The sequence below is a fragment of the Camelina sativa genome, chromosome 5 (genome assembly GCF_030686135.1).
Source record: "Camelina sativa cultivar CO46 ecotype springtype chromosome 5, ASM3068613v1".
In the NCBI taxonomy this organism is placed as follows: Eukaryota; Viridiplantae; Streptophyta; class Magnoliopsida; order Brassicales; family Brassicaceae; genus Camelina; species Camelina sativa.
In genome coordinates this window covers 12,177,797-12,292,681 of record NC_141884.1, presented here as the reverse complement: position 1 = coordinate 12,292,681, position 114,885 = coordinate 12,177,797, and the positions used below count along the sequence as shown (strand labels likewise).

The 114,885-nt window shown below is 35.0% G+C and overlaps 16 protein-coding genes, 2 long non-coding RNA genes, 1 other non-coding gene and 2 pseudogenes across 35 annotated transcripts; 7 read left to right on the top strand and 14 right to left on the bottom strand.

Annotated features, from left to right (window-relative positions):
- Positions 1–1,781: 1,781 nt before the first annotated feature.
- LOC104786610 (protein NETWORKED 4B-like) lies at positions 1,782–4,676 on the bottom strand. The gene is made up of 4 exons (XM_010512050.3): positions 4,078–4,676; positions 3,699–3,745; positions 3,473–3,584; positions 1,782–3,367 (listed from the first exon to the last, which is right to left on the bottom strand). Exons 2-4 carry the CDS (start codon positions 3,711–3,713, stop codon positions 1,962–1,964), a joined length of 1,533 nt encoding a protein of 510 aa, XP_010510352.1. The 5' UTR covers positions 3,714–3,745; positions 4,078–4,676; the 3' UTR covers positions 1,782–1,961.
- A 5,973-nt stretch (positions 4,677–10,649) lies between these two features.
- LOC104786609 (uncharacterized) lies at positions 10,650–13,750 on the bottom strand. 3 transcript variants are annotated; one of them, XR_015556744.1, is made up of 4 exons: positions 11,698–12,129; positions 11,396–11,442; positions 11,228–11,283; positions 10,650–11,087 (listed from the first exon to the last, which is right to left on the bottom strand). XR_015556744.1 is itself a non-coding variant. In XM_087449982.1 (3 exons), the coding sequence occupies exon 1, from the start codon at positions 13,438–13,440 to the stop codon at positions 12,571–12,573; it is 870 nt and encodes a 289-aa protein (XP_087306108.1). In that variant the 5' UTR covers positions 13,441–13,750; the 3' UTR covers positions 10,650–11,087; positions 11,228–11,283; positions 11,396–12,570. The 3 variants fall into 3 exon arrangements, 1 of the variants encoding a protein (XP_087306108.1); XR_015556745.1 differs by having other exon boundaries at positions 11,704–12,032; XM_087449982.1 differs by having other exon boundaries at positions 11,396–13,750.
- A 1,567-nt stretch (positions 13,751–15,317) lies between these two features.
- Positions 15,318–16,533, bottom strand: LOC147943644 (uncharacterized). The gene is made up of 2 exons (XR_015598112.1): positions 16,397–16,533; positions 15,318–15,537 (listed from the first exon to the last, which is right to left on the bottom strand). It is a non-coding gene; the product is annotated as an uncharacterized LOC147943644 (long non-coding RNA).
- Positions 16,534–17,880: 1,347 nt separating this feature from the next.
- Positions 17,881–18,876, bottom strand: LOC104786607 (mitogen-activated protein kinase kinase kinase 20-like). The gene has a single exon (XM_010512046.1). The coding sequence runs from the start codon at positions 18,874–18,876 to the stop codon at positions 17,881–17,883; it is 996 nt and encodes a 331-aa protein (XP_010510348.1).
- Positions 18,877–20,913: 2,037 nt separating this feature from the next.
- On the bottom strand, positions 20,914–22,341 carry LOC104786606 (F-box/LRR-repeat protein At2g43260). Its single transcript, XM_010512044.3, has 2 exons — positions 21,888–22,341; positions 20,914–21,806 (listed from the first exon to the last, which is right to left on the bottom strand). The coding sequence occupies exons 1-2, from the start codon at positions 22,033–22,035 to the stop codon at positions 20,998–21,000; spliced, it is 957 nt and encodes a 318-aa protein (XP_010510346.3). The 5' UTR covers positions 22,036–22,341; the 3' UTR covers positions 20,914–20,997.
- Positions 22,342–23,049: 708 nt separating this feature from the next.
- LOC104786605 (uncharacterized) lies at positions 23,050–24,656 on the bottom strand. Its single transcript, XR_767551.3, has 3 exons — positions 24,497–24,656; positions 24,158–24,280; positions 23,050–24,072 (listed from the first exon to the last, which is right to left on the bottom strand). It is a non-coding gene; the product is annotated as an uncharacterized LOC104786605 (long non-coding RNA).
- Positions 24,657–29,781: 5,125 nt separating this feature from the next.
- Positions 29,782–32,532, top strand: LOC104789169 (putative tRNA pseudouridine synthase; annotated as a pseudogene). Its single transcript, XR_015598057.1, has 6 exons — positions 29,782–29,842; positions 30,272–30,384; positions 30,483–30,631; positions 30,775–30,919; positions 31,020–31,412; positions 31,996–32,532. The product of XR_015598057.1 is annotated as a putative tRNA pseudouridine synthase (transcript).
- A 716-nt stretch (positions 32,533–33,248) lies between these two features.
- LOC104786604 (GDSL esterase/lipase At2g30310-like) lies at positions 33,249–34,509 on the bottom strand (annotated as a pseudogene).
- Positions 34,510–43,991: 9,482 nt separating this feature from the next.
- On the bottom strand, positions 43,992–45,924 carry LOC104786602 (uncharacterized). Its single transcript, XM_010512043.3, has 5 exons — positions 45,412–45,924; positions 45,050–45,250; positions 44,705–44,960; positions 44,476–44,603; positions 43,992–44,392 (listed from the first exon to the last, which is right to left on the bottom strand). The coding sequence occupies exons 1-4, from the start codon at positions 45,553–45,555 to the stop codon at positions 44,485–44,487; spliced, it is 720 nt and encodes a 239-aa protein (XP_010510345.2). The 5' UTR covers positions 45,556–45,924; the 3' UTR covers positions 43,992–44,392; positions 44,476–44,484.
- Positions 45,925–55,013: 9,089 nt separating this feature from the next.
- LOC104786601 (root phototropism protein 2) lies at positions 55,014–57,720 on the bottom strand. Its single transcript, XM_010512042.2, has 4 exons — positions 57,434–57,720; positions 57,282–57,351; positions 56,688–57,065; positions 55,014–56,445 (listed from the first exon to the last, which is right to left on the bottom strand). Exons 1-4 carry the CDS (start codon positions 57,502–57,504, stop codon positions 55,174–55,176), a joined length of 1,791 nt encoding a protein of 596 aa, XP_010510344.1. The 5' UTR covers positions 57,505–57,720; the 3' UTR covers positions 55,014–55,173.
- A 2,547-nt stretch (positions 57,721–60,267) lies between these two features.
- Positions 60,268–62,614, top strand: LOC104786600 (uncharacterized). 2 transcript variants are annotated; one of them, XM_010512041.3, is made up of 6 exons: positions 60,268–60,863; positions 60,998–61,204; positions 61,291–61,401; positions 61,599–61,745; positions 61,891–62,058; positions 62,161–62,614. In XM_010512041.3, the coding sequence occupies exons 1-6, from the start codon at positions 60,588–60,590 to the stop codon at positions 62,407–62,409; spliced, it is 1,158 nt and encodes a 385-aa protein (XP_010510343.1). In that variant the 5' UTR covers positions 60,268–60,587; the 3' UTR covers positions 62,410–62,614. The 2 variants fall into 2 exon arrangements, 1 of the variants encoding a protein (XP_010510343.1); XR_015556743.1 differs by having other exon boundaries at positions 60,315–60,863; positions 61,599–61,750.
- Positions 62,615–62,780: 166 nt separating this feature from the next.
- On the bottom strand, positions 62,781–63,385 carry LOC104786599 (monothiol glutaredoxin-S9). Its single transcript, XM_010512040.3, has one exon. It carries the CDS (start codon positions 63,248–63,250, stop codon positions 62,942–62,944), a length of 309 nt encoding a protein of 102 aa, XP_010510342.1. The 5' UTR covers positions 63,251–63,385; the 3' UTR covers positions 62,781–62,941.
- A 12,234-nt stretch (positions 63,386–75,619) lies between these two features.
- LOC147943643 (uncharacterized) lies at positions 75,620–78,394 on the bottom strand. The gene is made up of 4 exons (XM_087449981.1): positions 77,795–78,394; positions 77,543–77,701; positions 76,712–77,403; positions 75,620–76,628 (listed from the first exon to the last, which is right to left on the bottom strand). Exons 1-4 carry the CDS (start codon positions 78,383–78,385, stop codon positions 76,493–76,495), a joined length of 1,578 nt encoding a protein of 525 aa, XP_087306107.1. The 5' UTR covers positions 78,386–78,394; the 3' UTR covers positions 75,620–76,492.
- A 206-nt stretch (positions 78,395–78,600) lies between these two features.
- On the bottom strand, positions 78,601–80,063 carry LOC147943642 (uncharacterized). The gene is made up of 2 exons (XM_087512306.1): positions 79,852–80,063; positions 78,601–79,485 (listed from the first exon to the last, which is right to left on the bottom strand). The coding sequence occupies exons 1-2, from the start codon at positions 80,005–80,007 to the stop codon at positions 78,601–78,603; spliced, it is 1,041 nt and encodes a 346-aa protein (XP_087368432.1). The 5' UTR covers positions 80,008–80,063.
- A 6,555-nt stretch (positions 80,064–86,618) lies between these two features.
- LOC104786598 (phospholipase A1-Igamma2, chloroplastic) lies at positions 86,619–89,624 on the top strand. The gene is made up of 2 exons (XM_010512039.3): positions 86,619–88,089; positions 89,283–89,624. The coding sequence occupies exons 1-2, from the start codon at positions 86,756–86,758 to the stop codon at positions 89,527–89,529; spliced, it is 1,581 nt and encodes a 526-aa protein (XP_010510341.1). The 5' UTR covers positions 86,619–86,755; the 3' UTR covers positions 89,530–89,624.
- Positions 89,625–90,274: 650 nt separating this feature from the next.
- LOC147943641 (uncharacterized) lies at positions 90,275–90,646 on the top strand. The gene has a single exon (XM_087449979.1). The coding sequence runs from the start codon at positions 90,296–90,298 to the stop codon at positions 90,554–90,556; it is 261 nt and encodes an 86-aa protein (XP_087306105.1). The 5' UTR covers positions 90,275–90,295; the 3' UTR covers positions 90,557–90,646.
- A 2,909-nt stretch (positions 90,647–93,555) lies between these two features.
- Positions 93,556–93,662, top strand: LOC147943640 (small nucleolar RNA R71). The gene has a single exon (XR_015558776.1). It is a non-coding gene; the product is annotated as a small nucleolar RNA R71 (small nucleolar RNA).
- Positions 93,663–97,882: 4,220 nt separating this feature from the next.
- LOC147943639 (uncharacterized) lies at positions 97,883–98,231 on the top strand. Its single transcript, XM_087449980.1, has one exon. The coding sequence runs from the start codon at positions 97,883–97,885 to the stop codon at positions 98,138–98,140; it is 258 nt and encodes an 85-aa protein (XP_087306106.1). The 3' UTR covers positions 98,141–98,231.
- A 183-nt stretch (positions 98,232–98,414) lies between these two features.
- On the bottom strand, positions 98,415–99,936 carry LOC104786597 (photosystem II reaction center W protein, chloroplastic). The gene is made up of 2 exons (XM_010512038.3): positions 99,281–99,936; positions 98,415–98,922 (listed from the first exon to the last, which is right to left on the bottom strand). Exons 1-2 carry the CDS (start codon positions 99,372–99,374, stop codon positions 98,612–98,614), a joined length of 405 nt encoding a protein of 134 aa, XP_010510340.1. The 5' UTR covers positions 99,375–99,936; the 3' UTR covers positions 98,415–98,611.
- On the bottom strand, positions 99,749–103,701 carry LOC104786596 (putative galacturonosyltransferase 5). Its single transcript, XM_010512037.3, has 9 exons — positions 103,192–103,701; positions 102,927–102,961; positions 102,725–102,766; positions 102,493–102,640; positions 102,338–102,408; positions 101,839–102,110; positions 101,360–101,714; positions 100,412–100,933; positions 99,749–100,212 (listed from the first exon to the last, which is right to left on the bottom strand). Exons 1-9 carry the CDS (start codon positions 103,301–103,303, stop codon positions 99,937–99,939), a joined length of 1,833 nt encoding a protein of 610 aa, XP_010510339.2. The 5' UTR covers positions 103,304–103,701; the 3' UTR covers positions 99,749–99,936.
- A 1,269-nt stretch (positions 103,702–104,970) lies between these two features.
- On the top strand, positions 104,971–109,379 carry LOC104786594 (E3 ubiquitin protein ligase DRIP2). Of its 13 annotated transcripts, none has more exons than XM_010512028.2 (8): positions 104,971–105,343; positions 105,431–105,630; positions 106,688–106,787; positions 107,164–107,488; positions 107,649–108,061; positions 108,145–108,195; positions 108,424–108,496; positions 108,911–109,379. In XM_010512028.2, exons 2-8 carry the CDS (start codon positions 105,510–105,512, stop codon positions 109,088–109,090), a joined length of 1,263 nt encoding a protein of 420 aa, XP_010510330.1. In that variant the 5' UTR covers positions 104,971–105,343; positions 105,431–105,509; the 3' UTR covers positions 109,091–109,379. The 13 variants fall into 13 exon arrangements, 12 of the variants coding, with proteins under 12 accessions (XP_010510330.1, XP_087306102.1, XP_010510334.1 ...); XM_087449976.1 differs by having other exon boundaries at positions 104,980–105,343; positions 105,490–105,630; positions 107,164–107,479; XM_010512032.2 differs by having other exon boundaries at positions 104,980–105,343; positions 105,490–105,630.
- The last annotated feature ends 5,506 nt before the right edge of the window (positions 109,380–114,885 follow it).

Below are 114,885 nucleotides of genomic sequence, written 5' to 3'. Positions count from 1 at the left end.
TTAAAAAATATAATAGAAATTTTCCAATAAATATTTAAATGGTCGTCACAACCTTCTAAATACAAGTTATAAGTGTAAAGGTTATTGACACAACAATAAAATAGATATCTTATGTTTTTGTAACAATTGGTTATTCATTTCTAATTTATTAGCCATTTAGTCATTTACATTATGTAGTTAAATTATGTTACTTTATGGTTAAACAAAGATTAAATCACTACTAAACCTGAAAATTATGTAAAAATCCAACTCAATATAAAACAAGGATCACACAAGAAGCAAGGACGAAACCATTTTAAAACAGCTTGGGTGCAGTCATCAAATTCACATAACCCCTGATTGTTGAAGGCTTTAAATAAAAGCATTTAAAAGACTTAAAAGTATTTTATTTGCCAATCAGGCTTTTATGATTTTTTAAAAATTTTAAGGTTTAACAGCCACATATTTTTAGGTTATTTGCAAACTTTTGGAAATAAACAAAATATATAATTAAATACCTAATTTTCAGATTTATATTATATAATATATAATATTAATACAAGTTTAACACATTACTAATCCGGTTCAAATGCATGCCTATCGTGAGGGGTTTGACCCACTTGAAAATTCAGATCATTCGGTTTTGGAAGTTTTAATCTTTTTGACAATTTTTTAATCCATTTTTATAGCTCATACAAATATGACCAGTTACTAATCCGTTTCACATTCTTTTCGGATCTATCGTCGTGTGAAATTTAAGTTTATGTGAAACTTTTATTATTTCAAACATTGATAAACAATAATTATACAAATAAATATAACATCATACATATATAATATTTTATAAAATTTAAAGAAAATTTAGTTTTGAAATCAACTCCGCACGTACGTGTGACAACCCGTCCCGCGGACCCCACTAGCCCACCGCTAGCTACCCCAACGGACCGTCCGTGGATCCTGCTAGCCCACCGCTAGCCATCTCAACGGACTCCAAGCTGGCCCTGCAGGGCATCGATCCTAACCCATCACTGTGGATATCAGGTCAATTGGTGACAGCTTGTCCTATGGGAAGGTTGTTAAAGGGTGAGGACCAGGGTTCGAGGAACGCCTGGCGCACCAATAACCTACTGGTGGATTGGGATATCCACAGTGATGGGTTAGGATCGATGCCCTGCAGGGCCAGCTTGGAGTCCGTTGGGATGGCTAGTGGTGGGCTAGCAGGGTCCACGGACGGTCCGTTGGGGCAGCTAGCGGTGGACTAGTGGGGTCCACAGGACGGATTGTCACAGTACGTGCGGATCCGAATCTAGTTGATTTTAAAATACTTATCAAAATTATTTAAAAATCATATAACTAATAGCACATAGTTTTGATAAGTATTTTGAAATTAATAATTAGTTAACACATAAATTTTATTTAGATTTCTAAATCCACTAAAATCATAGAACCAATAATATCAAGAAGTTAATTTCTCACAATAATCTTGACAGTATTGGCAACGCGGCTAAGAAAGTGATACACACTTTATCTCTACACGTCTTTAACTCCATGGCAACTCACGTCTCACCTGCTTATTTTTAAGTCTTTTTTTTACATTTTTTAAAAGATGACTCAATAATTGTGTTATGATATCAATGGGAGATAGCATTTATGGCGGCTCCTCAACGCTCAAGACTTTGCATGTGGCTTCGTTGTGATTCGTGTTTTGATCCCATCTCTCTACGCGTATCTCTTTTATATAGTCCCTCCTTGATAAATTGATGTTTTAGAAAAAATTTCTTGTCTCTAAATATTGATTTGAGTTTTGAGAAAATGAGAAAATATTACCATTGGTTTGTTACTATATATCAACATACATTATTACTCATCTTCGACCTATTTTTCAACATCAACAAACAGCCCTGAGAAAACAACATTTTAGTTTTTAAGTCCAAAAAGAACACACTTGTATGTCCTGCACACGTAGTCATTGTTATAACACTTCACGTTGCTAAGACCACTACTCTCTTACTCTTATGTCCAGCAACAACCCTCCAAAGCCTGTCGTACCCATCTCTGTAATGTTCAAGTGAGATACAAAGCTGCCTTATTGCATCTCTTTTCTGCTCAGCCACTTCTGATGCACCCAATCTCGCTCTTTCCACTTCTTCTGTAAGCTCACCAGACCGTCTTCTCAGCCTCACTTGCTCCATGTGAAGCTCCTCCATATGCTTTTCCATTTCCTTTATCTTCCCATCTCTCTTCCCAATCTCTTCTCTTAGCACATTTCTCTCATTTCTCATTATGCTTATCTTCTTGGATTCTCCTCTAAGCTTCTCCTCCGTTTCAGCTTTCTCTTCTGTGATCAGCCTAATATGTGATTCCAGCTCTCTCAGCTGCTCTCCAAGTTGGCTTCGTTCTTCAAGAAGCTTTGACATTTCTCCTTTGATCTGTGCCTTCTCTGGGAATATCTTTTCTTCAGCATCAGAGACAGCAGTTTTAAGTGCCCTTATCTCGTTATCTCTGTCCTGTAAACTAGTTTTCACCATTGCCAATCTCTCTTGCAACTTTGAGACTTCTTTCTTCTCTGCGTTGAGCGTGTTTCTGTACCTATCAGTGTCTTTCTGAGCCAACTCTAGCTCATGCTGTAAGCTCTTCAGTTTCTCCTCAGCAGCTCTACTGATCTCGAGCTCATTTCTCAGAGAATAAGTCTCTTTCTCAAATAGCTGAACCTTCTCTTTTGCGATACTCAGCTCTTCTTCCAAGGCCTGCACTTTTGCATCTTCTTTAGTGTCCTCTTTATCCAAATCAAGACTCTTTTGAGGATCTTCTATTCCAGAGGACATGCAGCTCTGAAGCTCAATCTTCAGATTAGCGATCTCTTCTTCATGCATTCGAATCTTTTCATTAGCTTCCCCAAGCTCTCCCTCATATACAGTAATTTTCTGAAGGAGGTCAACACTGTTGTCACTTTCCTGCTGGAGAAGGAGCTTCTGTTTCGTCTCTTTAAGCTCAAGCTCAAGATCAGCCATCCTGCAGATCAATGCCTCATCAGCGTCTTCATCATTAGCAGAGGAATGATCAGAATCAGAACCGGAATCTGTCAAAGATGATGAGTCTTCCTCTTCTTTATGACCAGACTGACGGCGACTCAACTTCTCTTGGGTAGGACTAGGAGATGATATCTCAAGAGAGCTCTGTGACTGGATCTCAGATGAATGATGATTCTTCTGAAGCTCACCGCTAGCTTGATCATAACGCTCAGCTAATGCGCGGTACATGCGGTAAAATTCCTCGACAAGTTGGATTAACTCGGGACGCTTCTGAAAATACATTTGAGCTTTCTTGGCAAAAGAGTCTGCGTCTTCTTCAATCAGTTTCAACATGTGGTTCACTCGGTCATCCATCTCTGACAAGCCAAATCAAGAACAAGAAAGAAAACGTCAGAGTTTTGGGTAATCATGTACATTAAGGTGGATGGAGATCTCAATGATAAGTGAGGCAGGCAACATACTCTCTAGATTCTCTGCAAGCCATTTTGAGTTCTTGGGACAATTGTGACTATCCCACCACCATGAGTGTGATTTCTTGCTCATAGACCTCTTAAACTGCTTCTTGCTCTGAGCCTGCGAGAACATCAGACAAAGTGGTAGATGTTGAGGACCAAGAGACTAAACAACACAAGCATCTAAGGAGTTTTCTAAGTCGTAGGTGAGTGAAAGATCACAACGGTTGCTTACCGCAGACGAAGCCATGACCTTTGCCTTGTAGAGAAATTCAGAAAACCCTACAAGAAAGATCAAGAACTTAAGCCATTTTAGAAAAGAAATAAAAGACTCAAGACTTTCTCAAATTGAAGATATGCTCTCTCGGGTTGAACAAAACAGTTTTGACAAAACCCTAGAAACAAATTAGATGAGATATATCAGAGGAGAAAAGAGGATTTCCACATGTGGCACAAAGATGACACGTGAAGTTTTAACAACCCAATTTGCATTTGTCACAAATCTCTAGAAAATCTAAGATAAGTTTTAAGCATTATTCATAAAATAATTGTATTCTGCAGAAAGAAGATGAGACAAAAAAAAAAAATGCAGAGAAATTAAAGAAAAAGCTTACTTTTACCGATGACGACGAAGCAAAAAAGACAAGAAGCTTGTGACTGAATAATACTCAAAAGAATGGCCTCTCTATAGCCCTTTATATTTCCTCTTTAGTCCGTTTGAAGATGATTCATCATTCTTACCAAAATCTAATACTAATTTATGTTTCACACAATAATCAAGAAGTTAGTTTCTCACAATAATCTTGACACTATTGGCAACGCGGCTAAGAAAGTGATACACACTTTATCTCTCTACACGTCTTTAACTCCATGGCAACTCACGTCTCACCTGCTTATTTTTAAGTCTTTTTTTACATTTTTAAAAAGATGACTCAATAATTGTGTTATGATATCAATGGGAGATAGCATTTATGGCGGATCCTCAACGCTCAAGATTTTGCATGTGGCTTCATTGTGATTCGTGTTTTGATACCATCTCTCTACGCATACCTCCTAATATACTCTCTCTGCCTTGATAAATTGATGTTTGCTTTGATAAATTGATGTTTTAAAAAAAAAATTATTTGTCTCTAAAAAATTGATTTTGTAAATATTCTTAATACTATAAAAGTGAGAAAATGGAAAAGTAGAAAAATTGTCAGAAAAATGAATCATTACATATGCATAAAATGACTAAAAATAAATAAAAAATAAATTATCTAAAAAAAGTAAACAATAAATTAATCATATATATTTTGTGTATGTGTGAAAAATTATAAAAATCAAACTATTAGAGATAGAGAGAGTATTAATAAAAAAGCACACTGATGTGTCGTCGCCAGAGAAGTATGTGTACCTTTTAGCAAAATATTTTTACTTAATTACATTAATATGCTATTATATTTTTTCTAAACAGTTAACTGAATAATAATTAGATATGTCATCATTTCTCACACAAATTCAAATATCACATATAAAACTAATTAAATAATTACATACTATATTAAGGCAAAATTTCACTAAAATATAATTACAAATATACAATTCAAAGTTATATTGATTTCTTAAAATCAATATAAGTAAAATATTCTAAAAATACTAAAAAAACATATCAGTTAATATAAGGTTAATAAAAATAAAAAAATATAACTTATTACCAAAATCATATAAAAACGAAATGTTATTTTTATGTTAGTATTATTACCAGGATAACTTAAATAACAAGCTTTCAATAGTTATTATAATCATATATATAAAAGTAGAGTTTCATATTTTCTATTTTATATTAACATCTTATAAGTCATTATTTTCATACTTTCTTACAATATTCATCACACAATAAGATCATAAAGTTGAAATGATCCATATGTAATTATCTATTATGTCTATGGTTATCTCACATATTCATTTATCATTGTAAAAGCTTAGTTTTAGAGTTTGTATATGTATATCTTATATATTTATTTTAATCTTTTAAAATGTTTATCTCCATTTTCTATTTTATATTAACATCTTATAAGTCATTATTTTCATACTTCCTTACAATATTCATCACACAATAAGATCATAAAGTTGAAATGATCCATATGTAATTATCTATTATGTCTATGGTTATCTCACATATTCATTTATCATTTTAAATAATTTATAAAGATCAATATAATTATCCATTTATCCATTTATAAAGACTATTTTGTTTTGTGATCCAATTGTTAAATCTGCAGAGATCAATATAATATATATATTTTTTTATGATTTGAGGTTTTTGAAAACAAAAAGAACATAATTAAACAATTGGTTTTTTGTGTCTTTAATCAAAATAAAAAATTATCCAAAAAACAAAACATATTCAACTGGAACTTAAATATAAAAATAAAATATAATTTTAAAAATATTATTTCACTAAATTCTCTAAAGATGAAACCATTACTGTGAAATCTAGCACTATAAATTAAATTGATGAGTGAAAACCAAAAAATATATAAGTTATCCTTGGGATTTTAAAAATTATTGAGATTGAAGAATTCATATAATTTTATAAGAAAACTAATTTAGTTTGTCACTTAAAAAGTAATATTTTTTATTTTGAAATATTATGTGTAAGTGTTGAGTTTATATCAACAAACAACCAAATCATTGAATTTTGATTCAGCCACTTGGTATTCCTTTTATTTTAGGTTATAAAAAATTAAAATATTTATTTATAATTAAAGACATGTAACTGCATTTAACTCAAATGTAACTCCTATCCAATAATTATACATTAATTCATTCCTCCTACTAACTTATTATCTTTCAAGAGAAATTATTTTTGGTTAAATTTTAATATTTTTTATTTATTTTGGTTGGCTAAACTTATATTCATATTTTGGTTGGCTAAATTAATATATTTCTCATGTTAAATTATTGTTTATAATATATTTCTCATTTCAAAGTTTAAAGCAATATATCATATATATAAAAGTAAGGTTTTGGTCTCTCCTTATTGGTTGATTTTCATTTAATGTTTTCTAATTTTTTAAAAAAATTTTATTTGCTTTCTAATTGCTTTAAACAATATTTAAGATCCAATAAACACAATACATTTAACTCACTCATTAAAATAAAATTATAACTGAAAATAAAATAAATTATGCATTAATCATATTCTACCACTCAATTCTATTCAAACACAATAAATTACTATTGTAACTCCATAGTTCTAAATGTAATTTCCATCATTTCTTATCATATAAATAAGCATTCTCTCAATCTATCATTCTCTCATATAGACATTCTTTTACTATCTCATTTTCACATTCTCTCATTCTCTTCTACAATACCTCAAATCATTTTTCGTTTTTCTTTTGTTATTTTTGATTTCTTATTTTTGTTGTATGGGTTGTAAAAAAAAATGAAATATCATTGTAAATTGTTAATGCTAAATTTTAATTTTAGAGACTACATGATATATATTTTACATTGTTTTTATTTTAAAAGATTTATCTCCTTTATCTAATTTGGATTATTATCTTATAAGTAAACATATCTCATATGTGTTGTAAGAGTTTGATTCTATATTTTAATTTAGAAAGTATTGTATATATATAGATATTACATTGTTCTATTTTTTAAAGATTCATCTCCATTATCTAATTTGGATTACCATCTTATAGTAAACATTCTCTCCTCCTCTCCTACCAATATCAAATGTTGTTATATCTCATATGTGTTGTAACTTGTAAGAGTTTGATTTTATATTTTAATGTAGAAAGTATTATATATATTTTTGTTTTCAATTTTTATTTTATTTATATAAAAAAATATTTCGTTTATATTTCTTGCCTTTCTAATCTATTCATATTTATTTTTTAAATTTTTATTAATTTTTAAATTTGTATAGTTAAATTTAAATTCACATATGTTGGTTTTAACAAAACAATCAACTTTATTTGAGAATTAGATGTTCCTATTCATTTTTAAACGATCAATGTGTAACATATAAGCATTTTGTCTTGCAATCACAAGTTCCATTTCCATTGCTTAACTCCATGGTTAAACTATAATATATGTTGTCCTATTTGTAGGAATAACAACATACTTATTTAATTTATTTAAAAGAGCAGATGATTAAACGAAATAAATATTTCTCCAAATTTTATAATTCAATCAGTGAGTGTACTTATTACTTTGAAAAACTTTTACATTGAAGTTCATAAAATCATATAAGAAAACTAAAATACTATATCACTTCAAATTTGGAAGGAAACACTTGGTATTCCTTTTTAAAAAAGTCAAGATACATATAAAAATTTATTAATAATTAACTCACTTTAAAAACATTAAAGGTCATTTAACTCAAAAATAACTTCTATCCAATAATTTCATACATTACTCCCACAAATATATGTTCAAGATTGTATTTAAATATTACATAATTTTTTAGTTAGCTAAATTTATAGTCACATATATACAATATATATACATAAGAATTTATATTACTTATTAACACCATAATTCGACCCATTATTTGCTTAACTCAATATTGGTTTCAAAGCCAACTAAAGAAAAACAGAAACGATCTTATTGATATTAGACCAAAACATGGGCATACAAACATAATCACTTACACGGAAGATATTTTAAAAAAATAACTTATTATTGCAACATCAACGTATGAAGGGTGTACATAAGCAGTTAATTAGAAAATCTATAATACAATAAATGTATTGGAAACAATATCAGTCAATGATAAGATTGGATCCTCAAAAGCAAGAAACAACATCTTCATAATTCATAAAAAGTAAACGCCACAATTATACACATCTGAACGAAATGATATAAACATATAGTGTATTAATAAAAGTGACGGCAAAGCCCGTATATGCCTAATTAAAACGAAATAATACAAAAGAGAAAACAAAAAAGACCAAAAAAAAACAAGAACGTGCCAACTACACCACAACCCACAAAGAAGTATATTAACCCTGAATTATCTCCAACTCATTAAAAGAAACTTAATCCCAATAAATATATATATATATATATATATATATATATATATATATTCATAAATAAATATAGAAATGACAACAAATTAGGAGATATTATGATGTGTGATTATTTTATATATATATATATATATATATATATATATATATATATATATCTAATTATGTAAATTAATTAATCTTAACATTTGGTATGATTGTTCACTAAAAATGGAAATATTGATAACCGAATATGAATATACGTTCTAATTTTATATTCATCTTTGTGTTATTAAAAAAGAATTTGACAATAATCCTTATCATTATAGATAAACTTAGTACCCAAAAAAAAATCATAATATATTTAAAATGAGTAATTATTAGATTATACAAAATTGTTATAGTTACTCGATAAACCATAAATATAAATTTGATTTTTAAAACACACAAAAATGTATATTGCCATAAATTGTAACATTTTATAAATATTTTCTTTACCACGTTCACATATTTCACGGGTGAAATGTATGCTTACACGAATACGTTGATTTTAGAATTTCATTAATTTTTTTCTAATGATTATTTGGAGTATGTCGGTCAGTAAATACTATAAACCGGATCGCTTAGTATGGCATTTCACCAAATCTGATAGCCCGAGATTTGATTAGGGAAGCTGAATACGGGCCTTCGTGTATGGCTCTTTGGGCCCAATTGTGGAAACTTCAGGTTCCCCGAAGGTCCAACACTTTTTTTTGGCAGGTTGCCTCCAGTACCCTTCCTGTGATGGAACGGTTAGTGCACCGAGGGGTTCACTGTGACATTATCTACAAACAGTGTGATTCCGCGGCAGAGTCTATAAATCACGCACTTTTCGAGTGTTCTCGTTCGCGAAGTGTTTTGGAATTGGCTCAAGTCTCTTTAGATCCGGATGGGTTTCCATATGCTTCAATCTATGCGAATTTGGATTTTATTTTCTGGCGGGCTTCGTCCCAATCGGGAGTTTCTGATATATCTTTCGGTCTTCCTTGGATTCTTTGGTCAATTTGGAAAGATAGGAATAGGAAAGTTTTCCAGGGAACAGAGGGCAAACCGAGTGATATTTTGAACCAGGCGAATAATGACAGGCTACTGTGGGAGGAGGCCAAATCCTTTTCGGGGAGTCATCGGCATCTTCCACCTTCCCTAGAGGTGAGGGAGCCCTCTCCACGCTGTCAGGTTGATTGTTCCTGGAAAAGTTCGGATCCTTTCCAGGGTATGGGTTGGTGATTTTGTAATGGTGAGGACTCGACGCTTCTTCTGGGAGCACGAAGTCTTAGACGTGGCTCGTCCCCATTACATGCGGAGCTACAAGCTCTTATGTGGGCTATGGAATCATTGCGGGCGGCTGGTTTTGATTGTCAAACCTTCGAGACGGATTGTGCAGAATTGATAGCGATGGTGCAGCTGCCCGAGGATCGGCCGGCCTTCTCAAATTTGCTGGACGAATTCTCCTTGCTCCGATCCTCCTTCCCGTCCTTCACCCTGAATAGGATCTCTCGTGATTTCAACGTCTGGGCAGATTGTCTTACCCAGTCTTCAAGATCTTTACTTTTCGAAACTTCTTTTGTAAACTCTTTTCCTCCTATTTGGGCAACCAATCTTGGAGTGATCTTTTAATTTATTTAATGTTTGGTTGAAAAAAAAAATATATTAACAAACCGACTAACTCAAAAGATTTAAATAGCCTATCAAAAATATTAAATCGATAAATTATACTATCTTCAGAAAATTTAGTTTAGAATCCGATTGTTATTAACATATAATAAAATTAAATAATTAAGTTACTGAATAATTTAATATATGTTGTTATAGTTACATAAGAAACATGCAAGATTGTTACGATTACAAGATAAAACATAAGAAGTTATTTTTGATTTTAAACCAAACAAAAGATATGTTGCAATAAATAATAACATTTTATCAATACTTTCTCTACCATAAAACTTCTTACACATTTAAAGATTTTACCGGTAAAATATATTTTTTATACGAAAAAACTCAGCTAAAAAATCTTTAATTAAATAATAATGTTATGTTTGACACAAACATATATTAGTTTTAGGACGATCGTTTTACTTATAATAATTTTTATTAATCAATTTATCCCGCATATGGTGCGGGTTGTTACCTAATAGATATAGAAAAAGTGATCAAACCAACCTTCAACAAACTTATCATGAATACAAATTTAGAAGCCTAGTCAATGGTTGAGAAAACATAAACCATGATGATGATGTGACAAAAAAAAGAAAAGAGAGTTAAATTTACAATATCTGTCAAAGATGATGAATCTTCTTCTTCTTTATGACCAGACTGACTGCGACTCAACATCTCTTGTGTAGGAGATGATATCTCAAAAGAGCTCTGTGACTGGATCTCAAGTGAATGATGATTCTTCTGAAGTTCACCGCTAACTTGATCATAACGCTCAGCTAATGTGCGATACATGCGGTAAAATTCCCCAACAAGTTGAATTAACTGGGGACGCTTCTGATAATACATCTGAGCTTTCTTGGCAAAAGAGTCTGAGTCTTCTTCAATCACATTCAACATGTGTTTCACTCGGTCATCCATCTCTGACAAGCCAAAACAAGAACAAGAAAGAAAACGTCAGATTTGGGTAGCAATCTACATTAAGTGGATGAAGGCAGGCAACATACTCTCTAGATTCTCTATAAGCCATTTTGAGTTCTTGGGACAAATGTGACTATCCCACCTCCATGCGTATGATTTCTTGGTCATAGACCTTTTTAACTGCTTCTTGCTCTGAGCCTGAGAGAACATATGACAAAGTGAGTAAATGTTAGGACTAAAAGAATAAACATAAGGATTTAATGATCTTTCTAAGTCGTATGTGAGTGAAAAGATCACAACGGTTTCTCACCGTAGACGGAGCCATGACCTTTGCCGTGCAGAGAAATTCAGAAAACCCTACAAGAAAGATCAAGACTTTCTCAAATTGAAGATATGCTCTCGTCTCAGGTTGAACATAAGAATTTTGACAAAACCCAAGAAACAGATTAGATGAGATCAGAGGAGAAAAGAGGATTTCACATGTGGCACAAAGATGACAACCCAATTTTGCATTTGTCACAAATCTCTAGAAAATCTGAAGATAAAGTTTAGGCATTTTGTATTTTGCAGAAAGAAGAAGAGACAAAGATTGCAGAGAATAGAAAAGCTTACTTTTACCTAGACGGCGATGCAAAAAGACGAGAAGCTTGTGACTGAATAATACTCAAACGAATGGCCTCTCTGGTTGACCCAAAAAAAAAGAAAAAAAGAATGGCCTCTCTAAGCCTTTTATATTCCTTGTTAGTACGTTTAAGGATGATTCATCGTCTAACCAAAATCTGATAATCTGTTTCACGTTCTCTAAAGAAAATGAAAAAAAATAATCAAGAATTAGTTCGTTAGTTTCTCACAATAATTTTGAAACTGTTGGCAACGCGGCTAAGAAAGTGATGATACAAGCTTATCTCTCTCTACACGACTACACGTCTTTAACTCCGTAGCTACTCACGTCTCACCTGCTGTCTTTTTTACATTTCAAAAAGAAGACTCAATAATTTTGTTATGATAAATGGGAGATAGCATTAATGGCGGATCCTCAACGCTCAAGACTTTGCATGTGGCTTCGTTGTGATTCGTGTTTTGATCCCATCTCTCTACTACGCATATAGAAAGAGAGAAAGATCAAACCAACCGTCGACAAACTTATCATGGACACAAATTTACAAGCTAAGTCAATGGTTCAGGAAACATAAACCAAAGGTTAAATAACTTCTCTTGATGTTATGTTAGTTTTAGAGAAACAAGAGTTGAATCACTTCTCTTTTTCTATGTTTCCAATCTACAACAAGAAAATTACCAACAACAACAAAACAAAACAAAACAAAAACAAAGATCAGAGGGTCTTTTGTGTATTATTTATTTCAATCACTCTCATTGTTTTCATTGGGAAAAGATTCGAACATCACAAGTTGGCTTGAGTCCATTTATCACATCACTCTGCTTCACTTCCTCGCAAGCAATAACAATTGGTATATGAACACTAAATCACAACCAATCAAAACTCAATTTCCCTCTCAAGTACACATCAACCACAGCTTCAAGATTCTTCTCTTTGTTTGTCAGCAACGTAGCATCAACATCATAAACCTTGGACTTTCTCAGTCTAGTCGGGATCTTCAAAGAGGTAACGTTACCAGGGTCCTGCTTAAATCCATGAAGCGTTTTCTTTCCAAGGTTTATGTTCTCAGAAGAGACATCAGCTTTCATGGGGCTGTAATAAAGCACTGTCTTGTCGTTTTGGTTAGAGAGCTGAAGAACCGTGTTCAAGTTCGCATTCATCAGAAGATCCGTCGATGATTTAACGACATCAAGTCTCGAGAACTTGAGATTCATGACAAGCACCTGAGGCAGTTTAGATTTGATTGAAGAGTTCACAGTCAACCCTGTCAACAAGACGATGACAAGGACAATGGAAACAAACATGCAGGTCCAAGCGCAGCATTTTCTGAAACATCCAGAGGCGCATAACCTCTTGTCCTCCTCCTCCTGACCGATACGATCCACAAAGGAACCAGAGTTTCTACTCCTGTCGGCTTCATCATCCTCTCTGAAACCAGACGAAGAAGACTCCTCCCTCAATCCAGAAGGAGGCAGCTTTCTAGGATGATCAACATCATCAAACCCGTTACGAGAGATACAAGGACTAGAGAACCTGGAACTCAGATCAAAAGAGCCTTTGCCATAGCTGCTATCTTCCCCTTCTCCATCTTCCTCTATAACTCTTTCGAGACCGCGTTGCTTAGCAGCAAACTCAGGGAAAAACAAAGCGGGATCGCCGAATCCACAACCCCTCCCTGTAGGATGATGATGATGAGGAGGAGGAGGAGGGGGAGGAGGAGGAAGCAGCTCCGACATTGGAGCTTTGTTTTGGAATTCATGAAAATCAGATTTGTTGTTTTTCTCTCTCAAAAATCACAAAGAAGCTGGTTGGGAAGATAACTTCAAGGGTCGTAATTCTCTTAACGACAGATCAAGGCTGGCTTCTATCCTAACCAAATTTTTGATTCGTTAATCTATTGTTAGCTTCCCTTTTGTAATCCATAATTAGCAATTCCCGATTTTTCCTGTAACAAGCAATTTCACAATCACCCATCTTTCCAAAACTAGTCCACCATAGGGTTTTAATCTCGGGAGCTCTTTACTCTCCAACAAAAATTCCGAGATGCTCCTCTTCTATAACTTAATTTATTTTTTATTTAAAACAATTCCAAAAAAAAGGTAAGTACCTTTAGACCCTCAATAGTTAGAGATTATTATTGACCCAACCAACCAAAATGGATATAACACTCAAACCTTTTATACTCGGGTCAAAAAAAATTTTTTAACTTTAAAAATCCTTAAAATCAATTTTTCTTTTCTTCGTTTGATCCTAATTAAAGAAACCCAACATCTCAATTCATCTTTTTTTTCTTGTACGAGTGCAGATAGAGACAACTTGTAATGGTGGAAACAACATTATGCAATTGAAATCGATTTTTTTATTTTTGACTTTGTGTAGAATTTGATTAAAAGAAGGGAGATTGTGTGAAAATTTTGATTGAAATTAGGGAATTTATGTATAGAATTGGTGTCAAATTTGTTCATCAGGTTTCCGAATTGATTAGAAGTGCTAATAATCTAATCAATTTTGTTTGAAGGTTTGTGGAAGAAAGGATGAAAAGTCGAATCAAACCCAATATATTCCTCTAGAACCAGAGAAAATCATAGACGATGGAGATGGAGAAGAAGAAGAAGACAGTGGCGGCGAAAGTTGATTCTAATAAAGCTATTGAGCCAACATCTTTAAAACGTGAACAACTAAGTAGTTATAAAATTCAAAAACAAAAGGTACAACTTGGTACAAATTGGTATAGCTTGATCTAGGAACACCATGCTCCAGTAACGACCGTGATTGCATAACTCCAATCACTTTAGAAATGTTTCACTCGAGTTCAAACCTTTAAGACGTGAGTAATATTTTCATGTTAATTTGATTTTCATAGTCATAAACATGTTGAATAGTTGTACCAGTTTGTACAAGTTGTACAAACTAGTGAGGAATTGAATCTTAAAATCTGGGATTGAATATTAAACCTAAATTTTAGGAATCCTTATATTTACAACAAATCTTGTCTCTCTTTAATAGGGAATGATTTTGTTTGTCAAAACAAAAAAAAATAGGGAATGACTTAAAAAAAAAAAAAAATTGAAATTTCAAAACTCTGAATAACGTGGGGGAGGGGAGGTCAAACCGCACATGGTCAAATTGTGCCATCATAAAATCCACGTGGCGCCGCAAAGTAAGTACAATTGCCAGGTGGCGCCGCAAAAACAAACATAGTTATTCCAAGTTTTTAAGTTGTACTACCTTATACATAGTTGTACTTTTTAAGATTTTTGTGTATAATCAGTTATACTTGTATTTAAACTAAACTTTTTTAGTTGGACCAAAGATTTTACTTATTTGTATAACATTCTCAATGTGTTCTTGCAAAAATATGTGTCAAAACTTTATTTTTGTGTGTTTTGCAATGTAATTGAGTTAACAATAAGAAAGTCATCTTAAAACTATAAGATCTTTCTTGGACACAAATGAATCTACTGAAGACTTTTTTCATTTTATAATGTTACTTTAGAAGATGTGTCACACAAATTTAAGTTTATAAAGTGAATATGAAGATTTTTAATATTGTAACAAAATTTTAATTTATAAAGCACATATAATTTTTTAAAAATTGGTGGTAGTTGTACTGTTAGGTTGTACCAAGTTTTACTACAAACGGAATAAGAGTAAAGACATACATAATTGTACCATTATAAAACCAAGTTGTAGAAAATCATAAAGTACAAATACATTGAAAATTTCACTAATCTTTAATCTTATGTTGGCTTCCTCACTCGCTCTGAGACCAGCTATCCAAATTTCTCCATAGCTTTTATTTATGATTTCGGAAGGTTGGTCATTGTGTTGTCCTAAAAAATTAGTAATAAAACTATATTAGTACACAATAAAATACCAGTTCTACCTTTAGGAATATCAGTTGTACCAGTTATACTAATTTTTTTTGTTATAAATGTTATACCAATTATGGTAGTTATACTCAGTTTTCTAGTTATACTATGTTTGCAACCCAGTGGATTTTCGAACCAAAAAAGCTAATCTACATATGTTTTACTACGATTCAGCCACTATAGTCCATTCATATTTCTTAATTGACCCATAATAGTTGGTTATCAACCCAATATCCATTAATTATCAACACAAAATTCAAATCTAATTGAAATCTCTAAATTTAAATTCAATAACCCATAATCGATTGAATACTCTATAGATTTAAGAGGGTTTAAGCTGAAAGTAGTAGAAAAGATAAAGAAATCTGATTCGGAAATTAAAGCTTGAGCTTCATCAATAGTGGAAAATGGATGAACCCGAGAATGGAGAAGAAGAAGCGATAGAACATATCTGATTTTTTTTTTTAATTATTATTAATCAATTCAATTAAAAACTGGTTCAATGTATTGGTTTGAATCGGTTTGGTAAGGGCAAGTTTGGAGATTACAATTTTCATTAAGAGTATGAGAGTAGAGGAGATTAATAGAGAGTACTGAGAATTTTTGTTGGAGAGTAGAGAGCTTTCCAGATTTTAACCCTCTACCATACGACTTAAGATTCCAAAAGACTAGGCAAAGATGATTCTATCCAAGTAAAAAACTGAAACTTTAACTAACCCTGACCCATAATCTTCACATCCACATACATAAAAATCGAAACTTTGACTAACCCTGAGCCATGATCTTCCACATCAACATAAAAATCGAAACTTTGACTAACCCTGAGCCATAATCTTCACTTTTTTCTCCGCCGCAGCTGTACTTAATCAGGTATCCGGTGGAAATTTACGGCGAAGAGTTGTCGTCGCCGGTGTATCATTATTATTTAATTCTATCTAGGGGATTCTTCCGCTGCCCTTCTTCTCAAAATCTCATATACACCTGTTATAAAGTTTAGATTATCACCAATTTTTTTTGTTTTGTAAATGTAATATTTTAATATTAATTTTGCTAACTTTTTATTTTGTTAATTCTAGTGATTTGTATATAACCTACAGTTTAGAGCATAATAATTTTTGTTTAATATAATTAAATTAAATAAATTTAATTTGATATATTTTATATAGGTTTTGTTAAAATAGTATAACAGCAGATTTAACCCATATTAAAGTATCATATCAATAATATTTTATTTTTTAGTATTATCAATTCAACCATGTTATGTCATATAGTTCAACCTGCAATATTACCCGTTTGTATAATTTTAAAATTTTAATATTTTTAAATATTCATAATTTTAATTTTTAATTAATTTTAGATATATCAATTATAATATTTTAAACTTCTTAAAAGTTTAAAATTTACTATATCCGGTTAAATTAATCAGTTCAACTAAAAACCTAAATTAAACTCGCAATATACCATGAAACTATATTTGTTTAGACAGCCTTAATTAAGTTTGACATATATTGGTATTGTTAAAAATATTAAAATGAAAATTTAACCTTATTGAAGTATTAGATTAATTATATTCGAATTTATTATTATTATTATTATTGATTCAACATTAATATGAATGTGAATAAAGGGTCTTTTTTTGTTCTTTTTTCTTTAAAAGGGTCTTTTGTTTTTATGTATGTGTCAATGTGTGAGACTGTGAGTAAAGCTCTATTTCAAAGAGTTTTCTGGTAAATAACAAAAAAGCTCTGTTTCGGTTTGAAAGGTTTGAAGAATATGTTAGTTGTTGGCTCCTTCTGTACTAAGCCTCACATACTCTTGAATACTAAGTTGGTGAACTTTTATGTTAACATTTTGCGCAATCTGCATGTGTATTAGCAGAACATAGAAAGGCAGAAATAGTTTGTTTTTTTGGTTTCATAAGGTAATGAGCCTTCAAGCAAGTATAAGTGTAAAGACTCTGAGACCTTTCTCAGACTTGTCGAGATTTCATGTATGTGACTGCATATGGTAAGAATCCTGATCCGAGGTTGTTCTTAGACGGAAAGACTTTGGATTGGAAATATAACACACAGAAAAGACATAGGAATATAAAATGTGGATATGTAAAGTACCTCTAATTAAACAATATTATTCAAGCAAAAAATTGTAAATGTCACAACAAACAAACATTGAAAACTGAGAGATCTACTTTTTGTATCGACTCTGTAACTTGAACTTCAACTCTAAACAAAGGAACAGACCCTTTTAAAGAAGGAAATTAAAAGCTGGAGGCTTCATGTTCTAAAAGCTAAAAGCTGGACCTCACTATTGAACATGAATGAAACTAAAAGCTGGAGGCTTGGGAGGCCTAATCTTCACCTTCAGGTGTTTAAACTGTGGGGGCTTTGGTGGAATAATCTTTAGCTTCATGGCCTTCTTTGAAACCGGCAGCGAGGAGCCGCCAGAGATTGTATCTTCCATCTTATGTTCGCCACGCAAGAACTGATGCAACAATAAATCCGAAGCGCTTCCTCTCTCCTTAGGGTTCCTTGCGAAACATGTTTCTAGAAACTTCCTTGCATCACAGGGTAGACTCTCTGGAATCACCGGCGCTTCCCCATTCAATAGAACCGGCGCAAGATCTTCATAATAAACCTCTGACCATGGAAAAACACCGGTATACATCTCCAACACTATGCACCCTAACGACCACAAATCTAGGGCTTTCTCTGCAACGTTATCGCGGACTGATTCTGGCGACATGTAAATAGGCGTTCCCATATACGGGTTATCAACTTCCCAGCAATCAGAATCTTCTCCGACTCTTCTCGAAGATCCGAAATCTGAAATCTTCAATTCGTAAGACTGATCTCTACATGGAAAGATAAGTAGATTATCTGGTTTTAGATCGCAATGGACATAACCGTGGCTATGAACAGAGACCAATCCTTGGAGAATCATTCGGGTGAAGTCTCTGATCAGAGTATCGGGCAATTTATAATCTTTGTAATTGTACATGAACGTTGTTAAGCTTCCTGCAGATGCGTACTCCATAACCATCTTGTAAACTCGGAATCCGCCGACATCAAAATCCTCTTCTAAAGTATAATTCCCATCATAGCATTGGACGATGTTTCGACATCCCTTGAGTTTGGATAGAACCTGAATCTCTCTTTTGAGAGAATCGTATTCTTCGCATTCAGCGGTTTTTACGGCCGCGTAAAGCGGCAATGAGATGTCGCTTTTGATGTACTTGACGAGGTTGACTGATCCAACCGAACCTCTTCCCAAGAACTTCACAAACTCTGTTTTTGGTGTCATCGTAAGAACTAAGAAGAGTTAGGTTTCTTATCTGTAGGTTTCTTGTGTGAAATTTATAACCCTAGAGAAGACAGAATCACTTGATCAGGAATTGCAGCGAGAGAGAGTTAAAAAGGAAACTTTGTTAGCCTTTTTTTGTAGGGTTCTTTTAATAAGTCTGTAACTTATATAAACTTTGGTTAACATCCGGAGAGTGAAAGCACGCACCACAATCTACCGTCACTTCACAGAGTGATAAAAGATCTTGTCCGTTGGATCTTGTCCGTTGGATCTATTTTAAGCCCCTTTTTTTTCAATGGACTTCAATATAATTTTACGATATGAAATTATGCATTTTCTATTTCACATTGGATTAGGAGATGTTACTGTCCGTCAGATTTTTTTTTTTCACTGATCTAGGATCAGGGTTCCAATTAGAAAATAAAAGGATATACATTATAGCGAAAAAAAAATAATTAACGACTGATAAAAATAGCAAAAATAATTGTATAGCCTAATCCACAATTTTTTTGGCTGGACAAACTCATTCTAAATAGTATTACAAGGATATTATATATATATATATATATATATATATATTTTAACAAGATACATAACTTTTAGATCATATAGTTTTTAAAAGTAGAATAATGAAAAATATTTTACAGTGGATTTAAGTCATTTGGGCTATTATTAGTTTTACATTTAGGTTTTGCAACCATGTTTGTTTATTTTGTACAGGCTCTTGGTACTAGGTTGGGCTTCGCAAACCCAAATTAACTTGTTTGGCCGACATGCATTTGTTTTTATTAAAACAAAAGGTGACTATACTACTATGATATATGATCAAGAGTTGTTCAGAAGATCAGTCAACGAGATGATGACGCTTAATGAGCTGAGGGGCGGATGCAAACAAATATTTAGTATGGGGCACTAGTAAGACTAATAATTAAATTAGGGGGTATATAAATAAATATTATACTATTTATTCAAGGAAAAGCAAAAATTAGGGGGTATATAAATAAATATTATACTATTTATTCAAGGAAAAGCAAAAAATAGAGTGGGGCACGTGCCACACCCACGGTCAACGTGCGTCCGCCCCTTCTCCTTTGTTAAATCAGAAGGCTTTTGGCGATTTTTTCTTACCCTACTCCACGTTCTCACTGACAGAGAACAGCTAGCTACTAAGGATATCTTGTCCATATTTTCGCAAGGAAAGGCTGCTTTGAGGAAGTTGTTCAGTTATGAGAGAGGCAAGCTCATCAACGTTTGGGTTGTTGCTAAGATCGAGCAAGTCAAACAAACAACAGGTGCATTGCAGTCCAAGCTGGTCATTGTTGAAAAATCTGAGGGTTTGCAATATACATCCATAGGTACAGTGTGATGAGAAACCATCCATTTGTGTGTCGTAATGTGTGTTGGTGTAAAGTGTACTATTATGTTTTCATCTTGTAAGAAAACTGCCACTTTGTGTCATATGTATTGATGTACTCAGAAAAAAATTTATTCACAGGAAGGTGTTGTAGGCTCTGGTCTTCTTTTGTTGATTGTGATTTTTGAGCCTTTTGGTAAATATAGCTGTTTTGAACGAGTCCAAAGTCGAATTTATCTTCTACCGTTCTGTATTAGAAGTTTACTCTGGTCTTTCAAGTTTCAAACACCAATTGGATTTAATTTACATGTTTTTCTTGATTGTGAGCTACACCTATTTCTTAAAGATTTGGAAGCCACCGCTTATCTGTAATCAGCTGTCTGTAATATATGTACTTCGTGAGGTGCAACATGTTTTTCGTGAGGTTATGCAAGATTTTATTTTCTCTGAAACTACCACCGCTTATCTGTAATCTTTGTACGTGTACCATGCTCTCTAGTTTCCAAAGCTCAACATTGGGCCACCAAATCAGAAGAGGTCGTCTAAGGCTCCCATCACCTTTACCTGAAATATCCTAAACCCTGATTCAGAGTCGAAACTGTTGCACCTACCTACAAATTAAAAAATATACACAAGTGAACACTATAAATTCAATCTGTAAAGCAAAAAAAATAAAAGCAGCGTTTGTTTTTAAGAAAACAATCGTAGTTGGCATCAATCCAGTTATTAAAAGAAAAGAGGAAACACAAAGAATCACAATATATATCCTAACATAAAGACCTAGACGAAGCAGAAGAAAAACGAAAAATTACAAGAGCCACAACAGTGGTGGTAAGCAACAAAGTAGTAGGCAATTTGATTTGTCTAAAAATTTTGGATATCCTAGATTCTGAATACTGAAATCCGGGTGGGTATGTCATGATTTTTGGACCTTGGAGTGGGATCATATTTTCAACAAAAGGAGATAAAACACGAACGTGTTTATTGATACAACAGACTTGGTCAATCTTCGGATAATATTTGAACAACCTCTTCTCGATGTCGTAGAAGTAAAAATTCCCTTGCTTCGAAATTGTAAGTGGAATGCAATACATCCAACACGTGGGGCGGGGGTAACGATATATAGGCAATATACGTATTGAGTAAATTTTGGTCCATGTTTCTTCTTTTGTATCCATGATCCATATCTCTGCATTCTCATATGAATCTGCAATATAAATGGTGGTCAGGGCTAGACGATCATCAAGGTTGACTAGAGGGGCAGCTAAAGGACACATGAGCGGTCTTGGGACATCACGGAACTGTTCAGTGTGAAGGTCCAAAGCGAGTATCTTGTAACCATCAATTAATTGGTACCAGTAGATGGACCCATTCACAAAGGCCGAATGTTTAAAGGCTTCCACAGGGTAAGGAGGACTTGGGAGTTTCCGCCATTCACCAATGTTAATATCAAGAATTTCAGTTTGGTCGGTATCAAAGAACATTCTCACTATTTTATAGCTTCCACTAACTTCATCCTTACCAAACCCCATCGACCAATATCCCGGGAAAAAATCCAAAAAATCCAACCTAAATTCTGCGATTTCGATTTTTTCAGACCCATTAATGAATATTTGTTTAATTAATTATCCGGAAAAAACATTATATATAAAAATACCTCCACGAACTGGCCGATCATAGTGATCGTAGCGACTGGTATCTACTGGATTTGGCCCCGATGGGAATCTAAGGAGTTCTCCCGTGCAAGGGTTCAAAACGTTGATCCAGCCTGGTTCGGGGATGCAAACCAGACCATCACACGTCATCGAAGGTCTTGTGGCGGCGGCTTCACATTATAAATAGACTATCTCGACCTCTTCGTCTCCTTTGAACTGTGACTCGGTCCGGTTGTCTCTGACCGCTAGGATGTGAATCTTATTCCTACGCCTCCTCCTCCTTGCGAAACTCCTCGACTCCAGTATTGATCTCCATTGGGTTGAGACGATTTTGAATCTGAGGATGGATCTCAAGGGTAGTCCTACCAAGATCTCTTCTATTAGATCTGGAACTAGGTCCCTCGTCGGATTAGGTTTTTCTTCTTCTTCCTCCACCCTCATGTCTGTCTTTCTCTCTCTTATCAATACAGTATATATATTATATACACTGGCGGCATGTCAGGCCTGGCCCGAAATCCACAAGTTCTGTATATATTTGAACTTGGGCCAGACCCGAATCAAGGAGCTCCAAATACGGCCCTAACAAAAGGTACTGAGTTATTTTGTTCTCTCTCAAGACTCTAGAAGAGTATACAAGTGAAAGAAACAATTCCATAAAACGGTAAAAGCTATTTTAAAGCTAAAGAAGTCGAACACACAACACACCAAGTAAATCAAATCATACAATACGTATCCAATGCTAAATTGGTTATCCTAAAAATGGAGAAAGTGACCTTGTCCCTAAGGCGTCATATCTGAGAAGTGATAATCCGTGAACCTTTCAATACTCGAGCTTCCATGGCAAAATGGAAGGATAAGTCTCCAAACAAAAGAGCTGATCGAAACAAACATATACAAGCTAAGCTATATACCTGCACTGGAAGCATAAGTGCATAACACTGGTGATCACAAAGTGCTCTGTTTTTCTAAACAGTCATTACAAAAATACATAATCCAACAACCGTCTCAACCCTAAAGACATCAGGACCACAATCGTGGCCTATAAATCTCAAGAAGTTACCTAAATATCCTCCGGCCAGTATTAAAACAAAAACAAAGATTCTGTTGATTTTGCTTTCAAGATCCATATGCATTAACATTAAAGTTTAATCCATTGGCTAATTATGATAAGAACAGAGTACGCAAACTCTTATTACTTATCGCCGATCAATGTACAAACCCAAGGAGATGGCTAACACATCATCTTTGTTAGCTCACCATCCACCATTCTCACGCAGGAGAAGCTTCTACATCAATCAACATAAAACTCTCTAAACAACGAGAGTGAGTATTTTTGTATTTATACTAAGAAAGAGTTTGTTGCAGATACTCAAAATATCTTCTTCATCTTCAAGCAAGCTTCTCACGTGCCTCCTCATTCTCTTATGCCTCAAATAGACTATGTGCTTATCAAATTCATATGGAGATGAGGAAAAGCATTCTTCTGAACAAAGTTTGTGACTTCGTTCTTCGTTCATGACAGTGATAATTCTTTTGCCCATTAACAAACACTTGGGAAAAAAATGCTACTCCTGAGGTTCGATCTCGTGTTGCTGAAGGAGAGTAAAGGGGTACCAAACCACTGTACCACCGAAGCTTTTTCAAAATTGATGCCCCTTAAATGGTTAAAATAATTGGGCGCCTAAAGCCCTTGCTAAATGGTTAAAAGAACTGAGAATAAATAAGACTAAAACTCAAAGTCCTTCACGAACATATCACACAATAATCATACTCAAAGAAAACACATAGAAGGACATATGGAAGTGAAAATACAAACCCAATACTTGTTGAAGGACTGGGTGTCCTTCCCGTGTTTACTAAAGAGCAGTTTGTTTTCCCGGGAAAACTGGGTGTCCTGCCCGTGTTTGAAGCAGAGTTTTCTGTTCCCATAACAGTGGGTGGCTATGCCAATGCTTCTCCCTTACAAGTGTCGACTGCCTATAGGTAATTACATGGTCGTTCTTTTGAATCGTGTAGTTATCTCGTCACAGTCTGTGTTCTAACAATTCTTGACAATGTGCAGGTGTGCTGTTGTTCTTCGTGATATGATCATGCCTTACCTCCTCTGCCTTACCTCAACAGACTTCAAAGATGGTTTCTTTGATTCAAACTTACACCTACTATCTTGAAACAAACCAAGCACTATGCCTATAGACACAAGTAAACACCCAAAATCAGTTCCAAAACCGTAATAAACAAGACTCAAACTTCTCTTGTTACTAACTAAAGTTACCTGAAGCTAAACCTGATGCAGAACTAAGCTTAGACTCATCAGAAACACTTGAAGCAAGCACAACAGCAACAATACTAGATTAAGAAGCTTTAGAAACTGTAACTACAGCATCACCAACAGCAACTGCAGAATCGTCATCAAAAAAAAAGAAAAAAATCAAAACTTTGAACTCGATTGATCAAAGGAACAAAGCTAATCTACGGATCATTGAAATCGAGAGTATGACCCACGGTTTAATTTTCGCAAAATCAAAGAACCCTAATTTTCCCAAATCAAAGAACACTAATTTCTAAATCCTCAACTAAACAGAAATTGATACAAAAGTATGATCGAACATACCATGGGAAAGAGATTGGTGTTTGACCATTGTTAAGCCGGTGACTCAACGGATAGATTATCGGCGACGTGACCAACAATCAGAGAGTGAGAGAGAGAAGAGAGAGAGTGAATATTTGTTTAATGATTGATAAGATGCGGCAACCCTAGAACGGGACAGTCTAAATACAACTCATAAGGTTTGTAATTTAAAACGACAACACTTCACTTATTGATAAAACATTACTAAAGACTCTATTTGGGGAAGAGTCTCCCACACTTCACTCCATCTTCCTTCAGCCACTTTGCTTCTTGGACCAACTTTGTCTTGTTCTTCTACCTTTGGTTCGCATCTTCTTCTTCATGAAGATAATGAGGATCCTTAGCCTATCAATACTCCCGCGTAATAAGGCGACCTTGTCCTCAAGGTCGAAATCCGGAAACTGGGCCATTAAGTCTGAGAGTGATTCCCAGGTAGATTCCACAGCAGGTAGACCTTTCCACTGAACCAACACTTCTGTCTCATTAGTCTGACTCCCTCTGCGAATGTCCACAAACTTCTCCGGCTCGACCGCCCATTCAAACGTCGGGGTGAGGATGGCAGGTAGTTCTTGAGCAACATAATCTGCCGGTACTGCTCTTTTCAACTGTGCGACATGGAAAACCGGGTGTATGTTGCTATGTTTCGGGAGTTCCAGTTTATAAGCCACTCTCCCAATCCGCTCACTGATCTGATAAGGTCCGAAATACCTCTGAGCCAACTTCTCATTCTTTCTTACTACTACTGACTTCTGCCTATAAGGTCGCAGCTTCAAATAGACCCACTCCCCAACTGAGAACTCAACATCTCGGAGATGTTTGTTGGCTCCCTTCTGCATCTTCGCTTGTGCTACTTCTAAGTTCTCTCTTAACTCAACGAGTAAGCTGTCCCTATCCTTCAGCAGCTCGTCCACGTGAGCATTCGCAGTCGGTGTGTCACCGTATCTCAGCAAGCGTGGGGGTTCTCTGCCATAAACCGCTAAGAAAGGAGTTGTTTGAGTTGAGGAATGATATGACGAATTGTACCAGTATTCTGTCCATGGAAGCCACTGTGCCCACCAGGAAGGTCTGCGGCTTGCAAAACACCTCAAGTAGGTCTCCAAACATCGGTTAACCACCTCTGTTTGCCCATCGGTTTGAGGATGGTATGCGGTGCTCTGATGCAAGGCCGCTCCCTGCAACTTAAACAACTCAGTCCAGAAGTTACTCAAAAAGATCCTGTCCCTGTCCGACACCAGAGTTTCTGGAAACCCGTGAAGCTTGACCACCTCCCGTATGAAAGCTTCTGCTACTGTTTTAGCCGTATACGGGTGCTTCAATGGGATGAAATGGCTGTACTTGCTGAGCCGATCCACCACCACCAAGATAGAGTTGAACCCCTTAGAATTTGGGAGCCCTTCTACAAAATCCAAACTTAAGTCAGTCCATACCTGTTTGGGAATGGGAAGGGGAGCAAGAAGACCCGCGGGGGACAGAGTACTGTATTTGTTCTCCTGACAGGTTTGGCATTTGGTGATGTATTTGACAACATCTTTTCTCATTCCTCTCCAATACACCTCCTGAGTCAACCTTTTGAAAGTTTTCAATGCACCTTTGTGTCCACCTGTCATACTCGAATGGAACTGTTCAAGTAATGAGGGAATCAATGAAGAGCCTGCAGGAATAACTAACCTCCCTTCCTTGTACAGTAACCCTTGCTCCAGTCGAAACCCCTCCTTTGACAGGCCTGCCTCCATTTCACTCAGCACAGAACCATACTCCTTATCTGCTTTGATTTCTGTCTGAAGTATTTCCTTGTCGAAGGTGAGAGGAGCAGTGAGTGACAACTGCAATAAGGTTTCTTCCTGAGGTCGACGGGATAAAGCATCCGCCACCCTATTCTCCACTCCTGGCTTGTACTCAATACGATAGGTCAATCCCAACAACTTTGCGGCCCATCTTTGCTGAACAGAGGATACTGCCTTTTGGTCCAAGAGATGTCGCAGACTCCTCTGATCAGTTTTGATCATGAATTCTCTGCCCGTGAGGTAGTGCTTCCAACGAGACACTGCCTTAACAATTGCCAGGAGTTCTCGTTCGTAGACTGACTTAATGCGTCCAGATGACGAGAAGGCTTGACTCAAGAACGCTATCGGTCTCCAGTTCTGTGATAGCACCGCACCAATTCCCACTCCAGAAGCATCCGTCTCGATAGTAAATTCCTGAGTAAAATCTGGCAGACACAACACTGGTAAGCTGGTAACCATTTCTTTTAAAGTTTGAAACGCTGTCATTGCTTCCCCAGACCAACAAAACCCATTCTTCTTCAACAGCTCAGTTAATGGTCTCGCAATCTGTCCATAGTTTCTTACGAACCTGCGGTAGTAGCCTGTTAGTCCTAGGAAACCCCTCAGCTCCGTGATGTTCTTAGGCACTGGCCACTCCAACATTGCTGCTATCTTTTCGGGATCAGCTGCTACACCCTGCTTCGAGATGATGTGGCCTAGATATGATACCTTGCTGTCTCCAAAAGAACACTTCTTCCGGTTAGCGAAAAACTTATGCTTCTGCATCAGTTAGAGTACCGTTTCCAAATGCGTCTTATGCGTTTGGACATCAGGGCTGTAAACCAGAATGTCATCGAAGAACACCAACACAAACCTTCGCAGATAAGGCCTGAAGAGGTCATTCATAATACTTTGGAAGGTCGACGGTGCATTGGTCAAGCCAAAAGGCATGACTAGAAATTCATAATGCCCCTGGTGAGTTTTAAAAGCTGTTTTCTCCACATCTTCTTCCTTCAATCTGATCTGATGGTATCCTGACTTCAGATCAATCTTGGAGAACACAGTGGCCCCACTCAACTCATCGAGGAGCTCCTCTATCACCGGTATGGGGTAACGATCTGGGATAGTTACCTTGTTCAGGGCTCGGTAGTCTACACAGAAACGCCATCCTCCATCCTTCTTCTTAACAAGTAGTACTGGACTCGAGTAAGGGCTGATGCTAGGTCTGATCACCTGAGCTTCCAACATCTCCTTCACCAAATGCTCAATCTCATTCTTTTGGATAAAGGAGTACCTGTAGGGTCGCACATTCACCGGGGAGGTGCCTGCTTGTAATGTAATGGCATGTTCCCTGTTGCGCTTAGGAGATAATCCACAAGGTGGCTCGAAAACGCCTTCATATTTGCTCACGACTGACTGTATCTCCTGCGCGTGGGGTTTCTTGGAGGGTGGCTCATTGTTTTGGAATAGGGTGGTCAGCTCCAACAGATACGCTTCACCACTGTGTTGCATCAACCGTTCCATGGATTTGAGAGAAACCTCTTCCTTAGACAGAGCAGGATCACCCACCAGTGTTACCCACAACCTACCGATCTTCCAGCTTAAAGTGCGATTGAGCCAGTTGATGCGAGTGTCTCCCAGCGTTTCCAACCAACCGTACCCCAAGATCACATCGGTGGCTCCTATCTCGAAGATTGAATATTCCTCCATGATCTCAATGCCTTGTATGTCCAACAACACTCCATTACACTTACCTCTCCCCTTAAGGATCTGGTCTCCGCCAACTATCACTCCAAACTCCCTGTTACTAGTGATGGCCAACCCCATTTTCTTGACTAACCGGTTGGAAATGAAATTGCAGGTAGCTCCCGAGTCTATCAACACCACGACTTCTCTGCCAAGTATCTGTCCCTTCATTTTCATGGCCTTCTTCGAAGTCATCCCAGCTATAGATCCCCGAGTTAAGGTGTAAACCTCCTGCTTCTCCTTGTTTTCACACCCTGCCTCCTGGGGCTCTTGTTCCTCCATGGCTAAATGTTCAGTTTCTTCTTCCTCATCCATTTCCAAACATTTCAGATGCTGAGGCTTACATTTGTGTCCCAGCGACCACCTCTCCCCACAATGTCTACAAGGATTAAACCCTTTGTTCTCCTGCCCCGTGTTGGTTTTTCGAATCTCCTTGGAGTTATCAAAAGGTTTCTTGCCAGGGTTCCACTCATTTCCCCGTTGAGTAGTGGAATATTGTTGGGAAGCACTGCCTATCACCGGACGAGAAAAGTTTCGTGCCTGATAGCCCACGTTCTCTGACTCCTGAGCCTCCACTAAACGAGCCATGTCTACCATCGCAATAAGATCTGTAGGTCTCGATCGGACTACCGGATCCCTCAGGCTCTTTTTCAACCCCTTGAGAAAGGCTGCTTCCAAGACATCGGCTGGAACATGGGGAAGTTCAATGGACAACTCCTCAAACTGAGCACGATACTCATCAACAGTATCCTTCTGCGCTAGATTCATCAAATGGTCTACTGGAGAGCATCCCCGACTAGGTTTGAACCGCTCTCTGAACCGGTCCTTAAAGTCCTTCCACGTCACGATTTGTAAGCGGTCGTGAGAATACAGCCACCAATTGACAGCTTGGCCAGTCAAGCAAGAGAGTGCTTGCTCGAGCTTCTCAGACTCGAGGGTTTGATTTGTTGCAAAACACTTCTCCACGCGAAAAATCCAGTCTTCCGGGTTACCGCCTTCGTAGGTCGGAAGGTCGACTCGCCTGAATCTGGGGGACTGTTGTCGCGGGTCGAAGGACGGAGTAGGGATCTATAGCTCAGAGGGTCGGATGGGGTTCTCTGGCGGCGGTGTCAAGATCCCGGTACTCTTCGGCTTCTCCAACGCCAACGTGGTTGACGGAGAGGTTTGAAACTGAGGACTTGGGGATGGAGTTGAAAACCCAGGTGGTGTAGCGCTGCCAGTGGTACCGTAGATCTGGTTGCGCAAGATTTGTGACACAGCTTCCTGCAGATACACCAGAACCTTGTCGTGTTTTTCCAAGCGCTGAGTGAGTGACTCTAGTGACAACGGAGATTGGGAGGTTTCCTCGAGTTCCAGTGAAGGGATATTCGGATCCGTGACGACGGCGGGCATGTTTGTCTGAGGAGCCATCGCACGCTCTCAACGAAAGCACCAATTTGTTAAGCCGGTGACTCAACGGATAGATTATCGGCGACGTGACCAACAATCAGAGAGTGAGAGAGAGAAGAGAGAGAGTGAATATTTGTTTAATGATTGATAAGATGCGGCAACCCTAGAACAGGACAGCCTAAATACAACTCATAAGGTTTGTAACTTAAAACGACAACACTTCACTTATTGATAAAACATTACTAAAGACTCTATTTGGGGAAGAGTCTCTCCCACACTTCACTCCATCTTCCTTCAGCCACTTTGCTTCTTGGACCAACCTTGTCTTGTTCTTCTACCTTTGGTTCGCATCTCTTCTTCATGAAGGCAATGGGGATCCTTAGCCTATCAACCATCTCCGAATTGGTGAAGGAAAAGTTCCAATTTGCTGGTCTCCTTGTTCATCCAACCAAGTCTCGCACCTCACCGAGAGTTTCGAGAGAGAAGAAAAAGAAAAATCAATTTTTTTTTGTTTTATATTAGAAATACACCCAACCATTTTTGACCACGTTGATGGTTCTTAGAGATTCTTAAACTCCTTAATTAAGAAGCTCTTCTTAGTATTATTGCCATTTCTGATTTATTTTTAAATCAGATTCAAGTTAAGAACTTTCGCTAAAAACCTCCGATAAAGATAGTCTAAACCCTAAACCCTCATTCTTCTACTAGTTCCTGCAACTTCAAATTTCGTAGGTATCTTACCTTGTACATCTCTGTAGAGATCATGTTTTTTTGTTTTTTTGGGTAAAAAGATCATCATCATGTTTTTGTGTTCACTAGTATGCTAAGTTAAGCTCAAGTGCATATTTTGAATTTGTAGCTATTGAAAGTGAACTGGAAGTTGCTATATATAAGGCAGGTGGGATTAGAGATAGTAACTATGGTGATCTTCATAAGATTGGTTGGGCTAGAAGTAGTCGAACTGATAAAGGAGTAAGCTTTTCTTTTCTTTGGCTTTGTTTCCATAGCTAATGATTGTCTTCTTATACATATATACACTATGTATGCCTTTGGATTTCGTTTCGTTTTAGGTTCATTCTTTGGCGACATCAATATCGTTGAAAATGGAGATCCCTGAGACAGCGTGGAAGGATGATCCTCAAGGCACTGTTCTTGCTAAATCCATTAGCAAACACCTTCCTAAGAATATCAGAGTTTTCAGTGTTTTACCATCAAATAGGTGAGTGAGAGAACCTTCTATAATGGTCCTGGTCTTGGTGCTATATGATTCTAGCTTTTGAAAAGTTGAATAAGATTTTGAAATCATAGGGTTGCAGTCTCATGCTTGACTCATTTACAATTATAAGCTTTGTGTCTTCATAGGAGGTTTGATCCCCGAAGAGAGTGTAAACTTAGGAAATATTCGTACCTTCTTCCTGTTGATGTTATCGGGATCAAGAGTAGCTTTACTTCAGATGAGATTGACTATCACATTACGGACTTCAACGAAATTTTAAAAGAATTCGAGGTGAGAGCTTTGCATCGTTTCTTTGGTTATTAAAGACTTCAAGTTTGTTACATTTTTTGCTTCATTGGCACTGTTTTTTTTTTTTTTTTTTATTGTGTAGGGTGAGTATCCTTTCCATAACTATATACAGCGGTCACGGTACAGAAGGAAATCTGACCAAGTTATGAAACAAAGAAACGGACGCCCTCCAAGACAACCAAAATCAGTCAAAGCATCAGAAACAGAGTTTACAGAGGAGAACCACAGAGAACTTGAAGAAGAAGAAGAAGAAAAAGAAGTAATTGGTGAATCTAGTGAACATGTTCCTCCTGATTCTGATAACTCTCAGGTGAACAGTCGTGCAAGATGGTTGTATGAGCCAGATGAGACAGATAAGCTGAGTGGTGCTCATTTCAGAAAAGTGTTTCGGTGTAGTAGTGGAAAGCTGGAGAATTCACTTGGATTTGGCTTTGTAGAAATCTCCATATGGGGAGAATCATTCATGTTACATCAGGTAATGTTATATACAATAAAACCTCTATAAATTAATAAAGTCGGGACCATGAAATTTTATTAATTTATAGAGGTTTTAATTTATCTGATAAATTAATAATTATTAAATTATAGAGAGACTTTCCTAATTTGGTAAAAAAATATTAAAAATAAGATTTAATCGTTATAACTAATATTTTTATAAAAGCAATTACAATGAAAATAACAATTATCATGTTTTGAAGATAGCACTCAAAGATTTTTATAGAGTAAAAATATTATAAATAAACTTGAATAAAAATTAATGTATAGATATATACATATATTTAGATAATTTTATATAATTATTAATTTATATTATTGATGGGACCATATATTTAGAAAAGAGTTTCAAAAAAAATATTATTTTATTATATTATCGAATAGTGTCCAAAATTACATTAGTCCCAAATTGGGACCGGAGAAATTTATTAATTTATAGAGATTATTAATTTACCTGAGTATTAACTTATAGAGGTTCTACTGTATAAAAAAAACATGGATTGCTTATAGTAGTGTAACTAGAATAGTATCATTGTTAATTTTGTAATATGTTTGGACGTTAGATACGGAAGATGATTGGGACAGCTGTGGCAGTGAAGAGAGAGCTGCTTCCTAGAGATATCATAAGACTATCACTGAACAAGTTCACAAGAATCGTTTTGCCTCTTGCTCCATCTGAAGTACTGATCCTGAGAGGAAACAGTTTCGAAGTGCGTATACTGCCTGAGAGGCCGGTGGTGGAAGCAACGGGTGAATCAGAAGAAGTGGAGAAGGAAATAGAGGAGTTTTACAGAGCAGTGATGGTTCCACAACTGAGTATTTTTTTGGATTCTGAGAAACGATGGTTTGATAGACGATGGTTTGATAGACGAGGAATTGAAAGATGTAAGGAGAGGTTGGGAAGAGTGGACAGCCGCAAAACCATGGATGGCCAAGAAGAAGACTGAAGATGGTGATGAAGAGGTTAGTTCTGTTTCAGTAGCTGTTCATCAAGCTGTATGAGAGTCTTAACATTAATCACATCTATTTTTTGTGCACCTTTGATAGAATTTGTTATATGATTGATGTTTCATTTACATTGAATCTGATAAAAGTTTTTTTTTTTGAGAAGCATATAAAGTTTCTTCACTTCACATTGTTCTTGATTCACACACACATTAAGGTCTCTCTGTTTCAATGCAATGGTAAAATGTTGTTTTTGCATTTTACCTTTTCGAACATTTTTCAGTTTTTCTTCTTTTCTTTTGTAAATCGTAAAAGCAAACACAAGCTCTCTAATTAAGATTGTTGGTTCATTTGGAACAAGTAAACAAGAATTCTTATACAAATAGTGGGTACACCTTTTTGAGTGGCTTGATTAATAAACTACTCAAGGTTGTGTATAAAAGTGAAAGAAACAATTCCATAAAACGGTAAAGACTATTTTAAAGCTAGAGAAGTCGAACACACAACAAACAAGTAAATCATACGATTTGTATCCAATGCTAAGTTTGGTTGTCCTAAAAATGGAGGAAGTGACCTTGTCCCTATGGCGTCATATCTGATGTCACTCATGCGTCAGAGATATGTCTTGTTAATTTGCATCATAAAGATACCAAAATCACAATCAATTAGCAATGAGTAAATGATGGGGTTACATGAAGACGTGTAATCGTTCATTGAATGCTTTTCTTTTCTTTTGAACTTTGCTTCGTAACGCTTCTCTTAGTTACACTCTTCGTTTTGACGATGCAGCACATCTACGTGTACTGTGGTCATTGCCAAGACAACAGTTAATATATTTTTGTAATTGATTTATTTCGTATATTATAGTGATTTAAGCCTTGATCCCCCCTCTTATCTGAGCTCCCACAAAGTTGCCAAGGTATTAGTAAGCAGCCTCCGAGGGATGAATTGAGTCCCAAAACAAGTGATCAGAGTGATTCGGACAAGTCTTTTGTAAGGGGGTTGCACATGAAGGACGTTTCCATGTATTCTGTTCCGCAAAATCCTTTCTTCGTTTCCTTGAATCCTGTTTTCATTTGTACGACGATGAGTATATATTGCATAAATTAGCAAGCTTGAAATTTAGATGACTTGCGTGGCAAGGAAGAAATGTGGTATATACCATATATGTTAGGGTTTTGGATCATGTCCATCACAGGGTCGTAGACGTTGGCGTAAAGGAACTTGCTTCCCGGTAGAGACGCTTCGATCTCAGGCAGTTTCTTTACTAGTTTCTGATTGTACAAAACGGAGTCTTTGTTTTCTTGTTCCACACAAAATCCCAAAATGTTTCTCATTTTAGCGGTCATTTGGATCGGTAAACATCCCATCGGCGGCAACCCTCCAACCACAATATTACGGCAACCTAAACTATAAAGCTCCTGCACACACAAGAGGTAAATATTTGAGAGTCAACACGAAAGAAATATCAGCTACTAGTTTCAGACCTATAGAAAGAAAATATATGAGATTTTTTTTACCCGGAAAAAACCGTCAAGCCTCTTGAGGACAAACTCTTGGTAACCATAGATAGTAGGATACTCAAGACGGATATCAGAAAAGTTCAAGTTGAAATCGTTAGGCCTGCACTTATGACCACTAAAGCGTTGTTAATGATCTTTCTTGTCTCCTACGATACCTTTGAGGCGAGCAATGTAATTCTTGAACATGCTTGGTTGTTGTGAGACCGGGATCGCTTAAATCGAGAGCGAGGTCCGGTCATCGTATCCCGCACCGGCCGATGCAAAACAGACGCCAGTGATAATGTCTTGGTCGGAGATGTTCAGTTGTAGAAACGTACGGAGGAACAAACTCTTTGATGTTGAGTTTGGAGGCAATGACATCAGAGATTAGTTTTCCGTTAGAGAATCTTCCGCTAGCTTCATGGCCAAGGAGATCAACACCGTAAGGGAGATGCTTAGCCTTGAAGACGGCTCGTAAATAATAGTTGTTATTGCCTGTATCTACGGTTGAGTCGCCGAAGATTAGAATCGCTGGAAAAAGCGGCTGCCTTGTGGCATTTGCAGCCGCATTGCAAGACGGGAGAGTGTTGCAACGAAGAGACCAAATACTATAGTTTTGGATGTAGACATTGTGAATTATTTTGTTGATTTTACTTTGTTGAATTTGAAATGTGTTTGGTTACTAATTTATAAGGGAATGAGGTTTGACCTCTGTAGGACTGAGTTGGTTTTTGAACCATGATGTTTCTCTTATTTTGTAAGTTTGTTTTTCTTAAAACTGAAAATCAAAAGATAAAAAAATAAAACAGGGATCTAATTAAAGATATTAGTATGGTCAAAAACAGAAGAACTTGAAACTAAATTGGTCAACAATTTGTTGGTCGGTGTAACGAAAAAGAAATACAAAATCTTTAAAAACGTGCAATGTATTATCTATTAACTTAACTATACTTTTTTGTAAGAAAAATTTGGGAAATTAAACAAATTCAATAATTCTAATATAGGCCATATATAAACTTCCTTTGAGTCGAATAGTACGGAAACATGATCGCAAATGGCTAATTTATCTTAAAAATTGGCCAAAAGTTTTGACATTGCTATTTGAGTTTCTTTTTATTCATTTTTTGAATTATTAAATTTATCATAAAAAAAAAATGTTATATACACAAAGTATGAAGAAACCGGACAACTAACAGAATTTGACGCACCAAGCATATTACATAGGGCTTCAGTGCCGTGCTTACATAATAAAAAATGGGGCAATAGCCCTAGGCCACATCCTCGATCATATTTTTTTAGGCCACATTTGACAAATATTTTTTATAAATTTATACAGTTAATTTCAATGTTTAAGTGTTTTTAACTACAAATTTGAACTTTATCATCATTATCATTAATCTTTTTGTTATCATCTTTTATAATTCTTAGTATTTGATTCAAAAACTCTATAAATTTTTATTTTAACACAAATTTTAGATGATATATTGTTAGTTAAGTTTTCTAAAATTTTACATTACAAAATTTTGCTCCAAGCCTCTAGAATCATTGGCACGGTAGTTAAGGAGATGCCAACTTTTGCTAAGGAGATGCCACTTGGCATGTTATCTATCTAATACCTGTCTAATTTGTTGTTTGGACTTAATTAACAAAATTTATTTGTATTTTGGACCTAAGTAACTACTGGCCCATAAAATAAAATAAAAAGCTCTCAACATTTCCTTTTTTCCTTTCTTCAATAAGAACCAGTTGTGTACTGTTGAAGGTCTCTTCTGATCTAAACCCACCATTTATCAGTTTGTGATTTCATCCTAGGAAAAATTGATAATAGTTTATTCTGAAATGATAAATATGGGTTTCAATCTTGTGTATGATTCATGGGGAAGAAATTATTCTAAATTATATTAGATTGTGTGATGTTTATGTTAGATTTATAAATTTTTGGCTCAAATTTTAAATTTTGGGTTTTCATTCCTGCTTAGTTTTGGGTCTTTAATCTTATATAATCTACTCGTGAGATGTTTTTCGTAAGTAATTTGATAATTGCTTACCTATTTATTCCCCACTAGATCTTACCAATTCTTTTTCCATAAAAGTAGAATTAATTATGTTTTCCATAAAATTATAATTCAGTCCCTAATTACTCTCCTTTTTACACAATTTTTCAGTCATTATTATTTAATTTCAGTCATTAAGTTCTTATGAACAATTATATTATTTTATATATATATATCTTCCCAAATTTTAATAGTATTCTTGAATAATTGTTTAAATTTTTTTGGAGGTTATCATGTTTGTTGTTCACATTATTACTACAAAGAAAAAAAATGTGAAAATGTATGACAAATTTATTTATTCACTAGAGTGTTTATGTATGACTTTCCTACTTTTCATGGGCCGGTCCGGCAATTTTGGATGTCATACGTCAATTTTTTTAAAAAAACACTTTTTATTATTGTAAATAAAATTATAAAAATAGTAATATAAAAACTTATTTTTATTATTTCCATATTGTAGTTCATTTTGTTTGCTCATATTTTTCTTTGTCTTTTCAATGTTTTCATGTTCATTTAAACATTTACACGAAAATAAATATCATATTGCCTAATAACTCATTATTGTTTTAAAACTTTTCGATTTTGGAAACTTTTTTAATAGAGTTTCTAATTTTTTTTCCTGAATTAAATTTTACTTCAAATCTCAGTAGCAACAACTTTAATTAACATGAATCTAATGCCCATTCACCAACAATTCAAAAGATGAAATACATTTTTACATACACCTAATAAAATTTCATCCGTAAATTGGATATATCTACGTAAATAATATACTGTTTTCTTATATAAAACTTGAACTTCTACATTTTTTTGAAGTTTAAACAAAATCTACTAATAACAGAACTTAAAATGTTTTTCCCTACATAAAAGACCTAAAACTTTTGGTCTAAAATATGTCCAAAAAAAAATGATGCCTTAATCCTTGGCTTCACTTGCTTCGCCTATGGGTCCGGTCTTGAACCATATTTTATTTTTACTTCAGGTTGTCGTATTTGTTGGTTGTGTTAATATTACTACATCATGAAAAAATGAACTATCATGATTTAATATGTTGAACATGTTTAGTTTTGTTCCTTTCTTATATTTTCGAATCTCTATTTTTTTTTTTTTTTTGAGTATTAATGTGGTAAAACAAGCTAACACTTCTTTTTATTGGAGGATATGAGTCTCTCCATTGTACATTTAGTTTCTTATTAGTCTCCATCTTTAAGAAACTAATGTATTTTAAATTATTATAAAAAAGGAAAATTGTAGGTTATGATCATATGATTGAAAAACCATGTTGTTAAGCTTATGATGTCTTTTTATCTCATGGTAAGATATGAGTTGCATTTTTCTATACTATCTGATTAATTTGACTTCTATACTTTTGAGTAGTATATGTTAATTGTATATTGGTATCATATATTCTTAGGAATCTTAGTATAAAACAGCAAATTTTCAAAAATATATATTTTCCTATGTCAATTTTCAATAAAACTCTTTCATGTTATTCATTTTCAAAAATACATATTTTTATGTATAAAATGACTAAATTCTAAATTTTAAACTCCAAATACTAAACACTACCCTATCCTAAATGTAAAATAGAGAACCCAGACTTAAAAAACAAAGAGAATTTAAATTAATTTAATATATTGTAATCTGTGTAAAAGAGGGCAGAAATAAAAATGTTCAAAAATTGGTATTTTTGAAAGGTTATCTCAAAAAGAGTATTTCTAACAAATTATCATATTAGAAAAAGGTTCAAAAATTTATCTACATTAAAAAAATAATATTATATGATGAGAAACTCAATGGGTTTTCTCATCGGGTTTCTGACCAATGCACATGCTATAATATGTATTGATAATGTAAAAGGAAAAAAAACCATAAACACTCTGCTATAAAATTAAAATTTTCTCAATGTATTGAAATACTCTAATACTATATATAAAAGGAATACTCAAGTAACATCAAACAAATCATGAATCCAAAAAAAAAATTAATATGATCAGTATATTTTTAAAATCATAAAAATAACCATTGTTGAGCAAACAAATAAAGCTAATAATCTTCAAATTACTAAAGTTGAACAACAACGTAAGTGCGTAGCACGGGATGACTTCTAGTATATATATTATTGAAGGAGCTCGAGAATCAGAGTTGGAGAAGATCTCCAAGGTTCGAGGTGGTTGGATAACGTACGCCATAACGGAGAGAACTAATATGAACCAAAGTGCCTCGTTGAACAGTCTCGAGTTCTTCTTTTGGTGAACAACATGTTCTTGATCGCTAGCCAAGTAATGGATTATTATCGAGTAATACCTTGGGGAAACCACACCACTCCAGTTGACTCGTACGCTTCTTTTTCTAATTTGATTCCATGTCTTCGAAGCAGAGAAATGCGGTTTGAAACTGTCCTCACCATGCCTCCATAATGGGATGGGACGTCCGGGCCTGCTAGGATAGCAGAAAAGTTTTTGAAATAGCCTCAATCATGGCAGACAAGATTATATATTGGATATTCATATTATGTGTTACTCCAATTTGGTTTGTTAACCTTGTTTGGTGTTTTTATATAAGATAACCCGTTGATTACAAAATTATAAATATGTTCGCTACCACATGTCATGTCAAATTTGGGTTGCCCTTTTTCAAAGTTAAAGTTCCAAAACCACATCAAACAAGGTTAACAAGGTTAACAATGACAAAAAAAAAAAAAAAAAAAAAAGGTTAACAATGACAATGATCTAGGACTAATTCAGCAATAACAACAAAAGTAAAAATAAAATAAACAATTACTAAGAATAACAATGAACATAATAAAGGATCTTCATTTACTTTTGTTAAAACAAAAATTCGATTTCAGTATACATCATTTTGTTTCTCTCTATCTAATTTTTTACATCCTTACTCATATACAAGAAAACCTGACTATCGGTTACTCTTAAACCGGTTTATATCGGTTAAATACAAAGGGATTATATAACGATTTTACAATTCTAAAATAGGATTTAATATGGTGTGGTAAGGAGAAGGAAGGTGTGGTAAGTTTAGTAATACAAAAAAAGGAAAGAGGTTGGGTTTTTATTATACGTTTAATTTAATGCTGATGTTGCCTTTTTACATCTTTTACAACAAACAAATTTTGGTATTTTTACCTTGTGTTATTATCTGCTTTGAAAATAAATGAATAAAAACAAAAATAAATCTTAAATTAGATTCGTACAAGAGAAAAACTACCACTACTAAAGAGGAAATCTATGCCTCAATATACACAAATTTCATCCTTTACCTATATTACTTTGGATTAAGTTCAGATGAACTTCCCTAACATACAATTTTTTTTTGTAATTTATTTTTTTACAGGTTCATATATTTATTTAAGTCAATAGATTTGTATATATAATATTACTTAACAAAGAGACTAATTTTAAAATAACGAACACCGAAATACTGAACATTAGTATATATCTCTAATTTTAACATAATTTCCTTTACTTAAGAAAAACAAACTTTTTTTCTTCACATGAAATTCTTATTTCTAATGTCAATTGATAAACTAGGGAAGGGTCCATATTAAGCTGACACTAATTTTATGCTATTTAATTTTAGCTATATTATTATCGATATATTTGATTAATAAATTACAAATTTTTAATACATTTAAAGATTACAAACTCATAGTTGATTTATTATATAGAGTTATATTTTCAAATTTTGGATCGTTTTATGTCAAAGCGGACTGTTTGGCTCGTTCGATCATATCACTTGTTTGTGATGTCACTTTTATAGATTCTTTTCTTTTTGTTTGGACAACCAGTTAGGAAATTTTATTTTAATGAACAATTTTTTTCAATTACTTATGTTTTCAATATATCGATTTTAATTTTAGATTTTTAATGTGGATTAAATATATTAAATTCTAATTAGATATATACTTTTATATTTAATGGTAAATTTTTTAATATTTGATATTTTAAAGTATTAATTTTGGTAAGTTTAGGATTTACACAACACAAGCTTTTTGGACAATTAAGATTGTTGTTTTCTTTCTTTCTTACAAATTTCAAAAATAACATATATTACAATGTAGCTACAAACTCTATATCAGTAGAGTCATTAAAAAATAAAATCAAATGAAACGAGACATGATCCTAACAACATTTGTTATTATTTAATAATTAGACTTTAATCCAGGGTACATCGCGGAAGAAAGATTTATTTTGTTATTTAATGTAACTATTTTATATATTTTAATTGTAAGTAATATAATTGAAGGTTATAAATATTGTTTTTTTGTTTGGTTTTAGTATTTTCACTTACCAAAATAACTACTTTAAAATATCAAAATGATAATTAATGAACGAACAAAAAATACACGTGTTTTGTGGATGCAAAGCCGTGTAATATAAAACCTACTTTATCTAATTTCAATTGTGAAAAATACAATATATACAACAAGTGAAAAATGTCCAACTACAAATACACGAGAAGTAAACAATATACAGTTATTCAATCTTTAAACAACAACAAAAAAAAAAACAAAAAAAAAACATTGTGATTGTTAGAAACAATCGAATTGCATCAGTCCAAATATCAAAATATAAGAAAAAAAAGCATGACAATATATACTAACATAAGACCTAAACAAAGTTACAAAACATTAAAACAAAAAATCACAAGAGCCAAAACAGTCGTGGTAAGCATAATAGTAGCTGAGATCAGCAATTTGATTTGATAATATTCAAGAATCTGAATACTGGAATTCTTTTGGGTGTGTCAATATTTTTCGAACGGAATCCGGACGCCGAAGAAAAATCATATTTTCAATGAAAGGAGATAGAACATGAAGTGTTTAGCAATACAACAGACTTGGTCATTCTCCGGATAATATTTGAACAACCCTTTCTCACTGTTGGGAGGTAAAAATTATCTCTTGCTTTGAAATTGTAAGTGGAATGCACCACATTACCCACAATTAAGAACAAATATATCTAGGGAATGAAGATATACATAAGATTAAGGGTTGTGTATTAAATGATTGAATCTAATGTTTTACGTTGGCTGACTCGAAACAAAAAGAAAAATAGAAGTTGAGACAAGAGGAGAGACAATCAATTGTCTTAGGTGATAAATGGCAATTTTGTTTTTTCACCATCTTAGAAATGCTCAAATATGTGAGTACGCGAAGAAAACCTATTTCTACAATACTCATGTGAAAAGAACGATATCATAATTAACTAGTGTCGAATTGTTTGTCATCATTTGTGTAGATCGAATTCTGAAGTTATATTCTACAGCAAAACTACCTTGTATTAATTTAAAAAATGGACATTTCGAAAAATTATTCTTGGCATATTTCTGTAGATGCCTTTTGTCAAAAATAATTTTTTTTATTGTACATTTTTAAAAAGATAATCTTTTACGCCAAATAGTTGTTAACAATTTTTTATTTTTTTATTTAAATACTGTTAAAAATGAATAAAATGATCATTAAAAATTAAAAAATGCCAAAAAATGAGAGTGGCAAAAAAAAATAACATTTTTGAAAGAAGTATCTATAAAATAGTAAATCTAACAATACTTTATTTATAAATTTATATTTGAAAAGAGAGGAAAGAGAACATTTTTAGACACCTTCTTTTTTTATTAATGTCTTCCCCAGACACGAACATATCATTTTTTAGACATCCACATTAAATTAATAATAAAATTAGTTTAAAATATTAATTTAGACACTTTTGATAAGTTGTGCGATGATGATGGTCTAATATACATCGAAATGATTTGGAGTTTCTTAACAAAAGAATACTACATTTTGAAACAGAGGGAGTAATATTTTGATCCATTTTTGTTATTCAATTAAATTTAAATGAGAAAATTGAAAGTTGAACCAATCTTAAATTTTATTCAATTTTTTTTTTTTCACAAGTGGCGCTGTAGACTCACTCTCTCTCTTTCATCCGTTTTTAACTTTTTATTATAACTAGGGAAGTAGCCCGGTATATGTATTTGATTTGTTAGTTAAATTTTTATTTATTTATTTGATTACTATACATGCTAAAATGATATACTCGCTGTTCCAAATCATAAGAATTTTTAGTTTTTTTTTTTGTTTTTGTTCCATTTTATAAGTTTTTTTTTCTATATTTCTATGCATCATTTATGTTTATTTAGGTCGTTATGAGCATTTGTATTCTTCAGTCTTTTATTATATTGGTTATTTTTCTGAATAAATGTTTAATAATATATTTTCTGTAAAAATAATGGAATATTCATGGTTTAACATTTGGCTTTTAGCTAAAAAAAACTAATAAAATGGAACTGAGGGAGTATGATGTTGTTTCTAATTTAAATTAAAATTTGATGAAAGATTGGTGTGTTCTTAAAATATATATATATATATATATATATATATATATTATACATGTTAAAATGATACGGTTCTTACAAATTTGAGCTAAGATTGGTGTCTTCTTAAAAGAACACATTTAAGGACACAATTAGTGAAACAGTACACAAAGCGATTTTAAAGAATTTCACTGAGTTATTCAAAGAGGGAGAAAATGATAATGTATTCATCGTTGTGCTCTGAACCAAAAAAAAAAAAAGAATTTCATTGTTGTGCTATTTAGTTTACCATGAACATATCTAACCACTGATAACAAAGGAAAGAAAAACAGACATCGACAGCTAAAATTTGATTGACCACCTATATCATAATACATAAAAGGGTAGAAGTACATAAATACTGACCAAGCTGATAAAGGTTAGTTTGATCCACTCTTTTAAAACATTGGAACCTTTAATATATTGTTATCTTAGCTGCAATGACAATCAATGAGTTGGGGGGTTGGGTTTGAAGTTCGAACTACCCTTTGGCATTTTTTATGAGTTAAATATGGAACCTACCGTAGCAATTGTGCTTGCTTCAAAATTAACAATGGTAGTTTTAGCTCTAGCACAAGCCCTCCACCTGCATCATCGTAGTCGAGACTGTTATCACCTATATATGAAGCAATGAGTCTAAATAAAATGAAACTATTTGATAATTTAGTATTGTGAAACAAATATAAAGAAATATGATATATAAATTTGTACTGTAAGTTTAGTAGCATTCACTTTACATTACGGAAGACCAAAAACCTGTTATTGTGCATTCCTTTCCGAGAAAGCTATGCTTCAAGCAAAACATATACTCCATACTTACAATTGCTGGCCGATGAAACACTTGATAGTCACCATCTTGTTGGCAACTTCCATGGGATACCCTCAAGATCAAAAGTTGTAAGCCATCCAAATATTATCTGTTTTTACTATGCTTTTTTACATCCTCTCTTTTGTAAAAATTAATTATTTTTCTTGCAGTTTATTAACCATTCATGTTAATCTAAAAATGTAATTAATCGTTAAGCAGGGAAATAAGATGAACAAAGAATTTGTTTTTTTTTTTTAATATCAATGTTTTGGTAACATATTCTTTAACAAAAAAAATGTTTTGGTAACATATAATACCTCAAGGAAAGCCCTTACCACCAGCCTTCACTTACACCACTCCAGAGAAGCTAATTCATATTTCTTTGTTCAAATTCTCTTGCTTCTGTTGTTCCAATAAATGATTTCAGATTTAGAGAAAAACTTGCGGTGATGATTCGACTACAATGACGTTGATGATGAACATAGAGTGATATAGGGGAAGTGGAACGATTTGTGGTATATGGGAGCTAACACGTAATTTAAGAGGAGGAAGTGAAAGAAGTTGAGCCGATTCGAGTTTCACTATTAAAAGAGGTGCAATTCAATCGTCGTTGTAAAATGAAAACCCTTCTGTTATGGACTTATGAGGCCCATACTCATGTGTATGGCCTTTAAAAATGAATGAGACTATACATTAGCATTATTAACTAACATCTCCGTTAATACATAGATGCTTTAATCCTAAAAAGATGTGCTGAGGTGGCAAAATTATAGAATACTTTCTATGGCTGATTGGAAAGGATATTCTATCTTGCGTTCTCTAATTTGAAAAAACAAAACCTATTATGGAACTCACAAATTTAAAAAACACCCGACTAATAAAGATTTTCGAATTTAGCAGAAACACATAAATGTTGAATCAAAAGTTGGATAATTGAAAATTTAAAAAACAAACATCACTACAGTAACATCTAGAACCCAATTATATATCCCTATGATGAAAGCAATTTCAGCATTGTAGTATGTTAATGAGAAACACACATTAGAACGATAAATGCTTCAGATTCAAAAAAAAAAACTGGCCTCTTAAAGTTTCTATCCGGAGCCTATTCAAGTTTACTATCATTCTTCAGGTTCCCAAAAAGTAAAAGGCATTTACCACCAAGAACCAAGTTTCTTCCAAAGGTAATCCTCAACCTCCTTATACTTTTTCTTGAGTTTCTTCTTTGCCAGCTTGAGCCAAAAAGATCTTTTTGTGGGAGATTCGCCCTTGGAATCTGGATCAAAAAAGAAATTACCACAAGATTTTCTAAAATAACTGAACCATAAACCATAAGTGAATTTCAAACAACCAACTTACACAAATCTTTCATGTCGTCCAGCAGTTCAACAGTCTCCGGGTTCTCTCTTGAAAAGCTTCTCCACGCATACCAAGAAAGACCAGCAAGTGTTGTGGAAACAAAACCAGCAATAGGAATCCAGTTTTTTCTAATCCATAAAGAGAGACAAAACAGGAGTTCAAAAATTAGAAACAAAAACGAGAAGATTCTGAGATACTAAAACCAAGAAGCAAGAAGAACATTACTAACCACATTTGATATAAGAAGCTTCGTTGGCTAACATGTGCTCTTGGAGCAAAAGAAAGAACTGACTAGACACGTCCTGTGAACTAGTTTGTGATATCAATTCTGGGGACAGGAAGAACGCCTCGCAAATAGGACAGAGAGGTAGTGTTCGTTTCCTAAGCACCGCAATAGAAATTTGGGCACTCACACATGGTTGACAGATGTGATGACCACAGTCAGTTTCAACAGACGGTGAACTTAGACAGAAATCACATTCAACCTATGCAAAAACGTACAATATCAAAACAAGAAACAATAACTTGACAATATCACAACAAGAACTTCACAAAATTAGAAAATGATTCTTACAGGAAATAGATCTAGGTATTGGGGTCTTGGAGGAATTGCTCGAATCAAACTATCACCAATTCTTCTTTTTCCATTCAAATCTTTCACAAGTTCCTTCTCATCCCATCCGTATTGGATGAGGAGAAAGAGAGCAGCATCGTGATTTAACTCAAATTGCTCAGCAATTGCAAGAACAGAGTTCCGAAGCTTCTCACAACCAACCTGAAACAGAGGATTAAGAAGAACAACTCTAGTCTTATAAATACGAACAACCTAGAACTAGATCGGACCACAAATCGTATCTAATTAATCAAAGAGGAAATCAACAAATCATGATTCAAGACGAGCACAAAAATCACGAAGATCGGATCAAGAAACCGTACCGGCAAATGGGAGAGAAACGTGGCCATATCAATCCGGCGGAGGAGAGGAGAGACGAAGAATTTTTGTTTTTTTTTTTTCTTTCCAAAAACTTCTTTTATACTTTGAACTTTGAAGTAAAGAAAAACTTTCTTCTTCTCTTTCATACAAACCGTTCGATCTTTTTTTTTTGCTGAGAGATTGTTACACGTGTGTGTTCTACACCTACAAACCCTGTTTTAAAACGCGGCCGCCAAGACATTGTTTTAGAAAATTTGATAAACCTAAATAAATGCATTAAAAGGTTATATTTTCCATCTAAAAATGAATATATCTTCTACTTGTACAGCAGTCTTGTAGTGATCAGATGGATACACCAATTTGTAATTTGTTGTGTTGAGAATTACATACTAACTAGATTTTAACCAAAAAAAAATAAAGTTCATCTGATGCAGGGTGTTAATGTTAAGGCGGTGCCAACTTAGCTGATGATCTCCCTTTTACTTTATTTTGCATTTTTCTATTTTTAACATTACAAATTGGTATTTTTCCTTTAATCTTAGCTATAGCATAATGGGAACTTTACAATTCTTAGAAGGGTTAGATATTTGATTATTCTCTATATAAGAGAATCGGTTCTTTGAATGTAAAACAACTTTCATTGATTTAATGAAAACAGAGCTTTAAAACTCTTTCTCTCTTATCTTCAGCTAGAACAAAGGTTCTCAACGAGTTCAAGAACGCTTATTCGTTTGGGTATTCACAGACTAAACAATCGAATTTGCTTTACTATCGTTGTGCTACTCCAGTTGGTATCAGATTCCAGCACTTTGATTCCTCAATCAAGATTCGGTCCTGTGTGTGTTCTTCCTTCAATGATGGCTCCCCCACAAACCTACGACTGAAGACCACCAAGCTGAGTTCCGTGAAACCTTGGAGAACTTCACGAACAATTTGCACGATGCTCTTCAACACGCCATCGAATCTGCGTTGACGACGGTGTTGCAGAATCAACCAAGGGTTCGTCGTGAGAGACAAGCGGAAGTTGACGAGGACGACATGGATCTTCATGAAAACCTCTTCGCTGTTCCGGTACGTCAAGATGAACAGCGTCCGATCCGTCATCGCAACAACAACGACGACATCGTTGTCCATAACAACCATGGGTCTCATAGATGGGATTCTGGTTTTAAGTTGGATATTCCAGAAATTTCTGGCACGACCAAAGCTGAAGAATTTACCGATTGGCTCAACATTGTGGAAGAGGTGTTGGACATTAAGTAGGTTCCTGATGGTGATCGAGTCTCTCTGGTGGCAACAAGGTTCAAAGGTCGGGCCATGGCTTGGTGGACTCAGCTCAAAGAATCTCGTCGCAATTCCAGCAAATCAAATATTGATTCTTGGGAGAAGATGAAGAAACATATGCGTCGTAGCTTTCTCTCTTATAACTATGAGCGGACATTATATACGAAGCTTCAAAATTTACATCAAGGCTCACGAACAGTGGATGAATACGCCTCTGATTTTTTTTAGATGGTTGCTCGTACGACACTGGTCGAGACAGAGGAGCAGCTTGTTTCTCGTTTTCTTGGTGGACTTCGGACTCAACTCCAAATTCCTTTGCAACAGTTCAATCCCACTTCTGTTTATGAAGCACATCAAAGAGCGTTGGGCATGGAGCTTCAATACAAGTCTCCTTGGACGTCTTCGTCGTCTCGGTCTCGTTTATTGCCCCAAGCTGCGAATGTCACCGCTGTTGCTTCCAACACCGATCCTTCTTCATCGTCGCGTTATGCGTTACCAAAGTCCACCGTTCCGTCTGATTCAATTGCTGCATCTCGCCAGCCACGAATAGGTGCTTTGCGATGTTATAGTTGTGGTGAATTTGGTCATCGACAGACTGCTTGTCCCAACCAAAATTGACGAGGTTTGCTAGCCCATGATACAGAAGTTGTTGATGAGCCTCAGTTTGATGATTCCGGTTCCGAGTCTCACGATCAGATGGAGAAATTAATTTCTGGTGATACAGGTATTAGTTTGGTTCTTCGTCGCAATTGTTTGCTACCAAAGGCTCCGAATGAATCATGGTTAAGGTCTGCGTTATTTCGTTCTACCTGCACTATTAACGGGAAAATATGCAAGCTGATTATCGACTCTAGGAGCTGCACTAATGTTATTTTTCGTGAAGCAGTTCGTAGTTCGTAAATTGGGGCTTAAAATTGAACCACATAATTCTCCTTTCAAGCTTGCATGGTTAAACAATGGGAATGAAATGAACGTCTTGCCTCAAGCTTTGGTGACATTCTCTATCGGTTCTTACAAGGATGAGGTTGTTTGTGCTATATTGCCAATGGATGCTTGTCATATTTTATTAGGACGTCCTTGGCAGTTTGATCGTGATGTTCACCATAAAGGACGTACTAACTCTTATAGTTTCTCTTTTTGAGATCGCACCGTTACGTTGCTTTCTTCAAAAGAAGATACTGAGTCTGCACTTCCTTCTTGTGTGCCTGAGGATGCTATCACCATATCTAAAGGGTTGACATCTTTGTTGCTTGTTCCTAAAGCAACTTTTGAGTCGCACTTATCCGAGACAGATACCGTGTAGGCCTTGGTGACAACTCCGACAACTCCGACACCTAGCATGCAGTCTTCTGAACCTTCTTTGCCCTTCCAAGGTTTGCTACAAGAATTCGATGATGTTTTTCCCACTGATTTGCCTCGTGGTTTACCACCATTACGTGACATCCAACATCGTATCGACTTCGTTCCAAATGCTGTAATCTCTAACCGTCCCCATTACCGTATGAGTCCACAAGAACATGAGGAGTTGCATCGTCAAGTGGAAGATCTTTTGGCTAAAGGGTATGTTCGTGAAAATTTAAGTCCAACTGTGGTTCCGGCTTTGCTTATTCCAAAAAAAGACGGTTCATGGAGATTGTGTGTTGATAGCCGCGCAATTAACAAAATCACAGTGCGTTATTGATTTTCGATTCCTCGTCTTGACGACTTACTTGATCAGATTGGACACGCTTCTATTTTTTCCAAGTTGGATTTAAAGAGTGGTTATCGTCAGATTCAGATAAATCTTGGTGACGAATGGAAGACGGCTTTTAAAACTCGAGAGGGTCTCTTTGAATGGATGGTTATGTCGTTTGGTCTCTCCAATGCTCCTAGTACGTTTATGCGCGTGATGAATCAAGCCTTACGTCCCTTCATTGGTAAATTTGTTATTGTCTATTTTGATGACATTTTGATGTTTAGCAATGATTTGGCAAGCCATTTATTACATCTAGCGGAGGTTGTTGGTGTTTTGAGGCGTGAAAAGTTTTTTCCCGCTCAACATAAATGTGTTTTTGGAGCACAGCAGGTTATGTTTTTAGACTATCTTATCTCAGCCAAGGGAATAGAGATGGATCCAAGCAAAGTTGAGGCAATACGGTCGTGGCCTAAACCAACAACTATAAATGATGTTCGAAGTTTCCATGGTTTAGCCTCGTTTTATCGTCGCTTTGTACATCACTTTAGTAATATTACAGTCCCGCTCACGGATTGTCTCAAGGGTTCTGCCTTTGTGTGGTCTGCTGAAGCAAATATTGCTTTTGAACTCATAATAGAAAAGTTGATTTCAGCTCCAATATTGGCTTTACCGGATTTTTCTATTGTCTTCGAGCTGCATTGTGATGCATGTAAATTCAGCATTGGGGCTGTTTTGAGTCAGCACGGACGTCCTGTTGCATTCTTTAGCGAGAAGATAGATGGTTCTCGAGCTCGTTATAGCACTTATGATGTGGAGTTCTATGCTATTGTTCAAGCTATCAAGCATTGGCGTCATTATCTTTTTCATCAAGAATTTGTTCTCTACACAGACCATGATGCGTTAAAACATTTGGGTAGTCAAGACAAGATTTCTGCACGTCATGCCTCCTATATTGCCTTTTTACAGCAGTTCACGTTTGTCATCAAGCACCAGTCGGGTCGTATGAACAAAATAACTGATGCTTTGAGTCGTCGAAATCATCTTCTAGCGACTTTGTAGGTTTCTGTTCCCGGGTTTGCTGTGTTGTGTGATTTATATCCTAGTGACCCTTATTTTTGCCGGGGTTAGGCAGATTTACATGCCGGAATTCGTTCAGAATTTTTTTTGCAAGATGATTTCATATTTCGTGATTGTCGCTTGTGTGTGCCCGAGTGTAGTTTACGACTACAACTCATTCAAGAACTTCATGAAAAGGGTCATGTTGGGCGGGACCAAACTCTACACTTGTTAACGGAGTCATATTTTTGGCCCACTTTACGTCGGGATGTCGCTTGTTTTATCGAACGATGTGTGGTTTGATTTATATATGCCGTTGCCAATTCCAACACAACCATGGACGGATATAAGCCTGGATTTTGTGTTAGGACTCCCTCGTAGTCAACGTGGCAATGATTCTATCTTTGTCATTGTGGATCAATTCTCTAAAATGGCACACTTTGTTCCTTGTAAGAAGACGACATATGCTGTTCAAGTGGCTACATTGTTTTTCCGAGAAATTTATCATCTTCATGGTTTGCCGTTGTCGATTGTGTCTGATAGAGATTCAAAGTTCTTGAGTCACTTTTGGCGTTCCCTTTGGCGTTTGTTGCGTACAAGTCTTGACATGAGCTCCGCTTATCATCCGCAAACAGATGGTCAGACAGAAGTTACAAATCGTTCTTTGGGAGATATGCTTCGTTGTTTGGGTGGTACCAACATTAAGTCGTGGGATACAATGTTGTGTAAAGCAGAGTTTGCTCACAACCATGCAGTTAATTGAAGTACTCATTTTAGCCCATTTCATGTTGTTTATGGCATCATTCCTCGAGGACCTCATGATCTTGGGGTTACCACAGATGCTACTCGGATCATGGCCATGCTAGTGATTTCGTCATAGATTTGTCTTTAATCCATTCACAGGTTCATGACAATTTGCAGATTTCTTCCGCCAAATACAAGTCAGATACTGATCATCATCGGCGAAATGTGCAGTTTTGTGTGGGAGACTTTGTGTGGGCTGTATTAACTCGGGATCGTTTTGCTCCTCGTGAATATAACAAGCTGAAAGCACAGAAGATTGGACCTTTGGAGGTGTTAGATAAGATCAATGCCAATGCTTATCGCCTTCGTCTTCCTCCTGATGTTCGTTGTTCGGATGTGTTCAATGTCAAACACCTTGTCACAGATGTTCAACAAGATGAGCTTGAAGATTCGGGACGAATCTTTTCCAACGCCGGGGTACCTGATGCAGGGTGTTAAGGCGGTGCCGACTTAGCTGATGATTTTCCTTTTACTTTATTCTGCATTTTTCTATTTTTAACATTACAAATTGGTATTTTTCCTTTAATCTTAGCTATAGCATAATGGGAACTTTACAATTCTTAGAAGGGTTAGATATTTGATTATTCTCTATATAAGAGAATCGGTTCTTTGAATGTGAAACAACTTTCAACGATTTACTAAAAACAGAGCTTTAAAACTCTTGCTATCTTGTCTTCGGCTAGAACAGAGGTTCTCAACGAGTTCAAGAACGCTTATTCGTTTGGGTATTCACAGACTAAACAATCGAATTTGCTTTACTATCCTTGCGCTACCCAATGTCCACATATATGTTTTGGTGCTTCTATCAAATTTTCATGACGATGACAACAAAGCTCCGGATGAGTTATACTGAATTGATTATCTGATCCAATATGAAGTTGAAGACGATTTTATTGCTTGGATACATCAGAGAAATTAAACGCAAAAGAATCCGCTATTAGAATTTTTATTCAGAATACTGATTAGATAATAGTAGTTGCTATTGGATTTGATGAGTTGACAACATATGAATGGTATGTATTTATATTAGTTTATAGAAGTCGTCGCAGATAGAGATAGAAGAGGTTATCCATATTTTTGGTGGTCAAAATATTAATTATAGATATAATTTAAATTTCATCAGCCAGTCGTTACATTTAGAATATGTCATATAATAAAAGGTAAGAGTTGGGATTTCATGAAATATATATATATATATATATATATATATATATATTACAAAGATTCTTATAATAAAATTCGGAGTAATAAAAGATTTTTTGTTTGATTTTATTCAAATATGGTTTTCCTAAACTAAGAATATTCATTCTAATAAATGAGATTGCGATTTTGTGTACTAATTTTATGGCATCAGAGTAGCTAAATTTGCGGGTATTGTTGTGATATCCAAATCTATATATACATTTTTGAAGTACATTTTGAGTTCTACCGTTTAAGTTATAATTATTTACAAAGTTAATCCCTAAAATTTTCTCAAAATAACAATAACTAAATATTGTCTAAAGATTATAATATATTTTAAAATAGGAATATATTTTAAAATAGGAATATATTTAATCGAAAACTTATATTTGGTATGTTTTTTACCCTAAAAACGTAAAATGGAAACAAAATATAACTTAACATCGATTAGAAACAAATTTTAGAATAAATAAGATTTGGTTAATTATGGAAGAATTTTAATTGCATATAGTGGAATACTTCAAACAAATAAAATTGATTTTTCCACAATCAATGTTTTACCAATTATAAAGATTGTGTTTTGACTGGGATCATATAATTTCTCTAATAACAAACAAATATCAAAGATTCAAATCTTATATATTTAAAATAGTTAGATCATAAATTTCAATGTATCATTTAAACTTGTCAATCAAGATATTATAGATTCTTTAATTTCTAACCTAACTAACCTAGGTAACCGACTTCAAGCACTGTAAATAATTCGTTGTATACACAATATGATACCATCATCGTTGTTTACCCTTTTCTTTTTTAGATGTATATCAATTTTTTTTAATTAATATTTTATTTTTCAGTTTGTTCTCTGTGTTTGCTAAGTTAACATTTCTTTCATCCTTTCATTTGTAATTATTATTCTATATATTAAATCTCACTGAAATAAATTGATAGCTACTATGTATTTTGTGTAGGATTCCAAGTTAGGAGAGCAACATAAGTCTAAACCGGGGAAGCCTGCAAAAGAGATTTATATAAGTAATTGGAGTGCTATAGACCACATGCATATTTTAAAAGAAAAAGGGTTTTCAAAACAAGAAAATGCCTCTAGGATTATGAAATGAAGAGTATGTAATTGGTAGGACTCGAAATAAATTTGTATCATGATTCTTATTTTTATTTTGTTGTTTTTGATTCAATCGTAAGCGTTAACGCCGATAAGAGCTTGTCATATATATAATCTTCTTTTCGTTTGCTCTGTTTATATGAATAATAAGAAAACCAAAATAATATCTACCGTTTGAACGAGTTTTCAAGGCATCAATATATTTAATTGTACTTATTCCTCCAATTAGTTGTCGATAAGAGAAATAAAATAACGAACAGTTTGATGTTATCAAAGGGTACCTATGAAACATGCAAATAAGGAAAAATCATAGTAATAATAACGTATTAAGACCATATTATTCAAGAGTTTTTAATTGCTCGTGTTAGTTCCTTTACGAGGCGAGCATAAGTATTCGCATGTCAATGATTTTCTTATTAAATTAAAAAAGTAGCATAAGGAGAAGGAGACGAGTGATGGGAATTTTTTTTTAAGAAAAGCATGTTTGGTAGTAGAAAAATAAGAAGTGATTTTACTCTCATAGTTTTTCAATTCTTCTGCTTTTATATTGGCTTTATTTTTTATAAAATAAAACATAAAAGACTTTGTCACGGTTACTGAATCAATACTTTGGATGCAAGAATTCGAAAATATGATAAGTTTCTATATATTCTCATATTTCCTATAGTTTTATTAGCGCAAAATTTCATTCATCAACACTCACAAAATGACTACTTTAACTTAAATTATTTGAGAAAAGCACTTACATGATTGGTATTAAGTATTAACTATTAAGTTATTAAGATTGATTTGGTTTCCTTACTCAATAGTATAAAATATTATTAACTTGGTTTTTATATTATTGAAATATATAATAATGTTACCATATAACGTGATTATATGCACTGGCGGACCCAAGAAAAATTTTAACGGGTCAAAAGTGTTATATAAGAAATCAAACCTGGTTTTGGAGTGTCAACATGTTGAAAAAAACTAATTTTGCTACTGAAACTTTAAGAATTTACATGTAAATTTTTGTTTTTTTTAGAATTTAATCTGGGTTAAATGAATCATTTTCCCCTCAAATAGGTCCGCCAATTGTTATATTGGAGGGACATGTTATTAACATGATATTTTGAATTAACATTAATATAAATAAAATATTATTAATTTGGTCTTGAAACACGGGTTAAATCTTCATTTAATTATTTGGCCAATACTACATTAGAATATTAGACATAGTAAATCAGGTAATTTAACTAAAATTTTGTAAAACAATTAAATTATTGGTAATATTGTGACTTAATGAGACAATAACTTATAAATTACATATTTATGAATTTAATTCCCTTATTATTGTTCTAATAATTAATAATCCAAACAAAATTAATTAAATAAAACAAATAAAATATAATAAAAATTAATTTTTTTTTAAAGATTGTCTCGTGGTATATACGCGGGTTAAAATCTAGTATTACAAAAATTATTTGTCAATTTTTTTTAGATAAAATGGCATGGAATTATTGTTCGATTTTTTTTTAATGGTCAATCTTCTTCTTAATTACTAGTTATTCGATGGAAGAAGAGTAAAAACTGTAAAACATTGGATTAACTTTAATCTAACAAGATTGGGATGATCGAAGTATTGCATGAGAAGGAAAGTATATTAGAAGATTAGAGCTAAGGGAGAGATGGTAGCCATTAAGCAAAGCAAGAAGAATCCTGATCTAAAAGAGATTATTAAGATTTTTATTTATAAAAATGTTACTTTTACCAATAAATAAATAAAAGTTACTACTAATCAAAAATTCAAAATTATCAATCTCCTAGTGGCAGAGTAGTTTCTCTTAGGCCTGGGCAAAATACCCGGATCCGAATATCCGATCCGAACCCGATCCGAAATTGTAAAATACCCGAACGGGTTCTAAATCTCTAAATCCGAAAACCCGAATCCAAACCCGATCCGAACCGAAATCCGAACGGGTATCCGAATATACCAACATTATTAATATATAGTAGTAATATATTAGTAATATTTATAATTTTAATAATATAAGTGTTCAAAATATTCAGATTTTTAGATATTTTCGACAATTTAAAGTATTTAAACTGTTTATTAGTAAATTTGGGTAGAATATACTCTAAATTTTTAGATATATTGTGTATTATTGAATAATTTAGACACTAAGATTTTGAGTTTTGTGAACTTCGGGTAATCCGAATCCGAACTCGAAATATCCGAACCGAGTCCGATCCGAACCCGAAGTCTAGAAATACCCGAACGGGTCCTATACCTCTAAACCCGAAAACCCGAAATACCCGAACCGAACCCGAACGGGTACCCGAATGCCCAGGCCTAGTTTCCCTCTACGATTTGGACCAGGGTTCAACTCTAAGCTGGTTCAGCTGTGGTTCTGAGTCTTCGTTTTGTGATGTAAACCTCGCTTTAACGTGAGCTCACTCTTTAAATTTAGCTTTAGTTTTAGTACATAGTAGATCAGTGATATCTAATTTTCTTTTTATTTTCCAAACTCATTAAACAATAAACACACCAACAACAACAAAAATCACGCAAAAAGAAGCACACTAGACTACAAGGTTTTATACACAAAAGCCCACACAGACAAAAAAACGCAAAAGTACAGATCAAGACGGTTTTGGTTAAGAGATTGAGAATCTTCGTCTCCTTGGCTTAGTAATATCAACACCAGCAAGATCTTCATCTAAGTTCGAAGTATCTTTAGACCCATGTCTAAACGGGTTCAACTTCCCAAGTTTCTTCGAAACAGAAGAGAAAAAATTATGTTTGCTCTTCTTATTATTATTACTAACCAACGACGTAGAGTTCGAAGAAGAAGCTCCAGCACCGTTCTTATTCTTCTGCATGTCCGAAACATACATCTTCATCTTCATCAGCTCACTTCTCAACGCTTCGTTCTCTTTAGCTAACGTAGTATCAGCTTGAAGCTGGCTACGTGTCTTTAAAGCTTCGGGTAGATTAACAACTACTGCTCTTTCTTCTTGTTCTTCCACTCCACTTCTTAGCTTTAACTGATCGTAGTAAAGTGCGTGAAGAACTATGTTTACTGGTAGTCTCTTGTTCTGTGAAGCGTGGAGACGTGCGTCGTACGAAAGCTTTAAAGGGTCCATTGAGCTACACACTTTCTCTCTTTCGATCTCGTCTAGGTTCGGATGAGCTTTCAAGAAGATGTCTATAGCTCTGTAGAGATCGTCGTCTGATTTTCTAGCGGATTTGGGGACAAGGTTGGCGATCGCGTTGAACTTGGAGATCGTTAGCTCTCCGTAAGTAGCGATCTCTGCTAAGTAAGAGTCAACTGTCTTAGCGACTCTTTGTAGTGTAACAGAGCAGAGTCCTCTGTTGAAGTCTCCACCGTTGAAAACACCGACGTTTTTCTCCTTTTCGACGAAACTAGAGATGATTCTTCTGACACTGTCGAGATCTAGTAACCGTTCTCCGTCGTAGGTGAAAGACGGGATCAAGAGATCGTCGACGGAGACGTGCTCGAGAACGACTGAGATTCGTTTCTCAAGCTCGTTCTTGCAGGTCAAGGAAGTGTCCAAGAAGACGGCACAACGGAGGAGAGAACAGAGGAAATTGATGGGGAAGAGTCCTTTATCTGAAGGTAAGAGAGAGACGATTGATTCAACAAGATCTCTCTGTAGGGATCTCTCGTCGGAATCGTTATCTCCGGTATCGGAAAACTTGACTCCTCTACCGGAATGGTCTCTTACAAGGTCTCTTAAGGATTTCTCGGTGTAGGTGATGATCGCAGAGGCTAAGGAGGATGGTTTGACTCCTCTCTGCTTCATGGAAGCTACGACGTCCGCGAAGAAGCCAACGTCTAAGATACAGAGTTCCTCTGTCCACCAGTTTGGTGGTGTTCGACATGGAAACATTGCCTCGTTGCAAGCCTTTTCAAATCAAAATCAATGATCAAAATGAACATATTAGTTACTCTATTAGTTAATGTAACAAGAAATGCAAAACTATTAAACTCATATGTCATTTTGCGTTACATAAACCGTACTAAACTCAAGATCGGTTCCTTATTACTAAGTAAAAACTAAAAAGGGAAGGAAAAAAAACTAATAACTATACAAAATGGGGATGTAACGCTTAGAAAGAAATGAGGAAGAGTTATGAGTCAAAAAACCTTAGCAGCGACGACGTCGACACAACGGCGGACAATACCGAGATCACGAGAAATAGGAAGGAGAATCTCGCAAGACTTGAGAACAACAATGGCTCCAGAGAGGCTAGAGAGAGCGACCTGAGAGAGGAAGTCTTGTGTCCGACCAGCAAGGTTGTTGTTGCAGTACTTGTCAGTCATCTGTAAGAACTCGGCGGCGCAATGGAGAGCCGCCACGTTCTGGACGGTGATCTCAAAGTTAACACCGTAACAGAATTTGGCTGCTTTCTCAAATATTTCAGGACCTCCGGGCATATCCGAGAGATCTATTCTCGTCACGTCGCTGTCTTTGGATTCCATTATTAGCTTCCTTATGTAGTTGCTCTTCGCAACTAACATGAACTATACATACGATCATGAAAATAATTAGTTAAAAACGTCTAACCGGACCATATTGTGTAACTCTTTATACTAATTAAGACCGTCGTCTTATCATTAGTTAATTCAAATCTAGTTGTGTATATATATACGTAGATGAGTTGTGACAAAAAGAAAAGAAAAAAAATTGTTTTTTTTTTGTATTAACATGTGAACTAAGAACCAAGAGTTGTTGTTTACCTTATGAAGAGAGAAATTGGCTTCTCCGACTTCAACTACAACATCTGTCGGAATATCTTGAGAAAAAACCCTACAAAAATGCACACATATATACATGTTAGAATTGCAAATGATACGGCAACTCTATTGGTGAAACTAGACCAGTTTCGTACCATTGGCCGGTTCTCTGAAGACTAGAAGACATTGAGTTCATGTTGATGGGGTTTTTTCCTTCTGTCGCCATTTTTTTTTTGTTGCTCTGTATTGAAGGAGATGGATGCACAATTGGAGAGTTGTCTATATATTGGAATTTATTTAACGTGGGTCCTCCCAATCCATCCAATTGCTATGTAATATTTGTGTGATTGGCTTCTTCTAGCTTATTATTTCCTTTATTTGTCGTTTTATGATGTAGTAGTTCATTATCTCTTTGAGTTAACTCACTCTCACTAATCCTTGTGTTTGAATGTGTGTATTCGTCGTTTACTTTCCTTTTCACCACTTTTTTTTAACTTTTCCTTACTTGGATCCACGGGCTTGCATTGGCGGCTTTTTTTGGGTAATTGGGAAACTTATATTGTATACCTTTTACAACCTATGATAATAGACTAATAGAGATCTCTTTGTAGTTGGTAATTTGTAGCTAACATTTATAAATCAGTTTTTTTTGGGCATTGAATATAATATGTTGTCTTCAAAATTAAAAGAATAGTGAGCTTACTATTGGTTATTTGTCTAACTACGTAAATTTTACAGTAATATGCATGGTAAAAGCATGCGGAGTAACAATAGACTATAGATGTTTCTTTTTTATTTGGTAACATGTTTAGTATATATAATAGACTTATAGTAGTAATGTGACAGCATATGCAAATTTTGCTTAGTAGAAAGCTACAGCTACTATGAGTAAGCAATCTCAGCCATCGTACCGACACGTAACGTAACTGTCATGTATATATCACCCAGTTTTACGTATAAAGTGACAACCAATATGATCACATTCATTTGGCTGTTGGCAGGAATTTGCAAAGTGAATCGGTCAAAGAAAAAAAAACAATCTTTTGATATGGTTAATGAGAAAGTGATAACAAATAAAGAAAAGCTTTCACATGTTAAAACTTAAAAGCCTAAAAATTCTGAATTAAAGAAAGAAAATGCTGAACTGAGAGAGAAAGAAAAAAGAAAAGCAACGCATGTGAATAATTGACAGATAAGAAACGATATTAAAAGTGGATGTACGATTTTGAGAGAAGTAGGACCAAACAAGTTAGGGAAAGTAGGAACATGTCATAGATAGGGCCACCTCAGTATGTGGTCGTGCTTCTTCGTAGAACCTCATGGTGTTCGGCTTAGCTACGTCGTCAAATTCATCCTTCAGAATCCAGTATCAGTTCTGTCTTCCAATCATTCTTACACACGTGTCCCTATCGCCTTTATGATATATCACACGTCTCTCTAGTCTCTACGTTTGCCTAGTTGCCCTAATAATTTTCTGCCGGTGCGACTAGACTATTTTGTAGTTTTTGGATATGAAGAAGATTTTCATTATGGGTCTTCATAACAAAGTTATAAAAATAAAACCCTTACCAATTTTTGTGATTGTTCTATTTCAATGTAAATTTATGAATCTACTACTTAAGATTTAAGAATATGTCATGTGATCTCTCTCTCTTTTTGTCCCGGCATATGACATGTGAATCAATAGGAAAATCACTTTACTATGCTACTGAGGTTTATACTTTTTGAATCCAAAATATTTGTATTATATATATTTTTATGCAATTGGTTTTGTATCAAGACGTGAGACCCAAATGCACAATATATGTTACATTCGCATTTGGATATTGTATATGAACACCATGGTTGGTCCTCTAAATCATTGATTTGGTGTAGGTGATAAACATATACAAAGTCTTTAAAAAAGGTGCTAAGGCAGGTCTTAGTAGAAAGTCTAAAATTATTTCAGATGAAACGTTCATGTTAGGAAATAGGTTTGGACCAGTAGAGGATATGGTGCTATCATCAATTAACAAAAGTACAAACTCCTTGAGCTGTAATGCCGTCTAGTTTCAATCAACAATTTCGACAATAATGGTTACACCTAAAGATTGACATTTCGCATTGAGTGTTATTTTTGTTTAATTCCGGTAATAAGGACCAAAACATTATCTTATGATTATGGATATGCAAATTTTAAATATCTTCGCACAAAACGGACTTGAGAAAATTCTAGATTATATTAGTGATAGTGATGATTAAGTATCATAAAATTGTTGGTCCCGACCTCAAGGCGGCTAAACCGAGGGGACAAAGGCTAAGAAAATATGCAACTAGAAAACAAAAACGAAAAAAATGAATGACAAAGATGAACAGCTTGGGCCAAAGTTGGTTAATTTTCAAGAGCCCAAAAAAGTCTACGTTAAGTTTCCCTAATCACGTTTCATACAATTCATACACTGATGTCGTCTTCTTAGGAAACGATAGACGAGTTTATCGCATATCGCTTTCATTAGAGCAATATCTCTTATCCGTTAATATATGGTTAGGGGTTGGTTGCTTGGAATCGGATAGAGTCAAAGGTAAACGAGTTTGATGTAATTGACCAAACAAAATAAAGCTATCAACAACAACACACACGAGGTGTAAGGGAGCTAATTGCTTAGCTTGATCGAGAAACATAACTTCTTAATATAGCAGAAGCCCATTTGATTCAACGCCAAGAAGCCCAACAATAAGAGTAGGTGATGATAATCGTAGTAGTTAGTATTTGGATTATTTAGTTGTCGAATACACTTGTTCTAGATTAGTTAAGATGTGTAGCTCTTCCATATAAAAGCTCACACAATTCGTTTGTAAAATGATGTGGATAAAATTATTTTTTGTTGGTTTGTAATTAACAGGTAACCGGAAGTTAACCATACCGAAACAAAACCGTCATTCTAAAACCGGCCAAATCTTATCAATCAAACCAGAATATTCTTCACAGTCCCCTACTTGCTAGTTGCTTGTGAGAATGTAGATGGTTAAGACGACCATGACCATATGAGCATCATGTTTGGATGGTGTAAAATGTAATAAAGGAGAAACCCGGTCTAACTAATTTGTTAGAAAACCAAGATTCAATAACCGGAATCTAGAGTTGATGATGATGATGCACCTGTCTCTCTCTCTCTCAAGCGTTGACGATACCCAAAATTAAAAATTGAAAAATTTTGGCATCATTTGCGAGGCACAGAGAAGAGAGAGAGAGATCCGAAGATATGCTCATTGGAAAACCCTAAAATCGATCCCAAACCACCAAAATCTGGAGACTGTGATCGGAGTTTGATGAAGGTCGACGAGATTGATGATTTCAGATTCGAGGAACTCGAAGATCTCGAAATGGATACGGACAAAGATAACGAAAGGCTGATGACGCCGACGCCGACGAGGAGAAGGATGTATCATTCCTCTTCGTCGTCGTCTTCTTCGGCTTCGGCTTCATCCTCTGCTGCGTCTTCTCTCGCTGCCAAGGCCATTCGAGCATCTTCTGCGCATAGAGACTCTTCTCTTTCCTCTGCTTACTCGTCTCCTTCTTCTGCTCCTGTTCCCACTCCTCCCAAGGTTTCCTTTTTTTCCCCTCTTTATGGTGTTTTAGGATCCGCTTAGTGTCTTGTTTTGTGTCTGTTGAATCATTGCATGTTTACTCTGTTTTTTTTTTTTTTTTTTTTTGCTTTGGATGATATATTTTGAAATAGGATGAGGTGAAGAAGGCACATGAGTATACTTCTATGAAAAGTTTGAATGAACCAAAACGAGGCTTTTGGGGAAGTTTAGCTAGTAAAGCTAAGGCCTTTTTAGATGAGGATGATCCTAATCAATTGCCTCAGAGTCCTAAGAGAACGGATCACAACATACCTTCTCCAACGACTTCTGGAACTTCTTCCACTTCAGGAGTAACTAAGGTTAAGGATTAGGTTTCTTAAATGTTTGCATTTGCTCTTGTGGGGTTGCCTACTTATGTAGTAGAAATTCAATTTTCTTGTTTCAGGAAGCTGGTCAGGCAGGTAGGAAAAGTGAGAATCCTTCATTACAGAGGAGGTTAGACGCGATCACTTCATCGTTAAATTACATTGGTGGCACTATTGGCACTGTTGTTGAGGTTAGTTTCTTACTCTTTATGCACCCGTATATAGGACATATCTCTTTTTTGCTGTTGCATTAGGTTATGTGAGTTCTCACATTAGTTTGTCAAAAGAGGCATATGCATTCTTGTTTGTTTCCATGTGTGTTTGTTTGCTGGAGTAAATGAGAGTTAGTTGGGGCTGAGATTGTTTATGTGTCTGTGAATTTCCTTAGGAGGGTATTACAGCGGTGGAGAACCGTACTGCAGATATCATTCAAGAAACCCGTAAAAAGATTAAAAAGAAGCCAAGTCTTACAAAGAACCAGCAGAATCCTGAGATACAAGCTGATTTGGAAATTCAACTAAAGGCATCTCGCGACGTAAGGTGGCTGCTCTGTATCATTTATTGGTTCACAGCATGCTTATTTCGCTGCTGTTATCTCTTCAATGAATGTTTCTTGAGATTAATAGGTTTTAGAATCCAGATGTAAATACTGAAACTCCTATAAATCTATATCCCAACAGGTTGCAATGGCCATGGCTGCCAAGGCAAAGCTTTTACTTCGGGAGCTGAAGATGGTTAAATCTGATATGGCCTTTGCAAAACAACGATGCGCACAGCTGGAAGAAGAAAATAAGGTTCTGAGAGAGAACCGTAATGGTGGGAACAGCCAAACGGATGATGATGATTTGGTATTAATTCCTTTTTTACTCTTAATTATTTCCTTAAGTTAACAGTTTTCATGTTCATTTCTGATATTGAATTGTATCTCGTTTGTTTCATCACATCTATAGGTGCGGCTTCAACTTGAAACGTTATTGGCTGAGAAAGCTCGATTAGCTCATGAGAACTCGATATACACTCGCGAAAACCTTTATCTGAGAGGAGTAGTCGAATATCACCAGCTCACAATGCAGGATGTGGTTTACTTTGATGAGAAGACTGAAGAAGTGACTGAGGTATATCCCATTAATGTCACTTCAATGTCTTCCTCATCAGATAACTCTCACTCTCCAAACCCAAAAATCTTGGAGCTCAAATGAAACACAACAACAACAACAACAACTCTCATATGTTCTTGTTGTGAATCAGACAACAAGACAAAACGTCTGTAATTGCTCTGTATCTGTAGAAATATATATACTTTTGTACTCTTTATTTTGGGTGGGGGCTCTGAAGTGTTAGCAACGAATGTTATTTATTACCCTTAATTATTTTAAAAAGAATAAGAAAAAGAATGTTCTATGATTCCCCTGAAACTGAAATAGTGCTATGAAAGCTACACAGTTACCAACTGCTAGTAGAAATTAGTCTGTTATTATTGGATATTCAGAAATTGCAAAACAAACAATACTGTATTTATGAAGCTACATTACAAAGGTTGCATAGAACTATACGGTTGTGTTTCTTCTGGTTGTAGAAATTAGTCTGTTATTATTGGATAGTTTCTGAAATTACAAGACAAACAATATTTATAAAGCTACATTACAAAGGTTGCATAGGCTATACGATTGTGTTTCTTATTGAAATTCATTTTTTTTTTTTTGTAGTTTAGAAAGTTAGAACACCTTTTGTTTAACATAGATTGGCCTGAAACGGCTTAACCAGCGGAACCAGCGAGCCGCTTAGGTGTAGCGACATGACTTCATTGGTCGAACCAATGAGCTTCCCACCCACAAAGATGGCTGGGACAGGCGTGGAACAGCCAAGCCTCATCAGTGCTTTCTCGATCTCACGGCATTCAGGGTCCTTATCAATCTCATGGATCGTCGGGTGAACCCCAAGATCCTGGAAGAGGACTTGGACAGCATAGGACAGGCAACACGAGCTCTTGCTGAAAATAACCACTCCTTTCTCTGACGACATTCTCACAACTTTGTCCATGGTTTCTTGAAGGAAGAAGTCTCAATCAATCTAGGGCTTGTTTCTTGAGGAAGAAGAAACTAAATCTACCTTTTCTTCTCCCTAGTAGATAGAAAGAGATTTAAAACTGAATACGCATGAGACTAAACCTTCCTTTTTTCTTGTTGTATATACCACAGTATTAAGCTCGGTTTTGTCTGAGACTTAAGTTTCTTGAATCATAAGCTATTTATAAGCAAACACTGGAAGAAGAAAGAATGTTGAGACTCAAAAAGAGAGGACGAGATCACAGAAGATTGTCCAAAAGGTTCCCCAAGTACAATAAAGTGACTTTATTGTGAACCAAATTAACATTTTGTTTTCTTCTTTTAATTGATATTAGCAAAGGAAGGACCAACAAAAGTTGAATATATCACAATTCACCTACCCTTTTTTCCTCCTAGATACCAAGATGAGCATTTTGATTTGAAGAGGACCATATGTTTAATTCTTTGTTGCAGATGCTAGAGAATATATGGCACATCCGCACATGTTTATATAAAATATTTGCAAGTTTATGCCTGAGGATTTAGAATTTTATATTTTTTTTGTGGACCAAGCTTCCACTTTTTCTCAAGCTCTAAGCATATTATTTTGTTCAAGAATCATGCTCAGGATGAAGGGTGTGGATGTAAGGTAGCCCAAAGTGGTGGGGAATAAGCAGAGAGATATGCTTATTCTTCTCTGGATTGACGGTATTTCTCGCAGCCACGAAAAAGAGATCAGGCTTGGTTTGATGGATCGGACCGTGTGCGTGTGTCAACAGTGAAAACTCAATTCTTGAAACATGTCACTGTACAACAAGATATGATTTGTCTTTGTGAGATTCTCTCAATCTCACTTGTGATCATGAAGGAATAATAACTCCTATCGGTTTCTCTTGTGTGCCACTTCCCTTTCAACAATTTGCAAAGATTCTTTCCCACTAACCACACTTGACCTATTTGATTAAGGTAACACCAAGGAATCCGTTAGAAATCCTACATCGTAAGTACAATTAGACATAGAGTAATTTATAAAGGATATGAACCAATTTACTAATACAATGTCGTTTGTAACTTATGCCAATTAATTTTGATTAAAGATTATGGAACTTATTTGGTCCAAGTAAAGATAAAGTTGTCATATTCCTAGTATATAAATTCAATAAAACCTTAATTTATTAAGCATGTATATTAATCAACAAATATATTTAACATAACTTTAGTCGGATATAAATTGTATTTATCGTTGTAATATAAACTTTTATTGTAAGTAAGTACACAAAACCTTGAAAGAATAATGAACTTAAAAAGAAAAAATTTCAATTCATGATGTGTATTAGTATAGCTTTACATGTTTTATTTTAAAGATTTTAATGCATGTAGTAATATGAGAAACCTGAAAAACAAATTGAAAAAATGAGTTTTTACGAATGAATTTTTGTTAATTGATGAAAATTGACAAAAGTATTACTTATGAAATTATGACATATAGAAGAATAATATTTTGGATATTTTTGGATTTGCAAAATTTTTGTGGATGTTAACTGATTGTTTTACTGATTATTTTTATTGTTAAATTTAAAATACTAACCAATATACATATTATCTTAAATGATGCTCATATTTTTTTTTAACTGTAATCCATGAAGAAGTGAATTATGGTTTTACGATGAAATTGATAGTTAAATGTGATTACTAAACTGAATGTCTAACGATAAAATTTATTTTAGATTAAAAACATTTCAAATATTGATATATATCATTTTAAAAATATTCATTGAAGAATATTAGTACTATTTTTTATGTTTGATTTTATAATTTCAACATATGTATTTTTGTAATGTATATGTTAAAACATAAGATAATTCGAAATAAATTATAATTTATAGGAATGAAGCTTCAGTTATTTGATGAAAATGTCTCTATAACTTTATATATGTTTTTATTTTATAAATTTCACTCATTTAAAATTGATTATGACATGAGGTAAAATTAGTACTTATGAGATAACAACATAACAAATATATCTTAAATAATGTTGATTCAGTTTTTTGCGAATTATATTTTGTTAATTTTTATTTGTATTTTCAATTCTTACTAAGATATAGATTTGATATGATGTATTAATTGTGTTTGATATAAAATATTTAGTTCTATGCAGATTAAATATAAATTAAAGTTAAAATATGGTTTATTATGATGGTATAAACATTTAAATGGTATTCCCTGTCCTATAAGAGTTTTTGGATAAAAAAACAAAAATTAATAAATAATAAATATTACGTCATTTATAAAACTTCAACCAATAGGAAAATATAGTGCATAGTTCAAATAGTCATAAATTGTTATATTAATAAAAATTGTATATAGAAATTTGAGAAAATATTATAAAAAGCCTTAAAACTTTTATATAATGGAACTGAGAGGGTATTAAATAAAATATGAAAGGTTCATATTCAATATTAAATTGTTACAAGATAAAATCTAAAAGCATGTATATTACTACTTAATTATTTTCAATAATTTTTTTTTAATTTTTACCTGCGTAATAACGCGGGCCTTATCTATTAATTTATAAAGGATATGAACAATTTTACTAATACAATGTCGTTTGTATATATCTTTGTTAGTTTCTTCCCTTAATTGCCAATTAATTTTGACTCTAAAATAGAGTGGGGTTGGAGATGTCCTTATCTCTCTTTCCCGTCTTCTCTTTTCAAAGCACTCAGAAATCGTCGGAGAAGAGATTTCTAAGAAGACATCAAATCTTCCAAAGGTGATCTCAGTTTCTTAATTATTTGTTTTTTGTTTCGAGTTTTGATCGCGATTCCGTATCTAGGGTATTATATGATCCGATCTAGGGTTTCCCAATCCCATTATCCAAAATTATCCCGTGTTTAGTTTAAGTATTGTGAATGTAGGGTTTTTATCGTGATCCGTGTATAGTCTGTTCGATTTAGGGTTTGTATGTGTATTAATTGATGATTATTCTGTTTTGTAGATAAACGATAATCGGATTTCTCAGTACGGCGATGAGCAATGCTCTATGTGGTTCTGCCGACACCTTAAGCAACAAGGTATCAACTATTGCTCTCAAGAACATGCTGAGAGAGCTATTGATGAAGTCTTGTTGCCAAACCCCCACTGTTTTTCCGATGTGTATACACATGGGGAACTTGAAGATTTGGTCCTCCTACAACTTCTTAGTCTTCTTTCTGCTGGACCATAAGCTGATGCAAATCCAGGCATTGTGGATCTTGCGGGAGATCATGCAATTGTCTCGGTGGATCTAAGGTTTCAGCATGAGCGCTTTGACACAGACCTGGATCCCCGTCAAGAGTTTCGTTTCTGGATCTTCATTGCTCCGTCAAGAGCTGACTTATGAAAATCTGGCTGAGTTATGCTCATAAGTCAGCCAAGCGTTATGGCTGACTTATTAAATTTGGCTGAGTTATGCGCATAACTCAGCTGTAGTAATGGCTGAGTTTTCACCTGATGGTTGAGTTGTCAAGATTTTAGCTGAGTTATCGCTACGACACGGTTGAGTTGTCAAAATTTTGACTGAGTTATCACAACGACACGGCTGAGTTGCCATTTTCCGACTGGCTGAGTTATGAAAAATGGCTGACTTATGAGATGTAGTTACGGCTGAGGTATGGTAAAAAAACTATAACTCAGCCGTCATAGGCTGACTTTACCATAACTCAGCCAACCCCAAATTAGAATGAATAAATAACCGACCAACCGAACCAAACCGGAAACTACTTTTCCATTATTTTCGGTTAAATACAGTTATATTCGGCTTGCTATCGGTTATATTAAGTTAATCGACCTAATTTTGAAACGTTTGGGTTATTTATGGTTATATAGTCGTCTAACCGACACATAACCGGAAATAACCGAAAAATAATTTCAAAATTTTTTTTAAGATTTGAAAAATGGTTATCATATTAGTATATCCAAATTACCACCTTAACCAAACACAATATAACCAAAACCAAACTGTTATATTAAAACCCATAATGTTGGAAATATGAAACATACATCTCTAACCTAACCCTAACCCTAACCCTAACCCCTAAACGTCATGTGTTGTATGTTTTACACATCCTTGGTGAGAATGTGTAAAAATCAATCTTTGTCTATAATTATTACTTTTCATTGCTTATAGTGATTGTAATATTCCTTTTTTCATTCTATATTTTAATTTTGAGTTATAATAATTATAATTTACAAATATTTTATAAGTCAGCCGTGTGAAGTATGTAAATCAGCCGTAACTTAACCGTAAACCAGCCATAATTTTGAAAATAGACAAATCAAAGTTTTACAAATCCAAGTACAATTCCAAAAGAAACGAAACGAAGGAAGGACATACTGCATTATTTAATCTGGATCAAAAAAACCAGGTGCCTCATCGTAGATTTCTGCAGCCATTTTAACCCGTATAGCCTGGATATTTTGATCACTGATTCCATCGAAAGACACACCAAGCGCTAGACATTCAATAAACTTTAAAGCGTACACGCCACAGTCACCAACCTGTACGTTTTGAGGGACCTTGGAGGCACTCTTCCTCCTGAAACCGAACTGACTGGCAGTAGGTGTACGAATTTCGTGAGGAATGTTTGCGTTCATCATTGCTGGAATCATCCGTGTAAACGCCCTACAATCATTCAGCATTGTAAGCTCACTCTTTTCGGTTACTTGTCCCACGATGCTATCATAGCAATCAATATGCCTTCTCTTTAGATCCACGTGCAGCGCCACCCAGTGATTGCCTCCAGTTTGTGGAGCAATATACAGGTGATCCACATCTTCTATCCACTTCAAATTAGTCGGTTCATCTAGTGGTAACAAACCTTTAACTAACTCTTCATAACTATTGCCAGTCATTTTAAAAAACTTGGGTTTCATATTGAACAACGTATAATCACCAATCATCGATCTAGTGAACCACGGGTCTATAAACGCAATGCGTTTGTTGTGGAATGGGAAGGGATCTCGTTTGTACCTAATACTGAGGAGTCTCATAAACGCGCCCAAATGCTGTAAAACAGAAAACTGATTAGTAAACAACAACTCAGCCATAATGTAATATAAGTCAGTCGTAAACAATAACAAATCATACCACTGCCACCTACTGTCAATATGTATTATATCTCAGCCGTAAACATAATAACTCAGCCATTATGTATAATATCTCAGCCGTAAACATAATAACTCAGACATCAAGTTAAACTTACTTTATCAGACAGCCACCCAAATGTACCAGACGGCCAGTTATTTCTTTCGGTGATGAGAGTCCTATAGAATTCAATATTTGATGTTGACTTGCCTAATGGTGTACCCCTAAGAAAAAAATAAGAACAGCTTAATATAATTTTAACAAGATGTGATTAACAAGGGTCTAAAGGGTCATACTTGGCTTTCTTTAGGTACTCCAAAAGTTTCTGCAACTTGACCGGATCAACAGGTGCCAGAGGATCATATATTCCAGATCCAGGTGAACAGTTCTTCCTCATGCACGTCAGTCCGTTGTCCCCAATATAAAGAAAAGTCCTCTCTTGTGTAGCTTGTAGTTTATTCAATGAACTTCCATCCGGGGACAGCTTAACATTCTCCAGCCTTAAAGCTTTGATTCTATCAAGCCTAATCTTTTCCTCCTCATCATCCTCAGATTCAGGTTCAAGGATATTGTTTTCAGCCATAATCTTGGCTGTCATATCACATATACTGCTGTCAGCAGCGTCATCAGCAGCGTCGGCACCAGCGTTTGCACCAGCTTTGGATACTCCCTCATTCAAATCAGATCCCAATTGAATGATTTGATTAGGCTTAATAGTCTTTCTAACTCTTTTCTTTGGCAGATTATTTCCATCCTTCTCTTCCGCCAACTCTTTGACCTTCTTTGCAGCCGCCGCCTCATCTTCTGCCTTCTTTTCCGCAAACTCTTTGACCTTCTTTGCAGCCGCCGCCTCATCTTTGGCCTTCTTTGCCGCCAACTCTTTGTTCTTCTTCGCAGCGGCCGCCTCAACTTTGGCCTTCTTTGCATTTAATTCTTCGTCCTTCTTTCCATCATTGGCATTTTTCCTCGTGTTAGGCCGTTGAATTGGTTTCGTATCAGCTGGAGACTTCTCATTGAAATTAAGAGGATCATCTTTATCAAACTCATCTTTATCAAACTCTTTATTCAGATTCCTACTGACCCCAGCCAAACCACGGAAAACTACCTGTATAACGCGAAGACAATTAAAGATAATGATAACTCAACCTAAACAATCTGGAAACTCAGCCATAACATTAACATAATTCAGACATTACCGGAGGACTGTTGATAGAGTAGTTTTGGTGCATTTTTCCTGGAACTACTGGTACTGGTGGACTTTCTGGTGAAAACAGTTCATCCCTAAGGTTCTTTATTTTGAAATTTTTACAAGTGTTTTGTGACAACAGTTCATCCCGAAGGTCTTCAACATTGTTTTGGCCAGTTTGCCCAACACCCAAGGAAAACACGTGCTCTTTCATCTGCTTGAGATCACTCTCAACAGAACGAAATCTGGTTTCAAACCTTTCATTCATCCTCTCTTCTATTCTATCTCCAATGTTTTTTTCCAAGGTGTCAAACCTTGAGGTTAAATTAGACACCAACTCAATGAGAGTTCCAACCGGTCCACCACCCTGACTGTTGGAAACTACCACCTTCTGTTCAGCTCCTTCACCAGATCCACCACCCTGACTGTTGGAAACTACCACCTTCTTGACTTTCTGCTTCTTTACGGGAAGAGAGTCAGAATCAACTTTCTGCTTCTTTGCGGGAGGAGAGTCAGAATCAACATCCCAAAAACCTTTAACAAACTTATCCTCATGTATGTCTTGGATAAGGCGATCAACTGCTGGGTCGTCGTCTTTTTGATCTGGCCACATATCCCGTACATCATCCTTCATAACCATTTTAGTCACACGCAGCTGTAACATAAGAGAATATGAGACCCATTACTAAAACATAACTCAGCCAACACTAAAGCATAAATCAGCCATTACTAAAACATAACTCAGCCGTTACTAAACAATAACTCAGCCATAACTAAATCATAACTCATCCATTACTAAACAATCACTCAACCAGATATAAACCTTACCTCACCAAGCGCTTTGATCTCTTCAGCAATTACCGATACCATCGTAGAACGTGTACGGTTTCCACCCCATTGAAGCATCGGTATGCCACCATCATTAGCTGATGCATTCCCAAACCGTTCTCCAAAGCATTTGATGGACTCATACGCCCAAGCCTGTAACACGGGTGTAAACCCACTGAGGGTGTACGTCTTTCCCGTAGGGTTCAACATCTTTATGGAATCAACAAGAGCTTCAAATGCTGACCGACCCCACGGATACGTCTTCATTGCTTCATCATCAAAAACTCTTTTGGCACTTTCATATGGAATTCTAGAGTTATGATGCAAACCATAAAGTCCAATGTGTTGAAGAAGCAACAGCCCCAACCATTTACGATGATCAAGGTTAACCCATCCCCAGCACACTTTTAATGCTTCCCTGAGTTCAAGTAGTGTTGGACCTGCCCCACCAGGCACTTCCAAAAGTCTGAAGAAATATTTGTGTTCCTCTTCAAGTTCAAACCGTTCAGTAGGCATTGGGTCTATGTTTAACCCCGTCAGATAATGAAACTCATTCAACCCAAACCTGATAGGTTGACCGCCGACCACAAACCAAAGCTCCTTCTTATGTACCCTTAACTGGTTACATAGTAGAAAATGAACAACCTTACCAGACCAGACGAATTGGCTATCAACTAGCTTAGAGATTATTCCAATTGGTACATCCTTCGTTTTTCCCCACGCATCCAGTCCTATTGATTCCCTAATCTGAGGTAATTCTAACATCGTGAAATTGGTGTTAATTTGTTTAGTATGTAGAATAGACTTCATTTATGGCCAAAGTCTTGGTGGGTAATCCCTTGCTTGTTCTTCAGAAATATCCTTAGCCATCTGATAGTAAAGCATAAAATAAATCAGCCATAACATATGGCAAACACAAGGCATATAATAACTCCGCCATAATACATAACTCAGTCGTAAAGCATAAGATAACTCAGTCCAAACTCAGCCATCCAAGACGGCGACAATCACCCGTAACTCAAAAATAAATAGGAAGACACATACCGGAACTCGAAGACGAGACGGCTTAGACGGAATCGAACAAGACCAGCGATGACGAAGAGAAGAAAGAGCGAATGAGGATATCGAGTGAGGACGGCGAGAGATGACGGCGGGAGAGTAAAAAAAGACAGATTATCACCGGCGGAATTAGGGTTAGATTTCGCCGACGATAAGGACAGAGAGTTTTTTTTGTTTTCGCGGTTTAAAAACCGTTCACTTTCCCTCTCATTGTAACTGTCGATGCTGGAAAGATAACTCAGCAGTCATAAACGGTATCTCAGCCAACCCTCAAATTAGAATGATTAAATAACCGACTAAACGGAACCGAACCGAAAAAATAATTTTTCCCAATTTGGTATTTTTGTATTGGTATGTTTGCCTAGTTTTCTTATATTCGGCTTATTTCGGTTATATTATGCTAATCTACCTAATTACAATATATTTTGGGTTATTTATTGTTAGATATTCATCTAACCGACCCATAACCGGAAATAACCAAAAATTAATTTCAAAATGGTACTCATATTAGTATATCCATATTACCACCTTAATCCAAACACATTATATCCAAAACCAAACTGTTATATTAAAAACAAATAATGTTACCTCATCTAACCCTAAACCCTAAACCCTAACCTTAACCTAACCCTAACCCCTAAACAATATGTTTTGGTATGTTTGACACATTTTGATCCGAATGCGTAAAAATCACTTTTTGTCTATAATTATTATTTTTATTGGTTATAAGAATAGTAATATTCATTTTGCAATTCTAAATTTTAATTTTGAGTTATAATAACCTTATTTTACAAATATCTCATAACTCAGCCGTTTAAGTCAATAACCCAGCCACTACTTAGTCAAATTACTGGCCCCTTCTTTAATAATAAATAAAAATACATGAAAAATTTGAATTCAAATTTTTGAATTTATTTTTAATAATAAATCGTTTAAAATATTTTTATTAAGCGTATGGATGATAACAAGAAACATAATTATTGTTTGCGTCTCCCCAACAACCCTTTTTGCATTCCCGAGCGGGTATATAATAAATTAATAGGGTGGCCGTCGGATAACTCAGCCGTAACACCATTATTATGGCTGTTGCATAAGTCAGCCATAACAAACTTGTTAATTTAACTGACTATCCTAAGTCAGTCGTGTAAACAACACAACTCAGCCTTCAAGTATATTACTGTCAAACGACATCGTTTGATATATTGTTTTAGTATAAGTTAAGGGATTTGTTGTGATTTATTGCTTCAGTAATCGAGATCGAGTCAAGATGATGGCAAATAGAGATAACTACGGCGGCAACTCCACGGCTGATGAGAAAACTGCTTCTGAAGCACTAGCTGAGGTAGATCTCTGGACTATCTGAAATCTCAAATCATTATCTTAATATTGTGTTTGTGGAACTGTAGGAGCTGAATCGTAATGAAATAAAAATGAAAATGAGGTACGGCAAAATCCGGAGGCGAGACAAGGGCGTTCCAATCGGGTGTAATTGCGGTGCGATGCTTCTCGTTGCCACTTCTAATGATCCTACCACGAGAGGAGAACGTTATTTTAGTTGTCCGTATGACATCACAGATGTAAAGATTTTTGTACTCTTATTTTTGAGTTTTGTGTTCTGTTTCTGACTTTTTTTTTTAGTCTAATATGAATTATGTACTATTTGTAAGGGTCCCGGTCAAGGCTGCGGTTTCAGGAAGTGGTGGACTGATGCAGTGCGCGAAGAGTTTAGGGTTATTCAGGAGGAGAAGAATGAGATGAAGCAGGACTTGGATGCATCCAAGAAGCGCATCGAGATTCAAGAAGAAATGATCTTGTATTTGGAAAAGAAATATGACGCGCTGGCGAAGAAGTTTGAGAGCTTGAACAAGTATCTGTGAGATTAGTCAAGCTCCGTTGTTTTTTTTTTTTTTTTTTTTTGGAATTGATATGAACTTTCTATGTTGTGGTGTTTTATCAATCTATTTTCATAACTCAGTCATGATTAATTATAACTCAGTCATGATTAATTATAACTCAGCCGTCATAAACGATATCTCAGCCAACCCTCAAATTAGAATGACTAAATAACCGACTAAACCGAACCGACCGATAAAATAAAACCCCTTCGACGACTCAGAGTCCTAGATGAGAAAAAGAAAAAACCGTCCGAATTCTAAGTCCGGAACGGTCGGGGTTTCACCATCACCGTCTGGGTTGGTCCTACAGACGAAGTGGAGGCCGTGGACCTGATAGATTGTCTGCCAGCGGTTCCTCCCCCGTTACCTTGTCCAGTTCGGTTCGCCAGAACTGACGAGCTTGCCTTAGGGTCTCCAGTCTCTCTCTCGGAACTTCGACGCCTCTTGACGCCAAGTCTTCCAAAAAGGAACACGGGCCCTCGACCAAGTGCCTCTCACGGAAAATTGGGCCAGCCGACTCCAGGAAATTGGCGTACCGCCTTAATCTCTCTATGGAAGCCCGGTAGGCCCAGATATCCACAGTAAACGGGTGCGCGGTATCTTCGAGAGGTTGACAGTCAGCCTCAAAAAGGACAGGCACCTCCATACTCGCCACCAGCTCTTGGCACGCCGCATGCGCGGCGAGCAGCTCGGTCATACACCACTTCTCCAAGAAGAAACCTTCGGCGATTATTTCGTTCAGGACCCGAATAGTCCCGTCCAAACGATAAAGCCGACAGACTTCGGCCAATCTACGGCGTCTCGCCATAAGGTGAGCCCCCAGCCTATAGCGGCGAGCTCGATACCTTCGGAGTTCCTGACATACGAGGCTCCCTTCTGCACCCGTCATATCGACATGCGGAACAGGTGCGCGAACGCGGAACGTTTCCACGCCCTCTTGGGCGGAGGGATTATTCGACGTTTCAGTTCGGCTGGAACCGCTCGCCGACGCGGCTATCCTTTCCCGAGCCCGTCTCAGCCTCGCAGATCGAGTAGTCACCATCGCTTTCTCTCTATATCTTGGAAAGTTGTGGAGGTTGGAATATTTCAATCTCTCAGGCTCTCAAACCTATTTGTACGGGATTATGGGAAGTAACCGCCGCTGAATCCACCAATCAGAGTGCAGTGAGATTTTCGCTGCGTCCCAAGAATTTCGCTGATCAATTATAACTCAGCCGTCAATAGACGATATCTCAGCCAACCCTCAAATTAGAATGACTAAATAACCGACTTAACCGAACCGACCGATAAAATAAATTTTCCAATTTGATATTTTTGAATTGGTATGTTTGGTTTATTTCGGATATATTCGGCTTAATTTTGGCTATATTAGGCTAATCTACTTTAATACAATTGAATTTTGGGTTATTTATTAGAATGACTAAATAATCGACTAAACCGAACCGACCGATAAAATAAATTTTCCAATTTGATATTTTTGAATTGGTATGTTTAATTAATTTCGGATATACTCTGCTTAATTTCTGTTATATTAGGCTAATCTACTTAATTACAATATATTTTGGGTTATTTATTGTTAGATATTAATATAACCTACCCATAACTGAAAATAACCAATTTTTTTTTTTGATTTTATGATTTTTTAAAAAAATATTCAAATGGTAATAATATTATTATATCCATATTACCACCTTAAATCATACACGTTAAAATACATTAGAACCAAATCCAAAAATCAAATAATCTGAACCCTACATCTCAAACCCTAAACCCCAACCCTAACCCTAACCCTAACCCCTAAACGTCATGTGTTGTATGTTTTACACATCCTTGGTGAGAATGTGTAAAAATCAATCTTTCTCTATAATTATTACTTTTTATTGGTTATAATAATTGTAATATTCATAATTCAATTTTACATTTAAATGTTGAGTTATAATAATGTAAATTTACAAATATTTTATAAGTCAGCCGTGTAAGTCAATAACTCAGCCATCACTTAGTCACTTTGTCGGAATTTTAAGATTTTTTATTCGAATTTTGAGTTCAATTTTTTAATTATTTTGTATAATATATTGTGAAAAAAAATAACTTTATAAATTGATTACGCGTGTGGATCTGAGCAGGCACAGAATTATTGTTTGGGCTTCCCCAACAACACTTTTAGTAATATCGAGGCACGGCACGAAAGACTAAACGAAGCCGTACCAAGTACATAACTCAGCCATAACTCACTCATCCGTACGAAGTAGATAACTCAGCCGTTCGAAATATATAACTCAGCCATAACATATATGTTTATTCAAGTACAATTCCTACCAAAAGAAATCCAAAGGTTTTTTTACATATCCAAAGTGCAAGTCCTACCTACCAAAAGAAATACAAATGTTTTTTACGTGAACTGATTCATAAAATCAGGTGACTCATCGAAGATTTCTGCTGCCATTTTAACACGTATACCCTGGATGTTTTGATCACAGATTCCATCGAAAGACACACCAAGCGCTAGACATTCTATAAACTTTAAAGCGTACACGCCACAGTCACCAACCTGTACGTTTTGCGGGACCTTGGAGACTGTCCTCCTCCTGAAGGTAAACTGTTTGTAAGTAGGTGTACGAATTTCGTGAGGAACGTTCGCGTTCATCATTGCTGGAATCATCCGCGTAAACGCCCTACAAGCATTCAGCATTCTAAGCTCACTCTCTCCGGTTACTTGTCCCACGATGCTATCATAGCAATCAATATGCCTTCTGTTGAGATCCACGTGCAGCGCCACCCAGTGATCGCCTCTAGTTTGTGGAGCAATATACAGGTGATCCACATCTTCTATCCACTTCAAATTAGTTTGTTCGTCTAATGGAATCAAACCTTTAACTAATTCTTCATAACAATTGCCAGTCATTGTAAAAAACTTGGGTCCGGACTTGAACATCGGATAATGACGGTGAACCATTTCACTGGTGAACCACGGGTCTATAAACGCAATGCGTTTGTTGTGGAATGGGAAAGGATCTTGTTTGTACCTACACCTAAGGACTCTCATAAACGCGCCCAAGTGTTGTACAACAGAAAACTGAGTAGTAAACAACAACGCAGCCATAATGTAATATAAGTCAGACAACGACAACAATAACTAAGACATTAAGATAAACTTACTTCATCAGTAAGCCACCCATATTTACCATATTCTTCTGGCCTCACTGGCCATTCCTTTCGTTCGGTGATTAGCACCCTATAGAATTCAATTTCCATTCCGCCTTTGCCTAACGGGATATTCCTAACAAACAAATAAACACAAGTTAATATAATGTTAACAAGCTGTTATTAACTTGTTAAGTAAAAGGGTCTAAAGGGTCATACTCGGCTTTCTTTAGGTACTCCAAAAGTTTCTGCAACTTGACTGGATCAACAGGTGCCAGAGGATCATATATTCCAGGTCCAGGTGAACAGTTCTTCCTCATGCACGTCAGTCTGTTGTCTCCAATATTAGGGAAAATCCAGCTTGGATGATCTTGTTGTGTATTCAATGCACTCCCATCCGCTGACAGCTTAACACTCTCCAGCCTTAAAGCTTTAATTCTATGAAGCCTAATCTTTTCCTCCTCATCATCCTCAGATTCAGGTTCAAGTGAGTTGGCTTCAGCAAAATACTCGTTTGTAATATCTTCTGCACCAGCTTCTGCACCAGCTTCTGAACCAGCTTCTCCAGGTAGTACAAATTTCAACGGCTTAACACCAGCAGCAACAACAGCAGCAGTAGGATTTTTAGGCGCCCTACCTCTACCTCTACCTCTACCTCTACCTCTACCTCTACCTCCACCTCTACCTCCAGCCGCAGCTACTTCTTTGGCCTGCTTTGCCGCAGCTACTTCTTTGGGCTTCTTTAACGCAGCTACTTCTTTGGCCTTCTCTGCCGCCTCTAACTCTTTGGCCTTCTCTGCCGCCTCTAACTCTTTAACATTTCTCCTCGTGGAAGGCCGTGTTTTCGTATCAGCTGGTCTCTTAGTAGCTGGAGACTTCTTAGCATCTGGAGAAGTGAAATAGTTCTTTTCCTGTATATTAAAATTATAATAACTCAGCCTAAACATTCTGAAAAATCAGCCATAAAATAAAGAAAAATCATACATTATGATAACTCAGCCTAAACATTCTAAAAAATCAGCCATAAAACAAAGATAAATCAGACATTACCTTCTCTGCCGCCTCTAAGTCTTTGGCCTTCTCTGACGCCTCTAACTCTTTGGCATTTCTCCTCGTGGAAGGCCCTGTTTTCGTATCAGCTGGTTTCTTAGCAGCTGGAGACTTCTTAGCATCTGGAGACTTCTTAGGAGAAGTCAAAGAGTTCTTTTCCTGTTTATCATAGCGAAGACAATTAAAATTATAATAACTCAGCCTAAACATTCTGAAAAATCAGCCATAAAACAAATATAAATCAGACATTACCGGAACTTTTGGTGGACCTTTTGATGTCTGAAGTTCCTGTCCATGTCCCAGGTTATTTAGTTCTTGTCCCAAAATTAAAGTCTGGTCACTCGTGCTCTTTGGAAGCACGAGCTCTTTCATCTGTTTGAGGTCCGTCACAAAAGATCCAAGCCTGGTTTCAATCCTTTCATCCATCTTCTTCTCCAGATTCGCCGATACATTTTCAATGTCCCTATCAACGGTGTCAAACCTTGTGTATAACTTAGAGATCAATTCGTAGAGATCATCTTCCCCAACATCTTCCCCAACATCTTCCTCCTCACTTACCTTTTTTCCTTTCTTCTTCCTCCCCTGTGCAACTCCTTCACTAGTTTCCTGACTGTTGGAAACTTTCATCTTCTGGACTTTCCGCTTCTTTGCGGGAGGAGATTCAGACTCAACAACTGCTTCAGCTTTCTTTTTCTTTTTCTTCTTATCACTCCCCTTAACATCCCAAAAACCTTTAACAAACGTATTCATATGTATGTCTTCGATCAGGCGATCGATTGCTGGGTCGTCTTCTTGTTCTGGCCACAAATGAAATAGCTCGCAGCCATTTTCCTTCATAACCATATTAATCACACGCAGCTGTAACATAAGAGATTATGAAACCCATCAGTAAGTTTTAACTCAAACATTACTAATGAAAGCATAAATCAGTCATTACTAAAACATAACTCAGCCAACACTAAAGCATAAATCAGCCATTACTAAAACATAACTCAGCCGTTACTAAACAATAACTCAGCCATAACTAAATCATAACTCATCCATTACTAAACAATCACTCAACCAGATATAAACCTTACCTCACCAAGCGCTTTGATCTCTTCAGCAATTGCGGTTTCCAGCGATGAACGTGTACGGTTTCCACCCCATTGAAGCATCGGTATGCCACCATCTTCAGCTGATGCATTTCCAAACCGTTCTCCAAAGCATTTGATGGACTCATACGCCCAAGCCTGTAACACGGGTGTAAACCCACTGAGGGTGTACGACTTTCCCGTAGGGTTCAACATCTTTATGGAATCAACAAGAGCTTCAAATGCTGACCGACCCCACGGATACGTCTTCATTGCTTCATCATCAAAAACTCTTTTGGCACTTTCATATGGAATTCTAGAGTTATGATGCAAACCATAAAGTCCAATGTGTTGAAGAAGCAACAGCCCCAACCATTTACGATGATCAAGGTTAACCCATCCCCGGCACACTCTTAATGCTTCCCTGAGTTCAAGTAGCGTTGGACCTGCCCCACCAGGCACTTTCAAAAGTCTGAAGAAATCTTTGTGTTCCTCTTCAAGTTCAAACCGTTCAGTAGGCATTGGGTCTATGTTTAACCCCGTCAGATAATGAAACTCATTCAACCCAAACCTGATAGGTTGACCGCCGACCACAAACCAAAGCTCCTTCTTATGTACCCTTAACTGGTTACATAGTAGGAAATGAACAACCTTACCAGACCAGACGAATTGGCTATCAACTAGCTTAGAGATTATTCCAATAGGTACTTTCTTTGTTTCTTCCCACGCATCCAGTCCTATTGATTCCCTAATCTGAGGGAATTCTTTCATCCTGAAATTTGTGTTTATATCTCTAGACTCTATTTTAGCGTATAGTCTTGGGAGGTAATCCCTTGCTTGTTCTTCAGAAGAAATAATCACCATCGACATCTGTTATAGTTCATAAGTAAATCATAAAATAAATCAGCCATAACATAAAACAAACTCATACACAAAGCATAACATAACTCAGCCACAAACACATAACTCAGATCTAAAGCACAAAATATCTTAGTCACAACTCATCCGTCCGCAAAATAAAACAAACAGTAAATCAGCCATCGAATCGAATAAATCTAACAAATCAGCCATAAACCCTAAAATAACTGAGCCGCAACATAAAACAAAAAGTAAATCAGCCATCGAATCGAATAGATCTAACAAATCAACCGTCATTAACAACGGCGACTCCAGCGGTAAATCATCGAAAAACCCACATTCGGCCGGAAAACTCGAAACTAAACAGTCGACACATACCGGATAGACGAAGACGAAGAAGACGAAGAGAAAGAGAGAGCGACGACGAAGAAAGAGAGTGCGACGACGAAGATAGAGAGAACGAGTAAAGATGGTGAGAGATGACGGTGAGAGATGACGGCGAGAGATTGACGGCAAGAGAGTAGACAACAACATAGTATCGCCGGCGACAAGAGACGACGAGAGTTTCGATATTTTTTTTTTCGCGGTTTGTGAACAGTTAAAACCTATTCACTTTCCCTCTCTTTGATATAAACAAGAAAACAAAACTGTGGATCTAAAAAAAAACTGCGATCTAAAAAAAAATTGCTTAATGACTGTGTTAAATCATATCTGATGTGTATTTTAATTTGCTGATGTGTATTTTTTTTTTTTAATTTTTTACTCAAATTCGAGAAATAAAATCTAAGGGGTAAATTGTAATTACACCCAGGGCACTAAACATTCTAGTAATTTTCAAAAGATTTATAGATATGAGTAATAAACCAACTTTTAGATAACATTTGAGTAATTCTTTCTATCCAAATATATGATCTTTCAACCAAACCTTACTCCAGGGTTTTTGTTCCACCTACAAAAGTTGGGCTCCTAAGGTCTTTGGATATTATTTGGGCCTTGTTAACAATTTACTCTTCACACTTTTGTATACTGCATAAATAAAAGGTGAGGTTTGTCCAAAAAGACACTAGTTCTTGCTAATTTGTCTTACCCGAAAAAGAAAAGAAAAAGTGATGGATGGAGAGTGCAACATCTAAACTTCTTAGTTCTAAACCGCGATGTAAAGTAAGTAAGACATAATATTTAGGATTACCATAAGGGTTAGACAAGAAGAGTGATAATATTCATTATTCACTATTCTAACTTTTCATCTACCACCACTAAAGGCTCGGAAACTTAACCATTAGAGAAATATTTTTGTTTCGGATTTGGTAAAAAGCTTTCTATATAATTATTGATTAAACAAGGCGATTAGGTGAGGTTATGTTTTATATATGTGGTCAATTGCACGATATAACCTTGAAGAATTGGACAATAAGAACATGATGGTGTGAAGTCGATCCTACGGTAAACATCTTTGACCATATATATCTCTTCTCTTTTCACATTTTGTTGTTCTTACTGCTTTACGCACACCTATATTAATTAGTTTTTCAGTATATATAATTTTTTTGTTTTTTGTTTTACATATTTTCATCTACAACCTTACACAGATTTTGGATTTGAACCAAAATAAAGATATTACGGTGACACTAGCTTCTACAAAACTGCCTTATAATAACTCACCGTAAAATTTAGTAAATTCACTTTCGGAAATGTTCAAAAGAAAAGGGGCCGGTATGTATTGTCTCGATTACTATATGACCAAACTGAGAAGAAAAATGAACGTGCAACCTCCTAGCTAGTGAGATATGTACTAGTGACTTATAGAATAATATGCTTTATAAGTCTTATTTAAAAACGAACAGTACTAGTTGTTAAAAGCGTTGCTAGGTCGTTTTGGAAATCAATCTTCTATCATCAAAAAAAGAAAATGCTAACAAAAAAAATGGGTCGATTTTGGAACTATATTTTATGACATAGAAAACTTCTTGGAATTAGAAAAAAAAGCGTGAGTTAGGATGTCACCAAACAAAATGTTTACAAAAGCATGAACTCGATTCTATTATATATAACATTCATATATCTTTATTATTTCCTGATTAGAAACTTGTTTCTGTAAATAAAAAATATTCCACTATGGATTCTTTCATCCTGATCTATGTCGACCACAAAAATAAGTAAGATATTTGAAATCATGTTATGCAATTAAAATATTGAGAGGTATTTTGGATTCTCAAATGAACCCACCTACCAACTACTAAAATGTCGAGTTGTATCAATTCTTTCACTCTACATCTCTTTATTACTAGTTTATTAGAGCACATGTCCAAATATTTTATGATGAAACACAAAGTTGCAAGAAGTGACGGAGGACGGACACCTCATCTCATTCCAGAATATGACGAGATTGAGCTGTCGTTTTGTTGTAACTAACTTATATATATGGTCGGGGTCAACTATTCATATGCACTTCTATTCTATGCCTTCAAGATCATTTATAAAGACTATTAAAAATGTCTTTAATATATCAACAATCTTATGATTTGATTATTAGAATGATCTAGATATGGATTCACACTAGACCAATTTTTTTGTTTGCGGACAGCAAATTCACATTAGACTAAGTATATGTATTTCTACCTTTGATATATATTTATACGAAAATGTTATTGAATTAATGTTCTTCGACTTTGTTATGTGTTGCCACATTGCCATTGGTGCATGACTTTTCTACGAACCATATAACTGATAAACCTATTATATGAGTTGTGTCATTCTTTTTTCTTTTTGCCGGCAAGTTGAGTAATTCAATTCTGTTATGCGCTTACCGCTGATATTCAAGTTACTTTTATAATTGATCTGTTCCAAATTCAATTACAAAATACTACTAAAACAATGTAAAAGTCGTGCTATGTTATTTGAAGTGCAAACTAAACAATGTAGTAGTCTTTTTCAACTAGGAAAATGACAAACAAAAACATCATTTTTAACTCATTTTACACCAAATAATATTTTTACTAGTCAACTTAATATCAAAAAGTTCCTCTAATAGAAAGAGAAATATGACTTAGTCCATCCATTGAAACTTAATATTTTAAAAGACTGTATCGATTGTTTTGTCAACTGTGTTTAGGGGGTATTAGTTTAGGATTCAGAAAGAATTTTAATGACTTTATGTTTTTAAAAATCTTGATGATTTTTAAAATCATAGAAAATTAGAAAGTAAAAATGAAGGATTCTATAAGAGATTGTTTAGGAAGTTTTTTTAAAAATTTTGCTGATTTGTTTTCCTAATCTTGTAAAATCTTTCTATTTGATGAAAGAGTTTTCATGACTTTTGTTATGAAGGAAATAATATAAAATCCTAAACCAATAACATAAAATTTGAATTCATTAACAATCCAAGATTTTTTTTTTACTTGAATAACATAAAACTTTTAATGACTTTATAAAACTCTTAATCCAATAACACTAGATTTATCAAGATTTTAGATAACTTTTTACTAATCCACAACCAATAACACCAAAATTTTTAAAGAGTTTTACAAAGTCTTAATTGAATAACAACATATTTTACATAACTTTTCAAGTCATTAAAATTCTTCTAAATTCTTTCTAAATTCTTTCTAAATTCTTTATAAAATTCTTTTCAAGTGTTAATGAATATTAGTGGTTGTTTAAATTTGCATTAAATCACTTCATACATAAATTCATTTTTTCAAGAGCTATTATAGAATTATAAATATTTATTTTTACCAAAACAATCTCATAAAATTATGATATAGTAGAACGAGTCTCTAAAATATAAGTTCGGAAATTTTTTGGATTAGGACGAACTCAAATATATGTGGATTTTATGAATTTAGGATTACAGTAACCCGATTGACATGCCTCTAACTGTAACAAACTCCAAAAAAGTAAATAAGATCATTTATAATGGGAGTTTCTCACACAGTTTCTCAATAATATTAAAAATAATAATATAAAAGTGAAGAGAGAAGAGAGAATCCATTCTCATATGAGATTATGGTCACTGGGCGTTACTCACACAAGTACTTTTATTAAAACACTAGGTTTTGAATCCACGCTACGCCTGAGTTTATTAGATATATTTTGATGAAAATTATATATGATTGATTACTTAATAAAATATTATTTTATAAAAAAATAAATTAGTATTATCATTTTCATTGTCAAAATTTGTGGTAATTTTTATTGTTACTTTTACTGTATGGTTCTTCGTTATACTTTTTTTTCTTCTTCTTACTCGTTAATTTCTTCACATTCTTCCACTGAAAACCCTTTTTTAGACTACCACACAACTTGTTAACCCATCAAACTCCAAGAACAAAATTATTTCTTTTCTCATAAAATTTATGAAATTCATGAAAATGAAGAGCAGCATAGTTAACACATGCATCCAATTATTGATAATTTTATTTTGTTTTAGATCTACACGTTTATAATCTTCTCCAACCAAAATCCTTACTTGGTTTATAATATTTTAAAAACATAATAAAATATACTAATAATATTTTATTTAATATGAATCATATGATATATAGAAATATAAGTACACTATAAGAACATATTAATTATAATAAATAATATCAATTATGTTATATCATCAAATAATATCAACTGTATCATATTCTCAAATAACCGTAACCGTATATAGTTAAACAATATTTCTTAAAAACAATATTTAAACAATATTTAAACGGTTATAGTTAAAGTTAAACAATATTCCTAACCATAACCGATGGTTAATAAACCATAACCGTGATAACCGTAACTCTGATCATGCCTATGTATAGCTAATAAAACATGTGTGTTTGTTGTCCATCTTTCTTCTTTAAACTCTAAAACTTGATTCAAACATCAAATCAAGATCTGATGTCAATTTTTTTTCCTTAGACCCAAAAATAGAAAATTAATGAAAGAATATCAACTCATCTATAAAATCATACACAAAAATATGGTTTGTAGCTCATAAGAAATAGAAAGCACAAACGTAGATAAATAAGATAATTTATGTTTTACATCAATATTTATAGTATTTTAAACTTTTAAAAGGTTTCGAAATATAAAATTTGAACCTTTTAAAAAGTTTTAATATTTATAATATATTGAACTTTTAAAATTTAAAAATTATAATATTAAAAAACTTTTTAAAAGCTAAGAACTTTTAAATGTTTCAATATTTATAATATGTAAACTTTTAAAATTTTTAAAAATTATAATATTTTTTTGAAACTTTTTAAAGTTTTAATTTGATCAAATAAAAAACCGGATCAAACCGAATAATTTTTAAACTTGGACGCTTGATAAATCAAGCTTTCCTGCTCATTCGTTGTTGGAAGCATATTAATCTTATGTATACTGGTTCTGAACCATTGTCTAAAATTTTTCTAGTCAATGTGGGATATTGTTCATAGGTTCTTTTATTTCCATAAATTTAAAATTGTCTTTTTCCTAAAAAATTCTGGAAATTAAAAAAAATGTTAATGAAGATATGTCAAATCTTGATAGGTTGTTTTAAAATAATTATTAATCTTATGTATACTGGTTTTGAACCATTGTCTAAAACTTTTCTAGTCAATGTGGAATATTGTTCATAGGTTATTTTATTTCCATAAATTTAAAATTGTCTTTTTCCTAAAAAATTCTGGAAATTAAAAAAATGTTAATGAAGATATGTCAAATCCTGATAGGTTGTTTTAAAATAATTCTTAATATAGAAAATTCTGGAAACTTTAAAAAATGTTAATAAGTGACATGTCTTATTACAATTGGAGGTTTTAAATCATAGTGGACAGCCTTAGAAGCTTATAGTTTCTACTTTTTATTAGTATAGATGACATGTCAAACTCTGATAGGTTGTTTAAAATAATTCTTAATATAGAAAATTCTGGAAATTTAGAAAATGTTAATTAGTGACATGTCGAATCCCTATTAGATGTTTAAAATCCTAGGTGGACAGTCTTAGAAGCTTATAGCCACTGTTCAAGAAAGCGCTAGGCGGTATGTGGGCGGTGATCCAGCGCCTAGCGCCTAGTCGGAATTTTAGGCGTTTTAAGGCGGTTTAGGCGTTTACAATACGAACATTATATATATAATATTATATGTAAAATTATGTAAAAATATATGTTAGAAGAAATAAATAATAATAAATCATAAACTAAAATTAGTAAAAATATATTTATTTAATTTAGATTAATAACATATTAACATTTATATGAATATAAACTTAAAATTTTAAATATATGTAATTAAAAATAAAAAAATATACAATAAAATAATATTATGTGATTTTAGGCGGTCTAAGCGGTCGTCTAGGCGTCTGCTGAGCGCCTAGCGCCTAGACGGTGCCTAGGCGACCGCCTAGACCGCTTTCTTGAACACTGCTTATAGCTCATACTTTTATTTAGTATAATTAATAAAAAGAGGAGAGAAACAAGAAAATGAGGAGAAACGATTCTTCCTAAAGGAACTAAAGAAACGGTTCTTAGAAAAAATAACACAAGTGTTACTTATTTAGTGAAACAAATATTAAAAAATAAATAAACAAAAAAAATCTGCAATAAAAATAAATTTTTTATTTTGTTAAGTAACGATTCACTGTTTCTACCACTAATGAGAAACTATGAAAAACTTTTTAGAAACTTATCTCACACATGACACTATTTTCTTGATTTTGTTTTATTTTATATTTTAAATTTAAAAATAAAAATTAATCATATATATGAGAAACTCATACAGTTTTTACTTTCTACCGCTCTAACAATAGGCTAACCAACTCTCTAATTGATGTGTATATGACATGATAAACCTGAGCTAGCTGAACCAAAGTTAGAATTTTAAACAATATTTAAGATAAAAAAAAAAAAGTGATCATGTTTTCATGAAATTTTGTAAAACGGTTGTTCTTGGCTGATTCATAGTCAATAGAATGTAAAAACTGTTGAAAAGCATAAACTTAAGAAAAGATTAGTTTATAACCATGGCTAAGATCACTAGATCATCCTTATCCTCTCCTAGAGCCTGCTTGTTGCCTTTAATCATTGCGTGATGCACTTCAAAACTCACCAAAATAATACTACTACTACTACTACTACTATAAGACAATTCTATGATCTCAATTAAAATAGTATCAACTGTGTATGAAATCGAGGACAGTTTCTTTATTGCATGTTACCATTTGAATATAACACGTTTTAGATATTTTTTTATTTGTGTACATTTGTATATAAATGTTATCATTCTTACTTACCATTACAATATCATCAAGCTTCTCAAAACAATGGCGACCATTCCTTCCCACAAACATCTTCTCGCCACCAACCACAAAATCTCCTTAACCGGTAACACCAGCTTCTATAAAATCAATTTTCCCGCCAAACCTCGAGTAACATCTACGAGAGCTTTGTCCAGAACCAACGAGTCTTCTCTATCCGCCGTGATCTCTCGCCTCGAGCGAGAAAGACGCGAACGACAAGGTTTAACTGACGAAGCGGAAGGACTCGGAGAACGGTGGATGACGGCGGAGGATATTCGCCGGCGAGACAAAACCTCCGAAGAAAAAGGAAAACTAATCGACACGTGGCGTAAGATCCAAGGAGAAGACGACTGGGCCGGGCTAATGGAACCGATGGATCCAGTCCTCAGATCGGAGCTGATCCGTTACGGCGAAATGGCTCAAGCCTGTTACGACGCTTTCGATTTCGACCCGGCTTCTAAATACTGCGGCAGCTCGAGGTTCTCGCGGCTCGAGTTCTTCGACTCACTCGGGATGAGCGGTTCGGGTTACGAGGTGGCGCGTTACCTCTACGCGACGTCCAACATCAACCTCCCCAACTTTTTCTCTAAATCGCGGTGGTCTAAGGTATGGAGCAAAAACGCTAACTGGATGGGATACGTCGCCGTTTCAGACGACGAAACATCTCGTAACCGCCTCGGCCGCCGCGATATCGCGATCGCGTGGAGAGGCACAGTCACGAAACTCGAGTGGATCGCTGATTTAAAAGACTATTTAAAACCGGTATCCGAAAACAAGATCCGATGCCCCGACCCGGCCGTTAAAGTCGAATCCGGGTTCTTAGATCTCTACACCGACAAAGACACGTCCTGCAAATTCGCTAAATTCTCGGCGCGTGAACAGATCTTAGCCGAGGTGAAGCGTTTAGTGGAGACATACGACGACGAGGATGAAGACTCCGATCTAAGCATCACCGTGACGGGACACAGTCTCGGCGGCGCGTTGGCGATTCTAAGCGCGTACGATATAGCGGAGATGGGATTGAACAGAAGCAAAAGCGGGAAAGTGATTCCGGTGACGGTGTTGACGTACGGAGGACCGAGGGTTGGGAACGTGAGGTTTAAAGAGAGGATGGAGGAGCTAGGAGTGAAGGTGATGAGAGTTGTGAACGTGCACGACATGGTTCCGAAGTCGCCGGGGCTGTTTTTGAACGAGAGTGCGCCGCACGCGCTGATGAAGATCGCGGAAGGTTTGCCGTGGTGTTATTGCCACGTGGGGGAGGAGCTGGCGTTGGATCATCAGAACTCGCCGTTTCTTAAACCTTCCGTTGATCTTTCTAATGCTCATAATCTTGAAGCTACGCTTCATCTCCTTGACGGGTACGTTAGGTCTTTTTTTTACTTATTTTACATTTTACATTTTCACCATATCTTATTATATAAAGCTTGATGACAAAATTACTAATTAACAAGATCTTGGTACGTGTTAATTATATCATTCAGATGTTGACACATGTCAATTCTAAAATTATTAAATTTTTAGAAAATAAAAATGTAAAAATTCAAAACCTACCATAAAAAGAAAAGATCATATTAAGGAAATTATATATATATATATAAAATTCAAAATTGTAATATTGTTTATTTATTTTAATTTTAAGTTGTTAATTTTACAAGTAAAATGATTACTTATATATAAGACAAAAAAATATGATTGTGAAATTATACAACTAACTACAGTTTCTAGAAAAATGAAATACTCACCTTTATATAAAGAAAGAGATTGTTGAAGTAAAAGATTTAAAATAAAAATAGATCGTTTCATATTTTTTTTACCAATCAAATAATTTATTTAAAACAACTGCTATTGTAACATATAAAATAGGAGTATGTAAGATTAACGTATGCGTTTTTGTAACTATAAAAATGTTAAAAGTAAAGAGATCAGGATCACCCTGTTGAGAGACATCCCTTTATAAAACAAAATCCAAATTCCAGTACACCGACTCATATAGAAAACCACAGAATCAAAGAGCGAGGGCATTCAAAAAAAACGTGATTAATAGTCTCAACCACATAATCATACCTTTTACACCAAATATCATATTGGATACTTCGGTGTATCTATTGAATTTTATAGATAGTTTTTACTTACTAAAAATATTTATTTAAAATTCTTTATTAAATTTAGTTTTATTTTAAAAACTCTAAACCCGTACAACAGACGGGTCATAGGCTAGTATTTAATAATACTATAGTCAAGAACGAAGTAATAATATTAATTATAGATATGTTAATTTTTTAATTTGGAAGTGGAAAACGACAAAATATGGAAGCCGTGGGATATAGTAGATTGGACAAGCTGTCGAATTTGATTTCTTCGACGATACGATATTCACATATTAAAATATTCAAGAAGTTCGAACTAGTTTTGTGTATTATATATATTGAGATCATTCTAGATTACGTCTTGATTTGTGTTTGCGATATGATTGACGCGAGTATCACGTGAACGATTTAGTAGTTATGCAACTAATCATACACTATTATTTTATTTTTTTAATAAAAATTAGGTATCATGGGAAAGGAGAAAGATTTGTGCTGTCGAGTGGGAGAGACCACGCACTAGTGAACAAAGCGTCGGATTTTTTGAAAGAGCATTTACAGATTCCACCGTTTTGGCGTCAAGACGCGAATAAAGGAATGGTTCGGAACAGTGAAGGTCGTTGGATTCAAGCCGAGCGTCTTCGTTCTGAAGATCATCATTCTCCTGACATCCATCACCATCTCTCTCAGCTTCGTCTTGATCATCCTTCTTAAATCATACAAACATGCAGATATTATACTCGTTTTCCTAATCTGTAAATTTTTGTGTCCGTCTTTGTCAATAAAAGAACTTAGAATGTCTCACCGCACTCACTTGCATGCTTTGATTGATCAACGTCCCCTATTTCTTTACCGTTAATTCATGCATTTTTGTTTTACATTCTATGTCATTGCATGAATATACATGTGTGTGACCGTGCATTTGTACACAAACAAAAGACGAGTAATATGCATGCATCTTTCATCATGAGGTATTGATCTTCCGTGGCTACTCACTAGTCACTATCCAATATATATACTCCTAATCCTACAAATGTAAGATGTCAAAAAATAAAGAAAAAAAGCTCCTACAATGTACTTTTATATTACTAGTATTTTTACAAGACTCAGATCAATCAACTAAGTAGAAACTAAAAATGATATCATCAATTTTATATTACTACTCGATGGTACTATATTTTAACTCGGGATGCGTGGAGTCAAGATGGAAAGACTCGTTTTGTTGATCTTCCGATGGTAAGTTAATTTGTTTCCACTTTACGAGTAGATGCTACATACGTTTACGAGGCGATTGGTTTGTGTCAATCAAAATGCAAAGACTATATTAAATCGTATTCGTATTATTGGGAAAGACTGGTTTTGACCATCCAATTGAAATTTTACTCTGTTATATATACCCCATCCTCTTAACTATCTTATTTCAGTCACACAAATCTTACAATCTAGTAAAGAATCTAACTGAGAGCTAAGACTTCAGAAAATGGGAGGAAAAGGTGGAAGCAGTAGAGGAGGAGGAGGGAAAGGTGGTTCCGGTGGAAGTGGAGGAGGAAGGAGCGGTGGTGGTGGAGGAGGAGGGAAAGGCGGTGGCGGTGGAGGAGGAGGAGGGAAAGGCGGTGGCGGTGGTGGTTACATGGTAGCCCCAGGGAGCAGTGGGTCTTCTTATATTTCTAGGGATAACTTTGAGAGTGATCCTAAAGGTTACTTTGATAATCTCCACGGTAGTGGACAGGGTAGCAAGTGAGTTTGGTCTGTATTCAATATCTATGAACTGATATTTATTATTATCAAAAATATTATCTAATGAATAAATAAAATGAGATTTTGTTTTACTCGTATTACTCCCTCTTGAATATATGGTCTCTAGCTAAAGAGAGTATCAACATGGATTATATCATGCAAGAAGTGTACATACAGTTCAGTTATTTGAACATCAAGTTTGCAAGATTGATTAGCAATTTGGTTCTCACTGGCCTTTACAAGCTCTCTTTCGAGTTCATCCATTTCAATTAATCGTTTAGTTTTGGTGTGAACATATATGGTCATGATTTTTAATTATCACGTAATCTCCTCCTCTTCTTCAGTGGGAGAGACCACGCACTAGTGAACAAAGCGTCGGATTTTTTGAAAGAGCATTTACAGATTCCACCGTTTTGGCGTCAAGACGCGAATAGAGGAATGGTTCGGAACAGTGAGGTCGTTGGATTCAAGCCGAGCGTCTCCGTTCTGAGGATCATTATTCTCCTGACATCCATCACCATCTCTCTCAGCTTCGTTTTGATCATCCTTCTTAAAGCATACACACATGTATTATACTCGTTTTCCCAATCTGTAAATTTTTGTGTCCGTCTTTGTCAATAAAAGAACTTAGAATCTCACAGCACTCACTTGCATGCTTTTATTGATCAACGTCCCCTATTACTTGACCGTTAATCCATGCAGTTTTTTTTTTTTTTTTTTTTTTTTTACATTCTATGTCATTGCACATTTCACATTTGAATACATGTGTGTGAACGTGCATTTGTACACAAACACCAGACGAGTAATATGCATGAATCTTTCATCATGAGGTATTGATCTTCCGTGGCTACGCACTAGTCACTATCCAATATATACTCCTACCCCTACAATGTAGATGTCAAAAAAATAAAAACAAACCTACAATATACATATATATTAGTAGTAATTTTTACAAGACTGGGATCAATCAACTAAGTAAAAACGAAAAATCTTATATAATATGAGAAAGTTTTTCTCAACTTTTGCTAAAGAGATGGCATTTGGCTTACTCTATTTCTGACACCTGTATTTTTTTGTTTGGACTTAATTAACTATAATTTAGACTTAATTAACTACAGGCCATAAAACTAAAAAAAAACCATATGTATTTCTTTCCTTCTTTAATCAGAAACATATGCAACCCCCAAGAATCTAAAGCCACCTTATATCAGTATGTGGTTGGTTTCATCTTGGAACTATATACGAACATTTAATTAAATTTATAGGTTTGAATTCTTGGGTTTAATTTATGTGTTTGAATCTTACATAATTTTCACGGGTACAAACGGAATCAAATTTCAGTAAGATGGTGGGTAGGTATTATTTAAGTAAATTAGTTTAAATTTTTAAAAATTGTTTATATAAAATTAAAATTTTGTACTTACTTTCTGGAAAATTATGTAAGATTATGAGTTGGTTTTGATCTAATTCTATAATTATTTTGTTTGATTCACACTTATTATTTCAAACGTTATGTTACTTTTGAATTACATAAAATTTAGAAGTTTTCATAATAGAAATTTCAGAATTAATTATGAACATAATCAGTTTTGTTTTGATTTAACATAATACCATCATTTTATGCATTGCCTTATACCCACTATTTTCCTCAATTTTCATTTTTATTTATATACTTCTCATTTTTAACTTATTATTTTGAAACACTTGCGAATTTATGATCATTAATATTTGATTTTAATCTTTTCTCCTTCTTAAAGACTCAAACATTCTATAAATTTAGTTTCCTAAAAACAACCTATTACCATACAAACACATCCTCTTTCAGACTATTGTGAAAACTAAAATATTTAATTTCTATTTTATCCTCGATTCAATCTCCAACAAACAACAAAACACCGGTAACAATAGTATCGTTCTTCGGATCATCCGTTTTCGGGAAGTTTCTAACTTTAGAAGAAATATTGTCTTACTAAGTCTTGAATATTTTTTCCTTATGTAAATTTTTTTTTATTGTTCATCTTCTGCTGATTTATGCAATCATTTTAAAATATTTATAAAAAAAGAAATAATGTCATATGTATTTGATTTTAAAAGAATTTTAATATATCATGATGTTGGACGCCAGATTATTAGAGTAAAAGTTGAAAGAAATCTTACTATATTATATCATCTAATAATAAAGTAAATTTTTTTTTGGAAAACTGCAGAAGATTGTCATTTGATGTTCTCTTCTTTCACAAGTGTCATATTGTTTCTTTTAATTTTTAGTGTAACAAATTTATTCAATTGAATTTACATAATAAAATTTCGCTTAACAAATAATTTGATGATTAAACTGTTTAAGGATATAAGATTATCACTTGTCTTTTGACAAACCCAGCAGTCTGAATCACTTGATTCTCCAGCTTCTTGACATGAGTATTTAATGCATCAAACTTCCCAGTCAGCTCAGTGTATACAGAATCAATCTTCCCATTGAAGTCTACTGTTAACTTCTGTTGACCTTCCAAAATCTGTCCAATCATTGATTCCATCTTGCTCTCTGAATTGGGTGGAGGGAGGGGTTGGTAAGAAGAAGATCCATAGTTCCTTGTGAAATTGCTGTTTGGATTTCCTGTGAATGAATTCTTCTGACCAAATCTCTGATTTTGATAGCCAGCTCCATACACATAGTTGAAATCTGCTTCTGTAGTCTCTAGCTTTGGCTCAAAAATCTCAACATCTTCAGCAAAATGGACAGACTTCTTTCCCACAAGAAGGTTATGCACTGTATCCAACTTAGCATTCACTGCAGCAAACTGATTTGAACCATTGCCCTCATGTGCTCTTTTCCGCTCTTAGTTTGCATTCTTGGTACTGTTGCTTGATGCTAGCCTTTCTATCAACTTCTCAGCATCATCTGGGTACCTTGTCTTGAAATTCCCATCACTAGCTGCATCCAAAGCCATTTGATACTTCCAGTCAATCCCACTAAAGAAGATACTGATCAACTGCACTTCTGAGAACCCATGATGCGGACAATCTCTCTGGTATGCCTTGAACCTCACCCAAGCAGCTTTGTAAGATTCAGCAGGTCCTTGTCTAAAGGTAGAGAGCTTGATCCTCAGCTCATCAGACATCGCATCATCATAGAAATAGTTCAAGAACGCCACCTTGATGTCATGCCAGGTTGTCAGAGATCCTGGTTTGAGCTGCCTTAGCCAATGAGAAGCTTCCCCAGCAAGAGAGTAGGGGAAAAGCTTGCAGTAGAGATAGTCCTCAGTGACTCCATTAGCCTTTATGCTTGTAACTATGTCCTCAAAGTGCTCAATGTGGTCGAGAGGCTTCTCATTTGGCAAGTTTTGGAATGGCCTTTGTCCAACAAGAGCGAAGTAGGCAGGCTTTAGCTCAAAGTCATTCCTTGGAAATGGAGGAGGGACAATTGCAGAGCGGTTCTCATAGAACAAGTCTGGTCTGTTGAAGTCCGCAAGAGTCTTGACAAGTTCTCCATTGTTGTCCCGTTGCCTCTGAACATTCTCCGTATCGGCTCGGGCATTGCATCGATCGACACCAGCATTGTGTCGATCGATGCCTTCCTGGTTGCGTCGATCGATGCCATCGTTGCGTCAATCGACGCCATCTGCATTCCCATCGGCCACAACGAGTTCTTCTTGAATAACCTGGCCTTCAGCATCAAGTTTTTGGCCACGTTCGTTGCGCACATTACCCTCTTGATCCTTCAAAACCCCAGCCTCATCAGGTCTCAATATGATTATATTGGCCATCTTCGCTAATTTGGCTGCTTTTGTGTTATCACGATGTAGTTGTCCTAACTCTTGGTATGTAAGCTTAACAACCGGACCAGTAGGATTTTTCCTGGTGCTAGGCTTAGGCATGTACCTGAAACACACAAGAGGAAAGAAACAAAAGCGTGTGAGTAAAACAGAAAAAGAAAAATTTAGACAAAATCAAAGATTTTAATCTAATGGTGAATCAAAAGAGTCCCCGGCAACGGCGCTAAAATTTGATATGCTCAAATTTAACCCTGAGCTACTCTCTCAAATTAAGAGATCAATTGTAGTACTTAGGGATCGAATCCACAAGAACTCTAGACTCACACAATAAATTTAATAATCTTTTAATTATGCTAAATCAAAATATTAATTTAAAAGCAATGCAGAAACAGAAAATAAAGAAGTTGTAAATCAATAGGAATAAACGCTAGGCTTAGGGAAATTCTCAGAAAATCATGAAAAATCAGATCAATTAATTAAACAAGCAGGATTCAATAATTAAGCACCGTTCTTGAACTCTAAACACAATTATAAAATAAATCAGTTCTCACTGCAAATATTATCTAAATTTAGAACCAAAAAATCCAAAACTCTTTGCAAAATTCAAGTTAAAAACGAGCAATAAAATCAGGTTTAGATAAGTTCACAAAATTACTAATCAAATCTCTTTGCAAGAAGTAATTTTGCTCACCAAAGGTTTTTGTGAGGAAAATCAATTATATTCTCATATCAATCAATAATCCTAAGATCTAAATCAAGATGACTAATCAAAGATCTAGCATTAAGAACAACCTATGGTGAAGAACAAGAAAGATAATGAATCCTAAATTAACAGATCTAACAATCCATGAAATCCCTCATGAGAAACCCTAAACCTAACTAGCAGATCTACTCAGACATAATCAATGAAACACAAAACATCTTCTGAATAAATTGCATTAAGAGATTAAAAGAATAAATAAAGGAGTTCTGAATCTTCTCTGAAGGAGTCTTGATTCTTCTCTCCAAAAACTCTCTAAAAATCTCTCAAGGTTTTGCTCTCAAAAGTTGCAGGGAAAAATAAAGCTTAGTTCTAAACAATGACCATAAAAGTCCTATTTATATTCCTAAACACGGCCAGGGACCAATGATGCAAATATGGAAGACTTTGGGGCAGCTTTGTAAATCTTCAAAACTTGTGGGGAAAACTTCCGATTTCGTATTTGGCCTAGCATCGATCGATGCATATGTTGTGTCAATCGATGCACTCTCTAAATTTGTCTTCCAACTTTGTAACTCAGCCTCAATGCTTGATTATGCTCCAAATCCTCCTATTTAGCTCCATTAAGCTCCCATCCATGTTAAATCCTATAAAGACTCAAAAGACTCTAAAAACACCAAAAAGACTCTATAGATAAGACTTATATCATGGCTAAAAACACCTAAAAACCATGATATATCAACTTCCCCAGACTTAGCCTTTGCTTGCCCTCAAGCAAAATATAAACTTAGCCCTGTGAAAGAGGTTTGAAAATGCAGGAACTCATTTTCTTTTTAAAGTAATGCCATGATCATCCAAACCTTAATCCACATGCTTGGCTGATAAATCCAAATCGAACCACCATGTACTTCTCCGTTGACTTTCATAGCATCCCAAATTCAAACCAAATCCCACCACTTCCTCCATTAAGCTTTCATCGGTGAGTCTCATCAATTTGATCAATATCAAGAACCTTCTAGACTCATTCACGTACAATACCATAACAAGCAAGACATATCTTTTATCACATGTGGTACTCTTTCTCTCCCCCAGACTTATTCTTTTTAATTTTCCTTAGAGCTTTGTTTTGTTTTCTTTTTTTTTTCTCAAAGTTGTAGGCGAATAATGGGGTCATCGGTAATTTACCTACCCCTCGCTTCCAAGCTTTGTGTGATCATTTGACTCAAGAGTAGAATAATGAGGTAACAGGTAATTTACCTACCCCTCTAAACTGATCAAAGTCATCTCATCTTTTATTCTCTTCTCTTTCTTTTTTTTAACAAAGCTCTCAGATTTTTTTTTTTTAACTTGAATAAGGGAGAGGAGTACAATTTTCTTTCTGAAGTCTTACTTGTCAGGTATGAACAAGGAGTCAAGCTCTATGAAAATCAATCTCCTTGATGAGGTAAAAAGAAAGAACAGAAATTACCTCAAGCTTTTATGGATTCTGTTGGAAATTTGGATGTCTCTGGTTCACTGGTCAGCCATTGGATTTTTCATTATTCGGATTTGTGGATTCAATCTGCAGCATTAATCAACCAAGGCAGTACACTAAAAAAAAAAAATCATAGTTTCCAACAAAAATTTTGACTCAATAAAACACTTTTTGTTTTTTTGACTCTCAAAAACAAAAACGTAGTTAGTAACTGCCTCCCCCAGACTTAAACAACATTGTCCCCAGTGCTATCAAGTAAGAGATTGGCGAATAAAATAAAAATAAATGAAAATCAAAAGAAAAATGAAAAAGAAAAACCTACCATTGGGTTGCCTCCCACTAAGCGCTTGTTTTCAGTCATTAGCTTGACTGTGTCGGATCTCAGGCATCCGGTGGATCGGAACATGGCAGTGAATGCTTCCGAGATAATGTCCTCTTCATCCAAGGTGGTGTGTAGGCAGTATGTACATAAGATCTGCCAAGGATGTGAGGAACAGGACCAGGGCGGGACTTAGGTATGGGTGGCTTTCTTTTATGTCCTGCAAAATCATCAACAGAAGAAACAAGCGCTCTGCAATAATCTCGTGGCTTGGTTAACTGCACAACAGTTTTTGTTCCTTTCAAATTCTTATTGATGATAGGAGAAGGTTTGGGAGAAGGAGATGCATACCTTGGCCTTACCTGTGGGTTATGGACTGTGGAATGGTGAGATTTCAGCTTTACAACTGGTCTAGGACTTGCAGTTAAGGATCCAACACGAGAATCTTTGATTTTGGACAAGTCCGAGCTGATTCTGGAAGGAGTGTCGATCGATGCAACATCTGCATCGATCGATGCAGTGCCTGCAACGATCGATGCAGTGCCTGCAACTCGTGTTTCTTCAACGCTTCTGCAACTAACCTCATCAATCCGTGTTTCTATTACAAAAACGTCATCTACCAGCGACTTGTCATGCGTCAGAACCTCATCATGGTCTCTAGTGATATATATTAATATACATCAATTTACGAAATTCTCATTTACGAATTACGATATTTTATATTTTATACATTTCTACTCGATGGTACTATGACTATATTTTAACTCGGGATGCGTCGCGTCCAGAGGAAATGCTGGTTTTGTTGATCTTCCGAGACTAAGTTAACTATTTTTTCCACTTTACGAGTAGATGCTATATACGTTTACGAGGCGGTTGGTTTGGGTCAATCAAAATGCAAAGACTAAATTAAATCGTATTCGTATTATTGGGAAAGACTGGTTTTGACCCAACCATTTGAAAATTTACTGTTATAAATACTCCATCCTCTTAACTATCTTGTTTCAGTCGCACAATAAATCTTACAATCTAGTAAAGGATCTAACTAAGAGCTAAGACTTCAGAAAATGGGAGGAAAAGGTGGTAGCGGTGGAGGAGGGGGAGGGAAAGGTGGTTCCGGTGGAAGTGGGGGAAGGAGCGGTGGTGGTGGGGGAGGGAAAAGTGGCGGTGGAGGAGGAGGGAAAAGCGGTGGTGGTGGTGGAGGAGGCGGTTACATGGTAGCTCCAGGGAGCAGTGGGTCATCTTACATTTCTAGGGACAACTTTCAGAGTGATCCTAAAGGTTACTTTGATAATCTCCACGGTAATGGACAGGGTAACAAGTGAGTTTGGTCTTTATTGAATATCTATGCACTGAAAGATGCTTGTTATTGTCAAAAATATTAGTTTCATGAATGAATAAAATTAGACTTTGCTTTACTCGTCTTACTACCTTTTGAATACGTATATGGTCTATAAGAGGGTATCAACATGGATTACATAATGCAAGAAGTGTACATTTCAGTGATCCAACATTAACGTTTGCAAGACTAATTAGCAATTTGGTTCTCACTGACCTTTTACAAGCTCTCTTTCGAGTTCATCCATTTTAATCGTTTAGTTTTGGTGAACATATATATGGTCATGATATTTAATTATCACATAATCTCCTCCTCTTCATTGTTTGTGACAAGATAAAGAGAATTGGACAAATTAACACATGACAATAGTTTTTAGTCTTTACTTAACAATTACAAGAAAACTAGAAACGAACACTTTTGATTCATGTTGTCACATGAAAATGGAAAGATTGGTTCTTCAGAGCGAGAGACCAGATTCTTCATCCTCCTCAAGAGAAGAAGTGTAGACGAAGTAGAAAGTCCAGATCAAACCAAACACTCCAAACAGAATCCAACCCAAGAGGTTGTTGCTGAGCCCAAAGGGTAATCCTGTTCCTTCTGTGGACATCCTCTCGTCCACCAATGCAATTGCCGGGTTGCTCATCACCGCGGTCAAAGCAGCAGTTGCTGCCGCTGAAACTCCAGCTCCCATGGCTGTGACGTTTCCTTCTTGCTTTGTCTCCATTGAGCATCTCACTCCTCCCTTCTTCTTACCCATTGGTGGCAAACCTGAGCAACAATAATAAATCCAACTAGTTACAATCAAAACTGGTTTCTTGATGTTTCTCCATCTCCACTAAACTGAAAGCTTTTGGTATATACGTTTATAAATCACACAACACTAAATCAGCAAACTCCAAATCATGTTATACTTCTCTTGATTGTTTCTAGCCAAAATGGAACCTTTAGATCAAAATAGTTTCTTGATTTCTTGTAGATTTCACCACCAAACGTAGCTTTTCTCTAATCACAAAATTTTCAGCAACCAAAAGATCTTCACTTTTCATCACTAAACCGGAATGAATCTCTCTACTAAGATGAGATCTAAGAAAGAACATAAGAAGAAGGAAAAAGGGAAGGCCTTTACCAAGAACAGGGGCGGAGACGGCGACGGTGGGCTTGAGAAGAAGAGCCGGACGAGCGGCGGAGACAGTGGAAGCGGAGGCAGTGAAGCTGGCCATTTTCTCTCTTTGCTTCCCCTAACGACTGATAGACTCTTCAGTTGAGTTTGATTTAGTTCTATGGCAACAGCAACACTTCTAATTTCTTTGCTTGTGGCTTTTTGGATCAAACAGAGCGACTAAATATGTGTGGTGGATAAAAAATCTGTCCGAACCAACATAAGCCATCTAACTTGGATATGATTCTATCCATACTCCACCTATAGGCTCCATCCACGTGTCATATTTCATCTCTTTCCCTCCCAACACAATCTTTTTCTCTCTTCTTCTTCTCTACTGGTGGGATTCTTATTATAAAACTGCATCAGATTGCACATGTATAACAACCAAAAAAAAGGAGGTATCTTCCGAGGTAAAGAACGAACAACACCATGTTGCTGTAAAACTAAACCTGACATTTAAGCTCTGAGTATTTTTGGTGTATTGTATCAAAAAGAACAAAGATTTACACAAGAAATCGTAAAAAAGAATGAAGCTAATTATAACATTTGGAAAGAAGAAAAGAATTGAATTGAATCTAAGTTTTTGTGGTATCTTGTTTAAAAAAAAAAAAAAAAAAAAATCAATCGTGAATGTTGCACCGTTGTAAGTAAGGGTGATGGTAAGGTACATGTATGTTCCAGTAGCGCTTGTACTTCTCTATACCAATGTCCAGCCACGGCTTCATGATCCCGTCGTAGTGTATAACAGCTGCTTTTTCAATGTCCCTTGCTCTGACTCCTGATTCGTGACCTAGCCCAACCACATTCCATCTCTTCTCCAATGGATACATTTGCCCGTAGAAAGTCAGCCAACCTATTGGCAAGCTCCCTGCTTTCCAAAGATGTCTTTTTACTCCCTGCAATCATAACAATTTCACAACACACACATATGTAAGAATAAGATATTGAATTAATGGATATAACTGATTCATATTTCTAGATGAAGATCACAAACTCATTGAGTTTGAAGAGTCATTCAAAGAAGGTATGTGAAGTTACAAGGTTAACAGTGTGAATCTTGATGCAGAGAACTAAAGAGGGAAGGAGATCCTGTACCAGTTCAAAGTATTTCAGGTATACAGATGTCAGATCCTGTCTTCTCCATGCTTCGAGATCGAATAGATTCATCCCGAATGCCCAAGTGCAAGCCTTAGGATCAAATTTCTGAGCAACCCATGCATCTGAGAAATTAATGACTGTGTCCATCGATTGAAATGAAGGTTCACCTTCGAGACAAGTCTCTACAGCTCCAACAACTTTCCCTTTCATATCAAGGCTCCACAGTCTACCTAGATCTCTTTGAACTACAACATCATGGTCAAAGAGTACGATCTTGTTCAGACCTGGAAAGATTTCTGGGAGATGGAAGCGTGCATGGTTGAGCGATGAAATGATTCTTGGGTCACTTGAATTTTGCATCATCAGCAATTTAGCATGTTCCAAAGGAAAGACATTCATCTCATCAATGTTTAGGATTTGGATTGAAGCTCTGCCACCTGGATTTAATAGAAACCACATTGAGATTGCTGGGTAATTGAGTGAATCTGTCACCACATGGAATACTATCTTTCCCGGTTCCTGCAAGCAGTAATATCATTTGTTAAAAGACATATGGCTTCAGCTTTGATTTGGAAATATTCTCTTCCGAGCATTAAACAAATCGAAATTTTGGATCAGAAAATGGATCTTGCATTAACAAGTCTAAGATCCTAGCAACATGGTTTAAATGATACCTGAGTAATTATATCGGTCATAAATGCTGAATCATGTAAACATAAAACAACACAAGGTTTCTCAACAGTAATAAAAAAAAACACGAAATCGTTCACTGAACAAAGAGGACACAATTTGTAACTTCCATTTCCTAGTTTCATAACCAGACACATTCCTATGGTACTAACCACAGTAGAAGCCTAAAGCATTTATCTAGACATCAAATTAAGAAGTATAAAAGAAGTGAACTAGAACATGTTGAAAGAAAGAGAACAAAAGTGAAGCATCTACCTTTGATGAGGAAATTGTAGAGTTAACAACAACCGCACAGGCCAAAACATTGTCAGAGAAGACTACGTAATGGTAGAGATCGGGATTATTATAACTTTGTTGAAAAAGCTGCCTTTTTTCATGATCCAGGGTAAAGTATTCTGTTGTCAACCGCATTGAGAGACAATGAAGCCCTTTTGGGGTAGTCCTTGCTGCAAGCTGCATTAACTTTGCTGCTTGCTTCTTCTGCGCCCGAACTTGTTCTTCGGTTTTATAAGTCATGGCTTGGAGTTTGGTAGCAATGGCAGGACAGTTGTGAAAAGCACGACTGACCTTGTATAACGCAGCTTCCATGGCCTTCAGTCTGTTAGGAGAGCTGAAAGGAACAAAACATGTTAAGTATGACTCTTCAAATTAACACAATATTGGTTTCAAAATTAAATGCCAACGCTTTTACAGAAAGGAACAGGAATCCCTTTGAATCACTCAGCTGTACTTACCTCTTTGGCAAATATTTATCCTTGGTAACATCACCGATAGCCCGTTCCAGCTCTTTTGTTCGAACTCTCAACTCCTTCACGATTTGGGAGTTATTCCCAGGTAGGGCCAAATTCAGATAGGCTTTCGCTTGGATAATTTTGTCTCTGATCTCCTTTACCCTCTCATCTGTTGCTCTATCAAGCTGAACCCTCGTATTCTTTTCACTTTTACCTGAAGGGGGTCGGAATTCTATTTTACGATTAAGTTGAATATCTCTTGCTGGGAATTTCACCTGAGACAGGAAAAAGAGCAGAAATTACTAAATTGAAAGCATATGATCTGACAATATCGATGCAAAGTCCTAATTTGGTTTCCTGTTCACAAGTGTTGGCAAAGCCCATGGAAAAGAAAGTGTCTTGTGATTTGATAAGAAGATACTAGAATTCTCATTGCCAATTGCGTCAGAGCCTAATCCCTATCAACTCGTTATATCTTCATCGACTGAATTAAAATATGCACCTCCGCATTAGAGCTTAGTGTGGTTTGCTGTGAAATGACTGCTTGTTCCTCCTTTGTTTTCTGATTATTTCCTGAAATACATGGTATCTGCTAATAAGAAAGCTTCCACGAAAATGACAAAAAAACAAAGTAACACCAGATCCGAGATATATTACCCCCATCAATTTCTGAGTGAAAGCTTGTTTTGTCTCTCTCAATAGACTGCACAGTATCATTACTTCTATCAGAGGAATTTGACGAAACCACAGAATTAAACTCTTGATCCTGCAAAATGCGTTGAGGCTCCTTCAAGCCTTCTTCGTCCTGAAATAACAAAGCAACCCAACTTCAGCAAAAAGAATGCTAAAAAAAACAAGGTTTACTGAGATGAGTAGCAGCAAAAAGAACCTGTTCAATAGCGGTAAGTCTAAGGTCATCAGTCTTATATGTCTGCACAAATAAAGGTAGCATCTCAGTTGTTCACATCTCGAGAAAAATGAAACATATAAGCATAGCTACAATAACATAGAATTCATGGCACAATCAAACTACAAATACTGAAGAGTTCCTGATGAGAGGATTAGAACAGAAGAAATCAGAAAATACTCACAATGTCGGATAATTCTTCAATAAATTCTCCTCTATCTGCCAGAAAACAATCAGCAGACAAAATCAAAACATAATTCAGAAGCGTATATCGAAAAAGCTGAGACTACATCAACCACCAAACAAAGGTAAAATCGAATAGCGAATTCGAGAAATCCAAACAATCGATATCGAGTAAACAACTTGTACACATGAATGTTCCACTAAACTACGGCCATATCGATCAATCTAACATCCGCTAAGACCAAAATAAGAATTAGGAAGCTCACCGACGGAAGTAATACTCTTGAGGCGATTCGAAACGAAAACAATCGGAGCTAACACGGATAACAATAGCAGCGAGAGGATCAGAATCCTCTGCCAACGGCGAATTTGATTCATCAATGTGCGAAAGAACTCTTCATAAATTTGTTTTTATCTCCTCCCTAATCGTTCTCCACGAAGAAGAAGAAGCACATTCCCAGAGGGAAGAACACACAGATCTCCGAGATTCACTACTTGCTTGATTGATGGAAAACGAATGAACAGATTAGGGTTTCCAGATTCTTCTTCTTCTCCGAATTTGGATTTTGGATTCGAGAGAGTCTGTTTCTACGCGTTCGTCTCTTCTGGGAGATTCAGAGAGCTTCCTCGTGCATGTTTGGGGACTTAACTTCGCTCTCTTAATTTTTTTTCACTTGAAAAAAAAAAAGTTAATAAAAAATAAAAATTATTTATTGTTTTGATACGGAGGAGAGAGGAGAGGATCCAATCCATGTTGAGATGTCAAATGTTACGGTGGGGATCAGGTGCGGCACGGTGTACATGTGGAGGCATGTGATAATAATTATGCCGTTGATGACGCAAAGCTTAAACTACAATTTTGTCTTCTTTTGACTGGCTCAATGAAAACCTGCCGTTGATATTTCGACACGTGGATAGAGTGTACGGTCAAATGATGTGTTCAGGAGTGGAGGGAACAACTAGAATGTTTTGCGATCTACAGAATGTGTTACTTTTGTATTGATCGTTTCATTTTCAGCAGGTTTAAGGGATACACGAATGACCAATGTGTATAGGTTAAAAATGATTTAAATTGCCAATTGTCGGTAGGAACTAGGAAGCACATAAAGTAGTAAATTCGACGACGTACTGAGTAGACTGTAGTTAGTGTGACTAATTTATGCTGTTTGGGGTAGAGGTTTGCGTGATGTCTCTCTCATCAATTTTCATCTACCAATTATTCGTCAAATGATGATAAAATTTATTCGATTTGTCAAACAAAATGATGCATCAAATTTATTTTTTTTTTATTTAAAAAATATTCATTATAACATAGTAACTGATCTAACGGAACATGATAAATAATGATTTAAGAAAACTGTTTTTTTTTTTTTTTTTGATTGAATGAATGAGCTTGAACATGTTTGAGAAACAAAATGAGTGTTTTTAAAGTAAATTCGAAATTAGGGGTTTTGAGAGTAAAATTGTGGATCTTTTGTTCGTCTGGATATGACTCTTTTCTTTAGTAGTTGGGGAATTTCTTTTGACTTTTTGTTTTGTTTTCAATTTGTTACATACGTGTACGTAGATTTGAGCTTATCTAAATTTTCGTCACTAGATTGTAGTAGTATTTGTTATTGGACCAAATGATGCTAAACCACTAATCTACAATAAACACATACTTCTATTACACGAAATTTATTAAACATTAACTGACAATGCTATTTTCTTGTAAACGTTTATTTTTGAAAAAGTAAATCACCAATTCAATCATTGAGAGAACCAAACACTCTGTCAACTTCATTGATTCCTCCTCCTCTAACACTGTTAACCAGTTGTTTCACTTTATCCCCCAACTCCAAATATTTCACAACAAACAAAAAAGTAAAATATCTATCTTAGAAAAAAAAAAAAAAGTGTACTACAAACTTAAGAAAAAAACAAAAGTGAAAAAGAAGATTGTTTCTCAAAAAAATCGGGCTACTGGGCTTTTACAACCTCGGAAAAAGCCCATTTGACAAAAAAACAAAAAAACACAAATGGAAAAAAATAAAAGAAAAAAAAGGAAAAAAACAGAGAGAGAAAAGGAAGAAACGTCTTTTTTTACTCTATACGGGGTATCGTCGCTTCTCTTCACCTCAACACGAAGACCCCTTTGATTTGTTTCCATGAGAGATAGATAGAGATAGAGAGGACTGAGGAGCCTTCTTCAACCTATTATATAACCCTCCTCTTCCTCGATTCTTCAGATCGTCTCCTCACCACACACACCACTCACCTTAATTCCCCTCTCCATTCTATATATCCTTCTCTCATCCCATCCCCCAGATTCTTCTCCTCAGCTTCCTTTTCTCCGTCTTCACTCCGATTGAAGACTTTCTCCACTCCGCTTCACCTCGACCCTTCAGTGTTGAGACTTAACCGGATTTGGATTTCAATGTAGGTATCTCTACCAACGTAAATCTGGGTTCTTTTTTTTTTTGTTTTATGGTTGGGTCGTTGTCTTGTATTATCGTATACATGCAGTTTTGGGGAGAGTACGTGCGATTAAGCGACTAATCTTCTTTGATATACGAAACAAGAAGGGTTTGAACGGAGAGGAGTAATGGAAGGAGGAAACATGGTGGTCAGGGTGAAGAGAGATACGGTGGTGGCATGCATGACTTGTTCTCTCTGTGACAATCTCCTCCGTGACGCCACTACCATTTCTGAGTGTCTTCATACGTGTTAGTTCTTTCTCTTCTCACTTCTCTTTCTCCTTTTTGATTTACGTTTTCAATTTCGCTTTTCCGATTCCCATCTGTAATTCGCAAATTCTTCGTCTTTTTCGTTGTTTGATTGATTTCTCTGTGTTTTCATATTTGTATGGTTGTTGTTGTTGATCTTGTCTTCCGGTTATGTTTTTTGTGTTTATCAATTCATAACTTTTATCGATTGATTTGATGAAGCTCGTATTCAGGGGTCAATGAATAGTTGGTTTCCTCAACTAACAGTTGTTGATGTTGACCAGAATCTTCAATTTTTGTTTACATTTAGACTTCAAGAATCAGCTTTTTTGTTCGTCTGTTTAGGTGACTTTGAGAGTGTTTTCTTTGCCAAAGATGGTTTGTGGTCAAACTCATGCTCGAAATTATATTTCTTTCTCGAAATTTGGTTTTTGGCTAGTCATGTAAAAATCTTGTAGCTGCATGTAGTTTAGTTAGACTGTATCCAACATGTAAGTCAAGTTCAATTAATAAGTGCCTCCAATCTGTTTGATGGCAGTTGATTTTCGTATGAAGTAGCGTTTACCAGCTTCTTTCCTCTCCGGGAATCAAGACAGTTTTAGATTCTTTTTGGAGACTTAATCAATCTTCAGTTCCGTTATTTATATAGCCCTGTTGTTAGCCTTTACCTACAAATTTACCTTGTTACTTTAATGGCTAAAACGGTCAAATATATGAGAGATCTGATTAATATGCTCATTTAGTGTGGTCTTTATTGTTGAACTGAGCAATTTCCGTTTTAATATTGTAAGTTTCTTCTGTATATTTGAGTTTCTGCAGTGCCAAAATTACGTGTCCTCATTTGTTTCTTGGTTTGGTTTCTGGGGATATATGCAGTATCGCCATCAATTTTGCGGTTCCATTTTGGTCTGATGCCAACGCTTTTGTTTAGGTTGCTATCAACGATTTAAAAAACAAACTAGATGTTTGTTGGTAGCATCTGATATTAAACATTTTCTTCTTACCCAGAAGTTACTACTTATGAAATGAGAAAAGTTCTTAGATCACTTTTGTACAGTTTGTAGGAAATGCATTTATGAGAAAATCACAGAGGATGAGATAGAGTGCTGTCCAGTATGTGATATTGACCTCGGTGGTACCCCCCTTGAGAAACTAAAGTATGTTTCTCTTCTCCTCTATTTCAGTTACACATTCTGATTGGTTTAGTAGTTATATTTTCTTCCTATATTACATGTGTACCACAGACCACTAGAAAGGCTTTTAGCTCTTACTGGTGATAGGATAAAATATTTTAAACATAATGCCGAAGAGTTTATTTTAGAACCAGACATAAATCTCTTTAGTACTATATTCTTATAACCTTAACATGCTGGTTAGCATGATACTTTCGTTGGTACCAATAATTTATTTTAGAACCAGAAACAAGTCTCTTTAGTACTGTTCTCTCTCTTACTAGTCTTCCTCCAGTAAGAGCCTTCTTGGTGTGTGAACATATGCATTCACTAAGGAACCACTCGTATGCATGTATTTTAGGCCTGACCACATTTTGCAAGACTTGAGGACCAAATTATTTCCTCTAAAACGAAAGAGAGAGAGTGTGTCTTCCAACACATTACCTGCAAGGAGGAAAGAGAGGTCTATCTCGTCTTTGGTGGTAAGTACACCTAGGGTTGCAGCACAAGCTGGTACAACAGGAAAAAGAACAAAAACGGCGACGAGAAAAGATGTTCGAGGTAGTGGTTCATTCACTAAGAGAGTTGTGAAAAAGGAAGAAGAATTTGGAGATGATAACACAGAGAGTGCAAGCTCGCCTGAAACACTTAAAAAATTCACTCAGAATAAAAGGCAGGTAAAGAAGGTGATCAATGCATGTCTCTTTTGCTTTATGTTTCTTTTATTTTGGTACATATCATTCAAACTATATTGTTCATTTTCAGCTTCAAACACAACCTTATAACCAATTATGATCGTTAGATAGTATCTCACACATTTAGTTAATATTTTTTTCTTTTTTGCAGTCTTCATATGCAGAGCCTAACCAGGCCCTTTCTAATAGAAGAAACAAGAGTGGTGATGAACCTTGGGATTCGAAATTGCATTCGTGGAAACCTCTAAATTTTCTTGTTGAAGTGGCAAACGGAACAGAGGACTCAAAATCTGAGCATGGAAATGCATCTCACAATGATGTTGAGGGGAGTAAAACCAAAACAAAGGAGCAGAAAAGAAAATGTAAACTTGAGGAAGAGATCAGCAACAACGGTGATCCTACAACATCAGAAACTGCTACTCTTAAAAGAACGCGTAGGACTCGCCGCAAAAGGTCTTCTTCTTTTGGTGATTCAAGAATTTCACCATTACCAGGTGCAGCAAGCCTGAAACAGGAGAGGAGAAATGGTCCTGTTTGGTTCTCACTTGTTGCGTCAACTAATCAGTGAGATTCTTGTTCTGTATCTGAGTTTTACACATATTCATTTCTATTTGCTTGGTATCTTGACGAGGACTCGCTGGTTTCAGGGATGGAGAAACATCTTTGCCTCAGATTCCAGCAAACTACTTGAGATTAAGGTTATTTTTCTTTTCTTTGTTATTTGTCAACTTAAATTAAATATTACGTTTCCATCTATGGCTTCAAATTCCATCTCGCAGTTGTTTATAGTTTCCATGTTATATTTGTTTTTGTGGTATTTTTTTCTTGATAAAGCCCCCTTATTTTCTGGAATGGGAGTGTCTAATTTATTGGTTGGAAGAATTATATCGTACCAGAGTTGATCCCCTGTCTCATTATTTGGGTAGGGATGGAAGTATTCCAGTTTCTCATATCCAAAAGTACCTCATGAAGAAGCTTGATCTCAAAAGTGAAACTGAGGTAAGCAACCTTTTCTAGCCAGTTGCCACTTTTTTGTTTCTAACATGGAATCACATAGGCTGTAGTTATATAGATCGAGTCATTTCTTGTGCTTACTGGGATGACTATAAGGTCCATAGATGATATATTACCTTGAAACTTATATGCCACACAAGCATCATGGCTGATGAGTCTCACTGGTTCTTAAAGCTTAACTCCACAATGACCTTTAATGTTGGTTAACTAAGATCCATAAATGTTTAAACCAAAATAAACTCTTTCCTTTGTTTCGCAATTATTGTATAGCGAGTATATCTGATGATTAGGACTTTTCTGACCATTGTCTTTGATTCTTTGAACTATGGAAATAAAGTATGTACCTTATTGAGGATAATGGATTAAAATGTCAATCGTATATGGTATCTTTTTTAACAGGTGGAGATAAAATGTATGGGAGAACCAGTGCTCCCAACATTGCAGCTTCACAGCCTAGTGGACTTATGGTTGGAAACAACTTCTAAGCATGAAAGAGTCGCTGCGTCTGTAGGTTCCTCTGCAAAGGAATTTGTGATGGTGCTAGTTTATGGTCGGAAGCTCCCTGAAAGCAACAACTAAATAACTTATTCATTGAATCATCTCGAGGCCGAGAGAAGCAGCAAAGGGCAGGAGCAGTGTTGTGTAGAAAACTTGGAAATTTATATTTATTTAATTATTAGACTCTTTAAATTGAAAGATTGGTGAGACAGACCCTTTCGTTTGTTATCCAAGAAGATTCAGATTTGCTTTTTAAAGGTGATTTTGTCCGTTTTGGACACTTATATGTATGATTGGAAAGTGTTGTCATTTCTACAAACATTTGATTCCTTGTTTGGACTAAATGAGAAGTACACGGAATTATTGTGAACCGAATGACTTGGGAATTATTGAGAAGTCAACAAACAAAACAAACAATAATAACTCTAAAGAGTTAGTCATGATGTGTATGTTTCTAAAAGAGAGCTATTATAAAAGTTTTCAAACTATTTCTTTTAGAAAAAAATGACCAGTAAGAAATAATGAAATATGTACCTTAGAAAAAACGATCAAAACGACTCGACATATTGGACACTCAAAAAGCTCAAATTGAAAGTGCAAGAGATAGCGAGGTAATTTATATGGTTTACTTGTATCAGATTTGGATCTTGGGTCATTATTTTATGGGCGAATAGAACGTCCATTTGTTCGATCTTCTATAAAAAAAAACCATGTGCGAGTTGCATTCCGTCCGACTAACCTTTTTAACATAACAGTGCGTTAGTTTAAATTGAAAAACAAATTTTCGATACATTATCTAAACCCACATATAACAAGTAGCTTTTCTAACATATGTTATTATAACAAGAATGCTTAACTAATTGGCATAACATTATCCTTTTTATATATTATCTTTAAAATAATGTATGATTTATTTGTCACCAAATGTCTTACTACTAATAATTGTCAAGCGTAAGGTTTTATGCTTAATATTGATGACGGTATTTCAATTCAAAAAGCAAATTTTCCATAGCTTAACTAATACTTCCTCCGTTTCACAAAGAATGTCATTCTGACACATTTCACACAAATTAAGAAAAGTTTGAATTATACATGCTTGCCCCTATTTAGTAAGTGATTAATGGTTTAATTTTAATAAAAATGAAAAGAACTTTAGGTTTAGGGGTAAAAAAGAAAATTTAGTATTAAAAAGCATATTAGAAATGTAGAATGACACTCTTTGTGTAATATTTTTTTTTTATCTAAAATGACACTCTTTATGAAACAGAGGAAGTAATTAATAGCCTACTTATTACAACTAGTTTTTTTTCATATACATTACAAAAACTAAAGTATGATTTGTCTGTCGCTAAATGTTTACTCAAATGTAAACTTTTCCCACTAAATAATAATGACGTGTATTACTTCAATTCAAAAAAAAAATTCTCGATAGATTTTCTTATATATAATAATTCACATACTATAACTACTTTTCTTAACATAGTTTAAAAAGCGGTTTCCGCTTAATAATAATGATGATGTGCATTACTTCAGTTTAAAAAGCGGTTTGCAATAGATTCCCTAATAAATATATCATTTTAGATATACATTACAAGAACAAGCGTTCATGAGCATAACTTTATCTTTCTTATTTTCTCATAAATAACGTATGATTCATCGATTGCCAAATGTCTCGCTAATGCTAGTCAAGTGTGTAAGCTTTTTCCGCTAAATAATGATGAAGTGCGTTATTTTAATTCAATAAATTATTTTTTGATAGATTGCCTTATAAATAATAACACACATATTACATCTTACTTTTTTAATGTATGTTACAAAAACATACGTGCTAGACTAGTTGGCGTATTTTTTTTATTTTTTATTGTCTCATAAATAACGCATGGTTTGTCTATCACCAAATATTTCGCTAATGATAGTCAAGTGTGTAAGCTTTTCTGCTTAATAATGATGATGTGTGTCACTTCAATTCAAAAAGTAAATTCTTAATAGATTCTCTAATAATAATAACTCACATACTACAGCTAGTTTTCTTAACATACATTGTTAGAACATGCGTGCTAGACTGGTTGGTGTAACATTATTTTTCTTATATCAAAATAACGTATGATTTGTCTATCGCCAAATGTCTCGTTAATGGTAGTCAAGAGTGTAAGATTTTTTCCATTTATTATTGATGACATGCGTTTGTTTAATTCAAAAAGCGTGTTTTCAAGGGATAACCTAATAAATAGTAACATACATATTACAACTAGCTTCATAACATACGTCAGTAGAACAAGCGTGCTTGACTAGTTTGCATAAGAATTTCTTTCTTATTATCTCAAAAAGTAACGTATGATTCATCCACCGTCAGATGTCTCGTTAATGGTACTCAAGTGTTTGAGCTTTTTCCGCTTATTAATGCATGATAATATGCGTTAGTTTAAATCAAAACGCGTCAAAATACGCTAATACATAGTAACATACATATTACAATTACATTCTTCCCTTTTAACAAGTTGCTACTTTTTTGTTTCTAACTAATATACACTCAGTATAACATGGAGTCACATAGGCTGTAGGTATAAATATAGGTATACAGATCTAGTCAATTCTTGTGCTTACTAGGATGACTATAAGGTCTATAATTGTTAGTGTTATTATATGTCTCACAAGCTGCACCTATAGCGTGAACATGGCTGATGAGTCTCACTGGTTCAAAAAACCAAACTCCACAATGACCTTTAATGTTGGTTAACTAAGAACCATAAATGTTTAAACCAGAATAAACTCTTCTTTTGTTTCCCAACTATTTTATGGAGAGTATATATGATGATTATGATTTTTTAACCATTTCTTTTGATATTTTGAACCATGGAAATACCAGTATGAACCTTATTGAGGATAGTGGATTAAAAGTGCACTCGACATTATTTTTATTATCTCAAAAATAACGTATGATTTGTCTATCGCCAAATGTCTCGCTAATGGAAGTCAAGTGTAAACTTTTTCAGCTAAATAATAATGGCGTGTGTTACTTCAATTTAAAAAGTGAGAGTGTGCAAGCTTTCTCCACTTAATAATAATGATGTGGGTTACTTCAATAAATAAAACGGATTCTCAATAGATTCTCTAATAAATAATAACTCGCATATTAAATATATATTTTTAGATATACGTTACAAGAACAAGTGTGCTTGAGCGTAACTTTGTCTTTCTTATTATCTCATAAATAACGTATGATTCGTCTATCGCCAAATGTCTTGTTAATGGTAGTCAAGTGTGATAAAAAAATTTCACTAAATAATGATGAAGTGCGTTACTTCAATTCAATATAATAATTTTTGATAGATTCTCTTATAAATAATAATCCACATATTACATCTAACTTTCTTAATATATGTTATGAAAACAAGCGTGCTAGACTAGTTGGCGTAATTTTGTCTTTTTTATTATCTCAAAAATAACGTATGATTTTCCTATCACTAAATCTCTTGCTAATGATAGTCAAGTGTGCAAGTTTTTTCTACTTAACAATGACGTGTTTTACTTCAATTCAAAAAACCAATTCTTAATAGATTCCCTAATAAATAATAACTCACATACTACAACTAGCTTCCTTAACATAAAGAACATGCATGCTAGGCTCGTTGGTGTAATGTTGTCTTTCTTATTTTAAAAATAACCTATGATTTGTCCATCGCCAAATGTCTCGCTAATGGTAGTCAAGTGGGCAAGTTTTTTTTACTTAATAATGACGTGTTTTACATCAATCAAAAAGCCAATTCCTAATAGATTCCCTAATAAATAGTAACTCACATACTACAACTAGCTTTCTTAACATACATAACATGCATGCTAGACTCGTTGGTGTAACATTTTATTTCTTATCTCAAAAATAACGTATTATTTGTCCATCGCCAAATGTCTCGCTAATGGTAGTCAAGTGTGCAAGATTTTTCTACTTAATCATGACGTGTGTTACTTCAATTCAAAAAGCCAATTCTTAATAGATTCCTTAATAAATAATAACTCACATACTACAACTAGCTTTCTTAACATACAAAACATGCGTGATAGACTCATTGGTGTAACGTTGTCTTTCTTATCTCAAAAATAACGTATGATTTGTCCATCGCCAAATGTCTCGCTAATGGTAGTCAAGTGAGCAAGCTTTTTCTACTTAATAATGACGTGTGTTACTTCAATTCAAAAAGCCAATTCTAAATAGATTCCCTTATAAATAATAACTCGCATACTACAACTAGCTTTCTTAACATACAGAACATGCATGCTAGACTCGTTGATGTAACGTTTTCTTTCTTATCTCAAAAATAACGTATAATTTTTCCATCGCCAAATGTCTCGTTAATGGTAGTCAAGTGTGCAAGTTTTTTTTACTTAATAATGACGTGTGTTACTTCAATCGAAAAAGCCAATTCTGAATACATTCCCTAATAAATAATAACTCACATACTACAACTAGCTTTCTTAACATACATAACATGCGTGCTAGACTCGTTGGTGTAACGTTGTCTTTCTTATCTCAAAAATAACGTAGGATTTTTCCATCGCCAAATGTCTTGCTAATGGTAGTCAAGTGTTCAAGATTTTTCTACTTTATAATGACGTGTGTTACTTCAATTCAAAAAGCCAATTCTTAATAGATTCCCTAATAATTAATAACTCGCATACTATAAGTAGCTTTCTTAACATACAAAACATGCATGCTAGACTCATTGGTGTAACGTTGTCTTTCTTATATCAAAAATAACGTATGATTTGTCTATCGCTAGATGTCTCACTAATGGTAGTCAAGTGTTCAAGTTTTTTTCTATTTATTAATGATGTCATGTGTTAGTTTAATTCAAAATGCGTATTTTCAATGGATAACTAATAAATAGTAACATACATATTACAACTAGCTTTCATAATATATGTTAGTAGAACAAGCGTGCTTGACTAGTTGATATAAGAATTTCATTCTTATTATATCAAAGATAACGCTTATGGTAGTCAAGTGTGTGAGCTTTTTACGCTTATTAATGATAATATGCGTTAGTTTAAATAAAAAGTATCAAAATATCCTAATAAATAGTAACGTACATATTACAACTCGTTTTCATAACATACGTTATTAGAACAAACGTGCTTGACTAGTTAAAAATAACTTAAGATTCGTCCATCACCAAATATTATACTAATGATAACAAAGTGTGTTATTTCAATTTGGAAAGTAATACTTAGATAAATACCTTAATTCACATATAGAGCTACCTTTCTTAACTTACATTACTAGAAAAAACAAGTTTGAGTACTTGACATTATAATATCTTTCTTAGTATTTCAAAAATAACATACCATTTGTTCGTCGCACCATGTATCTTGCTAATAATAGTGAGGCTTATAAGCTTCTTTCTCGCTTACGTATTACATTTTATCTTTTTTTAACTAATACTATTATTAAAATAACTAAATAAGTATGCTTAACTAATTAACCTACTATGATCAATCCCCAATTGTCTTGCATATGATGGTGACATACATGTAAAAATCTGTTTTTGCTTGATAATAACATCTTCATCAATGGTATGTTGGAAGGTATCTTAGCAGAACATTATTAGAATTTTTCCATTTGTTCTTGATATTTAAAAAGTAATAAATGTTTAATTATACATATATTATTTTTACACACAAAACACTGTTGTTTACGAAAATTTTGATAAATTTCATTTTTTGTTAATTTTTTTTTTTTGGTTAAATTAGTAATTTTTAGTTTTTTCGCAAACTTTAAACATTATTAATATTTTCTGTAGAACAAGAAAAAAGATCTAAAACTTGAGTTTAAGAGAGATAGGAGTAAAAATTTATATCAAACAACAATAGTTTGGAATTCC

Excerpts from the sequence above, each read along its gene's own strand:
- LOC104786610 (XM_010512050.3), bottom strand. Across the intron at positions 3,368-3,472 it reads GCTTGCAGAGAATCTAGAGA|AGATGGATGACCGAGTGAAC; the intron begins GTATGTTGCCTG and ends TTGGCTTGTCAG.
- LOC104786609 (XM_087449982.1), bottom strand. The coding sequence starts at position 13,440 with ATGTCGGAGCTGCTTCCTCCTCCTCCCCCTCCTCCTCCTCCTCATCAT.
- LOC104786607 (XM_010512046.1), bottom strand. The coding sequence starts at position 18,876 with ATGACACCAAAAACAGAGTTTGTGAAGTTCTTGGGAAGAGGTTCGGTT.
- LOC104786606 (XM_010512044.3), bottom strand. The coding sequence starts at position 22,035 with ATGACGTGTGATGGTCTGGTTTGCATCCCCGAACCAGGCTGGATCAAC. Across the intron at positions 21,807-21,887 it reads TGATCGGCCAGTTCGTGGAG|AATTTAGGTTGGATTTTTTG; the intron begins GTATTTTTATAT and ends TCGAAATCGCAG.
- LOC104786602 (XM_010512043.3), bottom strand. The coding sequence starts at position 45,555 with ATGAAAGAGAAGAAGAAAGTTTTTCTTTACTTCAAAGTTCAAAGTATA. Across the intron at positions 45,251-45,411 it reads CGTTTCTCTCCCATTTGCCG|GTTGGTTGTGAGAAGCTTCG; the intron begins GTACGGTTTCTT and ends CCTCTGTTTCAG. Across the intron at positions 44,961-45,049 it reads AATACCTAGATCTATTTCCT|GTTGAATGTGATTTCTGTCT; the intron begins GTAAGAATCATT and ends GTTTTTGCATAG.
- LOC104786601 (XM_010512042.2), bottom strand. The coding sequence starts at position 57,504 with ATGGCGACAGAAGGAAAAAACCCCATCAACATGAACTCAATGTCTTCT. Across the intron at positions 57,352-57,433 it reads CTTCAGAGAACCGGCCAATG|GGTTTTTTCTCAAGATATTC; the intron begins GTACGAAACTGG and ends GCATTTTTGTAG. Across the intron at positions 57,066-57,281 it reads CCAATTTCTCTCTTCATAAG|TTCATGTTAGTTGCGAAGAG; the intron begins GTAAACAACAAC and ends TCGTATGTATAG.
- LOC104786600 (XM_010512041.3), top strand. The coding sequence starts at position 60,588 with ATGAAGGTCGACGAGATTGATGATTTCAGATTCGAGGAACTCGAAGAT. Across the intron at positions 61,205-61,290 it reads CCACTTCAGGAGTAACTAAG|GAAGCTGGTCAGGCAGGTAG; the intron begins GTTAAGGATTAG and ends TTCTTGTTTCAG. Across the intron at positions 61,746-61,890 it reads AACTAAAGGCATCTCGCGAC|GTTGCAATGGCCATGGCTGC; the intron begins GTAAGGTGGCTG and ends ATATCCCAACAG.
- LOC104786599 (XM_010512040.3), bottom strand. The coding sequence starts at position 63,250 with ATGGACAAAGTTGTGAGAATGTCGTCAGAGAAAGGAGTGGTTATTTTC.
- LOC147943643 (XM_087449981.1), bottom strand. The coding sequence starts at position 78,385 with ATGGTTATGAAGGAAAATGGCTGCGAGCTATTTCATTTGTGGCCAGAA. Across the intron at positions 77,702-77,794 it reads AAGGTCCACCAAAAGTTCCG|GAAAAGAACTCTTTGACTTC; the intron begins GTAATGTCTGAT and ends TATGATAAACAG. Across the intron at positions 76,629-76,711 it reads GAGTACCTAAAGAAAGCCGA|GAATATCCCGTTAGGCAAAG; the intron begins GTATGACCCTTT and ends TTTGTTTGTTAG.
- LOC147943642 (XM_087512306.1), bottom strand. The coding sequence starts at position 80,007 with ATGTTGTTGTCTACTCTCTTGCCGTCAATCTCTCGCCGTCATCTCTCA. Across the intron at positions 79,486-79,851 it reads TCTTCGTCTTCGTCTATCCG|ATGTCGATGGTGATTATTTC; the intron begins GTATGTGTCGAC and ends GAACTATAACAG.
- LOC104786598 (XM_010512039.3), top strand. The coding sequence starts at position 86,756 with ATGGCGACCATTCCTTCCCACAAACATCTTCTCGCCACCAACCACAAA. Across the intron at positions 88,090-89,282 it reads ACGCTTCATCTCCTTGACGG|GTATCATGGGAAAGGAGAAA; the intron begins GTACGTTAGGTC and ends AATAAAAATTAG.
- LOC147943641 (XM_087449979.1), top strand. The coding sequence starts at position 90,296 with ATGGGAGGAAAAGGTGGAAGCAGTAGAGGAGGAGGAGGGAAAGGTGGT.
- LOC147943639 (XM_087449980.1), top strand. The coding sequence starts at position 97,883 with ATGGGAGGAAAAGGTGGTAGCGGTGGAGGAGGGGGAGGGAAAGGTGGT.
- LOC104786597 (XM_010512038.3), bottom strand. The coding sequence starts at position 99,374 with ATGGCCAGCTTCACTGCCTCCGCTTCCACTGTCTCCGCCGCTCGTCCG. Across the intron at positions 98,923-99,280 it reads CGTCTCCGCCCCTGTTCTTG|GTTTGCCACCAATGGGTAAG; the intron begins GTAAAGGCCTTC and ends ATTGTTGCTCAG.
- LOC104786596 (XM_010512037.3), bottom strand. The coding sequence starts at position 103,303 with ATGAATCAAATTCGCCGTTGGCAGAGGATTCTGATCCTCTCGCTGCTA. Across the intron at positions 102,962-103,191 it reads CAAGAGTATTACTTCCGTCG|ATAGAGGAGAATTTATTGAA; the intron begins GTGAGCTTCCTA and ends GTTTTCTGGCAG. Across the intron at positions 102,111-102,337 it reads CACTAAGCTCTAATGCGGAG|GTGAAATTCCCAGCAAGAGA; the intron begins GTGCATATTTTA and ends TTCCTGTCTCAG.
- LOC104786594 (XM_010512028.2), top strand. The coding sequence starts at position 105,510 with ATGGAAGGAGGAAACATGGTGGTCAGGGTGAAGAGAGATACGGTGGTG. Across the intron at positions 106,788-107,163 it reads ACCCCCCTTGAGAAACTAAA|GCCTGACCACATTTTGCAAG; the intron begins GTATGTTTCTCT and ends CATGTATTTTAG. Across the intron at positions 108,196-108,423 it reads GCAAACTACTTGAGATTAAG|GGATGGAAGTATTCCAGTTT; the intron begins GTTATTTTTCTT and ends TTATTTGGGTAG.